General features: G+C 43.4%; 2 protein-coding genes across 6 annotated transcripts in view; one reads left to right on the forward strand and one right to left on the reverse strand.

The window, feature by feature from the left end:
• Positions 1-25652: 25652 nt before the first annotated feature.
• Positions 25653-107329, forward strand: LZTS3 (leucine zipper tumor suppressor family member 3). Of its 5 annotated transcripts, none has more exons than XM_075855793.1 (4): positions 25653-25945; positions 98808-99149; positions 100554-101384; positions 102913-107329. In XM_075855793.1, the coding sequence occupies exons 2-4, from the start codon at positions 98847-98849 to the stop codon at positions 103615-103617; spliced, it is 1839 nt and encodes a 612-aa protein (XP_075711908.1). In that variant the 5' UTR covers positions 25653-25945; positions 98808-98846; the 3' UTR covers positions 103618-107329. The 5 variants fall into 5 exon arrangements, with proteins under 5 accessions (XP_075711908.1, XP_075711902.1, XP_075711925.1 ...); XM_075855787.1 differs by lacking the exon at positions 25653-25945 and adding an exon at positions 43431-43977; XM_075855810.1 differs by lacking the exon at positions 25653-25945 and adding an exon at positions 45034-45140.
• Positions 107330-139787: 32458 nt separating this feature from the next.
• The window catches only part of LOC142715820 (mesotocin-neurophysin MT), a 4688-nt gene continuing 296 nt past the window's right edge, over positions 139788-144179 (reverse strand). The window contains exons 2-3 of the mRNA XM_075848675.1: positions 141277-141481; positions 139788-139975 (exon numbers count right to left, since the gene is read on the reverse strand). Coding sequence (XP_075704790.1) covers positions 139926-139975; positions 141277-141481 — 255 coding nt within the window. The 3' untranslated portion in view covers positions 139788-139925. The remainder of the gene's footprint in view (positions 139976-141276; positions 141482-144179) is intronic.

Genomic DNA, 144179 nt, shown 5'->3' on the forward strand with positions numbered 1-144179 from the left:
TTCTTCTACCCTCCAGTATAGGTGAAGCCTCCCCCTAAATCTTTAAAAATGATGTTCAGTTACATCTGGAAAATGTATTTACTCCAAATGTAATTGTGCCCACTAAAAATTCTCCCAAATGTGTCACTCACAGGACTGGTAAATAGATGGCACTCCATCAGTCAACAGAGAGATAAGGTAGTTATATTCTTGTATATAGGGGGCAGTATTATAGTATTATATTCTTGTATATAGGGGCAGTATTATAGTAGTTATATTCTTGTATATAGGGACAGTATTATAGTAGTTATATTCTTGTATATAGGGGGCAGTATTATAGTAGTTATATTCTTGTATATAGGAGGCAGTATTATAGTAGTTATATTCTTGTATATAGGGGGCAGTATTATAGTATTATATTCTTGTATATAGGGGCAGTATTATAGTAGTTATATTCTTGTATATAGGGACAGTATTATAGTAGTTATATTCTTGTATATAGGGGGCAGTATTATAGTAGTTATATTCTTGTATATAGGAGGCAGTATTATAGTAGTTATATTCTTGTATATAGGGGGCAGTATTATAGTATTATATTCTTGTATATAGGGGCAGTATTATAGTAGTTATATTCTTGTATATAGGGGCAGTATTATAGTAGTTATATTCTTGTATATAGGGGCAGTATTATAGTAGTTATATTCTTGTATATAGGGAGCAGTGTTATAGTAGTTACATTCTTGTATATAGGAGGCAGTATTATAGTAGTTATATTCTTGTATATAGGAGCAGTATTATAGTAGTTATATTCTTGTATATAGGAGCAGTATTATAGTAGTTATATTCTTGTATATAGGGAGCAGTATTATAGTAGTTATATTCTTGTATATAGGGGGCAGTATTATAGTAGTTATATTCTTGTATATAGGGGGCAGTATTATAGTATTATATTCTTGTATATAGAGGGCAGTATTATAGTAGTTATATTCTTGTATATAGGGGGCAGTATTATAGTAGTTATATTCTTGTATATAGGGGGCAGTATTATAGTAGTTATATTCTTGTATATAGGGGCAGTATTATAGTAGTTATATTCTTGTACATAGGGGGCAGTATTATAGTAGTTATATTCTTGTATATAGTGGGCAGTATTATAGTAGTTATATTCTTGTATATAGGGGGCAGTATTATAGTAGTTATATTCTTGTATATAGGGGGCAGTATTATAGTATTATATTCTTGTATATAGAGGGCAGTATTATAGTAGTTATATTCTTGTATATAGGGGGCAGTATTATAGTAGTTATATTCTTGTGTATAGGGGCAGTATTATAGTAGTTATATTCTTGTATATAGAGGGCAGTAGTATAGTAGTTATATTCTTGTATATAGGAGCAGTATTATAGTAGTTATATTCTTGTATATAGGAGCAGTATTATAGTATTATATTCTTGTATATAGAGGGCAGTAGTATAGTAGTTATATTCTTGTATATAGGAGCAGTATTATAGTAGTTATATTCTTGTATATAGGGGGCAGTATTATAGTAGTTATATTCTTGTATATAGAGGGCAGTATTATAGTAGTTATATTCTTGTATATAGGAGGCAGTATTATAGCAGTTATATTCTTGTATATAGGAGGCAGTATTATAGTAGTTATATTCTTGTATATAGGGGCAGTATTATAGTAGTTATATTCTTGTATATAGCAGCAGTATTGTAGCAGTTATATTCTTGTATATAGGGGGCAGTATTATAGTAGTTATATTCTTGTATATAGGGAGCAGTATTATAGTAGTTATATTCTTGTATATAGGAGCAGTATTATAGTAGTTATATTCTTGTATATAGGGGGCAGTATTATAGTAGTTATATTCTTGTATATAGGAGGCAGTATTATGGTAGTTATATTCTTGTATATAGGAAGCAGTATTATAGTAGTTATATTCTTGTATATAGTGGGCAGTATTATAGTAGTTATATTCTTGTATATATGGGGCAGTATTATAGTAGTTATATTCTTGTATATAGGAGGCAGTATTATAGTAGTTATATTCTTGTATATAGGAGGCAGTATTATAGTAGTTATATTCTTGTATATAGGGAGCAGTAATATAGTAGTTATATTCTTGTATATAGGGGGGAGTATTATAGTAGTTCTATTCTTGTATATAGGAGGCAGTATTATGGTAGTTATATTCTTGTATATAGGAAGCAGTATTATAGTAGTTCTATTCTTGTATATAGGAGCAGTATTATAGTAGTTATATTCTTGTATATAGGAAGCAGTATTATAGTAGTTATATTCTTGTATATAGGAGCAGTATTATAGTAGTTATATTCTTGTATATAGGAGCAGTATTATAGTAGTTATATTCTTGTATATAGGGAGCTGTATTATAGTAGTTATATTCTTGTATATAGGGGCAGTATTATAGTCGTTATATTCTTGTATATAGCGGGCAGTATTATAGTAGTTATATTCTTGTATATAGGAGGCAGTATTATAGTAGTTATATTCTTGTATATAGGAGCAGTATTAGAGTAGTTATATTCTTGTATATAGGAAGCAGTATTATAGTAGTTATATTCTTATATATGGGAGCAGTATTATAGTTGTTATATTCTTGTATATAGGGGCAGTATTATAGTAGTTATATTCTTGTATATAGGGGGCAGTATTATAGTAGATATATTCTTGTACATAGGGGACAGTATTATAGTAGTTATATTCTTGTATATAGGGGGCAGTATTATAGTAGTTATATTCTTGTATATAGGAGCAGTATTGTAGTAGTTATATTCTTGTACATAGGGGACAGTATTATAGTAGTTATATTCTTGTATATAGGGGGCAGTATTATAGTAGTTATATTCTTGTATATAGGAGGCAGCATTATAGTAGTTATATTCTTGTATATAGGAGGCAGCATTATAGTAGTTATATTCTTGTATATAGGGGCAGTATTATAGTAGTTATATTCTTGTATATAGGGGGCAGTATTATAGTAGTTATATTCTTGTATATAGAAGGCAGTATTAGGGCGGGTTCACACATGGCGGAATTTCACTTAAATTCCGCTGCGGACACTCCGCAGCGTTAATCCGCAGCGGAGCCGTTTCTCCATTGACTTTCACTTTAATTTAGCAGTGTTCGTTTACACGATGCGTACAATTCCGCTGCGGAGCATAGGCTGCGGAGCGGAATTTTGTGTCCGCAGCATGCTCTGTCTGTTGCGGAGCAGTGCCGGACTCATGGCGGAATTTCTCCATTGACTTCAATGGAGATTCAAAGTTCCGCAATGAAGTCTGCAGCTGTCATGCACATGTCATGTGTGCTGCGGATGCGTCTTGCTTTTTTAACTTGACATTTCTTCATTCTGGCTGGACCTATGTATTTCTAGGTCTACAGCCAGACTGAGGAAGTCAATGGGGCTCCCGTAATGACGGGAGCGTTGCTAGGAGACGTCAGTAAATAGTCACTGTCCAGGGTGCTGAAAGAGTTAAGCGATCGGCAGTAACTGTTTCTGCACCCGGGACAGTGACTACCGATCCCAATATACATGTATCTGTAAAAAAACATATAAGTTCATACTTACCGAGAACTCCCTGCTCCTGTCTCCAGTCCGGCCTCCCAGGATGACGTTTCAGTGTAAGTGACGGCTGCAGCCAATCACAGGCCAAGCACAGGCTGCAGCGGTCACATGGACTGGCGCGTCATCCAGGGAGGTCGGGCTGGATGCCGAAGGAGGGACGCGTCATAAAGACAACGGGCGGTAAGTATGAATTTCTTTTACTTTCACTAGGGAAAGTGCTGTCCCTTCTCTCTATCCTGCACTGATAGGGAGAAGGGAAGCACTTTTCCCGCAGTCCGCAGCAGCTAGTCCGCATCAATTTTCTGCACATTTTGTGCAGATCCGCAGCCGTAATCCGCAACCCGGATTAGGTGCGGCATTGATGCGGACAGTTGCGGAGGAATTCCGCCATGTGTGGTCATGCCCTTATAGTAGTTATATTATTGTATATAGGAGCAGTATTATAGTAGTTATATTCTTGTATATAGGAGCAGTATTATAGTAGTTATATTCTTGTATATAGGGGCCGTATTATAGTAGTTATATTATTGTATATAGGAGCAGTATTATAGTAGTTATATTCTTGTATATAGGGAGCAGTATTATAGTAGTTATATTCCTATATACGGGAGGCAGTATTATAGTAGTTATATTCTTGTATATAGGAGGCAGTATTATAGTAGTTATATTCTTGTATATAGGAGCAGTATTATAGTAATTATATTCTTGTATATAGGGGGCAGTATTATAGTAGTTATATTCTTGTATATAGGAGCAGTATTATAGTAGTTATATTCTTGTATATAGGGGCAGTATTATAGCAGTTATATTCTTGTATATAGGGGGCAGTATTATAGTAGTTATATTCTTGTATATATGGGCTGTATTATAGTAGTTATATTCTTGTATATAGGAGCAGTATTATAGGAGTTATATTCTTGTATATAGGGGCAGTATTATAGTAGTTATATTCTTGCATATAGGGGCAGTATTATAGTAGTTATATTCTTGTATATATGGGCTGTATTATAGTAGTTATATTCTTGTATATAGGAGCAGTATTATAGGAGTTATATTCTTGTATATAGGGGCAGTATTATAGTAGTTATATTCTTGCATATAGGGGCAGTATTATAGTAGTTATATTCTTGTATATAGGGGCAGTATTATAGTAGTTATATTCTTGTATATAGGGGCAGTATTATAGTAGTTATATTCTTGTATATAGGAGCAGTATTATAGTAGTTATATTCTTGTATATAGGGGGCAGTATTATAGTAGTTATATTCTTGTACATAGTGGGCAGTATTATAGTAGTTATATTCTTGTATATAGGGGCAGTATTATAGTAGTTATATTCTTGTATATAGGGGCAGTATTATAGTAGTTATATTCTTGTATATAGGGGCAGTATTATAGTAGTTATATTCTTGTATATAGGAGCAGTATTATAGTAGTTGTATTCTTGTATATAGGAGGCAGTATTATAGTAGTTATATTCTTGTATATAGGAGCAGTATTATAGTAGTTATATTCTTGTATATAGGGGGCAGTATTATAGTAGTTATATTCTTGTATATAGGAGCAGTATTATAGTAGTTATATTCTTGTATATAGGGGCAGTATTATAGTAGTTATATTCTTGTATATAGGAGCAGTATTATAGTAGTTATATTCTTGTATATAGGGGGCAGTATTATAGTAGTTATATTCTTGTACATAGTGGGCAGTATTATAGTAGTTATATTCTTGCATATAGGGGCAGTATTATAGTAGTTATATTCTTGTATATAGGGGCAGTATTATAGTAGTTATATTCTTGTATATAGGGGCAGTATTATAGTAGTTATATTCTTGTATATAGGGGGCAGTATTATAGTAGTTATATTCTTGTATATAGGAGCAGTATTATAGTAGTTATATTCTTGTATATAGGGGGCAGTATTATAGTAGTTATATTCTTGTATATACAGGAGGCAGTATTATAGTAGTTATATTCTTGTATATAGGGGGCAGTATTATAGTAGTTATATTCTTGTATATACAGGAGGCAGCCTTATAGTAGTTATATGCTTGTATATAGGAGCAGTATTATAGTAATTATATTCTTGTATATAGGGGGCAGTATTATAGTAGTTATATTCTTGTATATAGGAGCAGTATTATAGTAGTTATATTCTTGTATATAGGGGCAGCATTATAGTAGTTATATTCTTGTATATAGGGAGCAGTATTATAGTAGTGATATTCTTGTATATAGGAGGCAGTATTATAGTAGTTATATTCTTGTATATAGGAGGCAGTATTATAGTAGTTATATTCTTGTATAAAGGAGCAGTATTATAGTAGTTATATTCTTGTATATAGGGGGCAGTATTATAGTAGTTATATTCTTGTATATACAGGAGGCAGTATTATAGTAGTTATATTCTTGTATATAGGAGCAGTATTATAGTAGTTATATTCTTGTATATAGGGGGCAGTATTATAGTAGTTATATTCTTGTATATACAGGAGGCAGTATTATAGTAGTTATATTCTTGTATATAGGAGCAGTATTATAGTAGTTATATTCTTGTATATAGGAGCAGTATTATAGTAATTATATTCTTGTATATAAGGGCAGTATTATAGTAGTTATATTCTTGTATATAGGAGCAGTATTATAGTAGTTATATTCTTGTATATAGGGGCAGTATTATAGTAGTTATATTCTTGTATATAGGGGCAGTATTATAGTAGTTATATTCTTGTATATAGGAGGCAGTATTATAGTAGTTATGTTCTTGTATATAGGGGGCAGTATTATAGTAGTTATATTCTTGTATATAGGGGGCAGTATTATAGTAGTTATATTCTTGTATATAGGGGCAGTATTATAGTAGTTATATTCTTGTACATAGTGGGCAGTATTATAGTAGTTATATTCTTGTATATAGGGGGCAGTATTATAGTAGTTATATTCTTGTACATAGAGGGCAGTATTATAGTAGTTATATTCTTGTATATAGGAGCAGTATTATAGTAATTATATTCTTGTATATAGGGGCAGTATTATAGTAGTTATATTCTTGTATATAGGAACAGTATTATAGTAGTTATATTCTTGTATATAGGGGCAGTATTATAGTAGTTATATTCTTGTATATAGGGGCAGTATTATAGTAGTTATATTCTTGTATATAGGGGCAGTATTATAGTAGTTATATTCTTGTATATAGGGGGCAGTATTATAGTAGTTATATTCTTGTATATAGGGGGCAGTATTATAGTAGTTATATTCTTGTATATAGGGGCAGTATTATAGTAGTTATATTCTTGTACATAGGAGGCAGTATTATAGCAGTTATATTATTGTGTATAGGGACAGTATTATAGTAGTTATATTCTTGTATATAGGGGCAGTATTATAGTAGTTATATTCTTGTATATAGGAGCAGTATTATAGTAGTTATAGTCTTGTATATAGGAGCAGTATTATAGTAGTTATATTCTTGTATATAGGGGGCAGTATTATAGTAGTTATATTCTTGTATATAGGGGCAGTATTATAGTAGTTATATTCTTGTACATAGGAGGCAGTATTATAGTAGTTATATTCTTGTACATAGGAAGCAGTATTATAGTAGTTATATTCTTGTACATAGGAAGCAGTATTTTAGCAGTTGTATTCTTGCACATAGGGGACAGCTAATAATCACTGCCCTACTCCTTGGTTCTGGCATCAGAAAGAACTTAATGCTGGGTTCACACGACCTATTTTCAGGCGTAAACTAGGCGTTTTACGCCTCGAATTACGCCTGAAAACACGGCTCCAATACGTTGGCAAACCTCTGCCCATTCATTTCAATGGGTTTGCTGATGTACTGTGCCGATGACCTGTAATTTTAAGCGTCGCTGTCAAAAGACGACGCGTAAAATAACAGCCACGTCAAAGAAGTGCAGGACACTTCTTGGGACGTAATTTGAGACGTTTTTCATTGACTTCAATGAAGAACAGCTCCAAATTACGTCCGTTAAAGACGCCTCGCAAATTGCGAGTACATGCAGTTACGTCTGAAATTATGTATCTGTTTTCTTCTGAAAACTGCTCTTTAGTTTCAGCCGTAATTGACTTTATCGTGTGCAGATACCCTAACAGTTACTACTGGCAGACCACCGCTCAGCATTTGATGCCAGGACACCAGTGGTATCTGTCCACCTGTCCTATCACAGTAAGACCACAAGTGGCTTCTAACAGTACAATAACAACAACGTAGTAATTCATCTGTGAGGTGCGTCTCATAAGTAATAAAAATTATTTCCAAAAAGATTCTTTTATCCAATAAACATACAATTAGGCTCGATCACCTTCACATTAGCTCCCGTGGGACTGAACACAACGATTCCAGCGACACTGCCATTCCTCGTAGCAGTGCTGGAAGTCGTCATGTGAGAGGTTGTTCAGCGATCTCGTCGCGGCTAACTGAACATTGTCAACACTACAAAAACTATGTCCCTTTAGGTGAGTTTTGATTTTGGGGAACAAAAAAAAAATCATATGATCCCAAGTCAGGGCTATAGGGAAGATTAGGAAGGGTAGGGATGTTTTTTTGTGCCAAAAACTCCCTCACAGCCAAAGATGTGTGACTCGGCGCATTGTCATGGTGGAGAATCTTTGGGATTGTGCCATTCTGATCTCTGCCTTTTTGTTTGAGGATCCTACTCAAAAACCCATGTTTCATCTCCAGTAAAAAGTCAGGCTCAGTTGTCACACGATCAATCAGTTCTTGGGAAATGAACTGACGATTCTCCTTCTGGTCATCGGACAAGTTTTTCTGGATGAGTTTTTCACATATTTGAGGTTGGTCTGGCCATATACTTGAGATACCCCCGCAACGACCTCCATACCCACTTTCCTCATGCAGCTCTTGTGGGGAGTGTAAAAAATAATACTCATTACTTTTGGGACGCACCTCGTATACCACAAGGTGTCTATAAATTTGCCAAAAAGTGGAGATTCAAGAAAATCTTCTAAGCCAAGATGAACGGAGCTACAAAGACCACGCTGGTCCAGCAGACAGAACCGTTGCCTCCGCCTAGTCTCGGTAATGGACACTCTTTGGTAGTTGACTGCACAGATACAGGATTCATGCTTGGTGTATTTTGGAAATATTTGCTTGGTGTGGCATGGGAGCAGTGATGAGCCTTTCCTGAAATATTTACTGAAGACACCGATAAAAGTTCCCTTCACTTAGCATCAAGTTCTGTTTTCCTGTAGGTTGATAATAACTGCTGGTGAAAGAAGGGCAGATAGCTGAGAGCACGCCGCTGCCCCAGAAATGTCATCTCACCTTCTGTGCATCTGACCTCTCCGTCCTTCAGAACTTTCTTTGCTCAAGAGCTCTTGGAATTTCAGGAGGAAGAAAATGATCATGTAGTGATAAATGGTGTATGTTAGGGGATAGATAGATGATAGATAGATAGATAGATAGAGAGATAGATATGAGATAGATAGATAGATAGATAGATATGAGATAGATAGATAGATATGAGATAGATAGATAGATATGAGATAGATAGATAGATAGATATGAGATAGATAGATAGATAGATAGATAGATAGATAGATAGATAGATAGATAGATAGATAGATAGATAGATAGATAGATAGATAGATAGATAGATAGATAGATAGATAGATAGATAGATATGAGATAGGAATCCTGTATCTGTGCAGTCAACTACTATTAAAGAAGTACTCCGACAATTGGTTTTCTTGGTGTTTTTTTTTTTTGCACATATAATTCGAATTCACCAGCAATATTCTAGCAGTGCCATTTGTTTCTTTCCAGCTCACTTGCATCTTTACATTGTGGAACCTTTCATTATGGGCAGTTGTGTCATGTGATTTCAGTCTGACCTCCAGAATAGAGCATGCTCTCATGTGTAGACAGGAGGTCACTCTCCCCTGTGTAGGGTTTTTTTTAACTACAGGATTACATCATCACCTATCAAATTTCTCCTGGCAGCTCTGACACCCCTCTCCACCCAGCTCCACCCTCCTTGTTCCTCTGTATGTTTCCCATTCATATAGTGCTGCTGAAGAGATCATTTCTGCCCTATCTGAGCACCAGGAGTGCAGTGATATAATATGTGAATTTATACAATGATTAAGTGCAGGGTTATAAAACGCATTTGGCACAAACTGTCTATACTATCTGTTTGTGCTGTGCACAGAGAGTCCAGTGTATTTCTATGAGATTCTGCTTCTCACTGCCTCCTGTGTAAAAACTGACAAAGATAAATCTATCTCTAGCAGGAGGCAGAGGAGACAGGCTGAAGCTGCATCACATAGAATTCATTTAGACTCTGCAGTTAGGGGGCAGAAGTTCTTTGTCACTGATCTATCACTATCACATTGATAGGACGCAGAGCAAGTGCAGTGTGATGAGACTCCGCCCCCTCTGCTTTTGCAAATCCAGAGGCATGATGGGAAATGTAGGCTACATTAGGGGAAACATATCAGAGGCGAAGAAGAAACAAAGTTGGCAGACAACCCATAAATGGCACGTCAGGTTTATACAAAGTATACACAGGGGCCTCTACATAATTCTTTAATAACAGTCTATGCTACACTATATACTTGTAGGCACAAAAAAAAAGAAATTGCTGGAGTGCAACTTTAAAATGTGCCCATTACTGGGACTAGGTGGGTGCAGTAGATCTGTCTGCTGGACCAGCGTGGTCTGTGTCTGCCCCCTTTATCTTGGTCTGGAATAGGTCCTTGAACCTCAACTTTTTGGCGACTTCAGAAGATGCTTTGTGGTATAGATGAATTACTACATTGTCATCATTATTGTGCTAGCGGCCACTTGTGGTCCTACTGTGATAAGACTAGCAGCCAGATACAAATAGTGTCCTGGTGAATACCCTCATCAATTACTCAGCGGTTGTCTGCCAGTAGGAACTACTGAGTTCCTTCTGATGCCAGCACCAAGGAGTAGAGAAGTAATTATTAGCTGATCCCTCCACTGTTCCTAACCTACACATGGTGGCTTGAGATATAACCAAGGGCCTAGCTAGGGGGCTACCAAGGCACTTGCCACGGGTGCAGCATGTGGACGGATCACATCAGGGCCCGTCCCAACATTTACATTTTATTTTTTTTAAATAATCATCCACTATCTATTAGGTTAATCTAATAGGTAGCGGGTTGCATACTTACTCTTCCCGCACCTGGCGCTTCTTCAGTGGGGTCCTGACACCATCGAGCTTGAGGACCGAGTGCAGCGATGCCTGGTTTGCTACAATTGTATCCACTTTAGAAAATCCTCTGTGAGCTAAACAGCCTTGTCTCCAGACTGATACATTTTAACAGCACTGATACATTGTAGCAAATTATCAGGAAAGTAGAGAGATTTCTGCTTTTGATGTATTTAGGATTTAGTTGGATACAAATGTAACAAACCCTCAGTTGTGGACTATAAGGGTCTGCACAAGTTTTCAGCCTTTGAGTGTACAAAAAAGTATGTTCTCATTCACTGACAGCAAGTAGATATCTTGTTAATGAGGAATTAAAAGGTAAGGGATATTAGAAAGCTGCAGCACTTTTCATTAGTCAACGATTAATAAGCTTTATGTACCTGATGATGGAAAACCATTTTAATTAAAAGGGGTTATCCAAAGTAGATAATCCCTGTCATTGTGATATGGTAAGGATGACCTGCAGTCCTATGTAAAAGAGCCGATAACACAATGAGATGTAACAAATTACAAACTCGGCTCTGCTGCATCTGTACATCATGTGTGTTCACTGTCTATGTTATTGAGGTGCATTATATAATGTTCCATTAAAGAGGCAATAATACATCTGTACCGTCCTGCCCTTGTGACAACGCGTTGTACCATCTCCATTTATCTATTTTTTTTGTTCTACCAGACGCTCGTGCCCATTTCTTGTTGCCATGACAACCACATCACCACTCCTGACACTATCCTCCTGGTAAAATCCTTCTGAGCCTCGGCATGTGACTCCGACATGTCAGTAACACTGTGCGGAGATGAGCTGAGGCCTTACGTAACGGGTCCAGGACACCATTTCATTCTATTCTGTGCATAGTCTGATATCCAAACCCTAGAATAATATCCATTCAGTATATGTCACTAGATATCGACCACTTCCCTTGTCTCCGGGGTCAGCATCTCGCTCCCAGCACTGGCCATGGACCCAAGCAGCTCCACCTGAGAGTTAAATGGAGAGCAGCACAAAATCCAGAGCTGCCTTGAATGGCCGGCTCCGGGTGTTTATGGGTCCTTGAGCCACAAAATCACAGTTGGCTCCCTGTATACCCAGATTTCATCGTAGGCTCCCCAAGCCTTAACGTTTGCCCAGCTTTAGAAGGTTACTACAATACTAATATATTTTTGCTTGCAGTACCAGGCCTGACCACATGGTGTGCTGTTAAGAGGGAACACTCACAACATTCCCGCTCAATACTCCACCTAGTGGTAGAAATATGCGCCAGTTTACATTTTCTGTACTGCAAGCAGCAAGCTATGCCTTCCCTCACATACAATAACACACCCAGTGCTTGCTGCATTGAATGATTACTGATAAATTGTTCATTATTTTTGATTTAGGAATATGTAATCTTTCCTCTTTCTACCTGTTTCATCTCGTGGTGAACACAATTTGCAGCTTCATGTAACAATACTACTGAATAAATACTACTACTTTAGAGGTAACGTAAGCATAACATTTTGTGAACATGTTACACCAATATGGGCAGATTATAGAGAGGGCTCCAAGGGTACATGTGCCAGGGCCTCCAACACCTTGAGGATTTAGGTCCACCTTCCACCATCCCTACCCAGGGTAGTTCGTTCAATCTGCCACCCCCAGAATTTTCTCGCTACTCCCAGTAGTCATTATTTATGTGGGTAGTATATACACTGCTCACCTCTGGGAACCCCACCTCTCAGGAAAACAAGGGTGCGCTGATGGCTGTCCAGTGATTCCATCCATCCAAGAAGAGGTGGAAAGGTAGAAACGCATCTGTGCGGCCCTCTCCTTTGACGTCTTAGAGAGTCGCTAGCTCTGATTTCTTCATAACTCCCATACACTGCAGTGGACAGGGCCAGGCATATGAGGCTGCGATAGGGGGTCAGGTGGGTGGGATGGTGTCTCCCACCAAAATTTTGCCCTGGGGCCCCTACAAACCGTAATCTGGTGCTGAGAAGAGGAAGGGGCTCCTTGCCAATCCCTAACCCTAATAGACAGAAGGCTCAGTAAGAATTGAGGACAAGTGGCCACCCAGTAGCATAAAAAAATAATACATTTGCAATGGGGCCCAGGGAAGAAAGGGCCCCGTTCCAGATCCCCTCAGGCTGCCACCTCTGGCCTTGGCACAGTTCTGTGCTGCATCGCATATAACGTCCTAACGCTACCCGATGTCAGGACCTTGTATGCACCATACACCCTAATAGTCAAGTCAGTTACTATCCCCAAGTGTTTTTCTGGTGCCCACCAGGTCCCACTGGACCCACACACCCAATAGGCTTCCAAACTACCCGACCTCATGGAAACATGTGGCCCTGGGTCACCTACAGGTAAAACTTAAGCCAAAAGGACGATATTTTCATTATTTTTAGATTATTATTTTTTTATTATCCTGGCATAGTCCAGCTCATACCGTATTTTCTCTTAACATTCTGCAATCTTTATTTCAAATATTCAGAATGTTTCTCCACTCAATATAGTGCAACTTTCAGATGATGAACCTCCCTTGACAGGTGAAATTCCAAGGGACGAGAGGATGTGAATATAAATGACTGCAAAAAAAAAAACACTTTAGGAGAAAAACGAATGAAAAAGACATTTTCCCTTCCTCAAAAAGTGATGAGGATTCACAAGTGGGTTAGATGAAGAAGAGAAGTCTCACTGGAGAAGATGAAGGAGAGGAAAATACTTACATTATGTTGATTTATCATTTTCAACATTTTACACAATTAATTTTTTTATGGGGGGAAGGGAGGGATAGAATTTACATATTTTTGTATAAATTAACAAATAATTTATATGTCATTTTAAATAGAACTCAATCGTAAACTCCATTAGAATTTTTTTTAATATTCTTTAAATACCTTAATTTTTCCAAGAAACAGCGCCTCCCTTGTTCATATGGCTGTGTCTGGTACTGCAGCTTTCCCCCATTCTCTTGAATGCTGCACTACCATGGACAAGAGTGGCGCTGTTTCTGGGGAAAAAAAACAGACCCTTTTTTGCAATCTTAGATTTCCCCCGTAAGTGTAATTCCACTCTGTAGCAGTGACAACCTCTCTTTTTTTTCAAGGTGATGATGACCCCAAATTTATGAGAGGTTGTCACAGCCCCTCCCTTATGACGAACACGATTTAATAGTACTCTTGGGGCCCACTATTGTCAGAACTTGCCCCTACAAGAGTATCTATTGATTCTCTGATTGGCTGGTCCCACTCATATCGGCTTTCAGTTATCCAACATGTCAATTAATTACAAAGTAACAGTTTTGCCATTGGTTCCTTAGAAGAAAATTTAAAGGTGACAACCAATATGGCTGCCTCTTTTGATAAAATGTCCCCCACAACTGAATACAAAAATGCAGATATCTCTGAGAGTAGATAAAACACAAAGAGCAAACTTCAGCTGCTGTTCTTATTTCTAAATGTGCTAATTTTTGGCCAATTAAAATTTGTATGTGGAAATCCCCTTTAATGACTTCCCAGATCAGTGACCATAATATCTATACCTGTAATGGACACAATATCTAAGATCACCGAAGTGACTCGTGACCGTACTGGGTTGTTACACTGTCATTTTCAGCATGGACTTCAGCCTGGTAGAGTATCCGGGTCACGTCCATAACTTTGGCCAAAGACTGAATTATTCTTGACCGGAGAACCTCTTTAATAGATAACACATTGATTGTCCACCAGAGAACCAGAAGAACCTCTGGTGGACCCAGGCTCTGACATGATGATGGGTTCCAAAGGTCCAGCCGAAGACAACGCCATTTGGAGCTGACTTTGGAGCCAATCACTTGCCACTAAGTCCTATATTCTGTGAGGATGAAGGGTGGTCCTCAGATAATTTCCTTTGTTGGGCCCATTTCCCAAGTCCAAAACTTTATAATGTACTGGATAATCCATCAGCACGATGCATTGTATGGGTTTGTCTTCAGCATGGTGTAATGAGCTGGTTACCCTTGAATGTTGACCACCACCAACTGTTGGGTGTTTCTGCGCGGCTCGATAGGGCTGTAAGGCTTTGAAAGACAGACCCATCTAGATGCAATGATCATGTTTAGAGTCATTTTGTGAAGGTCACTTCTTGTTTCTCTATCCTCCAGCTCGGTCTAGTATCCCTTTAACCAACATATCAACATCAACAATACCGATGACGTCATTCGGACTCCAGCCTACTCTATATTTAGTGGTCAATGCTCTGCTGGTGATGTGCCGGAAGGACTTAGCAATTGGCTTAATGCATGTCTATCGAAACAGCACAAAATTACAAGGACTTGCTTTGTTGGAAGACAACCTGCTGGTTCTAACAGAGTATTCTACACAGAGCTTTATAGAAACTGCAATCCAAAGTCACCTTCACCGCTCGGGAAACTCTGATTGAAGACACTGCCATTATTGAGATTGTAACATTCACTAATGTGAAGGACGAAGCTTACATCTAAAACTAGATCATGTCAGATTTCATTTAGGGCAAAGCTATCTAATTGGTGGCCCATGGGCCTTTAGTAGACGCTTTGAGGTTTTCGTTCTATCATGGTCACCAGCTTAATATACCACGTCTATATAAGCTGTGCTCATTAGTGAGGTCGCCAAATCATTTATTGGGATGTACTGTAGAACAACTGTTCCCTCCATTGTGCCATGTAGCCCTAGCCTAGAGACAGAAGAGTGCCACCAGGTATGGAAGCAATGGTCCATATGTAGCATGAGGTCACCTCCTTCTGATCTCCACATTGCCTTACTGATGATGACCCCAAAGCAATAAGAGATAGCGCAAACCAAATTGTGTTTACAACACCCATGGGTGTACAGGTTGCTCAAGATGCCATCCAAAGTGGTTCTTGGACTGGTTGAGGTTTTTTTCCACACACAAACCTCTCAGACTAAATAATGATGGTGCCTTCCGAGACAATCCTAGGTCTGTCTGACTCTGCTCTAGGTAGGTCCCTCCTGGAGGGTGCACCTAGGGTGAGTGCACCATCTTGCATCTATAGATTTTTAAGGAAAAGAACCTGGGAGAGATTGGTGCTCTACATTGTAGGACCAAGGGACTGAACACATTTTGGGAACATATTTTAATGAAATACATAATGGTCGGGTTTACATTCAACTTTAAGGATTGAATCATGCCTTCCAACTTTCAAGTATCACAAAGAGGGACATCCGATGCAGCGCGCGTAGCGTACATTTTTTCCTTTTAAGTCACGCCTTTAATCCCACCCAATCCCTGATCCTACACACCCGTTTCAGCCCACACAGTATCATGCTCCCATAGTGCCTCTCACACAGTATAATGCCAAATAGCTGCCACCATACAGTATAATGCCCACATAGATGCCCCCATGCAGTATGATGCCCAAACAAATTCCCCCATACAGCATAATGCCCAATAGCTACCCCCATACAGCATAATGCCTCCATAGTTACCCCATACAGTATAATGCCCCCCATTCAGTATAATGCACACACAGATGCCACCATATAGTAAAATACCCCATAGCTGCCCCATACAGCTTAATGCCCCCATAGCTGCCCTTATACGGTATAATGCCCTATAGCTTCTCCCATGCAGTAGAATCCCCCCACAGCTGTCCACATACAGTATAATAGCATCCCCCTTACAGTATAATGCCGCCTTAGCTGACACCATACAGTATAATGCCCCCTTAGCTGCCCCTAATGCCTGTGCCCACAAATAAAGTCAGTGCCCATTTAGATAGTGCCACAGTGCCCATGTAGATAATGCCAGTGTCCCCTGTAGATAGTGCCCCTATATAGTGCCACAGTGCCCATGTAGATAGTGGCACACCCCCTTGAAGATAGCTCCACCTCCCTGTAGATAGCGCTACCCCCTCCGGAATATAGTGCCCCCTGATGTCACTGTCCTGATGTCACTGTCACTACTCCTGGAATGGAGTCCCCTGCCAGAGCGTCGGCAACGGGGATTCCACTCTAGAGGAGCCACGGATGATACTGTCCATATATGGACAGTGACGTCAAGTGCTTTCCCGGGCACAGTGCTTAAAGTAGCGCTTTGCCCAGGGAGTCCTTGGTGAGTGGAGGAGCTCCCTCTGCTCTACCGTTCTGAACTAATGCCGAAGCAGGGAGCTGACAGTACCCTGCTTTTAGCATTGGGTTCCACAGTATCTGCGTCCTGAGGACGCAAATACACTTGACACCGGGGCATACCATCCAGGACATACAGTCGGGGACAGCGGGACACCTCCCTGAATCCGGTACTGTACCGCTGAATCCGGGACGGTTGGGAGGTATGATTGAATGAGTCCCCTTATTATATATTTTGCTTCCTTTCTTTGTTATCTTTCTAGCTACTACACGAGAACTATGTGCCCTCCGATTTAAAACTTAAAGTGTAACTAAACGTTCAACAAACTTCTGACATGTCATAGTGACGTCAGATGTTTTGATTGGTGGGGGTCCGAGCACTGAGACCCCCACGAATCGCTCAAACAAAGCGGCAGAAGTGCTCATATGAGCACTCAGCTGCTTAGTTTCTGTTCGGCTTTCTCCGGAAAGCCAATGTATCGGAGTACGGGCTCGGAGACTTTATATTGAGTCCATACACCGCTACATTCATTCCGGAAAAAGCAGAACAGAAGCTAAGCGGCTGAGCGCTCACACATGCAATTATGCCGCTTCGTTTTAGTTATTGGTAGGGGTCCCCCACCAATCAAAACTTCTGACATGTCACTATGACATGTCAGAAGATTGTCAAACGTTTAGTTACCCTTTAACATTCGTTCACAATGAATCTCATTTTTCCATGTGGGTGTCCAAACACATATGGGCGTCCTCAAAATTAATACAAAAGAAACATGTAACAGCTTCTCATGGTAACTAATCAGGTTGCATTTTTTAGGGTCTACAGCAGCTATGAAAAATAAGAGCTGGAATCTGATTGGCAACAAATCTTCTCTGAAAATTGTTCTTAAAGAGGACCCATCACCATCACCTCTCCTGACATGTCCGGTTTAGTAGGTAATTGTTTTCCCCATGAAACAACAATTCTGAGCATCTTTTCTTAGAGCTCTGTGTTGTTCCTCTGTTATTAGAAGCCCTGTGTTGTTCCTCTGTTATTCCTCCTAGAAATTTATATAAAAAAAATCTGGGTGTTGCCAGTTGGAGGTGTGTCCCTACACAGACTGACACTGTCCAATCCGTTCTGACAGAGTGAGACTGTGTAGAAACACACCCAATTGATAAGGTGAATAGTTACACTCAGCTGTTACTTTTTTCATAAATTTCTAGGAGGAATAACAGAGGGATGGCACAACACAGAGTTTTAAGAAAAGATGTTCCAGAATTGTTATTTTATGGGGAATACAAATAATTACTAAAACAGACGTGTCAGGAGAAGTGACAGGTTCTCTATAAAGCTAGCCGTACACGCTGACTGCCGATCCTGTTCATTTTTTCGACAGTCTAGTATATGGGGCAGCCTGACTATTCCCATGACTTATTCTGTTTGAAAAAAAAAAGGATCGGACATGTTGAAGATCAAAATGCCCAACTCTTAGTTATTCCTTTTTAAAAGTTGGCGTCAAAAGTATCCAGAAGCCACTACTCCCCAATGCCTTATGTTTCTTGTAGCAATAGAAATCGAAGGCTATGTTCACATGCTTAACAAAAAACGGCTGTAAAATACAGAGCTGTTTTCAAGGGATTTTGTTTTTTGATGCGTTTACGGCTGTTTTTGGAGCTGTTTTTCTATTGAAGCAATGAAAAACCGCTCTAAAAATGGCTCAAGAAGTGACATGCACTTCTTTTATACGAGGCATTTTTTTAAGCGCCGATTTTACAAATGACACGTAAAAAAAATCGCCCACGTGGGAACGGGACGCCGCTTTCCCATTGAAATCAATGGGCAGATGTTTGTAGGCATTCAGCCCCTGTATTTTCATCTATTTTTCGGGGCGTTTATGGCCCGAAAAACAGCTGAAAATAAGCCGTGTGAACATACCCTTAAGGGTATAGCCAGTTGTGGCCAGATTGCGATCCAATGGCAAACTATTATAACTAAACTGATTGACCTTCATAAGTTTAAAATATTAAAGTTGAAGAATTCTATACCCACATCCGTCCCCAATTGAAGTAATTAAATTGGTTCCCACAAATTTAGGCCACACCGTAAATGGACATACGAAAGATTACAACAAATCAAAAAGAAGCGACTATTCCGACCCTAACTCGGTCACAACTAAGAAAAGTTTCCTCAACTGTTCCAACAACACCGGGGTGTGGGGGAGGGGGGGCGTTCTGCTGAGCGTTGCGATTTCCAGGATGTGTTTCACTCGCCTCCCTCTGTTATAAAAGCCTCTGAATCTCTCTTTGATGCCTCTCCTGACTGGGCCGCACACTGGCAGGCTTTACAAATGTTATCACATGTGAAGTAGCGGGTTTAAAGGGAATATTTGAAAGGCGGGTTCATTAAGAGTTCACCTTCCAGTATAGTCAGCCACGAGTGACAGCTCATTCCCACATTAAAAGGCAATTCAAGCCATTAAACCAGAGCAAAAATAAGATCAGTGGGAGCGCGACCGTTTATTTATGGATGGAGCGGGTTTACAGAGGAATAATGTGACGAGCAAGTCAATATACAGTAATACGGCACCGGGAGTCAAAAGTGCAACCGGAGCTCTTCTTAAAGTGACATTATTACGGGAATTATGTTATGGACAACTAAAGCTGGCCATACACTTTAGATTGCTGTCGGCCCAATGCCCATTCGGACGACAACTATTCTTCCCGTTTCCCCGTTATACATCCTTAACTCAGCCAAACGTGTATGTGTTTTCCATGGGGAGAGAGGAATCTCTTACCGGAACAAAGGATCGGGCATATTGAATGCCCGATCCTTAAACATCTGTTATCAGGGGAGAATCGAGATACCCCCATACACATTAGAAAGTCGGCTGGTCCCGGCAGGTTTGGCCTTAACTCCCCTCAAAACTTGAGAATTTGGAGGTGACCTCCATTAACCCCAATATCCTTTTCCACCATGTCGCACAAGCTGAGATTTGGGAGTTTATTGGGCCCTACAACTGCTAAGCTTCTATAATTGTCATGGGGGGAGCTCTGTGGTCACCAGTGGTTTTCTTTACAGGCTGATTATATTTGACCCTGAGTACCTTCACCCAGAGCAAAGATTTAGTTTACTGCCCTAGTTGTCTATCTAAATACCCTGCCCAAGGCGGAATGGTTTGTTGGGACCCCCTGGCACCCAGGGACACATGGCTTGCCTGTTCTTCCTTAGCTATGTCCCTACCCAGAAGGAAAAGAAAAAAACGCTCCACCAAACAGCTCCCCATATCTCAGCTTCTTGGATCCCTTGGACATGAGAATGGATGAGGAGATATTGGTTTTGGGTGCTACAGTTTGCAGACCTTTAGTGTAGGGTCAAGGTTGTTGCTCCATCCTATTTTGCAGGCAAGGGCACACAACCATTGCTCCAACATCACTGACCTCGATGGGGGATGTGCCAGATATTGTGCATTTCTTATACAGGATCGGGACCAAATGCACAACATTTTTCAAAAAATAAAACAGCAGATGTTCGGTGTATGTGCATGTGCCAACAATCTGCTACCATAGGGATCTATTACTGCTTGACACTAACCATTTGTGCACAAGATGTAGCAGAGGCGACAACTCATCCTGCACGCTTAGTGCAAATGTGAATGGAGCTCCCATAAAGGTCTTCAATGCAACTCAAGAGCCTTCTTCAAGCTGTAGGACGTCTCCACCATTGTTATTGTGATGGGTAAGACATTCGCTGTATCTGTCATAAAGATCGGTGACAAAGCAGCAAATGACGGATTTCTGCGGCAGGATGAGCGCGGTCAAAACAAAGTCAGTTTGGAGCAAAGAAGGAAGACAAACCTGGCTCAGTAAAACTAGGTCTGAGGAAACAAACACTTATAACTGGGACTGGGGCCGGCGTGTAGGAGATTTAAAAGAAGCGCCTAACGCTCTGACTTAGCTAAGCGGCCATACATTCTACATATGCGCCAACTGACATACCCGCCAGCCTTGCCGAGATGTGTGTACTGTGTGTACTGTATAGCAGTATTATTTAGTATTGAATAGCAGTAACATTTGACCACTTATTGACAGTATTGTGTGGGCCGTGTATGTAGTATTAGTTATCATTGTTTGGCAGTATTTTTTGGGCACTGATTGACAGTATTGTGTGGGCACTGTATTTGGTAGTATCATTTAGCATTGTTCGTCAGTATTTTTTGGGCACTGATTGACAGTATTGTGTGGGCACTGTATAGTAGTACTATTTAGAATTGCATGGCTGTATTATTTGAGCACTTATTGACAGTATTATGTGGGCACTGTATGGTAGTATTTAGCATTGTATGGCAGTATTTTTTGGGCACTGATTGGCAGCAATGCCTGGGTACTGTATTTGGTAATATCATTTAGCATTGTTTGTCAGTATTTTTTGGTCACTGGTTGAAAATATTGGGTGGACCGTGTAGGGTAGTATTATTTAGCATTTTTTGACAGTATTATTTGAGCACTTATTGACAGTATTGTGTGGGCATGTATGGCAGCATTATTTAACATTGCATGGCAGTATTTTTTGGGCACTGATTGGCAGTAATGTGTGGGCAATGTATTGTAGTATTATTTAGCATTGTTTAGCAATATTTTTGGGGCACTGATTGACAGTATTGTGTGGGCATTGTATAGCAGTATTATTTAGCATTGTATGGTTGTATTATTTGAGCACTTATTGACAGTATTGTGTGGGCACTGTATGGTAGTATTATTTAGTATTGTTTGTCAGTATTTTTTGGGCACTGATTGGCAGCAATGCGTGGGTACTGTATTTGGTAATATAATATAGCATTGTTTGTCAGTATTTTTTGGTCACTGGTTGACAATATTGTGTGGGCACTGTATGGTAGTATTATTTAGCATTGTTTGGCAATATTTTTTGGGTACTGATTGGCAGTATGGTGTGGGTACTGTATGGTAGTATTAGGGTTCACACGCCAACGCCAAATACGTCTGAAATTACGGAGCTGTTTTCAGGAGAAAACAGCTCCTGAATTTCAGACGTTTTTACAAGTAATCGCGTTTTTCGCTGCGTCTTTTTCGGACGTAAATTTAAGCTGTTTTTCATTGGAGTCAATGAAAAACGGCTCCAATTACGTCCCAAGAAGCGTTCTGCGCTTCTTTGACGCGGCCGTAATTTTACGCGCCGTCTTTTGACAGCGATGCGTAAAATGACAGGTCGTCTGCACAGAACATAGTAAGACCCATTGCAAGCAATGGGCAGATGTTTGCTGACGTATTGGAGCCATATTTTCATGCGTAATTCGAGGCGTAAAACGCCTCCATTACGCCTGAAAATTGGTCGTGTGCACATACCTTAATTTAGCATTGTATGGCAGCATTATTTGCGCACTTATTGATAGTATTGTGTGGGCATGGTATGGTAGTATTATTTAGCATTGTTTGGCAGTAGTTTTTGGGCACTGATTGGCAGTAATGTGTCGGCACTGTATGGTAGTACTATTTAAAGGGACCCTGTTACCAGCATTTCACCTATTAAACCAGTAATACCTGGTGATAGTGGGTGAAAAATCATTTCTATATAACCTGTAATTGTCTTCTTAGTCGGCTCCGTAGCTTTAGTATTGAGTTTTTTTGGTGTTACCGCACCGTATGCTAATGAGCATAAAAGAGTTAAATCTTCGTTTGAAAAGAGTCATTTCTTCATTCCTCAAGTCTTTCCGAGTTTACCCGCCGCCTCCTTACTTTTGATTGACAGCTCCTCGCCTTCCCCCAGCACACAAAATCCCACGCTTGTGCATTGATGTCCTCGTCTGGTGTGTGCGCACAATGAGACACCGGATTATTACGATAAAAGGCGCAAAATTTTTCCAGACCGTTATTTACAGTCGGAGGAGGAGTTTAGGAGAGGGGATAACGGTAATGAACCTTTGATAGCAGCGGCCAGTGAACGACATGTAAAGCTCAATAAGTGAAATGCTGGTGACGGGTTCCCTTTAAGGGTATGTGCACACGTAGTGACCAAAAACGTCTGAAAATACAGAGCTGTTTTCAAGGGAAAACAGCCCCTGATTTTCAGACGTTTTTTTAACAACTCACGTTTTTCGCGGCGTTTTTCGCAGCGTTTTCGCTGCGTTTTTTACATCCGTTTTTGGAGCTGTTTTCATTGGAGTCTTTGAGAAAACGGCTCCAAAAACGTCTGAAAGAAGTGTCCTGCACTTCTTTGACAAGGCAGTCATTTTACGCGTCGTCGTTTGACAGCTGTCAAACAACGACGCGTAAATGACAGGTCGTCGGCACAGTACGTCGGCAAACCCATTCAAATGAATGGGCAGATGTTTGCCGACGTATTGTAGCCCTATTTTCAGGCGTAAATCGAGGCATAATACGCCTCGTTTACGTCTGAAAATAGGTCGTGTGAACCCAGCCTAAGGGTATGTTCACACGAGGGCGTCCGTAACGGCTGAAATTACGGGGATGTTTCAGCCTGAAAACATCCCCGTAATTTCAGCCGTACCGGCATGTGCAGGCGCTTGAACGCCGCGTCCATTACGGCCGTAATTAGCGCTGCTATTCATTGGAGTCAATGAATAACGGCTCCAATTACGGCCAAAGAAGTGACAGGTCACTTCTTTGACGCGGGCGTCTATTTACGCGCCGTCATTTGACAGCGGCGCGTAAATATACGCCTCGTGTGAACAGACAAACGTCTGCCCATTGCTTTCAATGGGCAGATGTTTGTCAGCGCTATTGAGGCGCTATTTTCAGACATAATTAGTGCGTGTGAACATACCCTAACAGTGTATGGCAGTATTATTTTCACAAAGTTGCAGGAAGGTAATTATGATTGTAACCTACTAGGTAGGAATTTTACTTTCTTCAGGTTGTTTGATATCAGGATATATACATATATATATATATAGGGTTTTACCCGTAAGTCATAAATGTGAAAATGTTATGTCATTTTTGCCCATAAATTCTTATTTGTCACAAAGTTGCATGACTATAACCTTCTAGGTAGATATGTTACGTTCTTCAGATTGTTTGCTGTCAGCGAATATAAAGGCGGGGGATAACTGGTTTTAAAAGTAGTTTTTTTTATTTACAGATTAAAGAGGACCTGTCACTAGATCATATAAGTTGAACTGGCTAATGACCTAAATGGCGCCGTCTCCCTGATTCCAGCGCTGGTTTTCTTTTTTTCCTTGACTTCCCCGTTCCAGTGATATGACCCACTGTTGTGTTGGCTTCTTATATGCTAAATTGCTGTAGTTTGCCAACAGGGCGTGAACCACCCTCAAGCTGCCTCGCGCTGATTGGTCAGCATCAGAGGCAGGGGAACTATCTCCACCCCATTGGCTACCTAAACAAATTAGCATAGAGGGAGCCAATACCACAGTGGGCCATAGATCTGGGAAAAAAACAGGAAAAACAGAAAAATAGCGCTGACAGGTCCAGATTTTTGGTCCCTACAGAACAGACAGTCCATGAGGCATCGCTGACCAGGGTTGGCTTATCGCCCAGTTATCCGATCCAGTTACCTCCCCCTATATTGTCTTATTTTCATATTGGGGTCACACTCAGCATGCACAGTCAGCTCTGCTATACCTAATGTATACTCTGCATGACAGATAACGAGTACGGCTCGAGTATTAACCCTTAACTATCTGTAATAGACACTGTGCAGGTGGAATGATGGATAGATTGCGAACTAACAATGTCTTCAGCTTGGATAATAATGACATTATCCTCACCCCACCCCCACCCTCTCGGCAGAGAAGCCATCAAACCCCCATAGCTAGAATGATAATGGATCTGTCATTATGTGACACAACCAAAATAATCATCAATGTGACATTACAGTCACCTCTCCTCACACTGGATAGTTATATGGCCTAAGGGTGGTCCAAGGAGTCAGGGCAGAGGAGGGCATCCAGCTTTACACTGACACAGCATAATAGACATAACTTGTAGCCCCATGCCTGGCATAGCAATCGGATGGATGATATATATATATATATATATATATATATATATATATATATATACTACAGGACAAGCAGAGCCTGATGATGTTACCAAGTAGTGAGACAATGTAACAATTTTATATTGATATATTGTATCACTTTGGATGAGCTATTGCAGACAGAAGATGCTGGGGATTGTAGTTCTTAGTGTGACCACTTGTTTGCATTGTTTTTTCTCAGCTCTATATCTATCTATCTATCTATCTATCTATCTATCTATCTATCTATCTATCTATCTATCTATCTATCTATCTATCTATCATCTATGTATCTATCTATCTATCTATCTATCTATCATCTATGTATCTATCTATCTATCTATCTATCATCTATGTATCTATCTATCTATCTATCTATCTATCTATCTATCTATCTATCTATCTATCTATCTATCTATCTATCTATCTATCTATCTATCTATCTATCTATCTATCTATCTATCTATCTCATATATATATCTCTCTCTCTCTATCTATCTATTTATCTCATATCTATCTATCTATCTATCTATCTATCTATCTATCTATCTATCTATCTATCTATCTATCTATCTATCTATCTATCTATCTATCTATCTATCTATCTATCTATCGATCTTGCATTATATATATACACGCACACACACAACGTGTATATGTGTGTGTGAATTATGGTAGAGCCGGCAATGTTAGTGACGTCAGCAGATCGCACATTGATACCTTGTTGCACCTTTGCTGGGGAGAATGCAGTGGTCCGGGGCTGGTGCCAGCAGCACTGTGGGCACGGAGGTGGGAGGAGAGCTGTGTCAGTCATGGTGAGTGACTGGTGCCCTGTGGGGCACGTCTGGGAGATGTGTGCACACTGATAGTGCCAGCAGCGGCGCTGCATACCCCTCCTCCTCCTCCTCCTCTCCAGCTGGATCTATTCCTGGCACATATAGGGGTGGAGGGGGCGGCCAGGTGAGCCGGCTACTGGCAGTGCAGGACATGTAGAGCCCGGACAATAACTGATGTGCACCCCGGACTGCAGCCGTGAAGATGCCAGCTAGAAGCCCCCGGACTGAGAGGTTAGTGCTGGGCACGGGGTGGTCTGATGCTGCTATACTGCAGTGCAGCTCTCCAGAAGATGATGTCATCTCCAGCAATGAGCAGCACAGAGGAGCTGAGTCACTGGCAGAGCAGAGATGGGCATAGTCACTGGCAGTGTATGTTCTATATAAAGTAGTCACTGGCAGTGCTGTGGGTATGGTGGATACAAAGGGGTGGGTGGGCTTAGTCATTAGCAGTGATGTAATTTATATGAGCTTGGTATAGGTGGGCACTATGTGGCAGTATTTTTAGTCACTGATTAGTGTTGTTTGACTAATTGGCACAATCATTGGTACTGCTGTATGTGAGACAGGTTACTCACTGACAATGCCCTGGCATAGATGGACTTACACACTGGCAGCCTTCAAGGACAGAGTCGTCACTGGCAGCTGTGTAGAAAATGAGCTTAGTCATGTGAAGCAGCGTATGTCAGGGGAGATGTCACCGGCAGAGCTGTAAAATAATGGCCGTAGTCACTGGCAGTGGTGAATATCTGCCTAATGTTCTGTTCTGAATGAGCTTAGTCACTGGCACTGCTATGTAGTAACTGACATTAGTCGCTGACTGTACTGAATGAGCTTAGTCACTGGCACTGCTATGTAGTAACTGATATTAGTCACTGACTGTACTGAATGAGCTTAGTCACTGGCACTGCTATGTAGTAACTGATATTAGTCACTGACTGTTCTGAATGAGCTTAGTCACTGGCACTGCTATGTAGTAACTGATATTAGTCACTGACTGTACTGAATGAGCTGAGTCACTGGCACTGCTATGTAGTAACTGATATTAGTCACTGACTGTACTGAATGAGCTTAGTCACTGGCACTGCTATGTAGAAACTGATATTAGTCGCTGACTGTACTAAATTAGCTTAGTCACTGGCACTGCTATGTAGTAACTGACATTAGTCGCTGACTGTTTTAAATGAGCTTAGTCACTGGCACTGCTATGTAGTAACTGATATTAGTCACTGACTGTACTGAATGAGCTTAGTCACTGGCACTGCTATGTAGTAACTGACATTAGTCGCTGACTGTACTATATGAGGTTAGTCACTGGCACTGCTATGTAGTAACTGATATTAGTCACTGACTGTACTGAATGAGCTGAGTCACTGGCACTGCTATGTAATAACTAATATTAGTCAATGACTGTACTGAATGAGCTGAGTCACTGGCACTGCTATGTAGTTACTAACATTAGTCACTGACTGTACCGAATTAGCTTAGTCACTAGCACTGCTATGTAGTAACTGATATTAGTCACTGACTGTACTGAATGAGCTTAGTCACTGGTACTGCTATGTAGTAACTGATATTAGTCGCTGACTATTCTGAATGAGCTTAGTCACTGGCACTGTTATGTAGTAACTGACATTATTCGCTGACTGTACTGAATGAGCTTAGTCACTGGCACTGCTATGTAGTAACTGACATTAGTCGCTGACTGTACTATATGAGGTTAGTCACTGGCACTGCTATGTAGTAACTGACATTAGTCACTGACTGTACTGAATGAGCTGAGTCACTGGCACTGCTATGTAATAACTAATATTAGTCAATGACTGTACTGAATGAGCTGAGTCACTGGCACTGCTATGTAGTTACTAACATTAGTCACTGACTACTGAATTAGCTTAGTCACTAGCACTGCTATGTAGTAACTGATATTAGTCACTGACTATACTGAATGAGCTTAGTCACTGGCACTGCTATGTAGTAACTGACATTAATCACTGACTATACTGAATGAGCTGAGTCACTGGCACTGCTATGTAGTAACTGGCATTAGTCGCTGACTATACTGAATGAGCTTAGTCACTGGCACTGCTATGTAGTAACTGATATTAGTCACTGACTGTACTGAATGAGCTTAGTCACTGGCACTGCTATGTAGTAACTGATATTAGTCACTGACTGTACAGAATGAGCTGAGTCGCTGGCCCTGCTCTCTCCTTGGTTGTTATTAGGGTGCTATGTATTATTGAGCGTTGCATTGGTTACATTTCATTGAGATACATTTCAGTTCTGTACTAGATCATTCTAGTCAGTTATATCTCTTTGTTATAGATGGGGCAGCCACATTGCACTATAGGTTTGTTCTATATGCGGTGGATACAGGTCAGATGAGGATATTAAGGTGCCTATTCTTCAATACTCCACCTGTGTGACCAGAATGACCTCATTTTACCTGGTTTACTGACAGACAGGAAATAATTGTTCTTCTAGAGTCTTATGGCACCCAGGGCTCCACATATGATAAGCGTTTCTGCGGAGCTGATGAAAAGCGTGTCCATTGAGACTAATGTTATCTCAGCTTAGAATTTGTTAGAATTTGTGTTTGCACTTTATTTCATTAGGCTGATCTGACAGAACAAAAATATGTGGCGGTCTCGGCAGGATGACCATGACATCACTACTGTACTAATTCTGTAGAGAAAGGCTCTGTTTTCATTGTGCAGATAATAACACTCCCTCCCCCCCAAGAAACCTAATATGATGTCAACCAACACTCTCCCGATATTCTAAATCTAAGTATTAAATAGTTTAAAAGACTTTGGGCTAGTGACACAATAATCAGTTTTAGATAATTAAACATGAACTTAGAACAATGCACAGCGGCGAAGGAACCACAGAGTAAAACTTACAATAAGCCCCCCATGGTGCTGGTTCATACTGACCCCTTTATCCTATCCAGCTATTGGAAAGTGTCATAGGGCCTAGCTTAAAGTTAATGTCCAGACCCAAAAAAAATATTTTTGTTGATTCAAAATGATGTGCTGATTAATTTCTTTATATTTTTTTTTTTATATAGTGGCCTGACCTGTGTTTTTCTGATACAGTGCTCCAAATCCCCTGCACATACATCGTTTTTAAAGAATTACATGCTGGCAACTTGCAGCTGCCACTAGAGGGAGCAGAGGAGCAGTTTGCATACTGTTATACATTGAACTTAATAAGAGGACATTATGTAGTTGACTGTCATGCTCCCCCTAGTGGTGGAGTAGATAGCTAGCATGTTATTTTTTAAATTTATGTCTGTGCATGGGATTTGGAGCTCCATCTGCTATACAGAAATTCATCAGCACATCATTTTTTTACCTAAAAATGACATAATGATAAAAATTGGACATTTACTTTAACCTTCTGTACTATGTATTGATGTCTATAATAATACAGATTGAAGGGTCACTACTAAAAATCAAGCTGGCTGCTGGAATGGTTTATCTGGCTACTAAAGTCTTCAGAATTGTGTCCATCCCTGCTGTAATCGTCATGATAAGCATATTTCCAATAGTCCAGGACTGCCTGATAGAGTTTTTGTCTCAGGCACAAAAACTATTTATAAACCTTCCTGGGAGGCAGTACTATCTGTTCCTTCATCATTTATAGGGAGAGACAGGGTGGAAGTACTATCTGTTCCCACATAGTTTACATGGAGATACTGCGAGGTAGTGCTCTCTATACCTGCATCATTTAAAGGGAGGCAGTACTATTTGTATCTACACCATTTATAGGAGAGACGGAGGCAGTACTATCTGTACCTGCATCATTTACAGAGAGAGACAGGGAGATCTCCACCAGTCATATGCCATAAATGGCTTTCATGGGAAAACCCTTTTAAGAGAGTTATCACAAGGTACAAACCAGGCGATGCCAAGGAATTAAATGTCACATTCAGCTCTGCTACATCTGTACTAGAATAGATATTTTTGTTGCTGACTGACTCCTAGCTCAGCAGTACTCAGGGTATGTGTCCTGGCGAGATGACAATCTTGACCTGAATTTGTCTCTCAGAATTATGCCCCTCACGTAGACTCAGTGCGCGGTGTATATACCAGGGCCTGGCAGCTGCAGGGAGGCAGGGGTTGGTAATGGCGGTGTGGATAATAGACACCTGCGCAGCGCTGCTCCAGCAGGATGGAGTGCGTCATATACCACTAGTATAAAATGATTTGCATGTTGCAATAATGTTTCTTTGCCTGTTGTACTCCCAAGGGCCGTGGATGACCTGTTTCAGCGCTTTCTGTGACATTGTGTAATGTTTTGCTATATTAAGCGCTGGAGAATATAAAATGACTCTGTCTGCTTAACCATTTCACTCCCATGTGCGTATCTTTCCTTAGAACATTTTTTGGTGAAGACGTCATTATATTTTTATTGTAACGCGACATTTTTTATTTACCATGAAAGTTGAAGATTGTTTAATTCGAGGATAAGTGATAGAAATAAAATATAGGCAACGTGCCTGTCTGGTGGCCCTGTGAATATGGGCAGTCACAATGTCATGGTTACTATCACCAGCATCATTAACCAGCTACACAGAGTCTTATCGGTGGTTTTATGCAGTATGAATCTGCGGAGTCCCTGTGTACATACATTACATCACTTATCTTATACCAATCCTGAGGTACAGTCTGTATTATATTCCAGAGCTGCACTCACTATTCTGCTGGTGGAGTCACTGTGTACATATATTATATTAATTATCCTGTACTGATCCCGAGTTACTTCCTGTATTATACTCCAGAGCTGCACTCACTATTCTGCTGGTGGAGTCACTGTGTACATACATTACATTACTTATCCTGTACTGATCCTGAGTTACATCCTGTATTATACTACAGAGCTGCACTCACTATTCTGCTGGTGGAGTCACTGTGTACATACATTACATTACTTATCCTGTACTGATCCTGAGTTACATCCTGTATTATACTACAGAGCTGCACTCACTATTCTGCTGGTGGAGTCACTGTGTACATACATTACATTACTTATCCTGTACTGATCCTGAGTTACATCCTGTATTATACTCCAGAGCTGCACTCACTATTCTGCTGGTGGAGTTACTGTGTACATACATTACATTACTTATCCTGTACTGATCCTGAGTTACATCCTGTGTTATAATCCAGAGCTGCACTCACTATTCTACTAGTGGAATCACTGTGTACATAGATTACATTACTTATCTTATACCAATCATGAGTTACAGCCTGTATTATATTCCAGAGCTGCACTCACTATTCTTCTGGTGGAGTCACTGTGTACAAGTATAATATTACTTATCCTGTACTGATCCCGAGTTACATCCTGTATTATACTCCAGAGCTGCACTCACTATTCTGCAGGTGGAGTCACTGTGTACATATATTACATTACTTATCTTATACCAATCCTAAGGTACAGTCTGTATTATATTCCAGAGCTGCACTCACTATTCTGCTGGTGGATTCACTGTGTACATATATTATATTACTTTTCCTGTACTGATCCCGAGTTACATCCTGTATTATACTCCAGAGCTGCACTCACTATTCTGCTGGTGGAGTCACTGTGTACATACATTACATTACTTATCTTATACCAATCCTAAAGTACAGTCTGTATTATATTCCAGAGCTGCACTCACTATTCTGCTGGTGGAGTCACTGTGTACATACATTACATTACTTATCCTGTACTGATCCTGAGTTACATCCTGTATTATGCTCCAGAGCTGCACTTACTATTCTGCTGGTGTAGTCACTGTGTACATAAATTACACTACTTATCCTGTAATGATCCTGAGTTACATCCTGTATTATACTCCAGAGCTGCGCTCACTATTCTGCTGGTAGAGTCACTGTGTACATACATTACTTATCTTATATCAATCCTGAGTTACAGACTGTATTATATTCCAGAGCTGCACTCACTATTCTTCTGGTGGAGTCACTGTGTACAAGTATTATATTACTTATCCTGTACTGATCCCAAATTGCATCCTGTATTATACTCCAGAGCTGCACTCACTATTCTGCAGGTGGAGTCACTGTGTACATACATTACATTACTTATCTTATACCAATCCTAAGGTACAGTCTGTATTATATTCCAGAGCTGCACTCACTATTCTGCTGGTGGAGTCACTGTGTACATACATTACTGATGCTGATTTACATCCTGTATTATGCTCCAGAGCTGCACTCAATATTCTGCTGGTGTAGTCACTGTGTACATACATTACACTACTTGTCTTCCAAAATTGGTTTCTTCTTCAGTTCTAATATGGCTCCTCTACTGCAGACTACTTTTCCCATGAAGTCTCCGGCGCTGCAGAAGGGATGGAGTTTCATCATACTGCACTTGCTCTGATCTGAGTCCTATCTAAGTGCAGCAAATGAAAGATCAGTGACATAGAACTTCTGTCCCCTAAATGCAGAGTCTCATTGTATTTATCCTATGTGATGCAGCTGAAGCCTGTCTCTCCTGCCTCCTGCTAGTGATGGATTTATCTATGTCAGTGTTTACACAGGAGGCAGTGCAAAGCAGCATCTCATAGAAATACATTGGACTCTGAGTAGAGCACTCACAGATAGTATAGACAGTTAGTGAGAGTCAGGGAAGTTTTATAACTCTGCAGCTTATTATTGTATGGACTCACCTATTATATCACTTCACTACTGGTCCCTTAGATAGGGCAGAAATAATCTTGTTAACAGCCCCATGTGCATAGGGGACATACATTAGAACAAGGAGTGTGTGAGGGGGGGGGGGGTTCTCAGAGCTGCCAGGAGGGATGTGATTGGTGATAGTGTAATCCTGTAGTTCACAGGAAGTAAACTACACAGGAAAAATTACCTTTTGGTTAGACTGAGATCACATTACACCGCTGCCCATAATGAATAAGTTCAAAATGTAAAAATGAAGCTGAGCTGGGAAGAAACAAATAACACTGCTAGAATATTGCTGCTGAGTTAGCATTATTTGTGTGAGGAAAAAAAAAGTTGCCCGAGTGCTTCTTTTACTTATACTGATTCTGAGTTATAGCCTATATTATACTCCAGAGCTGCACTCACTATTCTGCTGCTTGAGTGACTGTGTACATAAATTACATTACTTATCCTGTACTGATCCTGAGTTACATCCTGTATTATACTCCAGAGCTGCACTCACTATTCTGCTGCTTGAGTGACTGTGTACATACATTACATTACTTATCCTGTACTGATCCTGAGTTACATCCTGTATTATACTCCAGAGCTGCACTCACTATTCTGCTGGTGGTGTCACTGTGTACATACATTACATAACTTATCCTGTACTGATCCTGAGTTATATCCTGTATTATACTCCAGAGCTGCACTCACTATTCTGCTGCTTGAGTGACTGTGTACATACATTACATTACTTATCCTGTACTGATCCCGAGTTATATCCTGTATTATACTCCAGAGTTGCACTCTCTATTCTACTGGTGGAGTCACTGTGTACATACATTGCATTACTTATCCTGTAGTGATCCGGAGTTACATCATTTATTATACTCCAGAGCTGCACTCACTATTCTGCTGGTGGAGTCACTGTGTACATATATTACATTACTTATCCTGTACTGATCCTGAGTTACATCCTGTATTATACTCCAGAGCTGCACTCACTATTCTGCTGGTGGAGTCACTGTGTACATACATTACATTACTTATCCTGTACTGATCCTGAGTTATAGCCTGTATTATACTCCAGAGCTGCACTCTCTATTCTACTGGTGGAGTCACTGTGTACATACATTGCATTACTTATCCTGTAGTAATCCGGAGTTACATCATTTATTATACTCCAGAGCTGCACTCACTATTCTGCTGGTGGAGTCACTGTGTACATACATTACATTACTTATCCTGTACTGATCCTGAGTTACATCCTGTATTATACTCCAGAGCAGCACTCACTATTCTGCTGGTGGAGTCACTGTGTACATATATTACATTACTTATCCTGTACTGATCCTGAGTTACATCCTGTATTATACTCCAGAGCTGCACTCACTATTCTGCTGGTGGAGTCACTGTGTACATACATTACATTACTTATCCTGTACTGATCCTGAGTTATAGCCTGTATTATACTCCAGAGCTGCACTCACTATTCTACTGGTGGAGTCACTGTGTACATACATTGCATTACTTATCCTGTAGTAATCCGGAGTTACATCATTTATTATACTCCAGAGCTGCACTCACTATTCTGCTGGTGGAGTCACTGTGTACATACATTACATTACTTATCCTGTACTGATCCTGAGTTACATCCTGTATTATACTCCAGAGCAGCACTCACTATTCTGCTGGTGGAGTCACTGTGTACATACATTACATTACTTATCCTGTACTGATCCTGAGTTATATCCTGTATTATACTCCAGAGATGCACTCACTATTCTGCTGGTGGAGTCACTGTGTACATACATTACATTACTTATCCTGTACTGATCCTGAGTTATAGCCTGTATTATACTCCAGAGTTGCACTCACTATTCTGCTGGTGGAGTGACTGTGTACATACATTACAAGAAATATATTGTACTGATCCTGAGTTACATCCTGTACATTCATGTGTTACTATACTGCGGCCACACAGCTTAGTATCTAAATACATGAATTAACGGTATTGAACCAATTGAGGGTGCACGGCATCTAAATATTTTCTATATTTTCATGCATCGTGCAACCCTAGTGCCGAGGGGTCTATTGTCCGTCACCAGGTTTGACTGCAACCTCTGCCAATGATGGACATACCATATAACCAACCTGTGCAACTGTATAAGGGTCCTCTACACATGGGGGACACATTGCCACTTTTAATGAAAAAAAAAATATCTCTCCCTATTCCTTTTTAGATTTTAGATTTTGCTAATTATTTTATGGCTTTTAATTCATACCTCCTGACCAGTCAATTTTTCATGGGATTTTTTTAGTGAAATGAACATTAAAGGACCTGCCAATCTGTCCCCAGAGGGGGTGTTTTTGGTTTGGTCAGGATGGGGCATAAAAATGGCACAGTGGTGAAGGATCTTCTGAAGACCCATGACTGGGATCTCATTCTAATCAAATTAGCAGTTGTTAATCTAGTGACCCACAATACCGCTGCACAGGGACCCCTGCAAATAAACCTCATACACAGATGCATATTCACCATAGAGGTGGCGTACACCACTGCTATGGGGCCTGTGGTGAGAGGGAATTTTGTACTGAACTGCTCCTGCTGTTCACACAGTCAAAAATTGAAATGATAAAATTCTGGTTACCTCTAGCCGCCACTAGGGGGAGCTCTCTATATATAGATGTACACAGCTCCCAAGGGTTTGACCAGGATTAGAAAAATCAGATTGTGCCCCTCTCGTCCATGGGCTGTGTCCGGTATCGCAGACATAAATAGGGATGAGCTGCAATGGTGTGGACTGGCGTTGCTTCTGGGAAAAAAAGTAGAATTAATCCGGTTCTTACGTTTACCATTATAAACAGAGATGATCGAATAGATTCTACAGTTATCGAATTGGCACTAATTTCACATAAGTTTGGCTAATCGGCCCTAATCTCTAATAATAAATTATATTTATGTGGACCCCTGGAAACGTGCAATCGTTTTGGGGTGCCTTATGTGTATTTTGATGCATTTTGTTGTGGTGTTTCTTATTTGATGCCCCTTTATTTCTTTTGTCTTTGATGTTTTGTTTTTTTATCCTGGACAACCCTTTAATTGGAACTGTATAAATATCTATTCAATGAGCACCCCCTAGTGGTCACTGTGGGCTGCCAAAATTTTATCATTTATTATCCTTTTTTTACTTTTATAACCTGTCAGTCAGACAGTTATGGAAAAACATTTTTGGCGGTATGTCCTCTATTTCAGACTTCCCCATTCAAATCTATGGAGAGGGACTGCACATGTTCGTCCTGCTCTCCATCCGAGAACGGGGACTAAGGGCTATTTGTTTTCACCAACACTGGGGATCCCAGAAGTCGGACCCCCACTGTTCTTACTTTTATAACCTGATGGCAGTAACCCCTTTAACTTGCGTAAGTAGCAAAAACGATCACTTTAATTAAAGAAGCAGTACTGTCTAATTCACTCTATCTACAGTAAAACTCCAATTATTCTATTGACCTTTGATGTGCCGGATTATAGGAAATTCCGCTCTTCAAACATTCTGCAGTCACGTTGGTTGCATCTCGCATGCAGACATATGTGATGTTGCTATGTGACGTCATCGTTTTCTGTATCCCAATGTAAACCCCTCCACAGGTAATTATAGCAATCATTCCCGGATATGTATATATAACATGAGATGACTCATCCTGGAGGTGCTTTGGGTTAGGCCCAAATCAGGTACGTATAACGGTCTCCTTAGCAACGGTGCAGATAGTAACTGCTAAACTCCTGACAGAAATGGATCCAACGCCAAGCACTTTACTAACCTAGGAAAAAAGACAGTAACGCGACATTATGGTTAATATTAGAGATAGTACCATCTCTGGGTGCCATTGAAACGCTGCCCCCAATCATACTACGCAGCGCAGGTCATATATTATGGTAACCAGCAAAATTTGTACAACCCCTTTTCTTTTAGGTCCCCTTTAAGGGGCTGCCTGCTTTAGAAAACCCATTTCCAAATACCCTATTAGGATATTGAGTTAAAAAAAAAAAAAGAGCTAGTCCCCCGTCCAGGACCCATATTTATTAGCCACAGTAGAGAGTGGCTACAAAAGCAGCTCTCACTCTGGAGGACCCGGCTGTGTCATACGGCGTTTCCCCTGTAGTGGTGCTGCAGAGGAAATGAACTATTGCTGCTATTGATACACAGATTACAGCTGATCGATGGAGGTCCTAGCAGCAGGATCCCCTACGATCAAATTGTTGTCAGGGATTCATTCTAATTAAAAGAGGTTGTCCAAAGCGGATAACCTCTTTAAGACCGTCTGATTAAGGGAGTGCCCACTGTTGGGGGAAAATGACACTCAATGCATGAAATAATTTATTGAGTTAATAGAGGAGGGGGTCCTCCATTCATGACCCATATCTATTAGCCAAACTAGAGTATGGTTACAATACTGCCTCTCGCTCTGGAGGACTCGGCTGTGTAACACTTCGTTTTCCCTGTGGTGGCGCTGCAGGGAAAATTAACATTTCCTGCTGGTTTCGCACATGAAGTACAGCTGATTGCTGGAGGTCTTAGCAGCAGGATCCGAGGTCACCGAAATCCTCCAGAGCAAGTTCTGCTGCTGTTTGACTGGCTAAGAAAAATTATAACCAATACCAATCTATCTAGAGTCAGTTCAATATATGACACATATCAACACGGCCATGTGTATCAATTGAGGGCCCATGGACATATTCTGTATAGATGGAGGGTGGGTCCTCAGAATCATTTCTTCTAGTGGACCCAGGCTGGTAACAGAATTCCAGCTACTTCCCTGCTGATCCCCCCCTGAGATCCGTTGACCATAGTCTCTTTCGCAAAGGGCACCTCCAATTTTGTAAAAAAATTTCACATGTCCTAGAGAGATGTCAAAAGTTTTCCTTGGCGATCTGAGATCTCGAATGGTCACTATAAGGAGAAGACGTTTGGACTCTATCAACACCTAGCCCTTTCAGCTTTTAATATCTCTAAAGATGTTTGATCTGAATGTTGACGCCGCTCCCATAGACTTAATTGGGCATAATGCGTATGTACAGTGTGGGTTCCATTGAGGTTAATAGTTTCAGTGTCAACATTTAGCTTAGAGATCGGAAAATCAAGACCCTCACTGATTAAAAATATCTCTATGAAAGGTCCAAAGTTTTACAGAACAGAAGAATATTTTGGTTTTTTTAACTAATGAATTTTTGACATATCCACTAAATATATTTGCCATCAAAATCTGATCGGTCGATCTCCCACATGGTTCAACTCAAAAAATTATTTTTCAAAAATGCATTTTCTATAGGAAAATCATTCACATCATAGTCACATATTTTTGCCTCCTTATTGCATTGGTCCTGATAAAAAAAAACATTTAAGCTCTTGTCTGATAATGATTAGAAATTAGCGAATTTGCTCAAAATTGAAAATCCGAATTGATTCATTTTGAAAAAATTTTACGCAAATTCAAAGTGCCCAGATTGTCCTGAAAACTTGTGTCTGACGCTCTGATGTCCTCTAGGACCAAGTTATATTCAACCCATTTCAAACTCTTTAACGAAAGTGACAACAACATATATGGATAGAGGGGAGGGGATAACCGCAGTGCATTTTGGGAAGGCTGCCTGCAAGGCATTACGGAAAAGCCTGTACAAGGTCATGTGAACTTTCTTCTAATCTGAATAATAGCGTCCGGTGTTCGCAGTGATTTGTGCACTGTGAACCCAAAAAGTTTTGCCGAATCCAAAACTTTTTGGAAATTTGGACTAAATTTGCAAATCCAAAACTTTTTGGAAATTTGGACCAAATTTGATTCATGTAGAATCGATTTGCTCATCTCTAATAAGGATCAGTCTATCCATGGCCGGCTTGGAGTCAGAACATTGTCCTCTAGAACTAGTGATACAACTGGCTGGCAGACAAGGTGTTAAAGATTCCAGTCCCGGAAATTTCTGATGCAGAACTCATTATCTTGGGATAAGCTCCAGCAGATGTTTATTGCAGGCAGTGCAGGAGTATAATACGGTGCCGCTTCAGTGGATAGAGAAGTTCTTATTTAGTAACAATGACTTAAAAGCGCTGGTTCCAGGTTGTGCTGGTATCCGGAATATGAAGGTTACACCGGCTGAAACAGTTCTGTATGTAGCCTATTGGTAGCCGCACGGCTATTGTCGATTCAGGACAATATTTTAAAAATTGCTAAAAGGTAACTCCACCCAAAATATAAAAAGTCGGGGTTATTATAATAAAATATGTCAAAAATTCCAACGTCTGGTGCTCCTCTTCTATGATGGCCGTCTTGTTGAGGATAAAGATTAGGCTTAATGGGATATTTGATATAGAATATTATATACTATTTATGTATTATATTACTTATTCTGTAATAGATAGGGACTTTATATAAGGATATAGTATTAGCTAGAGTGGAGAGCACCTAAGAAAGAGTGATCCCAACTGTGGAGGACTCGTTGTCTATTCCTTTAAATGGGAGCCATGTAGTACTTGATTCTCCCTGTAGTGGCCGCTGCAGGGAAAATATTTGATGGCCTCAGAATCCCCTCATAATATCCACAGATCATCATGATTTTTAGAACAGCGATCAGCGGCATCCCTTTAAGAAGGGGATGACTTGGTGACACAACCCCTTTGGGCTGAGAACTATTGGACAAAACAAAACACGCAATTATTGGGGCCACATGCTTTATAAATATCAACCCCCAGAAACTAGCTATTTAAGTGGTCCTCCAGAAAGATGTTTCAATAATTAGATAGGTGGGGGTCCGACTTGCTGATCAGAAGAATGAAAGGGCCAAAGCTGCAATACCAGACACTACCACAACTGTATATATGGCGCTGTGCCTGAGTAAACAATGACATAATCAACTTGATTGACAGAAGGGATCACACAGCTCTCCTGCAGATCTTTGTGATCATCACTTCTGTGGCGGTCAACTATGTATAGTATTATTACGCAGACGCTATGGATGGTCTATATGGACGATAGAGCCGGACTATGGGCACTAATGTGGATGGTATTATATGGGCATTGCTATGTCTTCTACTATATTATGGAACCTTATAGTGCTGGTACTATTATAGCAATGCTGATATTTTTGCCATACTTACATGGACCCTAATATGACTGGGAAAATTATTAAGGTACTGATATGGGTGGGGGTGCATTTTTCTATGGGTGCCACAAGAGTTTATTCTGCCCCGTGATGTATGTTTTAAATACATTATTTCCAGAATGGAAGATTTAATACTCCGGGTGAGTGACTCCAGCTGCAAGATTATTTTCTTTTAGAAGAACCCAATTTCGTAATGCAGAATTATTGATCGTTTCCAAAAATGGGGCCATTTAGAAGCAGGGGCAGGAGAGAATCACGTCAAAAGTATTCCCTTTCCGTCCAAGAGAGTGACACTTGGGAGGTCTGTACTCTTAAAGGAAGTCTAAACCGAGAAATGAGTGAAAAAAAAGTAAAAACACAGCAAACTCTTGCCCATTGGTCAATCTGCTGTAGCTTCTGCAAGATCCCGAAAAACAAAAAGTCTTGAAGGAATCTGTTTGAAAAAAAGGGTCTCTTCACACCCCTTCTAGTGTGTTGGAAGGGGGTGGAGCTAGGGGAGGTCTCTTCTAGCTCTCAGACAGCTAAAGACAAAGGAACCTAAGCTCCGCCCCTTTACCAAACTAGTCCCAGGGAAGAAGGAGGGGGAGATTAAATAAATTCCTACATGAAAATCTAGAATGAGAATTTAAGACTTTTTTTTTTATTTTTGAAACTTTGGATTGCAATTTAAACTGAATGGAACCAAAGACGAGAAGGTAATCGGGGGGTCAGTGTTACCATCAGGGACGGAGTAAGGTTGCTTGAGGACCCTGGGTCCCCGCCCCACCCACCTGACCCCCTGTTGCAGCCACATGTAGGAGAGGTAGATCTCTCCACGGACGTTTATGGGAGTTATGAAAACAGCCGACTCCCTAAGGCCCCATGCACACGAACGTGCTTTTGCGGCTGCAATTCCCCCGAAAATCCACGGGTGAATTGCGGCCCCATTCATTTCTATAGGCCCATGCACACGACCGTGGTTTCCACGGTCCGTGCATGGCCCAGGAACCTGGACCGCAAAAAGAACGGACATGTCTTATTACGGCCGTGTTTTGCATCCAGGCTCATAGAAATTAATGCACACGTCTATGTGCATGGCCCGCAATTTGCGAGCGGGCCCACGGGTGTCACTCCGCGGCCGTCCGACCCGAAAATCACGACGGTGCACATGGCTACGGTCGTGTGCATGAGGCCTTAGACTTCATAGGGGAGGGCCATACAGATGCGTGTCCACGATCCACCTCTTCTCAGCTAGATAGGATCACTGGACAGCCATCAGGACAACCACGTCTTCCTGAGACATGGGGGTCCCAGAGGTGAGCAGTGTATTTATTACCCATATAAATAATATCTACCATGGATGTAACTAGATAATGCTGGGCGTGGCGGATTGGAAAATCTGGCCTGGGTAATGAGGGTGGATGTTGGAGGCTTTATAGATCCTCATGGTTGTGGATGCACTGGTATACGGACCTCTTGTGCCTTCCCTATAGCCAGGCCCTGCTTACCAGTACATTTACATTTTATTTACACTTTTTATACATACAAACATTTCAATCCAAAATTTGGGGACATTTTATGCTACACCTCAACCTCTAAACACGGCCAAAATTAGTAAAATGGGATCAAAAATGGTCATATCGTACAAAAATCTCCATGTGTACAGCCACGCATGTTGAAAGATAGATAGATAGATAGATAGATAGATAGATAGATAGATAGATAGATAGATAGATAGATAGATAGATAGATAGATAGATAGATAGATAGATAGATAGATAGATAGATAGATAGATAGATAGATAGATATGAGATAGATAGAAATTAGATAGATATGAGATCGATAGATAGATAGATAGATAGATAGATAGATAGATAGATAGATAGATAGATAGATAGATAGATAGATAGATAGATATAGATAGCTAGATAGATAGATAGATAGATAGATAGATAGATAGATAGATAGATAGATAGATAGACAGATATGAGATAGATAGATAGATAGATAGATAGATAGATAGATAGATAGATAGATAGATAGATAGATAGATAGATAGATAGATAGATAGAAAGAAATGACATAGACGGATAGATAGGTAGATGATAGACATGCAATAGATTAAAACATATAAAGTGAATGAGGTCGGGGTCTCAGGATGACATGGACCCCAGCGCCCTCTCTCTTTGTGTCTCTCTCTGTGTGTCTCTCTCCTCTCTCTCTCTCTCCCCTCTCTCTGTCTCTCTCTCCTGTCCTCTCTCTGTCTCACTCCCCTCTCTCTCCTCTCTCTGTCTCTCCTCTCTCTCTACTCTCTCTGTCTCTCTCTCTGTCTCTCTCTCTCTCTCCTGTCCTCTCTCTGTTTCTCTTCTCTCTCTCTCCTCTCTCTCTCCTTTCTCTCTCTTTCTCTCTCTCTGTGTCTCTTGCCTCTCCTCTCTCTTTCCTCTCTCCTCTCCTCTCTCTCCTTTCTCTCTCTTTCTCTCTCTCTGTGTCTCTCTCCCCTCCTCTCTCCTCTCTCTCTCTTTCTCTCCTCTCCTCTCTCTCTCCTCCTCTCTCTCCTCTCCCTCTCTCTGTGTCTCTCTCTCCTCTCCCTCTCTCTTTCCTCTCTCCTCTCCTCTCTCTCTCTCTCTTTCTCTCTCTCTGTGTCTCTCGCCTCTCCTCTCTCTTTCCTCTCTCCTCTCCTCTCTCTCCTTTCTCTCTCTCTGTGTCTCTCTCCCCTCCTCTCTCCTCTCTCTCTGTGTCTCTCTCCTCTCCCTCTCTCCTCTCTTTCTTTCCTCTCTCTCTCTCCTCTCCTCTCTCCTCTCCCTCTCCTCCCCTCTCTCCTCTCTCTCTCTCTTTCTCTCCTCTCTCACTCTCCTCCCCTCTCTCCTCTCTCGCTCTCCTCCCCTCTCTCCTCTCTCTTTCTCTCCTCTCTACTATCTCTGTGTCTCTCTCTCCTCTCTCATCTCCTTTCTCCTCTCCTCTTTCCTCCCCTCTCTCCTCTCTCTCTCTTTCTCTCCTCTCCTCTCTCCTCCCCTCTCTCCTCCCCTCTCTACTCTCTCTCTCCTCTCTCTCTGTGTCTCTCTCCCCGTTCTCTCTTCTCCTCTCTGTCTCTCTCTCTCTCCTCTCTCTCTGCTCTCTCCTCTCTCGACTCTCTCCTCCCTCCTCTCCTCTCTCCTCCCCTCTCGCTTTCTCTCCTCTCCTCTCTCTCTGTGTCTCTCTCCTCTCTCCCCTCTCTCTCTCTCCTAGCTCTGCTCTCTCCTCTCTCTCCTCTCCTCTCCTCTCTCTGCTCTCTCCTCTCCTCTCTCTGCTCTCTCCTCTCTCTGCTCTCTCCTCTCTCTTTATGTCTCTCTGTGTCTCTCTCCTCTCTCTCTGCTCTCTCCTCTCTCTCCTCTCTCTGTCTCTCCTCTCTCTCTGTCTCTCTCTCCTCTCTCTCTACTCTCTCTGTCTCTCTCTCCTGTCCTCTCTCTGTCTCACTCCCCTCTCTCTCCTCTCTCTGTCTCTCCTCTCTCTCTACTCTCTCTGTCTCTCTCTCTGTCTCTCTCTCTCCTGTCCTCTCTCTGTCTCTCTCTGCTCTCTCCTCTCTCTCCCTCTCCTCTCTCTCTGTCTCTCTCTCCTCTCTCTCTACTCTCTCTGTCTCTCTCTCCTGTCCTCTCTCTGTCTCACTCCCCTCTCTCTCCTCTCTCTGTCTCTCCTCTCTCTCTACTCTCTCTGTCTCTCTCTCTGTCTCTCTCTCTCCTGTCCTCTCTCTGTCTCTCTCTGCTCTCTCCTCTCTCTCCTCTCTCTGTCTCTCCTCTCTCTCTGTCTCTCTCTCCTCTCTCTCTACTCTCTCTGTCTCTCTCTCCTGTCCTCTCTCTGTCTCACTCCCCTCTCTCTCCTCTCTCTGTCTCTCCTCTCTCTCTACTCTCTCTGTCTCTCTCTCTGTCTCTCTCTCTCTCCTGTCCTCTCTCTGTCTCTCTCCTCTCCTCTCTCTGCTCTCCCCTCTCTCTCTCTCTCTCTCCTCTCTCGACTCTCTCCTCTATCTCTCTCCTCTCTCTCTCTATATATATATTGTATGGCATAGATAGGACTTGACTTCTCTGTCGGCTTCGTCGTTGATCTTAATTCCCAGGCTCAATGATTAGAGGATGATTTTTTTTCATCATAAGTAAATAATAGAAATGCCTTGGCTGGTGAGCTGGCAGCGCGCTGTACAGAAGTCTTTACACCCACCTATCAGCCTACCCGGGCACTCTGCCCAACTGAACATCCAGTCCTACACAGCGACGTGACTCAGTGCTGATCACACATGAAGAGCGGATGGTGGTGAGGCCTGTGCCGCAGTCCATGCTCTCTCCATATGACAGCAGTCCCAAGCAAGGCTCGGCTATGCTGCAGTACTGGGGAAGGATGAGCTGGGTGCAGCTATCACACAGCATGGGGACCAAGGATTGAGAGGGACCTGCAACATGATATGAGAAGACAATCTGCTGAGGTAAGAGGAGGGGGCGCACGTCTCCAGATAATCACAGCCATCAGCACTCACACCGGCTCATCCAGAATAAACGTGGGATGTAGTGGGACTGAAGATCAAGATGATGACATTGAGTATAAAGGCCCGTAGTAATGATGATGATGATGATGATGATGATGACGGTGAAATTAACTTTGACGCATGATAATAATATAATAATGTGGCTTGATAATAGTAATAATAATAATAATAAAATATAATAAAAATATAATAATAATAGTAATAACAATAATAATGATAATAAAATATAATAATATAATAATAATAGAAATAACAATAATATAATATAATAATATAATAATAATAATATTAATGATGATGATTATGATCATTATTGGACTTTAAGACATTTAATTATGTATAATAATGTTATAGACTTGGAGGTTCTTTATGATGATGATGAAGATGATGATGATGATGATATGGGCTTGTAGACACTAAGATGATCATGATGATAATATGGACTTGTAGATTCTTGATTATCAAGATGATGGTGATGATATGGACTTGTAGACACTTCGTGATGATAATGACGATGATTGTGATGAAGATGATATGGACTTGAAGACACTCGATGATGATATAGACTTGTAGACTGATGTAGATGATGATGATATGGACTTTTAGATACTTGGTGATGATGATGATGATGATGATATGAATTTGATGAATATGATGATGATGACATGGATTTGAAGACACTTGATTATAAGGATGATGAAATGAATGATTATAGTGATATTGACTTGAAGAAACTTATTAATTAATAGCAACAGTAATAATAATGTAGATGATGATGATGATGATATGGATTTGATGATGAGGATGATGAAGATGATGGGTGATAGTGCTTACATTCAGCTGCAGTCCATATAAATGACAGTAGTCCCTACATGTGTATGATGAGGAGAACACAACCCCCCATGTCTATTAGTGTTCCATGTAGCAGATTTCTGCGCGTTCCTGTTACATAAATGTGCGGCGCTCGTGTCATTCGCTCTGCTGCGCTCTGTGGGATTTACATGGGGATTGCTCTTGTTCGGTTAACCCTATCATGGCTATAGTCCAGGCTCGTTCAGCTGTCTGGAAGACAACGTTACATGGGAGATGACATGAGAGAAGAGGTTTGTGGTTGGCTGCAATTTGAAGTCCAAAATGTCCATTTAATGCATATGAAAATTGGTGATGATGGGGGTTGTGGTGGATTGTTAGCAGTGTGACAAGTCTGTATTGGGTGTGATGTGATTGGTTAATTATACATAGGCCTCCTGGAATATGATCAGACGTGAAATCATGTGTATAGATAGAGGGGAGCCAAATGGGCATGTGCCCTGGTGATGGGTGCTGGGGGGCACCAACAAACCACTGCAATGAGCATACATAAGACTGACCTGGAGGGAGGAGAAGAGGAGAATGTAGTAAACAGTAAGGAAGAGTCTGGATGGGAATCTATAGAGTTGGGTGACCGGATGATAAGAAGAAGCGTGACTCATAAATGGCGGTCTATCGTTTTAACTGCATGTCCTCATTCACATTAGGGGGAGATGATCTGCTGCCCATAGTGCTGCTCTGAAAAGTGACATACTGTTGTCCCCTGGAAACCATCAACAAGCAGGATTGCCTCTTCTGAAGGATCTTGTTATGGCTTTTGAACCACTGCACTTTGTATAGTGACACATAACCATCCATGTAATGTTATACCTGATACATAAATATTCATGTTGTAACTAGTTGTGCAGCCGGGGGGGCAGAGAGGTGTAACTGGGACAATCAAGACCCCAAACTCATTCACAGCAGGACCCCATGATGAATAAAAAACATAGTAAGGATAAGAGATCCATCAACAGCAGTTTGTTGACGGTTTTCGAGAAATCAAAAGATGGTAGAGTTTATATGAGCTGAATGTACAGCAAATAAATGCAGTGACTTATACCTGAAAATGTAGTTATGTCATGTTGGGGGTTGTAGTGTTCTATGTATAAAATGTAATATAATTATTGTATAATCATGTCCAGTGGTCGGGTCATGTTGGGTGTTGTAGTGTTCTATGTATAAAATGTAATGGAGTTATATATCGTAATTTCCAATAGCCGAGTCATGTTGGGCGTTGTAGTGTTCTAGGTTACATAGTTACATAGTACGGTTGAAAAAGAGACACATGTCCATCAAGGTATAGAGTATAATAAAATTGTATTATCATATTATTTAGTGGACAGGTGATGTTTGGATTTATAGTGTTATATGTGTAGAGTATAATAGAATTGTATTAGGGTCATGTCCAGTCTTTATGTCATATTGAGGGTTGTAGCAGGGGCGTAGCTAGTGGGGGGCAGGTCGGAGCATGTTCCCCGGGCGCAACCGGGAGAGACGGTACAATTGGCTACTCCTCCTGGAGCGGAATCCCTCCTGACGTCACTATCAATATATGGACAGCTGTATGGGGGCAGCTATAGGGCACTATACTGTACAGGGGCAGCTATAGGGGCTTCAAGCTGTATGGGGCAGCTTTTGGGGCATTAAGCTGTATGGGGGCAACTATGGGGCATCATATTGTATGGGGCAGCTATGGAGGCTTTATGCTGTATGGGGGAATTTGTTTGGAAATTATACTGAATGGGGGCATTATACTGTATGGGGGCATCTATGGGGGCATTATACTGTAAGGTGGCAGCTATGGGTTCATTATACTGTATGGTGGCAGCTAGAGGACATTATACTGTGTGAGGGCAGCTAGAGGGCATTATACTGTGTTGCTATGCCTGCCGCATCTGTTGTCCCTCTTTGTGGGGATGTGTGTGGCACTATCTACAAGGGGGTGTGTGGCACTATCTAAAGGGGATGTGTGTGGCACTATCTACAAGAGGGTTGTGGCACTATAAACAGGGGATGTGTGTGGCACTATCTACAACGGGGGTGTGGCACTAACTACAGGGGATGTGTGTGGCACTATCTACAAGGGGGGTGTGGCACTATCTACATGGGATGTGTGTGGCACTATCTACAAGGGGGGTGTGGCACTAACTACAGGGGATGTGTGTGGTACTATCTACAAGGGGGGGGTGTGGCACTATCTAAAGGGGATGTGTGTGGCACTATCTACAAGGGGGGTGTGGCACTATCTACAGGGGATGTGTGGGGCACTATCTACAAGATGGTTGTAGCACTATCTACAGGGGATGTGTGTGGCACTATCTACAAGGGGGGGTGTGGCACTATCTAAAGGCGATGTGTGTGGCACTATCTACAAGGGGGGTGTGGAACTATCTACAGGGGATGTGTGTGGCACTATCTACAAGAGGGTTGTGGCACTATCTACAGGGGATGTGTGTGGCACTATCTACAAGGGGGGGTGTGGCACTATCTACATGGGATGTATGTGGCACTATCTACAAGGGGGGTGTGGCACTAACTACAGGGGATGGGTGTGGCACTATCTACAAGGGGGGGTGTGGCACTATCTACAGGGGATGTGTGTGGCACTATCTACAAGGGGGGGGGTGTGGCACTATCTACATGGGATGTATGTGGCACTATCTACAAGGGGGGTGTGGCACTAACTACAGGGGATGTGTGTGGCACTATCTACAAGGGGGGTGTGGCACTATCTAAAGGGGATGTGTGTGGCACTATCTACAAGGGGGGTGTGGCACTATCTACAGGGGATGTGTGTGGCACTATCTACAAGAGGGTTGTGGCACTATCAACAGGGGATGTGTGTGGCACTATCTACAAGGCGGGTGTGGCACTAACTACAGGGGATGTGTGTGGCACTATCTACAAGGGGGGTGTGGCACTATCTAAAGGGGATGTGTGTGGCACTCTCTGCAAGGGGGGTGTGGCACTATCTATAGGGGATGTGTGTGGCACTATCTACAAGAGGGTTGTGGCACTATCTACAGGGGATGTGTGTGGCACTATCTACAAGGGGGGGTGTGGCACTATCTACATGGGATGTGTGTGACACTATCTACAAGGGGTGGGGTGTGGCACTATCTACAAGGGGTGGGGTGTGGCACTATCTACAGGGGATGTGTGTGGCACTATCTACAAGGGGGTTGTGGCACTATCTACAGTGGATGTGTGTGGCAGTATCTACAAGGGGGGGTGTGGCACTATCTACAGGGGATGTGTGTGGCACTATCTACAAGGGGGAGTGTGGCACTATCTACAGGGGATGTGTGTGGCACTATCTACACGGGGGTTGTGGCACTATCTACAGGGGATGTGTGTGGCGCTATCTTCAAGGGGGGGTGTGGCACTATCTACAGGGGATGTGTGTGGTACTATCTACAGGGGGCTGTGTGTGGCACTATCTACAGGGGATGTGTGTGGCACTATCTACAGGGAGCTGTGTGTGGCACTATCTACAGGAGGCTGTGTGTGGCACTATCTACAGGGGATGTGTGTGGCACTATCTACAGGGGTCTGTGTGTGGCACTATCTACAAGGGGGGTGGCACTATCTACAGGTGGGTGGAGGCACTATCTACAGGGTGTTGTGTGTGTGGCACTATCTACACGGGGCTGTGTGTGGCACTATCTACAAGGGGAGGGGTGTGGCAGTATCTACAGGGGTCTGTGTGTGGCACTATCTACAGCGGGCTGTGTGTGGCACTATCTACAAGGGGGGTGTGGCAGTATCTACAGGGGTCTCTGTTCATTATGTCACCATATATTCTCACTAGCCTCAGTTTTAGTCGGGCACTGACCTCTTTACTTATTTTATTTTCATTTATTGTTCTGGTAACTCCCTTATAGAACGATATCGCTTGTAAAATGTACAAATGGTTTTATGCTCGAGTTACATTAAGAAAAAAAAGTGATGTTGGGGGTTGTAGTTTTCTATGTATAGAGTATAATATAATTGTAATATGTTCATGTTTAGTGGTCGGTACATCGTGGGAGATTTAGTGTTCTATGTATAGAATGTAATAGAATTGTATTATCGTCAAGTCCCGTGGTTGAGGAATGGTGGGGGCTGTAGTGTTCTATATATAGAGTATAATAGAATTGTCTAATGGTCAGGTCTAGTGTTCGGGTCATGCTGGGGGTTGTAGTGTTCTATGAATAAAGTATAATAGAATTGTATTATTGTCATGTACAGTGGTCGTGTCATGTTAGGGGCTGTAGTGTTTTATTTATAGGTTATAATAGAATTGTGTTATGATCATTTCTAGTGGTCTGGTTATGTTGGGAGTTGTAGTGTTCTATGTATAGAGTATAATCATATTGTATTATGGTCATTTCCAGTGGTCGGTCATGTTGTGGGGAGTAGAGTACTATTTATAGAGTTTATTAGAATTGTATTATGAGAAAGTGATGGCGAATCCTAGAGATATACCATCATTTTCTGTAATGGGAAAACCCCTTTCAAGAAAGTCTTGAAGTATTCCCGCAGAGAGAGAGGAGAAAGTATTACAGAGCAGAGGCTATGCAATACTATGGAGCCTGAGTGACTCTGTGACTAAATTATAGATCCACAGCTGCTAATAATTGCTGCTGCAACTTAGCTTTGTCCTGGACGCAGAGGAAAGAAGTCAGAAACAGAACTGGTTGATATAGGATGCGAACAGCACACACTGAAAGAAGAGAAGAGTTGTCAGCCCCTTAATTTTGATGTTTGTACTTTTATATCATTCTTGGCGTTGTTTTTTGCAGGATTTTCCAGTAACTAATCGTTCACTGAAACATGAATCACATGTGAGTGACGGCCCAGAGTGCTCTGCTGTATATTATAACTATGACATAATAACACAGCCATCCCCAGCATTCCGGTGGAGTGATAAGTCTAGAAACACATGGACACAACTTGTTACACAGTTTACATTTTCTTCATAAATTCCTGTAAACTTCACTTTGATCGGTGAGAAACCTTGAAATACTTGAGGATTGTCCAAGTGATAAATCATCGTGATCTCAGCTTCTTGTCCACCCTGGAAATATCATGAAGATGAAGCATTTCTACATAACAAACCGCTTCATGTTCTCAGTAACAAATAGTAAAAGTAAAAACTCATTAGGTATTATTATGCTACAGGCGGGGGCCACCATCAGGAATTTCTGGGCCCCATACAGACAAGGAGTCTGGGCCCCCCTCCATTACCGAGGGTTGGGCAACGGAAAGTGTTTTGCTTCACGTTTGTACGTTATACGCGTTAACTGATTTTGGTACTGATGTCAATTACAGTGAAGGAAACCATGGGTCAGGCACATGACCGGTTAGTTCCCTGGATTTTGTGAAATTGAGCCAAAATGTATCCCACTGTATGGGATACGTCGCCGGGGAATGGCCTTGGGGAAACTCCTGAAGTCACTGTCCATAAATGGTTAGTCGCTTTCCCAGGGCTGGAGTCCCCGGAGCTTCTACCAGTGCTCTGCCCGGGGACTCCGGCACTGTTCCAGATGTCCATATATGGACAGTGATGTCAGGAGTTTCCCCAGGGCCAAAGTCCAAGGGCAGAGCGATTGTGATGCTCTGCCTGGGGACTCCGGCATTAGGAAGCTCTTGACATTACTGTCCATATAGTGTTGTTAGGAGCGGTATATGTTTTTTTGCGGGATCTCTCAGGATGGAATAGCTTAGTCTACTTTTTTTAGTAGACTCCTAGCGTCGTACATAACTATGATGCTAGGAGCCCGGCTCCCTGCAGTGTGTTCGGTCCGGGACTTGCAGCCGAAATAGGTTCCGTCCTTTACGGACCGAACATGCTCGTGTGAATCCAGCCTTAGCAGTCGGACTCTCACCAATTAGAAAGTTCTGGCATATCCTAGCCATATGCCATATTTTTCTGTGATTGGAAAAACCATCTAAACCATTTTGCACAAGTGGATGACGGTACGTGCACACGAGAGTCCAAGTGTAGACCCCGGAGCGCTGCCATGTACCCGTGCTGCACGTTATAATCCTTATTAGAATAATGGTTTTAGCCGAGATAATGACTTTTGTGGGTTCATTGTGATTTTGAGTTAAGAAAGCATTTGCAGGTGATTTGATTGTATAATATCTTACCAGCCGCGGGAGGGTATATCAATGACACCTGCATGGTAGCTGGAGCAATGAATGGCGCGTCTGCCGTAGGATTATTACAGTGCTGGGTTCTTATAATAGCCGCACAGCTGTGTGCTCCGCGATCATTGGAAATATAATTCTGCAAAACCTATAAGAAAGACTTAGATGGTGTTGCATAGTATAGAGTTGTACATACATTACTACATACTCTACTGCAGTAGTCTGAAAACTGTGGCTCTCCTGCTGCTGGGAGACTACACCCACTGGCCTGCGGCTGTTAGGAAATGCTGGGAGTTGTAGTTTCTCAAGAGCTGGAGAACCACTGGTTTGCCATAGTGGAAAAGCCACCACCAAAACATCCATTAAACAGGGACTAATATGTAGGACACATCCACTTGCTCATTTTACCAACTCCGTATGGCCAAAATGGGAACCGATTTCACTTCTCCACTTTCTTCTGATGGGACCGGAAATATACAAAGAAAATAAAGAACTATTAGGGCATGTTCACACGTAGCAGAATTGCGGACGGGAAATACGCAGCAGGGTACAGTAGCAGCAAAGTGGGTGAGATCGAACAAATTTTATCCACATGCTGCGTAAAATTTACGAGCAGACATTCACCTGCGGTGCGTATTTTTGGTACCGCAGCATGTCAATTCCTGCTGCGGAAACTGGACTGAATTGCTGCGTTGAGATCTCCCAACATTGAAAAAAAACGCAGCAAAATCCGCACCATTTTCTGCAGTAAAAAATGCAGGAAATTGTGCCGTTTTTCCGCAGAGCAATTCCTGTTAGGACAGGTTCCCACGGGATGGATACGCTGCGTAAAAACCACGCAGCGTATCCGACCTGGAACCCGCAGTACATTCTGTCCGAAAGCCGCACGACATTGTGGTGCGTTTTTCCGGACGGAATTTCTGCTGCGGAAAGCAGTGGTAAAAACCGCTCGTACTTACGTAGGTTGTTGTTATGGCGACGCGTCCCTCCATCACAGTCGGGTCCGGCTTCCGTGGATGACGCTGCAGCCCATGTGACCGCTGCAGCCTGTGATTGGATGCAGCGGTCACATGGGATGCAACTTCATCCCAGGAGGCCGGACTGCAGGAAGGAGGAGGGCGTTCTGGGTAAGTATAATTTTTTTTTATTTTCGAATATGCCGCAAAAAGGCGCAACATTTGGCTTTCTGTTACGGGTTTTGCATCCCCATTGAATCCAATGGGGAAAACCCGCAACGGAAAATCAACAAAAACGCAAAATAAATTGAGATGCTGTGGAATTAAATTCCGCCACGCAGGTCAACTTATGAATTCCTGAATCTCATCCACTTTGCTGCTACTGTAAATGCTGCAAAATTTCCGCACAGAATTCCGTTGCGGAAATTCCGCAGCATTTACGCTACGTGGAACCCGGCCTTATAGTTAAAAAAAAAAAGAAGCATTTTCCCCCTACAGTAATGCAAAATTGTAAAATGAAACAAAATTAGCTTCGTCACGTCCTTAAAATTCCAAATATAACGTTATTTAACCCTCGCTAAACGCTGTAAAAAAAAAAAGAAACGACAGAAAAAAATAAAAGGTATGGCTCTAGGAATAAACCGTCTCGCAAAAAAAAAAGCCGTCATACGGGTATGTCGACGGAAAAATAAAAAAGTTATGGTTTTAAAATAACGAAATGAAAGAACGAGCAATGTCTTTTGGGGAGACTTTTTTTTAAATAAAATGTTATTTAATATAATATTTTTTCTCCCCATAATTTTTTTTGTTTTTTCTTGTTTGACCGCCGGTATAAGGCCTTATTCACACGAACGTGTCCGTTTTGCGCACGTAAAAAACGCAGTATTTTCTGGCGTTGCAGTTCCGTGTGGGAATTGTGTGCGGTGCGCGTTTGCTTTTTTTACACGTGTATATTACATAGTAAAAAAAACTGAAGGGGGTGTTTTTTTTCCTCATCATTTCTTTAGCAACTTGTGCATGAAAACCACGGACGGCGCACAGATGTCGTCCGTGTGCTGTCCGTTTTTTTCAGGCACCCATTGACTTCAATGGGCTACGTGGTGCGCGAAAACGCACCAAAATAGGACATGAAGTGAGTTTCAAGCAACGGAGACACCACGTTGCGTGAAAAACAACGCATGTCTAAATATTTCCATTGAATTTCATAGGTCCGTGTGGTGTCCGTGAAAAAAAACGGACAGCACACGGACGTGAAATACGCCCGTGTGAATAAGGTCTTATGCTAGATCAGTCTTACATTGACAAGCAGCCTCTGGCATGGCCTAATAGGCAAATACCAATTGCAGACGTATGGGTCTTTGTTAGGCCCCCGGCTGCCATGCTAACTCATCGGTGCCCTGTGTTTGCGTTGTGGGGCACCGATGGGCTGACAGAGCTGCCCCCCTCCCCTTGCTGTAAAGCCCTTCAAATAAAGTGTTCGCTATTGACCGCGACACCTAGGGGTTAAACTGCTGGGATCTGAGTTACCTCCGATCCCGGTAGTTGCAGCAGAACCATGGCTGTGTATTACAACCGTGGTTCTGCTGCTGATTGCACTGGCATAGTGACAGTGCCCATGCGATCACATGGTACGACGCTTGTCATCTGAGGACTCCTGCCAGCGCTGTACTATTACCGTTTCGGACGCCAAGGGTTTAAACTGGTAATACGTGTGGAATAGGTATGGATATAGCAGAGCTGAGCTTGTCATTTGGCTAATCTTTTTGTTTCCAGTGGCATATCTACCATGGAGGGAGGACATGTGACTGCTATGGGGCTCCTGGTGGGAGGGGCCAACACTGAACTCCTTCCCCTGCTTGCTATGAGGGGAAGAAGGATACCAGCAGCCACCACTAGGGGGAGCTCAGCGCAATCAGATTTCTACATTTGGTTGGGGCTTCCAGTAGGACCCATTCTAAAGCTTTTTTTTATCAGGGGTAGACCTGTTACTTAAAGTAAATGATACATCCAAACAAGTTTATTCAGAATGAGTAACCGACATGTAGGGCAGCTCTATTAAAGTGAATTACAAACATATTTGTCACGTCTCGAGATAGTCTTCATTATCATAATGTGGGTCTAGGAAAGTAAGGAGTGCGGCATCTACATGCAAATAATAGCAGATGAGAGGACATTTCAACACATAGATGAGAAGAAGGCAGATCTGGAAGAGTGGTCTTCCCTGGGACTTGTGGAATGTGTTCAGAACGAGAGCGTACGCTGGGGAGGCAATTAACTTCTGCTCCAGAATGAAGCTTTCTCACATTGGCTTCTGCTGATTAACTCATGGGGAAAGCTGAGTTGCACTTCTCTGCCTTTATTTTATGTAAATCTCTTTATTTTCCTGCCTTAACTAGAGCAGAACATCTTAGAGTCTTTCAGAACCGATGTAATCTGCAGAGCAGGAGACCTGTGGGAATTTGGAGCCGGACCTCTAGGCTACGACACCAGTTTAGATGAAGATGAAGTTTGGAAGATGTGGAGTAATAATTATGTAATGTCATCTTCAATATAGTATTTAGGAGAAAAGATCCGTCAATAGCAAGTAGGGTTATTTTTCTCTATTGCTGTTTTCGACAATACCAGAATCTTAAGATCAAGGATGAATCTTATTAATATGGTAATTGGTTATACATTTATTACCACTATAGATTTCCAGCGTACGTGATGTAGATCTATATATATATACACACACACACTCCTGTCAATTATATCCATGGAGTTGTCCATTCTGATGACATCATTGCATTGCGTTACCCAACTGTTAAAGGAAAGAGCATGAGCGACCGTGTCGGTAAATTTCACAGGACCTTATGGCACACCTTTAATGAGGTCCACATCAAGGCATTGAGGACATATTCTATGCCAGCAGCATGGTCCCTGGTGGTCAATGGGACATTCAGCATCTGGTCCGCGGTGGTCAGTGCAACCTGGTGGCCAGTAAAATATTCAGCAATTGGTCCCCAGGTGGATAATGAAGCAATTCACATCTGGTTCCTGTTAATTACTATTCCTACAGCCAGTGATCAGTAAGCGGTGGTCAGTGTGGTACAGTCAGTGGCCACTACATGATGAATGTGATAACATCATAATCTGGTATCTGAATAGACTTATGTCTTTTTTTCAGCCTTTAAAACAATGTTATTATGTTACCGGTGGTCAGTGATCATCTCATAACTGGTGAATAGTGATATGGTCATCAACTGGAACTTGGTGGTCAGTGGTACATCAACATGGGGTACCTGCTTGTCAGTGGTATCGTCATTATCTCGTACCTGGTGGTCAGTGCTATAGTCATTATCTAGTACCTGGTGGTCAGTGGTATAGTCGTTATCTAGTACCTGGTGGTCAGTGGTATAGTCGTTATCTGGTACCTGGTGGTCAGTGGTATAGTCATTATCTAGTACCTGGTGGTCAGTGCTATAGTCATTGTCTAGTACCTGGTGGTCAGTGGTATAGTCGTTATCTAGTACCTGGTGGTCAGTGGTATAGTCGTTATCTGGTACCTGGTGGTCAGTGGTATAGTCGTTATCTAGTACCTGGTGGTCAGTGGGATAATCGTTATCTAGTACCTGGTTGTCAGTGGTATAGTCGTTATCTGGTACCTGGTGGTCAGTGGTATAGTCATTATCTAGTACCTGGTGGTCAGTGGTATAGTCGTTACCTGGTGGTCAGTGGTATAGTCATTATCTCGTAACTGGTGGTCAGTGCTATAGTCATTATCTGGTACCTGGTGGTCAGTGGTATAGTCGTTATCTAGTATCTGGTGGTCAGTGGCATAGTTGTTATCTAGTACCTGGTGGTCAGTGGCATAGTCGTTATCTGGTACCTGGTGGTCAGTGCTATAGTCATTATCTAGTACCTGGTGGTCAGTGGTATAGTCGTTATCTAGTACCTGGTGGTCAGTGGTATAGTTGTTATCTGGAACCTGGTGGTCAGTGCTATAGACATTATCTAGTACGTGGTGGTCTATGGTATAGTCGTTATTGGTACCTGGTGGTCAGTGGTATAGTCGTTATCTAGTACCTGGTGGTCAGTGGTATAGTCATTATCTAGTACCTGGTGGTCAGTGCTATAGTCGTCATCTGGTACCTGGTGGCCAGAGGTATAGTCGTTATCTGGTACCTGGTGGTCAGTGGTATAGTCGTTATCTAGTATCTGGTGGTCAATGGCATAGTCGTTATCTAGTACCTGGTGGTCAGTGGCATAGTCGTTATCTGGTACCTGGTGGTCAGTGCTATATTCATTATCTAGTACCTGGTGGTCAGTGGTATAGTCGTTATCTAGTACCTGGTGGTCAGTGGTATAGTCATTATCTAGTACCTGGTGGTCAGTGGTATAGTCATTATCTAGTACCTGATGGTTAGTGGTATAGTTGTTATCTGGAACCTGGTGGTCAGTGCTATAGACATTATCTAGTACGTGGTGGTCAGTGGTATAGTCGTTATCTAGTACCTGGTGGTCAGTGCTATAGTCGTTATCTGGTACCTGGTGGCCAGAGGTATAGTCATTATCTAGTACCTGGTGGTCAGTGGTATAGTCATTATCTAGTACCTTGTGGTCAGTGGTATAGTCATTAGCTAGTACCTGGTGGTCAGTGGTATAGTCATTATCTAGTACCTGGTGGTCAGTGGTATAGTTTTTATCTGGAATCTGGTGGTCAGTGGTATAGTCGTTATCTTGCACCTTACCTGGTTGTCAGCGGTATAGTCATTATCTTGGAGTTGGTTGTCAGTGGTACAATCATTATCTGGTGGTCAGTGGTATAGTCATTTGGTATAGTCATTATCTGGTATCTGGTGGTCAGTGGTATAGTCATTATCTGGGAGTTGGTTGTCAGTGGTACAATCATAATCTGGTGTCTGGTGGTCAGTGGTATAGTCATTATCTGATATCTGGTGGTCAGTGGTATAGTCATTATCTGGTACTTGGGGGTTTGAGGTACAGCCATTATCTGGGAGTTGGTTTTCAGTAGTATAGTTATTATCTGGTACCTGGTGGTTTGTATATGTCATATATAAATCCAGAACCCAGACCAGATCCCAAAATAAATCCAAACCACAGACCAGACCACAAAACAAATCCAAACCCCATTGCAGAACCTAAAATTAATTTGAACCCTATTCCAGACCCATAAATTAGACCAGATACCAAAATTGATTTCGACTCCAGAGCAGACCCCTCCATTTATTTGCCGCTCCTGCACCTGCCACCGTCACTATTTTTTTAAAGACATGGTCTGGGGGGCCGAGGCTTCGGGGTCTGGTCACAACTGCCACCGCCTCTGAACATTATGGATCTGAAGGTATGACTACTGTAAAAAACAGCTCACCGATATGTACTTATAAAAGATTTCGCCCCAGGGTTCTGCTTTAGAAAAGTCATGGCCAAATGTAGACAATATGCAACAGTGAGGCGTTATTTATAGTGACATCATGACTCATAATCTGACATTTGACCAGGGATTGGACCATGAGGAGATTACAAGCACTTATAGAGGTTGAAAGCACTCAGAGAGTCTTCAGAAAGTTGAAGAGTCTTCAGGCCTTCAACATGATCCTTCCCTCTGGTCACTAAAATGGTTTTCGCACCTCATGTTCCCCCAACAAGCTCTATAAATTATTGAAAGCAGTGTTTAGGGGATCCAAGTTGTCAGAGAATTATTTGCCATTTTGGGCCAGTTTAGGGTTAGATATAAAAAATCTTTTTGGGTGGTGTCCTTTAAAGGGTTATTCACAACTTAAACATGTATGGCATATCCACGGGATATGCCTTAAATGTTCTGGGATCTGCACCTACGTCCAGAACTGAGATCATCAGACCCCTGTCCCATCTGGTGAGGCTGCCACCGACCACCGCATCCAGGCGGAGAATGAATGGAGAGGTGGCTTGCTTGGCTGTTTCCGTAACCGCTGTTTTTAAGGCCACCTCTCCATAAATGTTTAAGTTGGGAAAGCCCTCTTAAAACATTGCATATTAAACTATAAAGTAGGGTTCACTGGTAGTACCCCCAAGTTGTTGTTGAGACATTGTAGGGAGGCAGTTTTGGCATTGTCTACTCCTTGCTTTCTGTGGACAAATATGTCAGTTGAGCAATATTTATCATTTTGGCTTGAACTATGACCACTGATGAGACCCAGATAGCGTCTTGTTCTTGCTGGTGGAGCTCAAAGTCGAAATTGTTTGAGAACCCATGCAGTAGACACCTTGACTACGTCCAACATGTTTCAGGTTACAAACCAAGACTCCATACATAAAAGGTCTATGGATTTTTCTATATGGCTGGAGAAACAATTCACTCAACTGTTTCAGAACAATCTTCGGAGGTCTCTTTTACCCTCTCCCATGAGTCCTACTTGACATGAAGCAGTCAGGTTAGAAATACAATAATGAAGAGGGGTAAAAACTGACCGGCACTGCTCTATCTCTCGGAGCAACACAAATCCCAGCACCATTCATTATCTTCAATAGGACACAGTTGAACTGTGGTGGTCTGTGGAGTGCCTTGACAAAGCGTGGGCACATGCGCAACGGCCACAGGCTATTACTCCACATCCCAATGCTGCTTTATGCTAATAAAGCAGAAGACATTTTACTAAGTGGTGAATGCCGTGGATTCTTCTCTTCACAATTGCATGTTAGAAATACATTGATCCATGTCTCAATGATGAGAAGAGACACTCTACACTCCTTGAAAGCCAAGGTATCGACATGTAGAATTACCTTTCTACCATTGTTCATTATTTTATACAGTAAGAAGTGATTTAGACAGAGTAAACAGAGGTCCATGTCTACCAAGGCTGATCCCATATGAGAACATGGCGACAATGATAGTAAGGCCAGGGGTTGACTTGACTACATTGGTCTCCTTCCACTTCTATTGGAGCGTGACTACATTGTGATACCAAACTTTTGACTAACTCATAGACTCATAGTCACTGCATTCCTCTAGTTTAGTCTTTCTCAATGTTTCTAAGCCAAGTATCTCCGTCTCACATAAATTTCATCAAAGTACCCCCAAGTCTTAGATTATACACTGAGAGTTCCTTCTAGAGAAACAATGTTTCCCCCCTGGGGTACACATACCATAGGTTGAAAACCTAGTCTATAGATGCATCCATCAAGCAAGACCCATGGAAGTTGAAGCCATCATGTAGACCAGGTCTACTCTTCCTAAGTCTTGGATATCCTATGCCGAAGATTTACCTATTAAAACTTGGCCTCCATAATACAACGTTTTGCACCATCAGGATTTTTTGCGATTAGACTCTTATTTGTATTAGCAAAAGAGAGGAGATTGTATTAACCTAAGCTAGTTTTGATGACTAAGGACTAGATTCTGGTCAAGTGCTTAATTTCCCGACTAGAAGCAGTTTTACAAAGGAGACCTACAATGGAGTAATGATATTTACATTCAGGAGGTCCCACTTGTACTATCATTGCTGACTACTGTAGTCCACATGTGGTCACGTTAGAGGCTAATAATGGGTCCGATAATGTGGGCTTGTAAAGTGGAGGTGGGGGGGGGGTGACACCTCCAGGAAATTTGATGGTGCGGAAGAATGGCAGATTGGTTGCGGTTATTCACATAGACCCAATATACTTGCTGGTTCCATAATTAGCACAATATTTAATTACAGTCTCTTGCAAACAACTATATACAGTGGTTAACTGTGGTGGCTTCCCCTTTAAATCCTCTCTCACAGACTTTGGCAGGGACTCGTCAGCGCAGTGCACACGGGTGCACTAACTAGGGATAGGATTCTTCTCTCATGCTGCACGGTAACTCCTCAGGTCTCTGACAATCTCTTACTTGCGGTGGTCCTCTGCAGCCAATTTTGTCGTAGTTTACTCCCCCCGACTCCCACTCAGGATCGCAGCATTCACCTTTTGTTGGCCAGTCTCTCAGGTCATGTAGTGCTCCCTAAAATAACACCGCCTTGGACACTCAGACACCGTTCATGTCTCTGACGATTTTTAGCCTGCTCCACTCTGCAGCGTCACCAGTTGCAACCTGGTCACCTCCTTCCTTCACCATAGTTATATGCCCAACAGCATTTTGGCCCAAGAGCAGTTACTTTTGTAAACTCTGGTTGGCCCGTCTCTTGAACCTACAGAGTTAATCTTTAAGAGACCTGCCATTTTAGTAATGGCATCTGGAGCCGCACCTTCCTTCCGCCTAGGGAACCCCACCACAGCTTGCCAACAACAGCATCTTCAGTTTCACACTAGCTTGAAGATCTGCACATCCTGGTCATGTGACCACAGGTCCTATCTACATAACACACAACAGCACAAAATCAAATGCTAATTAGAATTATGTATAACTGCTGCTAAAACCATCATTTACAGACACATGTTTGGTCTTGAATCTACTAAGAAATTAGATCAATTAAAGTACGTTCACATTTAGTGACCCGGGCGCTTCAGCGTCTTTATTTGCCAGCAAGTCTCTGACGCCAGCATTTCTACACCTTACAGGCTACAGGTCCAGATTCAAAGCTTTAATATTAGAAGAAATAGCACAATAGTCCACAGACCATTGAACTAACCTCAGGGCAAGCTGGGCTAGTAAACAATAGAGAAACATATTTAGACAATACCTGTGCCATAGGAAACGTAACATTTTGGGCCAGAAACATCACTCCATGGAGCTCTTAAGTCAGCAATTTCACCGGGGTAGGCTCGTTCTAGATTTTGGTATCTGTAAGATAGACTACCAAAGTTCGAGAATTCTTAAATTCCCTCATAATGACCCCATTCACCAAAGGGTCCTGTAGTAAGGGCTAGAAGGCAGAGAGTCACGTGAGCCTTCTAGGTGGTACTGAAAGACGAGAGGACTCGATGAGAGGAATAAAGCTTCTATATCGTTAGCAAACACAGCATGCAATTCTATTCGACTTGAGCTTCCAAATCCTATGAGATGCCCTCATGTCAAAGACGGCACCTGATGACTAATACCTGTTAATAGACAAGACAGTGATAATACATTGGTGCATGTCGCCTGTCAGAACAACCCAGGTTTATACAGGGATGGTCCCACTCACAGGTTGCTCTCACTGTTGTAGAACCATATAAGCTATTGTAGATACTAATTGATAGAGATATACGCAGGTATCTGAGAATCTTCATTAGTAAGCTCCTGACCACCATACCTAGCACCCATGCACCAAATGCTGTCCACAAACCGTGAAGCGCTTCTAGATGGACATGCATTGTTATCGACTAGAGATCTACCATTGCATGCCCATTGATTTAGCCCCTTTTACGTCATATGTGGGGGAGATCCACTCTCCCGTGTGTCTTTTTAGATCAAAAGGAAAGGATTATTCTCAAATATTTGATTAGGGAATGTTTCCCCTCCCAAACTGATCCCCCATGCGTGACGTAAAAGCGGCCTTAATACATAGTTTAGACATTTTCATGTAGGAGACAGCTTGAGAAATTCCCAAGAGACTGGTTGGATTCCCTAGCTTAGTTTACCCACTGATATGAATGCCCGAAACATGATCCTGAGATTTAGGATTGAACTGGCCCTCCAGAGTGGAAGAAGGCTGGTGGCCCTGGGCTCTAACACAAAAATGGCTTTCAAAGGTCCAGCAGAAGACAACCCTATTTGGAGGTGACATTGGTGCCAATCACTTGGCACTCGGGTTTATTTCTCCAAGGGGTTTTCCCACCAGGGACCTTTTTCATAAAGATGAGGCTGGACGTTGACTCCACTAGTCACCAAATTTAAGCCACCCATTGGATGATCAGTTCCCTGAATATCCCGACCAGTTCTATAATAATTTGGTAATTATAGTAGGCTTTTCCTGTGTTCGGAAACGTCCGTCTCTTTAAGATTGACATGACTACTAGTCTAGCTTCTGAGTGGCTCTGGTTTGAGTTGCAGAGCCAATCTCATTTCTCTGTCTTCTTCCTATCAGATTCTAGGGTGGAGTATTTAAGTCTGGGCAGTTCTTCCATTGTTGCTTGTGAATTTCTTTTGTGTATGCAAGTATCTGATCAAGCTCCTGGATACACCCTGTATCACCTGACTATTTGGATTCTTGGAACTGGACCTCGGCTTTGTCTTTAGATGAAACCTTTTGTTCACTGATTTGGACATTCTGCTGGTTTTGACCTCTGCAACTCCTGGTAATCTTCTGCTTTCTGATTTGGACTTAGAGTCTCTCCTGGCTGTGCGCTCTGTTTGCTGTTTACCTTCTTTCTGTCTGGCTTCCGTTCTAATATTGCCTTCATTGCACATCCTGTCCAACACTGTATTCTGTTAATGCAACCTGGGTTCTATGCAGACAAATCCAACCTGCCTTGCGGTGGGCTCTGGTGAAGACCATAGAGTAGCTTTAGACTCTGCTGATCAGGAGTAGTGACGGACTTGAGGTAGCGGATTACCTGCACCCTTTATCCAGACAGTCTCCAGCTGCCTTTGGGGAATTGCTTACAGAGCATTTCCATAACTTGCACTCTGGGGAATTGCTCGACTAGTGATTCCATTACTTCCTATATATCAATTGCCAGCGGCGGCACACCATAGACAAAGACTAAAATACTAGCACCATGTGAGACATATGCCCTGTACATTATGAGACATTTTGGTTAATACATCGTTCAGAGCGCCAAATCTTAATTTTGATGTTAGTACATTTTATACTCGATCCCTTATGTTTAAATATTTTGTAAGATTCAGTGGAGAAAAGAGCAAGCAGTAAATGTGCCTCTTCTGTTCAAGGTCACCTTTTCCTCCGTACCTTATCTACACAGAGTCCCCTCCGGCTAGAACCACCTTCCCATCAGCATAGCCCTCCGACAGGATCAGCCAAGGCACATTTTTATCTTCCGGGCATTTCCTATAAAGACCTTTTCTCTTCTGATGCTTCATCCCGCTTCTCCCTGCAGGGAGTGAAACATTTCAAAAACTCTTTGCAAGTTGCAGTTCTGATAAGTTTTAGTGGGGTGCGGCGCGCACCATCCCCCCTGTAATTAGCCCGCAGCTCTGCACAGGTCGCTCGGTAATTTCCGCTACCAGCAGCCTTCAGAGATTTACATCTGATTCTTATAGATTAAACCTTCATTTCTTTGCTCGAGGGGAGGTAAAATGTGATGTGCTGAATAATGTTTTTATCCATGAAGTATTTTTACCCTTTAAGTCCGAGTTTAGAAATACTCTCAAAATTATTTAGGAACACTGTCCTTAAAGGGGTACCACCCCTTTTCATATGCCCCATATGGACCACTCGTGACCTTCCTCTATAAAGGAAAGAGGCTCCTGCTCTGGTTGATTTGACGTGGCTATATATTATATGATTACCGGTTCTTTTATATGGGCGCTGTGTAATACTACATTGTTGGAGTCTGTGGTTGCCTCAAATCCACCTTCCCTCAAATTAGCGACTTGGGTTTCTTCTCTGTCCCTCTCACTAACTTTACACTGCAGCTCTGCTTGTTCAGCTTAGCAGCTGTGTCTAAGCACAAGCTCACCATGAAGTCTGTGCTGAAATCCTCCATGCCTCCAATGCATGTGAATGGGGTTGCTCCAGGAAAACAATATGTGCAGATTTTTGTCTGTGTCCAGAAGAATGAGCATGTTCATTCTTCTTGCGGATTCCGCATGGAAATGCCACGATTAGCTCTAGCTATGTTCACACGGGGTATTTTGCCGAGTTTTTTGACGCGGAAACCGCGTCGCAAAACTCGGCAAAAACGGCCCGAGAACGCCTCCCATTGATTTCAATGGGAGGCGTCGGCGTCTTTTTCCCGTGAGCAGTAAAACTGCCTCGCGGGAAAAAGAAGCGATATGCCCTATCTTCGGGCGCTTCCGCCTCTGACCTCCCATTGACTTCAATGGGAGGCAGAGAAAGCGTATTTCGCGCTGTTTTATGCCCGCGGCGCTCAATGGCCGCGGGCGAAAAACGGCGCAAAAATCGCCGCGAAATTCGGCGTGCAGGGAGAGGAAAATCTGCCTCAAAGTTCCAAACTGAATTTTGAGGCAGATATTCCTCCCCCAAAATACTCCGTGTGAACGCAGAAATCTGAGTACCAGCGTAGGATTTCTCCCGCGGATCCTCTTGTAAATACAGGTCGGACTTGCCATAGTCAAATCCCTGACATGTGCACAAACCCTCCTCACCTATTATCAGGGTGGTCTCTGTTGTCGGCACTGACGCTCTTGGAAAAACCCCCTTTAAAAAATTTTGGATGGAGTAAAAAAATTTTCAAGCAGTTTGGGTGATAGATGTAGGGTGATAGAGGGTCGGGAGATGATTCTGGATGATCGGCATGACAACTACATGTCAGAACGTAGGGATTGTATTTCGATTTTATCGATGTAACATGATCATGAGTTTAGCAGATGGAGATGGAAAAAATAAAAAAATTTAGATTATCACATCAAATTCTGTTCTTCGCCACACGCAATGCTCCATCCAGGTAAAAGCGTAATGCAGAAAATGTCACAACAGCCGATCATCATCCTGCAGACTGAAAGCTTTTTATCATCTATAATATATAGTAGAAGACTGTGCATATATATATTTATCTGCAGAATGACTTGTAATTGGTGGATTGGTACACGACAGCTCAATAGAGGTATTTCTGAAACCTTCACCCTAAAACTGCCCATACACGTGGCATTAGGTCGGCCAAATTCACTCTTTTTGGTAGGATTGGCCAACAATCTATTTACAAGTTGGTGCATTACAACATTACCCTGAAGAGTTGTCATAGGGAAGAAAAATCTAACACGCCCAACATTGAGAATCTACACGCACGATCCTTTGTTCCCCCTGGAGAGAAGCAGCTGCGTCAAAAGAGCTGTTTATGTGGGGTCAGGAGAGATAGTTATCGCCCGACAGCTATCTAATGTATATAACCGACCTCCGAGGACAACAATTAGGACTGACCCATGATTGGCTGGTATATTGCAAAGCTTGTGAAGGGATGGTACAGACACAGGACTCTGTGACATATATATATATATATATATCTAGGAGGTTGTATGAGAATAGGACTGAGCTGCAATTCCAGACACAGCCAATAGACAAGAGTGGCGCTGTTTCTAGAAGGCTCATATTTTTCTTAGATCTCCATTAAAAATATAGTTTTTTTCACCATGTCTCCCTCTCCTTTTATTTGTTTTATATCCTGAAACGTTATGATTTCGTCTGGAATCTTCTTATACTTCCTGTAGCTTAGCTAGAGACCTAAAACAAGTCTGCGTAGCTTGGAGAGGCAGTCTGCTGTAGGGAACGTCCTGTGACCACTTGTGTATAGGCAGCTACATGTATGGAAGGGGTAGTCACCCCCCAGATAGGAAGACAAAAGTGCAGTTAGTCTTTAAGAACACATTTTTTATCTCACACATATTGTATGTCATAGTAATCCCAGGTCAGCAAACCATTGGAAATTGGGCCATCATTTTTACCCAGGACTGTTAACATCTCTATAGTTTGTATACATTGCCACTAAAGGCAGGAATTGTGACCTGATTATCAACCAGGCAGATTTGCAAATAATCTCGATTAAAAATCTCCTTCCGTTTTGTGTCTGCAGCTCTTATGCAGAACCAGGTGTCCCCAAAATTACAGGCTAAAAATGAACCCCATGTAGTCTAATCTTGCAATCATACTACTTTCCATCTTCCCTACTTCTTGCTAACCTATTAAATATATGATAGCAAGAATTAGGAACAGATGAAACGGAGTACGACTGCAGTCAGACTACATAAGGGTTGCTTGTAGTCTGTAACCATAGAAACACATATGCACAAAACAATAAAAGAGTTGCAATCAAGACTATTTTTCAAAGTTGTTTATTTATTTTTTAGATACGTTGCGGCAATAAAAATGGATTGGGTGGATGTTCCCTTTATACTGTAGTGGTGAGAAAATTCATACTGCCATAAAAAAGGATCGGACTACAGGTAAAGGCCACACAGAGCGTCACTTACCCGGCCTCTGTGCGGTCAACAACTGCCCCGGCACTATGTTCAGTGCAGCTGTCAAATAGCCTATGATTGGCCGCTCGTTGTTGCAGGTAAAACGGCCCTTTAATAACAAAATCAGCTCTGCTACATCTCTATGTAAAATCATTGTCATTTCTTTAGGTGTAGATGTAGCAGGGCGCTGCAGGTGTCATCCTCCAGCCAGACGCTGATCATCCCTGACACATGTTTCCGTGAGAAGAACCAGTAGGCGCTGAGATCATTACATATTGCAAATGAGGGAAATTGCTTCCCAAAGTCTCCAAGATTAATTGTTGGATGTACGATGGCGAGCAGCGGCGATGAAGTCTGTAACCATAGCAGCCAAGTCCTCCAGCAGAATCCCGCTCGCATGGCTCAGAAGCGAGAGATGAAACGCGGCTTTTTATAGCTTATTCCTCCAAGACAAACCTTAATTAGGACTGGGCTAATATAAAGTTATCGTCTGTAGGAGGGATCTTGGTTGATCATATCTTGGTGATCAGGGGGGCAACCTCCGATATAGGGTCATTACGGCTGATTCTGTAATGGAGTCACTGTTGCAGGTTGGCTGTATCACTAGGGCCCGGTGGAAGCTGGCGCTGTTATTTAGGGCACTGTTGGAGGTTGGTTATGATAAGGCCACTGCGGCTGGTTCTGTAATGAAGGTAATGTGGCACTTGAAAAATGTACCAACATCTTTACCACTCACATACCTCCCAACTTTCAAGTATTGCTATGTGAGACAACCGACGTGGCGTGCCTGGCGTACTTTTTCCCTGTTAAGCCACACCTCTGACCACGCCCAATCCCCACCCAGTTCAGCCCACACAATATAATGCCCCATAGTGCCCCCCACAGTATAATGCCCCCATAACTGCCTTATACTGTATAATGCCCCCAAAGTTGCCCCATACAGTATAATGCCCTCTTAGCAGCTGTCCCCATACAGTATAATGCCCTCTTAGCAGGTGCTCCATATAGTATAATACCCCCTTAACAGGTGCCCACATGCAGTATATTGCCCCCTTAGCAGGTGCCCGCATACAGTATAATGCCCCCTTTGCAGGTGCCCACACCCACATGCAGTATATTACCCCCTTAGCAGGTGTCCCCATGCAGTATAATGGCCTCTTAGCAGGTTCTCCATATAGTATAATACCCCCTTAGCAGGTGCCCACATGCAGTATATTACCTCCTTAGCAGGTGCCACCATATGTATAATGCCCCATAGTGCCTAATAAAAAAAACAAAAAAATAAATACTTACCTAGCCCCATTCCCACGACGAGTGGAGGAGATCCTTCTGCTCCTCCGAACAGCGCTAAGAGTGGCTAGGCGCAGAAAGGCAAGATGATGTAACTGCATCGCGCCTGTCTGTGCCGAGCTGGCCACGGCCGCTTCACACAGTGAATGCTGAAGCAGGGAGCTGCAGGGTCCCTGCTTCAGCATTGGATTCAACTGTATCTGCGTTCTGAGGACACTCATCAACCTCCACACCACGGATTTCTATTATTATTGTGGTTGGTGAGGATAGATAGAGAGAGAGAGAGAGAGAGACACACAGACAGACAGACAGACAGATAGACAGATAGATAGATAGATAGATAGATAGATAGATAGATAGATAGATAGATAGATAGATAGATAGATAGATAGATAGATAGATAGATAGATAGATAGATAGATAGATAGATAGATAGATAGATAGATAGATAGATATGAGATAGATAGATAGATAGATAGATAGATAGATAGATAGATAGATAGATAGATAGATAGATAGATAGATAGATAGATAGATAGATAGATAGATAGATAGATAGATAGATAGATGGCCGCACCGTCCATGAGGCGAGATGAGCTTGTCTCAGTCAGGGTTCCCTTCATGGGTTCCCCTGACGGAAAGCTCAGACAGGACCCCTGAATGGAGCCCTGACGCAGATGTGAACGAAGCCTTACCAGAACGTTTGACTCCCACAGGCTGGCAATTGTCTTCCCCAGACTGGGAGCATTGCGTGAGTAGATCATTCTGGACCCCAATCCTGCCCCTCAGTGGCCGCACTGCTACAATAGTTCGATACAAACTCAGTATAATAAATGGATCCAGAAATGTAACTTGACGCTCCTGGGCCCCAATGCAAAATCTGTAACAAGGGCCCCCCCCCCACCTTCTATGTCCCATTTATAACACTGGTGTCTTCTCATGTGGCAGGGAAGCCTTTGGGCCCCCTCAGGTACCAGGGCCCGGGTGTAACTGCTGCACCCCCTATAGCTACTCCCCTGTAAAGAGCTGCTCTTCCTTCAAACCGCTGCCAATTTCCAAAACAAAGGGGCAACAATATTTTTAAAAGCCGTCTCCTGACAGCTGCATTGTATCGGAGGAGCGGGGACCTTCTCGGGATAGCATTACTGCAGTATTATAGCTGTATACTACCGGGAGCCGGACTGCGGTCGTCTACATGAGGTTCTGTTTCCACTGGATTTTGAGAATTGGTGGGGGATGGGTATTGTCTCATGGATACAGTCATTACAACATGCATACCCCCCATCGTATTGTCATGAGTATTTGCTGCCATGTCTGAACTGTTACTTGTTCTGTACATACAGTGAATCGGAAGCCTCCAGGAGACGGCTGATTGTATTCACATTGCAGAAATTCTGCTCTCTATGCCCGGCCGTGTGCCCTGTGGTTGTCATAGTAACCTACACGATGACAGAGACGTGGCACTTACAGCCCTCTGTATTCATTATATTACCACTCTGCCGTTTCCTTGACACCGTTATAAGACATGCACAAAATCTAACGAGATCTATAAACTAACATCTTCTAATGACTTATATCCTACAATCTCAGTAGATCTCTAAATTGCAATATTCTAACTGGAGCTTACTGGTAACCAATCAAATCGTGGGAAAGATAATAGCAGCAGAAGAGGAGTGTGATGATCTTGTGGGGGGCAGTGACCTGTCCACTCATGTGATGATGTTAGCGAGGACAGGACTGTATGTGACATGTGCAGAGTCATAATGTGAGGAGGGGATAGAGACAAATGGGAGATCACACAGTGATAGTTGGTCAACAGCAGCACAGAGTATTTCACTTATGGGATGATGTTAGTGAGGACGGGAATGCATGTGACAGGGGCAGCTACATCATGTGAGAAGGGGGATGGATTCAAATGGAGGGATCACAGACTGAGAGTTATTTAGTGGAACGAGCAGGGTCTCCAGCTGCAGAGTGTTTCAGGAGAGGGGTATGTTGATTTTGTGGGGGGCAGTGACCTATCCACTCATGTGACAATGTCCTATTCAAGTTAATATAAGGGGTTCTTCAGTCAGGAAGGTCATCTTTTAGCCACATCGACAACAGCTACAAAGAGCGTCTCCCTCTCTCTTTGTAGGACCCTGCATGTCCATGCAATACACATTGGTTTCAATGAGAATTTTGTAATGCTTTATTTCCCCTGTGGTGGCGCTGCAGAAAAATTGAACACTTCCTTCCAGGTACCATCACAGATTACAACTGATCGCTTGGGGTCCCAGTAGTAGTGAGTTAGTCTGTGATCAGCTTATCATTGTAGGCCCATCCTAAGAGGCTCTCCATTCTGGCTCTGAGATGGTATCATATAAGGAATATTTTTGGCCACCCCTGCTCTACTGGATCTTAGTTTACTGTATGTGGGAACCTAACAGATTTCCCATAGAGTTATACTGTATTACATCTGTAAGATTGACAACTGCAAAACCAAATGCCTAATGCTAATCTTTTGGCACCAATGCTTCTGGACAAGAGCGTGCTGCCCCTATTGAACACGGTGGCCCACCCATCCTATGACAATGTTAGTAAGGACAGGATTCACCACACTTGATGTTCATACTGTTGTGGAGACCAACATAGACACCTTCTATGTTACACAAGGGCTACCAGCACATTGAGGAGCCACTATGAGGGAAAGGTGGCCACCATTCTCCAGCTCCGTAGCGCTATCGGGTTAGTACAACTTTTTGGTTTTGGTTAGTGTGGAAGAGGGTGTAGGGGAGACTGGCAGAAAAAACAACATCTTCCTGACAAATGTTTTCTTCAATTTATGGCAACTAATATTAATTATTATTATGTGCCATCAAGTCAATTTTCACTCTTGTAGCCCAAATGACCAGTGTGTTTCCCGAATGTCTTGTCTTCTGTTTGGTCTTCAGGTTGCTCAATTACACCTTCTTGAATTGTGTGATTGTCTTCATCTATCTTATTGTTGGTCCGGTTATTGACCCTTTAAGTTGAAGGTTCAGCTTAATTTGGTCAAGGATCCACTTGTTCCTCTTCCTCGCTGCCAATGGTAATTCCTCAAGGGTCCATCAAAACCAAAAAGTTCACTTGGTCTTTAAGGGTATGTTCACACGCACTAATTACGGACGTAATTCGGGCGTTTTTGCCCCGAATTACGTCCGAAAATAGCGCCTCAATAGCGCTGACAAACATCTGCCCATTGAAAGCAATGGGCAGACGTTTGTCTGTTCACACGAGGCGTAATTTATGCGCCGCTGTCAAATGACGGCGCGTAAATAGACGCCCGCGTCAAAGAAGTGATCTGCCACTTCTTTGGCCGTAATTGGAGCCGTTATTCATTGACTCCAATGAATAGCAGCGCCAATTACGTCCGTAATGGACGCGGCGTTCAAGCGCCTGCACATGCCGTTACGGCTGAAATTACGAGGATGTTTTCAGGCTGAAACATCCCCGTAATTTCAGCCGTTACGGACGCCCTCGTGTGAACATACCCTAATACCTATTCTTTCATTCTTGGTCTTTCTGTAGTCTGGTTGCTCGTTATTTCTTGACTGCTAGCTCTCAAACTCAATCTTAATTAGGAACTTAATTATAGAATACATTTTTTTGAGTTTTAATATGGCAGGAAAAAAATGTGTCAACATTGGGTGGTAATATTTTCCGAGTTTGAGAATAGACATCAAAATGCAGATTGGTCTGGAAACGACCAGTCCAGCTGATTGTGAATAATGAAACGGGATCATGAAATGGGAAATTATTGTGATGTTCTTTTAATAGCTAGTACCCTCCGCAAATGTAGAAGACCCTAACTAAGGCTGGGGATGAACAACCAGACCATATGGCCCAGTCGCCAAATTTGGAATGAATTGTGACATTATGGGCAATGGTGTATGTACCATAGAGGTAGGCCATGCAGTTGGGGCCGAGGGAGAGCGGGAACCATGCCCAGGTTGGCTAAATCCCTTATGGGTGGTGAGAACCTGCGCAGGGATCCCCTCTCCACAGCCCCTACAATGCTTTGGGGCATCAACCCAATGATCATGGAAAGAAGATGGGAAAAAACAATCACCAAGTCCGACTGCCCAAGGTTATTATGCTGGTGGTGGTGTTAATCAGCACCAGAAGGGGCCCCGTGTTAATATTTGTTTTGGCCGCCTCACCTTCATGAACGCCACTGATTATGGTCAAGATAAAATGTGGAAATCCCATGTTTGACCCCATGCCTTACCTCAACCTCAAGAAATCTGGAGATGTCTCATCATTGTAGCACCACCAATGTGACACCAAAGACACTTGGACATGGTGGAAATATTTATTATCGTAGTGTATGAATGATGAGACCTTTCATTGATCTCCGTTCTCTGGCCTGCAGTTCTATCTCCCATCCCATAAATACATTCCGATAGTAAATATCTACTAAAGGAATCCAGCTCAAGTCTCGGTGCTGTAAGGTGGAAGAACGTACCACTGGGCCGTCATGCCAGTATATAGGGCAGTGGCTATAAACAGGGGGCGTAATAACATCTGCAGGTTTTCTAGAAATACTTTCCTCCCCCTCCTTTCCAGAATTTCTTGGAGGAGATTTCTTCGTTCTACAATGAACGTCTTGGGCTGCATCAAATCTCATTTTGCAGATTAATGATCTCCAGGCCGGAGATGCAGCAGCGCTCCTACAAATCCTGCCCTTCATACAACATCCTGTCTCTTATCATTAGGCTGTGCGTCTGCAATCCTGCCCAGCATATTCTGCACATGGAAACTCAGACTAAACGCTAATCATCCGCAGCAGATATAGGCCACACGTCACAGCGAGCACGTACTGAAATCTGGGGGGGGGGTTATTACATCCATAACAGTGCTGATCCCTGAGATATAGGCCCTTGTATATAGCCGATTATCTGATGTATTGTATATGATACATGTCACCTACACATTAGCTGTGGCTGTATCCAGTGTTGCTGCTTCTATGGCCAGCTTTGTGTATACTGTATGTCCCATTGACCAATGGACTCTGATTCTTGCAGTTGTCAGCCCGAACACCTTCGTATCAAGGCTTAGGCAATACAACAGACCTCTTATTCTTTTCTTAGACTTCCACCTATGAGATGATGACATTTTACATATATTTTACAGCAGGTTGTAAAGTAAGATTTGGAGTTTAGCCTGTTATGCTGCCATCTAATGGTCATTATGGAAACTGCAATTTAAAATAAGAGATTTCTAAGGATAACATCCCTTTTAGTGTTGAATTCCAATTATTTTTTTTAGAGTTGTTACTGTATGTATTATAAAAGGCAATAGACTTAGATACTGTACCTCAGCAGACAGTATCACACTAAGGGTATGTTCACACGCTTAGCAAAAACCGTCTGAAAATTCGGAGCTGTTTGCAAGGGAAAACAGCTCCTGATTTTCAGACGTTTTTTAAGCCACTCGCGATTTTAGCGGCTTATTTTACGGCCGTTTTTGGAGCTGTTTTTCTATAGAGTCTATGAAAAACGACTACAAAAGCGTCCCAAGACGTGACATGCACTTCTTTTTCGCGGGCATCTTTTTACGTGCCGTTTTTTTTTACGAGAGGTAAAAAAATGGCCCGACGGAACGCAACGCTGTATTTCCTATTGAAATCAATGGGCAGATGTTTGGAGGCGTTCTGCTTCCGTTTTTTCAGGCGTTTTTCGAGGCGTAAATACCCCGAAATACGCCTGAAAACACCCCGTGTGAACATACCCTCAGAGATTATTTTATTATGAGAAAATTCAGTAACATTACATGATGGGGAATGTAGTCCTGTGGGGTTCTCTGACTGTATTTAATTAGATTACATCACCTGAGCAGACGGTATCGCACATCATAAGCTTAGATATATTGGCTCAACAGGAGGTATCACACATGATGGGATTAAAAACACTTGCTCAGTAGACAGTATCGAACATGATAGTTTTAGATACATCAGTTGAACAGACCGTATCACACATCATAGGCTTAGATACACTGGCCACAATTACACATCCAATGCTTCAGTACACTAGACAATATCCAACATCATAGGCTTAGATGCACAAGACACTATCCAACATCATAGGCTTAGATACACTGGACACTATCCAACATCATAGGCTTAGATACACTAGACAATATCCAACATCATAGGCTTAGATACACTAGACAATATCCAACATCATAGGCTTAGATGCACAAGACACTATCCCACATCATAGGCTTAGATACACTGGACACTATCCAACATCATAGGCTTAGATACACTGGATACTATCCAACATCATAGGCTTAGATACACTAGACACTATACCACATCATAGGCTTAGATACACTGGGTACTTTTACACATCATAGGCTTAGATACACTACACTCTATCACACATCATAGGCTTAGATACACTACACTCTATCACACATCATAGACTTAGATACACCGGACACTTTCACACATAATAGACATTTTTCACACTATCCCACATCATAGGCTTAGATACACCGGGTACTTTAACAACATAGGCTTAGATACACTGGACACTTTTGCACATCATAGGCTTAGATACAGGGGTGTAGAGTCAGCAGGTTTAGGGGATTTTTCTGCAAAATATACATCAAATGGGTGGATCTTATGCAAATGTACCCAAAAATGTCCTCTTAGTGGGAGTTCAATATTGGGAGGTATGGCTATAGGGGGCAGAGAGAGATGTCACACCCAGACCCTGGAGCCAGTGGCGGTCTAAAGGACCCTCTGCCATATAGTGGCACATGGCCGGTGGCACGTGTAAGTGAGGGGCCTTGCTCCAAATTTTGCATTGGGGCCCAGGAGCTTCACGTCCTCTGGTCACGACTCTTTCTTTGCGTTCTGATTGTGTTCTTTTACAACGTATCATCGTCACATCACAATTATTTCATGTATTATGGAAATCGATGCATCTTGACGTCCATCCACAGACAAGACGCAGGCGGCCCCTCGTACAATGATGTGGAGATCACTTCACATTATCTTCAGATTATATCTTCATCTTTTCACCTGTTTACCGTTTCCTTGGCAAAAGCTGTTGCCATGGTGATCTCCTTAATCAGAGCAGATGGAGGCGGCCATTTTAACATCTTTATTATCATCAGGCTCGAACGAATTGCTATATGGAAGATTGTAACTTACATCTTTCATCCACTAGGTGGCAGTCTACAAAATTGCCTCATGTTTTATTTATCATAGGGTTTTTTATCAATCGCCCCCACTGATATAAATGAGAGTCAGAGGCGTTTTTTTTCTCGGGCAGCTGCAGGGGAAAAAAAGCGGCATGTCCTTTCTTGCCGCAGGTTCTGCCCCTGACCTCCCATGGAATTAATGGGAGTCAGAAAAAACATGCGGCGCTCGTTTACAAGCGTTTTTTCAAAGCGTTTTTTGCCTGTGGTCCTTGCATTAGCTTCAATGGCCCGCAGATGAACAAGGCAGCGAAAACCACGAAAGAAAAGCACAAAATCTGCCTCTAAATTCCTGAAGGAAGTCTGAGGCAGATTTTTTTCTGCCTGCAAAAAAACTCTGTGTGAACAGGTCCTTAATGAATTTAGACCTCAAAATTATTTCAGACCTCAAAATTTATTCGGATCCCCTCATCAGATGTCCAGACTTATTCAGATCCATTCATGGGACACAAACATTAATTCTGACACCAAAAAGAACCAAAAAAATGAATTCAGACCAAAGACTTTATCCTAAAAATTTATTCAGACCCCTTTATCAGACTTCCAGATTTATTCAGATCCTTTCATCAGACCCCAAAATTAGTTCAGACCCCAGACTTTGACCTCAAAATGTATTCAGATCCCTTCATTGGATCCCAAAATTAATTCAGACCCCAAAAATAATTCAGACCCCAGCCTTTAACCTAAAAATGTATTAAGACCCCTCTATCAGAGCTCCAGATTTATTCTGATCCTTTCATCGGACACCAAAATGAATTCAGACCCCAAAATAAATTTAGACTACAGAATTCAACCTAAAAATTTATTTGAACCCCTTCATCAGAGCTTGAGATTTATTTAGATCCCTTCTTCGGACTCGGCAACTAATTTAGACCACAGACTTTAGACCCCAAAAATGAATTCAGACCCCAAACTTCAAACTCAAAATTATTTCAGACCCCAAAATTCATTCAGACCTCGGATTTCAACCCTCAAAATGTATTCAAATTCCCATCAGACCTCCAGATTTATTTAAATCCCTTCATGGGTTCCCAAAATTAATAAAGACCCCAGACCCCAAATAAATTCAGACTAAAGATCCCACTATGACAAACCTCATCTTTTCTTCTTTCCCTCGCTGAACAACAGTGAAGGTGATGCGCTCCTTCCGCGGTGGCGCACCGCATCCTCCATTGGCTCCACCTAGAATTCGAGGAATTGTTTTAATTTGGCAGCACGACCCCCGGACACCTGTCTGTTCCTCCAGGAGTCCTAGAGGTCACTCATTTTTCCAAGACTTTCACAGACTTTCCAGAAGAGTAGTCAAGCATGACTTAATGCTATCAATACGGTACCAACAACCATTATATGGATTATTATCAATACAATATTCACTTAAAGGAACTAATTCTTACACCATATTTACTGATTGTTTCATTGAATAAATAATTAAAAATTAGACATTTGCCACAGAAACTGAATTTGTCAAGGCTTTTTTCCTTTTGAGTGGAAGCCGCCATATTGCTTGCCTGGGTGACAGTACATAAACCATAGAGAGTGATGAAATGCTGCCTCTAGTGGTCAAATCAATCATAGCAAGCAATCATAGTTTTATTATTAACTATTAGATACCTTAGGATATGTTCACACAGGCTATTTTCAGCTGTTTTTCGGGCCATAAACGCCCCTAAAAACGACTAAAAATGTGGGAGCTTAACGCTTACAAACATTTGCCCATTGATTTCAATGGGAAAAACAGCGTTCCGTTCCCACGGTGTGTTTTTTACGTGCCCGTTTTTAAAAACGGCCAAGTAACAAAACGCATCGTAATAGTATTAATTCAAAATCTCTTTGTGTTTGGTGTATACAGCTCTTATGGAAACCTATCTGTCTCCATGGTTACAGACTACAAACAAACCTTGTGTAGTCTGATCCTTCAGTCATCTGTCACTCCCTTCCATCTGTCCCTCTTCCAATGTCTGGAAGTCATAAAGAAGAAGGGTCAGAGGGAGCTGAGTAACACATGACTGCTATCAGACTACACAGGGTTTGTTTGTAGTTTATATCCATGGAAACACATAGGTCTGCGGAGGAGCTTTATACCCAAATGGTAGGAGATTTTGAATCAAGATTTTTCTCAAATTTGCAATTTTTTTTATTTTAGAGCGTTTCATCGACAGCTATCTCATTTGTATGGAAAACTAGTTGTGATCCATATACAGAGAAATGCAGGAAAGACACAGATCGTGTCACCCCTGCTGTCCTGAGTAAATGTATAAATAAATATGGTAAAAAAATGGTATCAAATATTAAGACCCCCCCCATCTCTTCTCTTAAAAAAGCAGATAACTCACACCCCATTCACACGTTGATACATTTTGCATAGATATCACACGTTTATAAAATAATGCACCCAGATCATGCGGAATGTATGTTATCCTAGACCCATAAAAAGCCGTCTCTGCCGTCCCACCTTCCATGGAAGAAATACAAGTCATTCTATATTTGATATTATTTTTGCCAATGTTCTAACACCTAATATTAGGGGGGGGGGGGGGGTGTTGGAACGCCATGACATTTCAATTTCACAATTTTTCAAACCTTCCCCCTGACCAGAATTTGACAGGCCGGGCAGAGGATATACTAAGCGGGGGTGGGCCTTACATTATTACAGGCCGGGCAGAGGATATACTAAGCCGGGGTGGGCTTTACATTATTACAGGCCGGGCAGAGGATATACTAAGTGGGGGTGGGCCTTACATTATTACAGGCCGGGCAGACGATATACTAAGCAGGGGTGGGCCTTACATTATTACAGGCCGGGCAGAGGATATACTAAGTGGGGGTGGGCCTTACATTATTACAGGCCGGGCAGAGGATATACTAAGCGGGGGTGGGCCTTACATTATTACAGGCCGGGCAGAGGATATACTAAGCAGGGGTGGGCTTTACATTATTACAGGCTGGGCAGAGGATATACTAAGCGGGGGTGGGCCTTACATTATTACAGGCCGGGCAGAGGATATACTAAGCAGGGGTGGGCCTTACATTATTACAGGCCGGGCAGAGGATATACTAAGCGGGGGTGGGCCTTACATTATTACAGGCCGGGCAGAGGATATACTAAGCGGGGGTGGGCTTTACATTATTACAGGCCAGGCAGAGGATATACTAAGCGGGGGTGGGCCTTACATTATTACAGGCCGGGCAGAGGATATACTAAGCGGGGGTGGGCTTTACATTATTACAGGCCGGGCAGAGGATATACTAAGCGGGGGTCGGCTTTACATTATTACAGGCCGGGCAGAAGATATACTAAGCGGGGGTGGGCCTTACATTATTACAGGCCGGGCAGAGGATATACTAAGCGGGCGTGGGCTTTACATTATTACAGGCCAGGCAGAGGATATACTAAGCGGGGGTGGGCTTTACATTATTACAGGCCGGGCAGAGGATATACTAAGTGGGGGTGGGCTTTACATTATTACAGGCCGGGCAGAGGATATACTAAGCGGGGGTAGGCCTTACATTATTACAGGCCGGGCAGAGGATATACTAAGCGGGGGTGGGCTTTACATTATTACAGGCCAGGCAGAGGATATAGTAAGCGGGGGTGGGCCTTACATTATTACAGGCCGGGCAGAGGATATACTAAGCGGGGGTGGGCTTTACATTATTACAGGCCGGGCAGAGGATATACTAAGCGGGGGTCGGCTTTACATTATTACAGGCCGGGCAGAAGATATACTAAGCGGGGGTGGGCCTTACATTATTACAGGCCGGGCAGAGGATATACTAAGCGGGGGTGGGCTTTACATTATTACAGGCCAGGCAGAGGATATACTAAGCGGGGGTGGGCTTTACATTATTACAGGCCGGGCAGAGGATATACTAAGTGAGGGTGGGCTTTACATTATTACAGGCCGGGCAGAGGATATACTAAGTGGGGGTAGGCCTTACATTATTACAGGCCGGGCAGAGGATATACTAAGCGGGGGTGGGCTTTACATTATTACAGGCCAGGCAGAGGATATAGTAAGCGGGGGTGGGCCTTACATTATTACAGGCCGGGCAGAGGATATACTAAGCGGGGGTGGGCTTTACATTATTACAGGCCAGGCAGAGGATATAGTAAGCGGGGGTGGGCTTTACATTATTCCCTCCCCCATGACCCCAAGTTCCTGTCTAAAATTTTATAGGAATCAACGTCAAGTTAAAATAGTAAATAGCAAATGTCAACCAAATATGAAGTGAATATTCAATCGACAGATCCCTCAACTGTGTCTGGCCATGAAAGGGTCAATGGTCATGGTAATTGTGTCTGGTAATTAAGGGGTTAATGGTGATGGTAACGGTGTCTGGTCATGAAGGGGTTGAGGCTCAGTGTAATGACAATGGGCAGGAGCCATATTTACCGTAAATCATGAAAACTTCTTCGATATTTTGGAATCCCCTCCCCCCTCCTCAAATTCCACTTATTGAATGTGTCCTCCATATATAGCAACAAGGGTGTGACAATGGTGGCCATATTGGTTGTTGTCACCCAGAAACAAATATTTCGCTAAGGAACTGTGAAAATGAGTTTATATCCCCAATGGGCACGTGTGGGCCCGAATGTATTCTATGGGTCCACGAAAAGGCCTATGGGCATACATATCAACCCTACTAGAATTACCGGGAGGGCCCTGGAAATAAGGGAGACCACCCACAGGATCGCCCTCTGAGACCAGGCGGCGTAGTGCAAGGCCTGCATCTGAGGTATGAGTCACTTCGGGGTCTGGGGGTCTGAAACACTTTGAGGTCTGGGGAGCCAATTATGGGTTATGGAGCGCTGCTCATGAGGGGTCTTATAAAGGGGTGTGGTTTATAGAAAGGGCGGGGCATGTGTCTGAAAATTCCTGATGACAAATCATAAACGTTTTCCTTCTACAATTAAATTATTACAAATGATCTACTTTATTTGGAAAACCGAATCATAACCAATAAAGCCGTCATTGGACGTCAGATCTGCGTAGTCTGAGTACTGTAGTCCATCTCCTCCCATCCCCATGTTGCTGCAGGACTCTTTGCCATTCAGGATTGTAGGTAAGCTGGGTGACCGCTATAATGAGGCCATGTTGGTTTCTCACCCAGCTTTGCTGTGGAGACATTATACGTCCTGGGCGTTGTATATTAGGGTGAGGGCCCTTTAAGAAGGATCTTGCACTAGTGCTGTTTACTGAGCCGGTTCTCCCTCTCCTCCCACAACACTCATCAGCTCCCAGTTCGCCCCCTTATCTCGCCAGACACGTGACCCGAGGGAAACATCAGGAATTCTTGGTATGTGGTTGAGCAGTGATTGGGATATTTGCAGGTCCAGTGATTGCACTTCACAGGCCGCTGCAGTCCAGAACCTCTCAGGAGTCCCAGTCCTAATGAAGAGTCACCAAAGGGGCCTCAACCTGCGGAAATAGAGTGCGAGCCGTACACTGACAGGTAGGAACACTAAGGGGGGCACCAATCTCTCTCCTGTACTCATAGCTTGTTACAATGTATCAGTGCAGGTAAAATGTATCAGCCTGGAGTCCTCAATGTGGATTGACTAGACTGGAAACAATTGTAGCAAACCCTCAGCTGTGGGAAATATTAGATCTGTATAGGTTTATATAAACTTTGATCACAATATATTAACAATTTCAACATCAATCCAGTGACAGATCTTCACCCCCACCTGTATGGGGGTCTGCGGATTGCTCCCCCTAGTGGCAGCCTTGTGCCAGAGAAATGTATGTATTCACCAGATATAGCATATTGCTAAGAAATGCCATAACTTACTGATCGTAGGGAAGGGTGTGTCTGATCCCTGGGACCCCTTCTTTCTACAGATTTGTGCCCCCTGGATTTTTGCCTTGGGCAGCACCACTCCAGACCCAGCGCTGTGTAGGAACTTACACACAACGCCATTCACTTGAATTACAATTCTTTGCGCAGTGCCTGGTCAGTTGTGGTGCTCTGCAGAGAAGAAGCCACGGAGACCACAGACCCTTCATTGTAGGGTCTCTTCAGTGAGGCACTATTATATTTGCACTGTTATATTGGGTCATTTTATAGCGTTATTAATTTGACACCATATGGCAGCATTATTTCCATTTTATATGGCTGTATTATTAGACCGTTATAGGGTACTATTATGTGGGCGCTATATGGCTGTCATATGTGGTCACTCTATAGAATAAACATTTGGACAGCATATGGTAGCATTACTTGTGCTCTCTGTCTGGCAGTATTATTGGAGCACTTTATTGTACTATTATTTGTGTCATATTGAGCATTATTTGTAGAATTTTTTTGGTTGCTGTATGATAATATTGAGGACCTGTAAGGCACTATTTTATATACACAGTAATATGGACATTGTATGGCATTATTATTTTGAGACCTTATAGAAGTATTATCTAAGTATTTGTATGATCTTTTGTTTGGACGTTATATGGCACTACTATTGGGGCACTGTATACTATGAATGTTTGGGCACTGTATGGCCCTTTTATTTGGGCACTGTATGGCCCTTTTATTTGGGCGAGTATGGCCCTTTTATTTGGGCACTGTATGGAACTTTTTATTTGGGCACTGTATGGCCCTTTTATTTGGGCACTGTATGGCACTTTTATTTGGGCACTGTATGGCACTTTTTATTTGGGCACTGTATGGCCCTTTTATTTGGGCACTGTATGGCACTTTTATTTGGGCACTGTATGGCCCTTTTATTTGGGCACTGTATGGCCCTTTTATTTGGGCACTGTATGGCCCTTTTATTTGGGCACTGTATGGCACTTTTTATTTGGGCACTGTATGTCCCTTTTATTTGGACACTGTATGGCACTTTTTATTTGGCACTGTATGACACTTTTATTTGGGCACTGTATTACACTTTTATTTGGGCACTGTATGGCACTTTTATTTGGGCACTGTATGGCACTTTTATTTGGGCACTGTGGCACTTTTATTTGGGCACTGTATGACACTTTTATTTGAGCTTAGTATGGCACTTTTATTTGGGCACTGTATGGCACTTATATTTGGCACTGAATGCCACTTTTCTTTGACCACTGAATGCCACTTTTTTCTTTGAGCACTGTATGGCACTTTTATTTGGACACTGTATGGCACTTTTATTTGGACACTGTATGGCACTTTTATTTGGGCACTGTGGCACTTTTATTTGGGCACTGTATGACACTTTTATTTGAGCTTAGTATGGCACTTTTATTTGGGCACTGTATGGCACTTATATTTGGCACTGAATGCCACTTTTCTTTGACCACTGAATGCCACTTTTCTTTGAGCACTGTATGGCACTTTTATTTGGGCACTGTATGGCACTTTTATTTGGGCACTGTATGGCACTTATATTTGGACACTGTATGGCACTTTTATTTGGGCACTGTATGGCACTTTTATTTGGGCACTGTATGGAACTTTTTATTTGGGCACTGTATGGCCCTTTTATTTGGGCACTGTATGGCACTTTTATTTGGGCACTGTATGGCACTTTTTATTTGGGCACTGTATGGCCCTTTTATTTGGGCACTGTATGGCACTTTTATTTGGACACTGTATGGCACTTTTATTTGGGCACTGTATGGAACTTTTTATTTGGGCACTGTATGGCCCTTTTATTTGGGCACTGTATGGCACTTTTATTTGGGCACTGTATGGCCCTTTTATTTGGGCACTGTATGGCCCTTTTATTTGGGCACTGTATGGCCCTTTTATTTGGGCACTGTATGGCACTTTTTATTTGGGCACTGTATGTCCCTTTTATTTGGACACTGTATGGCACTTTTTATTTGGCACTGTATGACACTTTTATTTGGGCACTGTATTACACTTTTATTTGGGCACTGTATGGCACTTTTATTTGGGCACTGTATGGCACTTTTATTTGGGCACTGTATGGCACTTTTATTTGGGCACTGTGGCACTTTTATTTGGGCACTGTATGGCACTTTTTTTTGGGCACTGTGGCACTTTTATTTGGGCACTGTATGGCACTTATATTTGGCACTGAATGCCACTTTTCTTTGACCACTGAATGCCACTTTTCTTTGAGCACTGTATGGCACTTTTATTTGGACACTGTATGGCACTTTTATTTGGACACTGTATGGCACTTTTATTTGGGCACTGTGGCACTTTTATTTGGGCACTGTATGACACTTTTATTTGAGCTTAGTATGGCACTTTTATTTGGGCACTGTATGGCACTTATATTTGGCACTGAATGCCACTTTTCTTTGACCACTGAATGCCACTTTTCTTTGAGCACTGTATGGCACTTTTATTTGGGCACTGTATGGCACTTTTATTTGGGCACTGTATGGCACTTATATTTGGACACTGTATGGCACTTTTATTTGGGCACTGTATGGCACTTTTATTTGGGCACTGTATGGCACTTTTTATTTGGGCACTGTATGGCCCTTTTATTTGGGCACTGTATGGCACTTTTATTTGGACACTGTATGGCACTTTTATTTGGGCACTGTATGGAACTTTTTATTTGGGCACTGTATGGCCCTTTTATTTGGGCACTGTATGGCACTTTTATTTGGGCACTGTATGGCCCTTTTATTTGGGCACTGTATGGCCCTTTTATTTGGGCACTGTATGGCCCTTTTATTTGGGCACTGTATGGCACTTTTTATTTGGGCACTGTATGTCCCTTTTATTTGGACACTGTATGGCACTTTTTATTTGGCACTGTATGACACTTTTATTTGGGCACTGTATTACACTTTTATTTGGGCACTGTATGGCACTTTTATTTGGGCACTGTATGGCACTTTTATTTGGGCACTGTATGGCACTTTTATTTGGGCACTGTGGCACTTTTATTTGGGCACTGTATGACACTTTTATTTGAGCTTAGTATGGCACTTTTATTTGGGCACTGTATGGCACTTATATTTGGCACTGAATGCCACTTTTCTTTGACCACTGAATGCCACTTTTCTTTGAGCACTGTATGGCACTTTTATTTGGACACTGTATGGCACTTTTATTTGGGCACTGTATGGCACTTTTATTTGGACACTGTATGGCACTTTTATTTGGGCACTGTGGCACTTTTATTTGGGCACTGCATGACACTTTTATTTGAGCTTAGTATGGCACTTATATTTGGCACTGAATGCCACTTTTCTTTGACCACTGAATGCCACTTTTCTTTGAGCACTGTATGGCACTTTTATTTGGGCACTGTATGGCACTTTTATTTGGGCACTGTATGGCACTTATATTTGGACACTGTATGGCACTTTTAACTGGGCACTGTATGGCACTTTTATTTTGGGCATTTTATGGCAACATAATATTTAAGTTGTTGGGGGTCATTGCAGGCTGTGTGTGGGGCAGAAGATTGAACAATTAAGTTTGTTTAGTAGAATATATTTGAACTTAAGGAATAATTTGTGTGTCATGAAATAATATTTGGCAGCAGAATCTGGGTTTTTCCTATCAGTGAAGGGCTATGGTCTGATTCTAGACGGTCTTCATGTGCCGCTGTATGTTGTAGATCTTATACGGGGTTAAGTCACCTGCTGCTGATACCACGTTACCTGCCACAGAGTAAACATCAGAGTATTTATCCCTCATAGAGGGCGAAGGTTGTGATATATGTCACAGGAGTATACAGCAGTAAACAGGACTGGCTGCAGACATGACATAGGGGAATGATCGGGGGCTGCAGATGATCGCAGCAGGTAAGGGCTGAGCGACACTCTCCATATTTATAGGTTTATTGCAATGGGGGTAATTCTGGACCCCAAATAACTGGAGACCAGGAGATCCAGCGCATTATCAGAACAGGACACCAAGATCCAGCGCATTGTCAGAACAGGACACCGAGATCCAGCGCATTGTCAGAACAGGACACCGAGATCCAGCGCATTGTCAGACCAGGACACCGAGATCCAGTGCATTGTCAGACCAGGACACCGAGATCCAGCGCATTGTCAGACCAGGACACCGAGATCCAGCGCATTGTCAGAACAGGACACCAAGATCCAGCGCATTGTCAGAACAGGACACCGAGATCCAGCGCATTGTCAGAACAGGACACCGAGATCCAGCGCATTGTCAGAACAGGACACCGAGATCCAGCGCATTGTCAGAACAGGACACCGAGATCCAGCGCATTGTCAGAACAGGACACCGAGATCCAGCGCATTGTCAGAACAGGACACCGAGATCCAGCGCATTGTCAGAACAGGACACCGAGATCCAGCGCATTGTCAGAACAGGACACCGAGATCCAGCGCATTGTCAGAACAGGACACCGAGATCCAGCGCATTGTCAGAACAGGACACCGAGATCCAGCGCATTGTCAGAACAGGACACCGAGATCCAGCGCATTGTCAGAACAGGACACCACAGGGGAGATAGCTGCCATACATACTTCATCATTACGGGTGGAAATGTAACATTTCTGTCAAATTATTTTTTTTATTTTTTTGGGAAGGGTGTTTAGTTATGAAACTGGAACAGATCACTTTCCTGTGTGTGTGTGTGTGTGTGTGTGTGTGTGTGTGTGTGTGTGTGTGTGTGTACGTGTCTAGGTTATTTGTATATGTATGTGTATGTCATCTGTATGTATGTATGTATGTATGTATGTGTGTGTGTGTGTGTGTGTATACGTGTCTACGTTATTTGTATATTTGTGTGTACATATGTATGTGTATGTCATCTGTATGTATGTGTGTGTGTGTGTGTGTTGTGTATGTGTGTATAGATAGGTGCATGTCATATTTGTGTGTAAACATGTCCATATCATCTGCATGTACAGTATGTGTGTTGTGTATGCGTGTATATCCCCTTTATGTGTGTGTTTTGTATGTGTATATACATATGTGTATGTCCTCTGTATGTGTGTGTTTGTGTAGTGTATGCGTGTATGTATATATATGTATGTATGTATGTATGTGTGTGTGTATGTGTGTGTGTTCGTCATGTGTATTAACATGTGTGTATGTAATCTGTATGTGTTGTTTATGTGTGTTTATACATGTATGTATGTGTGTGTAGTGCATGTGTATTTACATGTGTGTACGTCGTGTGTATGTGTGTGTGCTGTGCATGTGTATTTACACCTGTCATCTGTATGTGTGTGTGTTGTGTATGTCGTCTGTATAGTTGCGTGTTGTTTAGCTGTATACACATATGTGTCTGTTATTTATATGCCATATATATATATATATTGTCATGTTATGTCATGGCATGAAGTCATCAAACAAACTTTGCTGTGGCGCACCATAAGTAACAACCTGTTATGCCCCCACCTCACTAAATAATTGCTTGAAATCCAAACTTAAAGGGGTTCTCCAATTTTTGGAAACCACACTGAATCCCGGTGTATCCATTCAACTCCTAATACTTGTAATCCTGTATAACCTGAGCCTCAAGCACGTATAAGTGGGGCCGGCTGGTTCAGGAGTCAAGTTTATTTTGCCCAATTTTGCATCTTTCGATGGAAGTAAGTAGATGTAGCAGAGCTGAACTTGTCTTATAGGGTATAGATATTCACATAAGACGGTATGTCCCCAGTAATGTGTCGCACGGCAAAACCGTGTGCGTTTTTACTGCAATGTACTGTGGTTTTTTTTTGTGTTTTTGGCCACAGCGGAAACTACGAGCGAAAACCGACACGTATGAATATACCCTGAACGTACGGTTCCTTTTTAATGACAGCAAGCAGAGATGGATTTGCTTAGCTGCGGATAACTTTCATTGCAATATTACGTATACTTGTAGAAAAACTGGTTGTGCTCATTCCCCAGTCAATAGTACAAGAGGGGTAATTATTAACCGCATGCCAGCCCTGATCATGGACAAACACGGATGAACGAATTCCCGCAATGATGGCGTTTACCTCTTCACTGCTGAGGGGGGGGGGGGCAGAAATTGGATCCTGAAAACGTTGAGTTCAAAGCTCAGGCGAATATCAGCCAACATGACGAAATTTCCTATTAGAGTATGTTCACACGAAATTACGGAGCTGTTTTCAGGCGAAAACAGCTCCTGAATTTCAGACGTTTTTGCAAGTACTCGCGTTTTTCGCGGCGTCCATTACGGACGTAATTGGAGCTGCTTTTTAATGGAGTCAATGAAAAACGGCTCCAAAAACGTCCAAAGAAGTGACAGGCTCTTCTTTGACGCGGGCCTGAACAGAACGTCGTGAGACCCATTGCAAGCAATGGGCAGATGTTTGCAGGCGTAGTGGAGCCGTCTTTTCAGGCGTAATTCGAGGCGTAAAACGCCCGAATTACGTCTGAAAATAGGCCGTGTGAACATAGCCTAAGGCCTCATTCACACGCAGTGAGCAAAAACGTCTGAAAATACGGAGCTGTTTTCAGGCGAATACCGCTCCTAATTTTCAGACGTTTTTTTAACAACTCGCGTTTTACGCAGCGTTTTTTACGGACATTTTTGGAGTTGTTTTTCAATGGAGTCAATGAAAAACGCCTCCAAAAATATCCCAAGAAGAGTCCTTCTTTTGACGAGCCTTCATTTTACGCGCCGTATTTTGACATCGTAATTCCCATTGAAAGCAATGGGCAGATGTTTGTAGGCGTATTAGGGGCGTTTTTTCAGGCGTAATTCGAGGCGTGAAACCACTGCGTGTGAACATACCCTAAGAAAGAACAACAAATACCAACAGTATGAAAATCCCCTGATATGCCATGATCACTAAAGGGAATTTGCCCCTTTCGAACATTTTAAAGGGTGTACAACCCAGTCCCCCAGGGTCTCATTCCCACTACCCACATAGACACAGAGGTACAATCAGGGACGTAGCTAAAGGCTCATGGGCCCTGGTGCAAGAATTCAGCTTGAGCCCCCCTACCCTTCCCTAACATTACCAGACTCCTGTACACACCTATGCCCAAACGCCTTTCCCGACAGCCCCATGGATGCCCCCACTGTATAACGCCCCCCATAACTACCTCCACATTGTAATGCCCCCATAGCTGCCCCCTCACAGTATAATTCCCCCCATAGCTGCCCCCACACAGTACAATGCCCCCATACAGTATAATGCCCCCATAGATGCCCCCTATAGCTGCCCCCATACAGTATAATGCCCCCATAGATGCCCTCACACAGTATAATGCCCCCCATAGCTGCCCCACACAGTATAATGCCCCCCATAGCTGCCCCACACAGTATAATGCCCCCATAGCTGCCCCACACTGTATAATGACCCCCCATAGCTGCCCCCACACTGTATAATGACCCCCCCATAGCTGCCCCCACACTGTATAATGCCCCAATACAGTATAATGCCCCCACACAATATAATGCCCCCATAGCTGCCCCCAAATAGTATAATGCCCTCATAGCATCCCCCACAGTATAATTCCCTCCATAGCTACCCCATAGTATATTGCCACCCATAGCTGTCCCCTCAGTATAATGCCCCCCATAGCTGCCCCACAGTATAATGCCCCTCATAGATGCCCCCATAATATATTGCCACCCATAGCTGCCCCACAGTATAATGCCCCCATAGCTGCCCCCACAGTATAATGCCACCACACAGTATAATGCCCCCATAGCTGCCCCCACACAGTTTAATGCCCCCATAGCATCCCCACAGTATAATGCCCCCCCATAGCATCCCCCACAGTATAATTCCCTCCATAGCTGCCCCACAGTATAATGCCCCCATAGCTGCCCCCACAGTATAATGCCACCACACAGTATAATGCCCCCATAGCTGCCCCCACACAGTTTAATGCCCCCATAGCATCCCCACAGTATAATGCGCCCCATAGCTGCCCCACAGTATAATGCCCCTCATAGATGCCCCCACAATATATTGCCACCCATAGCTGCCCCACAGTATAATGCCCCCCATAGCTGCCCCCACAGTATAATGCCACCACACAGTATAATGCCCCCCATAGCTGCCCCCACAGTATAATGCCACCACACAGTATAATGCCCCCATAGCTGCCCACACACAATATAATACCCTCATAACTGCCCCCATAGCTGCCCCATGCAGTATAATGCTCCCATACAGTAAAATGCCCACCATATAGTACAATGCCCCCATACATTATAATGCTCCCTCAGCAGCTACCATATTAACATCCTTCCGATACCCAGTATAGTGCCCCCAATAGCTGCCCCCATAGTATATTGCCACCCATATTTGCCCCACAGTATAATGCCCCCCACAGCTGCCCCCTCAGTATAATGCCACCACACAGTATAATGCCCCCATAGCTGCCCACACACAATATAATACCCTCATAACTGCCCCCATAGCTGCCCCATGCAGTATAATGCTCCCATACAGTAAAATGCCCACCATATAGTACAATGCCCCCATACATTATAATGCTCCCTCAGCAGCTACCATATTAACATCCTTCCGATACCCAGTATAGTGCCCCCAATAGCTGCCCCCATAGTATATTGCCACCCATATTTGCCCCACAGTATAATGCCCCCCACAGCTGCCCCCTCAGTATAATGCCACCACACAGTATAATGCCCCCATAGCTGCCCCCAGACAGTATAATGCCCCCCATAGCTGAAACCACACAGTATAATGCTCTCAATAGCTGCCCCCACACAGTATAATGCCCCCCATAGCTGCCCCCACAGTATTTTGCCACGCATAGCTGCCCCATACAGTACAATGCCCCCCCATTAGGGATAATGCCCCCCATAGCTGCCCCATACAGTATAATGCTCCCTCAGTAGCTACCATATTAGCCCCCCTCCCATACCCAGTATAATGCCCTCATATGTACCTAATAGAAAAATAATAACATAATTACTTACCTATCCCCTTCCCACGATGGGTGGAGGATCCTTCTCCTCCTCTGCGCTGTGGTCTGAGTGACTCGGCGCAGACAGGAGCGATGACGTCACCACATCGCGCCTGCCTGCGCCGAGCTGCTCACGGCACAGTGAATGCTGGAGCGAGGCTCCAGCATTGAATTGAACTGTATCTGCTTTCTGGGGACGCAGATACAGTTGGAAGCGGGACCAGCACGGTCAGCACTGTGTGGCAACGGGGGGCCCCCCAGGCTCAGAGGCCCGATCACAACTGCGACCGTTGCGACCCAAATAGCTACGCCACTAAGCACAGGCTTTTTATGCCAAAATGTGGTGGCAGACCTTTATTTAATCTATGGGAGCACACTTGCCCCCCAGCCTGTCCAAATCGGCACTGGGCACGTCTGCTCCAGCTGCCCACCTCCCCAAACCAGCTGGGCTCTTGCCTGAACGTAGTTGGCCAGTCTACTTGAAAGGCTTCCGAGACTATCTTTCAACTAACTCACCTGGACCACACCCGGTGTCTTTATATCCCTAAACCCGCTCCCTCAATTGCGTTAATTTTTGTACTGTTTCGCCCGCTACTTTTCATTACACCTACGGGCACCCTGGAGCCGGTGGCCATGTGGCCAAAACTATTTTATTTTTAGCAACATGGCCACCGAGTATATCCCCACTCCATTCTATACTTCTTATATGTTCTCCCCCACCTTCATCGCCTATTGTATCTTCTGACATGTGATAGAGGAATCCGGTGCCGGAGCCCCCACAGAGACCCGCAGCGCTCTACCAAGTGGCGTGGACCTTCAGTTTATATGTCAAAGACTTTTAGATCACCAGGAGATATTGTTAGATGCTCCATCGAAGTGAATTGAGCATTTACGTGCATGTTACGTCAGAAGATTACATCAGTGGTAGCCGCGACACTAGGATCCCCATCAACCCTTAGAGGGGCACCGGCCTTGAACTACTTGCTTGGAAGTATGAACGGGCCATTCGGCTCATAAATTGTAGATTTCCGTATCGCTTAGTAAGGATGTCACGCTCTACGTTGACTTCAGTGGAGCTCTTATGTGCACACATGTCGGAAGACGGCATCGGGGGAGATACGCACTCTGGTACCTCTACAATGGTGGTCTTCCGAGCTGCATGGATCTTCATCTTCGTCTCATACCTTGGGTAGAAATATATGATCTGTAAATTAAGTTCTAAAACCCTTCTTACCCCCATATGATGTGCCATAGAATAGGAGAATGTGTGCCAAGGTGCAGATTCCCTTTATTGTAAATGGGGGCAAATCGCCCCTTGGGACGTAGGTACATTCATGGCCACATGTTCTGTATAATACCTCCAAAATTCATCAATATACAGAGATAATATTGAGGAGGAAGAGGAGAAGATACATGGTCTCCCCAAGAATGGTCTCCATTGAGAAAATACATATGGCCCAGGAATTTACTAGGGATGAATTTGAGGGCAGAGGCTTGAGGTGTGTGATGCCTCAGTGATGTCATAGATTTATATCGGGGGGACTGGATATATATATATATATATATATATATATATATATATGTGTATGCTCTACAGCAGTGGTCTCCGACCTGGGCGTCTCCAGCTTTTGTGAAACTACAACGCCCAGCATGCTCAGACAGCCTCCGATGTCAAGGCATTCTGGGAATTGTAGTTTCACCATATCTGGAGAGCTACAGTTCGTAGATGACCGCTGTACATGAAGTAGGGATCTATGAATTGCTGATTAACCCTAAAAATCTTGTACTGATTTTGAGTCACACCATGTCTAATACTCTAGTCACATCCAAAGCTGCATTCAGATTTTTTTTTCCTTAAAATCTGGAAACACCCAACAGCCCCTGGTTGTTGTTTTTTTTTTTGTCTGTACAATGTATAATTTGTGTATGGTGTTGTTGTAGATAAAAGAGATCTCCCACAATGCTCTGCACCCGAGAATGGTGTTAAGTGTTGTGTCTATCAGCACAGAGCTTCGAAGTGGCAGCTTTGGTTGTGACTGGAGTAAAAGACATGATGTATCTCACGATGAGTACAGGATAAATTAAAGCGTAACTGAACTTTTAAAATATTTTTGACATGTCAAAATTTTTTATCGGTGGGGGTCCGAGCCCTGAGACCCCTACCGTTCGCTAAAACTAAGCGGTGGAAGCGCTCGGGTGAGTGCTGTGCCGCTTAATTTCTGATCAGCCTTCATTGGAAATCTGAGCAAGCGGTGTACGGACTCACTTTTCTATTGAGCCTATACACCGCTCCCAGGAAAGCCGATCAGAAACTAAGCGGCACAGCGATCACCCGAGCATTCTCCCGCTTTGTTTTAGCAATCGGTGGGGGTCAAAGTGATCAGAACCCCCACCGATCGAAATTTATAATATTCAAAAATCTTCCCAAAAAGTTATTATAATTATATCACTATAAACAGTAAAAACTCCATGTGTCTAGAACATCCAAGCAATGGGGGAGGGGGGTCAAGGTTGCGCAGTGATGGAGCCGCGGATGTGGTATAGTTGAGCTGAGAATGTGCTGATGCCAGTGCCCTTACATAAGAAAGCTTCAGGTCCCGAATATATTCTTCTATACATTACATCTTGCCTGTCCCAAGCCTTCTGGATTATCAGAAGCTGTATATCAAGGACTGTCCCTCTGTTTAGGGACCGAAGCGTTCAACTTGTCAGGCAAAACATTATCTGGGAGATTATAATTGATACCGGACTTATCTATTCTGCGATTAAAGATGAGCTCATCAATAAACTCAGCTCTAGGTATGCGGTAAGGTAAGGACATTCCCTCTACAAATACTAAGACAGTCGTTTCTACTAGTTGGAGTGATTTGCGTCAGATTTATTAGAAGCCTCTTAAAAAAAATTGGCACATTTTGGTCTAAATGTTGGAAAACGAAAATGTGCCCTTTTTGACTTTCTTCTTAATAAATCTGTCTAAAACTTTGAGACCATGCCCCCTCCATGGAAACCACACCCACTTTCCTGTAGCACTTTTCAAATCTGACGGGTTCAGAGAAAGTCGCAAATTTCGCGCAAGTATGCCGGGCGCCATGATGTGTGACTTTTCAAGCCCAAAACTGGTATAAACTAGTTATTAAATAAAGGCCAAAGTATGTTAGAAAGCTTCTGAAACTTTTATTGTCCTAAGACAAATGGGGTTGAGGACAACACGTGTCCATATGCGCTATTAAGACATATGCACATCATAGAGGTAGTTCCCCCAGTTCGGGACCCCCTGTGTGCCATAATGGAGAGCCGCTAACTTGCCCTAATGATCTACTGCATGGTCAGCCATTCATGTCTGGCTTTGAGGGTCTCCGACCCGGACCCACGGCTCCCATATTAAAGGGGTCGTCTCATGACCATGATTTGTGGACATTTACAAAAACATGGAAAGTTTACACCCCCCTTGGTGAATCTTTGATGGGTCTTTGAGTCTTTGAAGGCTCCATACTCCAGCTTTCTCTTCTCTCCTCAGTAGATTTTCAGTTCCTCTTTGTAGAGAACCAAAGGGGGATTAAATATTCTTTACAAAATATGAAAAAGCTTCAGTTCCGAGCGCTTCAGAATGAATCTTTCACCCGCCGAATCTCACAGGACTGCAATCATTTTGGCAGGGATTGAGTTTTTGGTAATCAAGTTGCTCCGAACGTTTTAAGTTCATACAAAATGTGCCACATAGAGGCGAGTTACGAATTCTCTCTACAGGAGCGAAAATTACACGTAACCTTTCCTTCAACTCGCTTTCATCTGCAGCAATTGCTGAAAACACTTAACTGGGGAAATCTCTCGACTGAGAAATTGATTCTGACAGCAGAGAGAGCAGAGCAACGTAGGGAGGTGCGGAAGGAGGCGAGGCAAAAGTTCACAGCCGAGGTGAGAAAGTCGGAGGGGGGGACGGGACTCAAACTTCATAGGCTGGAAGCGTTGTTAATGAGATGTATAACGTTATTCGCATTATAAGTAGATAAATGTCAGTTGTAACGAAGGAAAAAATTGGTTATAAAATAATGTGTCCAAAAATTTTCCCTCTAAAATCCCAAAATTGACCTGCAACTATAGGCAGGTAAAGTTTCTTGTGTGCTTTACTTAGCAAGAACTGGGCAGATCCCAGGTGCCGGGAATCCTAAAACTTTGAAGGTTTTTACTATTAGCCTAAAAAGTTCTTCTTGATAGCAAGTTGGCTCCTAACATCTACGAGGACACGTGGGTGACATTCCCCGAAATACATATTTGTTTATGTTCCTTTTGATGGCAACTAAAACAGTTACGTTGGCTAACAGAATGGTGTAACTGGTTCCTAATGTTGATAGTACTTGTCCACCCTGGTGTTTACCCATTTCTGGTCTCCTACAAGGCTGACAGATGTTGGGTGACAACCACTCATGGCCACCACTGTAATGCTCCCCTTAATTTTAATTTTTTACATATGTTTATGTTTTATTTTACGTTGGTTTTTCTAGCAATGCTCCAAGTGACCCTTGATTGGACTGTAGTGTGGATCAGATGTATCTTCCTCATCCAACTCTATTTTTTTAATGTAGCAATTCCTCATTGTTCTTCTAGTCAGGACCCCGGTAGCCCATTACTTTTTGGATGATCCCTTTTGGTGTCTTAGTTCTTAAAAAAAAAAAAAAGTCAAACTTGCTCCTCAAATGGTCTACATGACTCTCAAAGTCTATGGTAATTTGTCCAAACATTTACTACAATTTTGGACATTTTTGCTATCTACAGGAACGTATATGAATCCAAAACTCCTCCGTGTCTCTTTTTTTCCCCCAAAACCGTTTCCTCCTTCTGTGATATTGTCCTGTTTTGGGCAATAGAAAAAAGGGAATATAGGACTTTAGATATATGACTGTAAACTAGCAGAGCTGTGTCCATGGAACCTGTAGGGCGGCTCACAGTGTCCCTATGGTCCCATATTACAAACCCGTAGACATGTCACACTATATGGCGCCTCAATTCTCCGCACCCTTATAATACGGCCTCAGGGGCAAATGCAAGATTTTTAAAGGGGTTTTCCAAGTGTGCCGGCACCCATGACAGACATAGCACAATTTCCCTCCTTCCTCCTCCACTTATTTTCCTAACTCTATATGTATTATATTTACACATTTTTACATCGTGTGGTTAAGGGGTTAGTTATTACTTCTTAAATATCCCTGGGGGTCTAGGAGGTCTTAACCCCTTAGTGACCAGCCTATTTTAGGCCCTCATGGCCAAGCTATTTTTTTCGGTTTTTTTATCGCATTTAAAGAGCTATAACTGTTTAATTCTTCCGTCGACATAGCTGTATGAGGACTTTTTTTTTGCGGGATTAGTTCTACTTTTTAATGGAAACATTTTGGGGTAGATATCATTTGTTTGTTAAGTTTTATAAACTTTTTTTGGGGGGAATAGAAAAAAACCCTGAAATTCTGCCATAGTTCTATGCGTATTAAATTCACGCTGTTCACTGTGCGGCGTAAATAACACGTTACCTTTATTCTATGGGTCGGTACGATTACGGCGATACCACATATGTAGAGGTTTTTTAGGTTTTACCGCTTTTGCACAATAAAAACACTTTTGAACTTACATTATTTGCTTTTTTTATCGTCTCTTTCCAAGAGCCGTCATTTTTTTTCCCGTCAACGTAGTGATATGAGGGCTTGTTTTTTGCGGGACGAGACGTAGTTTTGATTGCTACTGTTTCTGGTACATGGGACTTATTGATTAACTTTTATTATGACTTTTTTGTGGGGCAATGGAAAAAAATAGCAATTTCGCCATTGTTTTTTATGTTTGTTTTTTTACAGTGTTGCGGTTTAAATGACATATTTTGGGCCGTTACGGTGCCGCCGCCGATGGGTGAGAGAGGGAGCTCCCTCCCTCTGTAATCTATTTAAATGCCGCGGTCACTATTGACCTCGGCATTTAACGGGTTAAACGGCCGCGATTGAAGTAAACTTCGATCATGGCCGTTGGAGCAGGAGCCTGGCTGTCATCAGACAGCCGCGTCCCAGCTCCAGCTTGCACGGGACACCCGTGCCGGACTTACTGGGTCGCCGTAAAAAATGTATATTGGTGGTCACTAAGGGGTTAATGGTTAATACCAAGTATCTCTGGGGGTCTAGAGTGACTAAGAGATTGCTATTGATGTCCTTTATCCATCGATCCTTTATCCATGATGGTAATGTGTTAATATTTGATTTCTTGGAATTCTAGGGTTGATTAATGGTTAACACTTAGGGTATGTTCACACGGCCTATTTTCGGACGTTTTTCGGGCCGTAAACGCCCAAAAAATCGTAAGCATGTTACGATGGGCCGTGAAGAAGGAGTGCAGGACACTTCTTGGGACTTTTTGGAGACATTCAGAGGTACAATATGGCCCGATAGACTCACGTATGGGAGCGGCATTACAGATCCATGTGCTTGATACCTGAAACTAGCGAGAAACATGATTTGGTGTCAAGGACTGTCCCACTTTGACCTTGTAAGAATATTCTCATTGAGCCTTATAAATGTTAATGATTAGTATCAGTGAAACTACAAGTGACTTCTGGTTACTAGACTCCGGGCAATGCTATCTAAGAATAGATATCAATACATTTATTGCATTGCGCATTCTCCTCCCAAGGCGAGACAGAGGTCGGAGGGGAGATAGGAGATGGCATAGATGTCTATGATTGGAATACTCTTCTAAGTATATTTTTTTAAATTGAAGGCTAACTCCACACCATATCTAAAAATCCCGACTTGTCTAGAGTTAAATTCAATATCCAAGGGGCTGAGAGGGAGAGATGTGGCCAGCTGTATGCAGAGGTCTCCTGGAGAGATGCCTAAAGCCCATGACCACCAATGAACAACAATTTGCAGATTATATATGTAATTATTTTACATCAGAAGTTGAGTAACTTTGTAAATACATTATCTGGTACTGATCCTGTTTTACATCCTGTATTATGCTTCAGAGCTGCACTCACTATTCTGCTGGTGGTGTCACTGTGTACATACATTACATTACTTATCCTGTACTGATCCTGAGTTACATCCTGTATTATACTCCAGAGCTGCACTCACTATTCTGCTGGTGGAGTCACTGTGTACATATATTACATTACTTATCCTGTACTGATCCTGAGTTACATCCTGTATTATACTCCAGAGCTGCACTCACTATTCTGCTGGTGGTGTCACTGTGTACATACATTACATTACTTATCCTGTACTGATCCTGAGTTACATCCTGTATTATACTCCAGAGCTGCACTCACTATTCTGCTGGTGGAGTCACTGTGTACATATATTACATTACTTATCCTGTACTGATCCTGAGTTACATCCTGTATTATACTCCAGAGCTGTACTCACTATTCTGCTGGTGGAGTCATTGTGTACATACATTACATTACTTATCCTGTACTGAGCCGGAGTTATATCCTCTATTATACTCCAGAGCTGCACTCACTATTCTGCTGGTGGAGTCACTGTGTACATACATTACATTACTTATCCTGTACTGATCCTGAGTTACAAACTGTATTATACTCCAGAGCTGCACTCACTATTCTGCTAGTGTGGTCACTGTGTGTATATACATTACATTACTTATCCTGTACTAATCCTGAGTTATATCCTGTATTATACTCCACAGCTTCACTCACTATTCTGCTGGTGGAGTCACTGTGTACATACATTACATTACTTATCCTGTACTAATCCTGAGTTATATCCTGTATTATACTCCACAGCTGCACTCACTATTCTGCTGGTGGAGTCACTGTGTACATACATTACGTTACTTATCCTGCACTGATCCTGAGTTACATCCTGTATTATACTTCAGATCTGCACTCACTATTCTGCTGGTGGAGTCACTGTGTACATACATTACGTTACTTATCCTGCACTGATCCTGCGTTACATCCTGTATTATACTTCAGAGCTGCACTCACTATTCTGCTGGTGGAGTCACTGTGTACATACATTACGTTACTTATCCTGCACTGATCCTGAGTTAAATCCTGTATTATACTCCAGAGCTGCACTCACTATTCTGCTGGTGGAGTCACTGTGTACATACATTACATTACTTATCCTGTACTGATCCTGAGTTACATCCTGTATTATACTCCAGAGCTGTACTCACTATTCTGCTGGTGGAGTCACTGTGTACATACATTACGTTACTTATCCTGTACTGATCCTGAGTTACATCCTGTATTATACTTCAGAGCTGCACTCACTATTCTGCTGGTGGAGTCTCTGTGTACATACATTGCATTACTTATCCTGTACTGATCCTGAGTTATATCCTGTATTATACTCCAGAGCTGCACTCACTATTCTGCTGGTGCAGTCACTGTGTACATACATTACATTACTTATCCTGTACTGATACTGAGTTACATCCTGTATTATACTCCAGAGCTGCACTCACTATTCTGCTGGTGGAGTCACTGTGTACATACATTACTTATCCTGTACTGATCCTGAGTTACATCCTGTATTATACTCCAGAGCTGCACTCACTATTCTGCTGGTGGAGTCACTATGTACATACATTAAATTATTTATTTTGTACTAATCCTGAGTTAGATCCTGTATTATACCCCAGTGCTGTACTAAATTTTCTGCTGGTGGAGTCACTGTGTACATTCAGTACTTGACATGCCTGTATTATACTCCAGAGCTGCATTCGAAAATCTCCCATTATTCATTGCTTGTTCAGTGTCTGCACAGAGCTTGTCCTTTAGTTTATCTTCTGTTTCCAATAACAACCTGTAGAATTGGAAAAAAGAAGAAATGATCCAGCGCTGTGTCGTGATCTTGTTAAAAAGGAAATGGCATTCCCACTTTTATTGGAGAAATTGGATTAAAAAATTGAAAAGAGACGCAGTCCCAAGATGTGAAGTAGTTGCGGGCTGTTTCCCGAGCCTACGCGTTTCTAGTGTCACTTTCTGCCATGATTAAGAGCACGGTACGTGCTAGAAACGCATAGGCTCGGGCAACAGCCCGCAACTACTTCACATCTTGGGACTGCGTCTCTTTTCAATTTTTTAATCCAATTTCTCCAATAAAAGTGGGAATGCCATTTCCTTTTTAACAAGATCACGACACAGCGCTGGATCATTTCTTCTTTTTTCCTTATCACTTACCGCTGGCCGTAGCGGGGATCCGAGCGAAGAGTCCGGAGACACAACAAACCGGTGAGCTGGAGGTTTCCTTCCTTTCTATACTACAACCTGTAGAATTGTGAGTGCAGCTCTTGAGTATAATACATATAGAGACAACTCAGTCAGTCCTGTATACATAAGCCCACACTAGAGAAATGTCTAACATGTCTTTCCAGATATCATATAGAATGTGCCACTGTGATAAATTTGGCACAGTTTCTGCCTGTTTTATAGTGTCTCACTTGAGGACAGAGTTAATAAATTTCCCCCATAATTCCTAAATTCCATGTTTTTTGTTAACCCTTGTTTTTTTTTTCTCTTCCAGTGCCGTTGAGTGTCATCACACATCTTCCCCTTTGCTGCCATGGCAAAGTTAGAGTCAAGAACTGTCCTAAGTGACACCGTCTACCAGAGCCAAGAGTCCTTTCACTCTTTCGCCACCAGGTCTTCTGACTCTCCCTCCCAGGGCACTATGGGTAGTGTGGGCAGTGGAGTTGCCAATGATCAAGAGTTTGCAATGAAGAGCGTGGGAACCAGAACTCAGAACAGCCTCAAGCAGAACGACGGCTTCAGAAATGGCTACTCAAACCGATACTCGGGGGAAGAGAAGAACTACAAGACGGAGAAAAACTCCATGTATATAAATGAGCAACGCAAGAGCGAAAAGGTGAAAAATTTTATACAATGGAAAACATATGACAAAATTGGAGAGGATGCTCCCTACTGAAAAATATCAAGATATCAGAAGCTGTAGGGATATTAATGGTCACAGAAATGCACAATGTATCATCAGGCCAAGTATGGATGTAATGGAACAAGTATATAGAAAGGGGTTCTATAAGATTAGAAAAAAAGCTCTGCTTTCTTCCAAAAACAGCGCCACTCTTGTCCTTTGGCTGTGTCGGTATTACAGCTCAGCTCTATTGAAATGAATGCTGCAATACCACACGCAGCCTATAGAGAAGAGTGGCGCTGTTTCTGGAAAAATAGCAGACCCTTTTTTTTTTAAATCTCAGACAACCCCTTTAACTATATTACACTAGTCTTGGTTCAAGCCAATAAAAGTTGCTTACCTGATGTGAGTTCATTGTAATTTCCAGATATATTTTTGTATAGATGTTCCCTATGCGTCATAAGGCTCCACAATACATACATCCAACTGTTCATGATAGGTGCTAAAACAGAAAGAATATTGGGTCTAGCCCACTAAAGTTAAAGGAAAACCACCCCTTCTCTACAGATAGCCGCCCAAAGATCAGCTGATCAATTAAATGTAAAACATGGACTGGCCAGTTCCGGCAGAAGGGGAGCAGCTCTTATTTAGCAGTTCTCCACTCTGGTCCATAGAGGGAGGTTATAAGCGAAGGATCTCCCCCGTAGACGTCCATATACTGATCGTGCCAGATGGAATAACCCTAATAATCCCGTATAGCAGAATGACATACAAGTACAGCATCGGTGAGATAAAGCAGGATGCCAAAAGCGTCGATCATCACTGATCGCAGAGCGATCAGGAGCTGGAGAGTGGCTGTGATTGATAGCCACACTCCTGAACTACCAGGCAGGATCGGATCCCGGACGTTTAACCCCTGTAACACCACTATCTCGATTTAAAGTTGATTAACTTTCATTTGATCAGAATTCAGCTTAGATGAGCACTCAGGAGAAGACAGGAGGGGCTTGAGACGAGTCGACAGTGAGACCGTCTGACTGAATTGATAGTGTTTTTGGCAGGGCTATCATGATGATCAGAGAATTATCTCTTGTTTTTATGCCCTTTACTTTCTTGGTCTTAGTGTACTGTCGATCAGGCCTTGGACAACTCATTATACTAATTTTAGTGAAGGTTTATTTTTCGGGAGAATTTAGAGGGTATTTTTTTTTATTTGGGATATTGGCCTGGATATATTATTTGGGTCTTCCTATATTCCCATAACTGTCCTTATACCAAGGTAGGTAAACCATTTCTTGTCTGCCCAGTCCCATGTATTCTTTTTGTGCCCTAGTCAGTTGAGATAATTCTATCTTTAAATCATGGTAAAAAATTGTTGTTGCTTTGTGTTTTTTTTAGAGCAATGAGCCTTTGGTAAGACCCTCTGCCTTTAAACCGGTGGTTCCGAAGAACTTTCATTCCATGCAGAACTTATGTCCACCAGGGAGCAATGGAGTCACTGAGAATCGAAAGGGCTCCGGACATGGGAACAGCAACAGTACGGCTGCCTTGAAAAGCAGTTTAGAGAAGACCGGTCATAATAGGTCTTCCAACCAGGTGGGAGGTCTATCTGATTCTGGTCGTAACTCACTGACCAGCCTGCCAACGTATGGAACTGGTTACAGCCAGCATGTTGGCCCAATGAGCGCATCAACAAGCCATATAAATCGCATTGGGACTACCTATGTAGAAAAGAATAAAGTAGGTTATAATGGAATTTCTACCTCAGATAGTGGCCGATCTTCCAGCAAAAGTGCCTCTTCTTTCTGCAGACTGAACCATCTCAACGAGACTTTGCCTTTCCATTCACCCTCAAGTGATGATATTATTCAAGACCTAGAGGATCGTCTCTGGGAGAAGGAGCAAGAGGTGATCCAGATGAAGAGGAGCTTAGACAAAAGTGAGGCTGCTATTTTTCAGGTTTTTGAAGAGAAACAGAAGATCTGGGAACGTGAAATGGAAGACTTGAGACAAAATTATGCCAACAAGCTTCAGCAAGTGTCCAAGAAAGCACAACGCGCCCAACAAGCATTACAACTGCAGATATTTAAGCTCCAACAAGAAAAGAAAAAGTTTCAGGATGATGTTGGGCAGTTGCTGGAGGAAAGGGAGGAACTGGAGAAGAAGTGCATGGTCTTTAAGAAAGAACAGTCTGAGTTCCTCCCAAAGATTGAGGAGACCAAGTGGGAGGTGAGTCATGAAGTGATATCATGAGAATGTGTCAATGTTCATTCCACAGCTGAAATGGTATATGCTAGAAAAGACAGTAGGCCATTGGTTACCATGAGAGACCTCTTTAACATTGGCCATCTTTAAAACGCCCTCAAAGAGATGACCAAGGTGGAATGGAAATCACTCGTTGAGCCAAAGTGCCAACTAGGAGATCAAGAGTGGGGGCCTCCACAGGTGGAACTGAGATATGTACAGGTCAAGACATTGAGTCTAAAGGCCCTCATATGCTCTGTAAGCACAAAACTGACCCCCTCCCAGAAGAAAAAAAAATACCCGGGCATGTGACTACTCTATATTTCCCTTTTCATATTACTAACACTTTATATTGTGTGCTTCGCACTGTTCAAGTGAACATCTCTGTGTCCAGAGTTTGAATGAAGCAGGTCTCTCTCTACCTCTCCCAGCAGGAAGGCCCAGCATGATCTTATTAGCAAATTAATTAAATTCAGCCAGTCGGCTGTAACGAAACCAAAGTCTATGTATATCTGCAAAGCTGAGGAAACTCACACAATGTTAGTTATCACATAAATAGGTTTTACCAATAATATGCGGTTGGAACCATTTATGTGACAAGAAAGGAAGTTGGGGTTGTGATTGACAGGTGGGGTAGGAATATGTACTCTATATAATATTGCTGATAACAGGACACTAGTTTATATGTAGTTGGTAGTAGTGGGACATACAGGTAACATAAAGCTCAATAATTGAGTTGGATATGAAAACGTTGCCATTTTCTGTATGAGATGTATGGTCACGTCATGACATCATTCACATAACTTCAATTCAGACATATGAAAGTCAGGAGATCTTTATATTAATATTAGTTGCTCCTGGCTACATATCTACTTTTGGTCACCTGCAAGTCATTGTAAAATCAAAGGACTGCGGACGATCTTATGACCTGTGCAAAAAAATTGTCACAGTTGGATTCTTTCGATGGTCGCCCATAGCCAAACATTGAGGTTGTGCTTCAGTCTTGGTAATCCTGTGGTTTTACAGTAAATTGTTGGGGATCAAATGTCACCTTGTAGCCTTAGTCTTAAGCTGGCCATACACTAGAGATTTAATTAGCCGAAAAGGCCAAATTAGGCCATTTTCTGGTGATGCCATTTCATGATACGAACGAGCGTGACAGACGCCGACCGATGGCACTATCTGGAAAAGTTGATTTGCCATGTTGGATTTTTTCAGTTGATGTCGGGGTGCAGATCTGTAAAGTCATTTATACAAAATGACAGATTTGCATCCCATCAATAGAAGCCCAGACCAGGCCACAGATCAAGGTAGAGATCAATCGGCGATTAGTCTTTTAATTTATGGAGTTGTTGACCAGAACGACCTTCATGGTCCAACCATGAACGGCAAGTCATTGAAAAAGCAGCCGTCTCAAATCCCGAATGTATGGCCAACTTTATTTTCTACTCCAAAATCTTTGTTTCCCATCTTCCTCCATCTCAGCAACCTAAATGTGTGCTTTTCTTTGCAGGTATGTCAAAAAGCTGGAGAAATATCCCTTTTGAAGCAGCAATTGAAAGACTCCCAGGCAGACATTGCCCTGAAACTCAATGAGATAGTTAGCCTTAGAACACAGTTAAAAGAAGTCAAGGCCTTGCTAAGGGAAAAAGAGGAGCATATTGCCTCCATTAAAGATTCCTATAGCTCAAAAAGTGTCAGTCTGGAGATCTGTGAGAACGAAATGCAGAGAAAGCAAAGCGAAGCCCATCAAATGAAGGAGAAGCTCAGTCAATGTGAACAGGAGATAGCAGGTTTGAAGGAGACCTTGTCAGATCTGGGTCAGAACCCGTACACCATGGAACTTAATGAGAAACTGAGGGACACTCTGGCGTGCGAGAGTGATGAGGCCAAGATGAAACGTCAAAACGAGGACAGTCTGGGCACTCTTAAGAAGGATATAGAGAACCTCCAGTTGGAGTTAGTTGTGGAGAGACAACAGCGGGACCAGCAGGTGGTGGACTTTGAGGAAGAGAGGCGTACGTGGCAAGAAGAGAAGGAAAAAGTAATAAAGTATCAGAAGCAACTTCAGCTTAACTACGTGGAGATGTATCAAAAAAATCAACAACTGGAGCAAAAGATCAATGAGATAACTACAAAGGTCACAACGCCGCCAGCAGAAGACAAGAAGCCTTGGACGCCATCAAGGTTGGAGCGGATAGAGTCCACCGAAATATAAGGACAGTTGATTGAGTGTACACAGCTAGTTACTCACTGTGCATGTGCTACCTACTCCAGCCCATGGTATCAGGAAAAGACCTAAGAGTCTAAGGGGACCATTGACTACAACTCCATAGAAGACGACCCTGAAGGACTCAAGAAAAAGGTGTTTCGACCGAAGAACAAGTGCTTGCTGTAATCTAGCTGCAGATGAAACATTTATGGTATACAGTTTGTTATGCCGCCAATGATGCTATCTATATGTCTGTTTCTTTTTCCCTTACGCCTTCACCTCCCTCTGACTGCCGGTCCTAAAGGTGTATTATATTGTTATAATGTACCGCTGGGCAGTCAAGGGGGAAGTGTAGTGTTGTGACTGTTACCAGTCCTTAATCCTTTAGGACTCACGAAAGGAAAGCTCAAAGTGACTTGGGTAATGAGTTAATTTAGCCATATTGGCTAGTAATGGAGGTTCTGCTGTGCAGTGAAATCTAGCAACCTTTAATATACTTCCCACGGTTCTAGGCACTGTTTACTGTGAATTATCCCAAAATCTTTAGAGGGATGGTAGTCAATGTTCTTAGATTTTTTCCTATGGTATTACACCAGTCTGCACTATCAAGACATTACACTTTATCGACTGTGAGAGGATTTACCAGTCCGTGTGTTGTCACTATGAGGGTTGATGTTGGGGTTAAAGCTATTGTCAGTAGGAAATTTTAGTTTTTTGTTAGCCCTTTGCCCTTTACGACCTTTTTCATGGCCCTCAATCTTCCCCTTTTCTGGGCTGGGCATAAAGATAAGTTTGCCATGTCTAACAGATTGTTTAGAATATGATCCAAACCATCTTGTTCAGGGAAATTGTCCTTCAACTTCTAAATTGTCTAATGCATATTAGGTCATTGAGTATCTCATTGACGTTCCTCACTCGAAGCAAGTAAATAGAATCTCTTAAATACTAGTTCAGTCCACATTGGTTGATGCCATTCGGTATAGAAAAATCTTCTGGACACCGGAAGCAGAATTTTTTTTAATGAAGAATGATGATTTTAAGGCATTGTCCAGTTTAGAAAACTCATTTTCATAAACCCTATTAGGAAGTTCTGAGGTAATAGGAGGCTCCTCTGTTCAGGATTCTCATCTCTTGGCCAGAGTGGAAACTGGTTACAAAGAGCGTCTGTCACTGTGGAGGACCGGTCCTGTCCTATATTACCCAGACAACCCATTGATCTGAATCGGCACCATGTAATGCTTAATTTCCCCTGTGGTGGCGCTGCAGGGAATTTGAACCCTTACTGCCAAGTTTCCCCACAGATTACAGCTGATCACTAGGGGTTTCAACAGGGGGGACACTTTGTTATCTGTTTAATGTCAAGGGAGCCTTCTAACAAGTAGGGATTGTCCAAAACTGAGAACCCCTTTCATTCTTGAATTTCCTTTAAGATAATGTTGTCCATTATAGAGACAATCTATGCATAGCCTGTAGGCTTTATGAAGAACAGTATTTGAATATGAGAAGGGTCCACTGCTGGGATCTTTAGCAATCAGCTTTAATTTGTGGAAGAACCTTTCAGAAAGTGTGCGATTTTCCTGCAGCTCCGCTACAGGAATAATGAAGCATTAAAGAGTATCCATTGGAATCATTGGCCTAGCTATATAATGCATGGACAGGTTGGGTCATCCAAAGAGAGAATTCTCTTTGTAGCTGCTCTCTCTACTCCTGCATTGGAAATACATTTTCTAAACAAGAAACCCCCCCCCCCCCCCCATAAAGGGCATTTCTAACCACTAGTTATATAGATATTTCATATTTTGTGGTGGCATGTTCTTATCTGCAAAGGTAGCCACCCAGGAAGCAAAAAGTGTGACAAAAACTATAAGTGATGGTTTGGGGCACTCAAGGGTTGGCACTTCACCCCTTGAAAATTAGAGGAAGCACTGCTCTTTTAAGGTGCCCATACACATTCAATTAATGTTGGCCGAACCGAGGATCGGCCGACTATATTATTTGTATGGGTTCCTCCCGACTTAGCCCCAACGGCAGATGTCGGGGGAGTGAAGGACCAGGCAGTTGGATTTCCACATGCCGAATACTTTTGCTTTTATGTGAGATATGCCACCACCAAAGATGTCTGGCAGCGGCTTACCCACCTCCTCAATGAGACTGCGCGCACGCTCAACCGAGGATGCATGTGTATGGCCAGCCTTAGTTGGAAGAGCTGTCCGGGCTAAGAGATGAATTCCCATCCTCTCACAGTTCAGTAAAAGATGTCTACCCCATGTATCTATCAGTAGGTTCAAGAACAACTTTCGAGACAACATACCAACTGGATGGACCTTCTCACCACCATAGTCCTGCTACATGCTGAGACTAATTCCAATAAAAATCACAGAGACATAAGCAAAGAAAAGTCTTCAGGAATAAATTGCCTATTTCCTCCTCTTCAGGGAGTTACTGGCAGCACCACTAGTACAGTAAACTACAGGATATACGACGAGAGCTTCTCATGGCCTCCTGGCCAAGCTGTAGTCCATAGCTCGAAAGTGTTACATTGGGTATAATGCACAGTTGACAGTGGGTAGATTTTAGCACGCTAGATTTTACTCCATAAAAATGCTGCAATGAAATGTGAGTGTGTTTGTTTACTAATCCAGCATCAAGAGTGTCCTTGAGGTCCGAGTCATGTTTTGTACGAAGAAAGTAGACAACATGCGAAGCTTGGAGCAAGTTCTTCAGGTGGATGGTCTGGGAGATGTGCTACATTACCATATTGTGTCTTATAATTTAGCAAAGAGGCATCTGAATCTGGTCACAGACACAATCCTAATTATTAAGAGGTCTATTGGATGATCAATACTGGTCACATACTTAAAGGGGCACTCCAGTCATCACTGGTTATATTGATGGACCACTTCAGATATCCAGCAATTATAGAGGTGGAGAATTGTGGAATAAAATTGCCAAAATACTTTACATTTTAAATTATTAGATCCCTCTAGTTCTAAATGCCACTTTGTAAATCTATTAGTAGTGGGTGTGGCTAAGTTGTCACACCACTATATGAACCTAACAACTGATTTGACTCACCTAACTGCCTTTGTAGGGAACGATAAATGACATGAGCTGCGGTAGCGTGGAGTCTGATAGTGCAGGAAGATATGTGTCATGGAGCCACTAGTTGCTACTATGTAGAAACCATATTGTAGCAGAAAATACTATTATTTCTACATTTTTGGAGTTCCACAAATTTTTTATTACTCTAGAGGAAGCAAAAACGAATCCAAAGTTTGCCCTCATGTAAAGCAGTATGCAGCCTTTCTTGATAATAATCTTTCAATTTATTTAGGTGTTCAGACTATATTTGCGTTACATGTCTATTTTGAATATAAAATTACTTAATTGCCATGTGTGACCAGCTTAATGTCTCAGCTAAAGCAAATGCGAAACTTAAAGAAGTTAGAAAAGAAGGTCATTTTGTTTTCCTCCAGAAGCATTGCCCCTCTTGTGCATTGGCTGTGTCAGGTATTGCAACATTCACTAGAAAAGAGCTGATATGTAATACCAGACACAGCCTACGTACAAGAGTGGCGCTGTTTCTGGAATTAGAGGCAGATCCTTTTGTCTAACCTGATACGAGAAGGTTTCTTTGGATCATTCTCAGCAGTCACCCCTAAGAAACCTTTATCAGTTTTCATTTTCATGTTACACGTGATAATAAAATTGAATCGTATTGTTGTAATGCAATTTTTTCAAATTCCATTTTTAGGATATTGCCTAAAATATAGAAAAAAATAAATCGAATTTGACATTTTTATAAAAGTTTAATATAAAGACAAACGAGACTGCAGAAACTAGAAACACTTTGTATATTTAGTATTACAAAAATTTCCAAAATCTATATTTAGTTATTTTCTTTCATCCTGTAACCCCATTTTGCGGGCTCTGGTATTTCAGATTGCTTAGAAACCCCTTTCTAGGTGAGCACGATTTAAGTATAAGTGGCTAAATCTGCTGAAATTTTAGCTGGAAGTTCCATCTGCTATACCAGAGGCTGCCTCTCTATGATGTACAGGCTTGTTCATAATTAAACAACAGAAAACATGAGAAGATTCTATGAGAACAGAAAACGAGGGGAAAGCACAGGAATAATAAATGAAAAAAGTGGGGGAAATGTCTATCACAGACAGAGAAAAGCTTTCATTACCCTCACTATGTATAATAATAGATGGATGGCAACCACAAGAGGGCACTATTGTAAAGAAAAATCTTTCCTGTAGATCACTCAAAAGATACGTCCATTTTGCAGTTTATCTATAGAATGAATCTAAAGTTGAGTCACTGTATACATTACATTACTTATATTGAGTTACAGCCTGTACTATACTCCAGAGCTGCACTCACTATTCTGCTGGTGGAGTCATTGTATACATACATTACTTATCCTCTACTGATCCTGACTTACACCCCGTGTTATACTCCAGAGCTGCACTCACTATTCTGCTGGTGGAGTCACTGTGTACATACATTACATTACTTATCCTGTACTGATCCTGACTTACACCCCGTGTTATACTCCAGAGCTGCACTCACTATTCTGCTGGTGGAGTCACTGTTTACATACATTACATTACTTATCCTGTACTGATCCTGAGTTACATCCTGTATTATACTCCAGAGCTGCACTCACTATTCTGCTGGTGGAGTCACTGTGTACATACATTACATTACTTATCCTGTACTGATCCTGAGTTACATCCTGTATTATACTCCAGAGCTGCACTCACTATTCTGCTGGTGGAGTCACTGTGTACATACATTACATTACTTATCCTGTACTGATCCTGAGTTACATCCTGTATTATACTCCAGAGCTGCACTCACTATTCTGCTGGTGGAGTTACTGTGTACATACATTACATTACTTATCCTGTACTGATCCTGAGTTATATCCTGTATTATACTCCAGAGCTGTACTCACTATTCTGCTGGTGGAGTCACTTTGTATGTACATACATTACATTACTTATCCTGCACTGATCCTGAGTTACACCCTGTGTTATACTCCAGAGCTGCACTCACTATTCTGCTGGTGGAGTCACTGTGTACATACATTACATTACTTATCCTGTACTGATCCTGAGTTACTAATTGTATTATACTCCAGGACTGCACTCACTATTCTGCTGGTGGAGTCACTGTGTACATACATTACTTATCCTGTATTATACTCCAGAGCTGCACTCACTATTCTGCAGGTGGAGTCAATGTGTACAGAAATTACATTACTTATCTTGTACTGATCCTGACATACAGCCTTTATTATACTCCAGAGCGGCATTCACAATTCTGAAGCTATAGAACGGAAATCTCCCAGCAATCCCTGTTTGTTCAGTGTTGGCACAGAGCTTAATCTGGTGATTTACCTTCTAGTAATAGTCATCTTTACCACAGGTATTGTACATTTATCGGATGTAGAAAAAACAAACTGCTCAATGACATTATAGGAGACCAGCTAAGCTGTTAGGGGTGTTTCTGTCAACAAGCTTGTTGACTATTTCCAGTGACAAACTTCAGAACTGTGAATGCAGCTCTGGAGTATAATACAGGCTGTAATTTAGGATCAATACAAAATAATAAATGCAACCTATTTATAATGTTATTTAATCTTTCTTGTAAATTCATTCTATGCATAAGCTGTGAAATGAGTGTTTAAAGGTATTAATTAGAATTTAATAATTAGAAAATAAAACGGAGAGGTATCAGTAAGGTGAAAATATTGCATATTTTAGATTTTTACATCCAGAACACACCATTGATGTCTAAGGGTAGCCATAGTGAGGCGAATTAGTATAATACTTTAGCCTCACAATCTAGGGGATAAAGCATACTAAACCTCCAACGCTAATATTCTTCTATAGGGCCCTACTTCAGAGACATAGCACAGAGTTTTTTTTACCTGGGGCAAAGATTCAGTTCTTGCACTTCCCTCTTCCCATTGACGCCCTTTAAACCGCAAGCTCTGCTTGGCCCTAGCTACACCCTTGTCTTCCTTTTTCCCGCCCCCGAGTAGATCTCTTGGCCAATCCAAACCGTGGCACAGAAAGAGTCCTGTGGGTGAGGAAGGATTACACAATAGGGCACTCAATTCTGTTTAGGGACTACTGGTTCTTTTAGCTTCCCATTGACAACCTCATACACCCCTATCCCTACTATCCCTTAGCTATGCCCTTGCCTTCCTTTTTCCTGCCCCCGAGTAGATCTCTTGCCCAATCCAATGAGTGACACAGAAAGAGACCTGTGGATGAGAAAGGATTACACAATAGGGCACTCAATTCTGATTCTTTCAACTCCCATTGACAACCCCTACACCACTAGCCCTGCTAGCCCCTAGCTACGCCCTTGCCTTCCTTTTTCCCGCCCCCGAGTAGATCTTTTGGCCAAGCCAATCAGTGGCATAGAAAGTGTCCTGTGGGTGAGGAAGGATTACACATTAGGGCACTCAATTTTGTTTGGGAACTCCTGGTTCTTTCAACTTCTCATTGACGCCCTCTACACCACTAGCCCTGCTAGCCCCTAGCTACGCCCTTGCCTTCCTTTTTCCTGCCCCCGAGTAGATCTCTTGCCCAATCCAATGAGTGACACAGAAAGAGACCTGTGGATGAGAAAGGATTACACAATAGGGCACTCAATTCTGATTATTTCAACTCCCATTGACAACCCCTACACCACTAGCCCTGCTAGCCCCTAGCTACACCCTTGCCTTCCTTTTTCCCGCCCCGGAGTAGATCTCTTGGCCAATCCAATCAGTGGCACAGAAAGTGTCCTGTGGGTGACGAAGGATTACACATTAGGGCACTCAATTTTGTTTGGGAAATCCTGGTTCTTTCAACTTCTCATTGACGCCCCCTACACCACTAGCCCTGGCAGCCCCTAGCTACGCCCTTGCCTTCCTTTTTCCTGCCCCCGAGTAGATATCTTGCCCAATCCAATGAGTGACACAGAAAGAGTCCTGTGGATGTGAAAGGATTACACAATAGGGCACTGTTTTGTGGACTCTGTTATATATAAAAACTAGAAACATGATTTCCAGATAGTCCGTTTTTCTACATTATAATCACTGTCTAATTTCTGTCTGGCACTCTTGTACCATTAATGGCATATTAGAGCATGGATATCAATTTTTTATCAAAAATGTTAAAAATTAATCATGACTAATGCTCCGTATAATATAAAAACAATGATGAAAGAATGGCTTATCCTTCATGTAACCGCCATACGTCCACTTCTCCACCATGTCACATGACCCTATCAATCACCAGCTGCCAAATCACTACGTTCTATCATCAATGTCGCTTATTTTCTCCAACTCTGCCCCATGACTGTGTCCAGCACACGAAACAGAGCAACGAGGGAGTTTGCAATAAAGTGTATGCGTGCGTCGTTGCGTGAGTGCGTGTAAATGTGCACGCGTGTGCATGTGACTAGCTGCCTGTGTGTGCATGCACAGATTTAAGAAAGATATATAAATAGGCAAATAATTGTATATATATAATTTTATATGGAAACAAAAAAACTGCGATAAGACCGCAGGGTGTCTATGAGAGAAAATATATGTGGACAAAAAAAACTTTTCTGTTATTTTATTTAGTAGTTTATGCTGTACGAACTGTTGTCAGTGATTTACTGGTGAAGAGATGTGTTATGATATCACCCAATTTACTGTTGAATGTTCCACTTTGAACACAGTGCCATGCGTAATGGGACACCTTCACGTGTATATTTTATGTATCGCTGGTTCTTTTTCACCACAGGGCACCTGTTGTCCCCATAAGTGGGCAGCCAATTTGTTGACTGATCCAAAGTGCCTCAATGATTAAAAGTCAATGTCCATCCTTGCTCACCATATAAAAAGGTCCAAAATGATGTGCTGATTAATTTCTTTTATCTTTATAGCGGTCAGAGCTCTGTTTTTTCTAAGACGCTGTGTAGACATACAGTGATACAAATCTTGCTGCCTGCAGTCACCACTAGAGGGAGCTTATGAGCTCTCTGCATACTGATTATACATTGAATTCAATGTAGTAAGCTCCTAAGCTCCACCTAGTGGTGGCTAAATTTAGCCAACAAAAATTATCATTTAACTCTCTAACTTTGTCTTGTGCAGGGGATTTGGAGCTTTTTGTGAGGAAAATGGAACTCCAACTCCTATAAAGATATATTAAGAAATTAATCAGGACCTAAAAAGGACGTAGTGTTAAAAGGATGACATTCACTTGGCCAACGAGGTGGTTTCAACTTCTCCTTGACTTAGTTGGTTCCTAAAAAAGGAACAAGCAAAAATATGGCTCCATTGTGGGAATACCATTCTTCATCTTGGCTCCCGGTGAAATGGATAATGAAATGCAGCTGAAATCACTTTCTGACCATTCATGGAGACCAAATGATGACTTTCAAAATGGGCTGAGCCTAAAACTCTTCTAAACCACTTGTAAAAATATACTTCTATCCCAATCTTCAGGACAGAGCTCATCAAAGAGCGTTATTTTTTGGATATTCGAGGTCCAGGTGGGCTCAATTAATTAGAGCACCTTGGCACCATTATTAGAGGCTCGTCAATGGAAATCTCCAACACGATGACCAATTTCCAGTAGTAGGGATCTAGAGAGTAGTAGAAAGGTCTACGGAGCGCCGCATTTTGGAAATCCTTGTGGGTGCTACAACACAGTACCCCCTATGTCATCTTCTGTCTTTTTGATTTTAGCTGTATTTCCCCCTTTAAAGTCTGTTTTTGAAAAATACTGGAACCAGTTCACCAAATGGTCGGCTCCGTTTTATGTAGACAGCAGGTGCCCTTTAAATGATGCAGACCTTTGAGCAAGGATTTCCTGGCAATTTTAAGTGAGTGACTTGGTTCTTGAGTGTAACGGGATTTTATCCATATTTGATATGCTGCTACGTTATATATAAAACAAGTGTACTTTGATATAAATAGAACTATTTCTGTGTATACAGTATGTAAAACATATCTGTTCGAAATACTAACACGAAGTGTATGTTTCTTGGAGGATTTACAGCGAGGTTTGCGACTAGAAATAAAGATGGTATACAAAAATAAAGTTCAGTCTTTTTGGGAAACTGTTGTTTTGCTTTATTGTTATATTAAATGGAAATACAAGAATCATACACCACGATATCCTTGTCTTCCTTGACCTTGTTCTGGCCCAAATTACAGTCCAAACTTCATGAAGCCTTGAATCTATGTGAAACAATAACTGGGAGAAAGTGGCAGGAGACTGTTTTTCCTCAGGCTGGGAGGCAGCTTGCTGCAGCAGAAATCTCCCTCTCAGCTGGTATCCCAGCTGATAATAGTGAGAACCATGAAGTGAAGGATTCCTGCTACTCTGAGCTGGTTTATTTTCTAGATGTAGTGGCCCTTTAAATAATATTAACTGATAGGCTTAGTAATGAGTGCGTAATCTGAAAAAAACTGGTTTAATGGAGTTGTTGGGTGTTCTAGTTGCAGGGTCTCAGGTGTTGCGATCACATGGGGTTTAATTTCTGCAAGCGTGGGCCTCAGATCTTGGACAATATGGTTATGTGATTGCATCAAACCCCCTTAAAGGGGCATTCCAGCGTCAAATAAATATATTTCAATAGGTATGAATCAAAAAGTTATTTAAAGGGGTAGTGCAGGATAAGAAAAACATGTCTGCATTCTTCCAAAAACAGTGCCACAGATATGAACAGGTTGTGTGTGGTATTGCAGCTCTGCCTCAATTACTTACAATGATTCTAAGCTGCAATACCAGACACAACCCATGGACAGGAGTGGCGCTGTTTATAGACGAAAGCAGTCATGTTTTGTAATCCTAAAGACAACCTAACCAAAAACCTCACACCAAAAGAAATTTTGGCATATAATGGGGTCCCCTATAGCAATTAAACCTAGAAACGAACCAAATGGGACATATCCCTTAGAGAAATACTGTACTCAAATATAAAAAGTACAAAAAATATCTTTATTAAATATAATGACAAATAACAGATGATGGAAAGAGAGATATGATACAACATACACGGAGACATGTACAACAGGGTCAGATGTAAAAGACCATGACCGACAGAATCAACCGTCCACTAATGACCTCAAACACGCTCAAGTAATAATAAGCAATACATAAGCCCAGGGGTGTGTGGTGGTAAATCCCACACATAGCAAAAGTGCTACCAGCTGGAAATACCAGTGTACAGAAGTACAATCGTAGCCTATACAATATCAAAGCCTACACAGTATATAGTGATACGTGGGAAAAGTAGCCTATAAACGTTTATAAGTGTGCATATAATGATACGTATAGAGCCAGCACAATATGTAGTAATGCGTAGAAGGTGCAGCTAAATAGCTATACATATAATAATGGGTACAAAGCCAACACGATATAAACTAGTAGGTGAGAGATGCAGCTAATGATATATATAAATAGTATTACGGCTCAAGTAGCAAAGAGAGGTATAGCTGCCTCTGCTGGACAAAATAGCCCACTAATAGTAAAGGCTACAGAAGGCTGGAAAAGCACATACACATACCCTGAGACATTTTGGAGAGCGTGAAGGGTCAGAAGAACTGGATGGGTGAACAGGCGCCTCGACGCGCGTTTCGCCCGATAGACCGGCTTCGTCAGGAGGCTAATTTGGGTAGTACTCAAAGGGTTTATAAATAGATAAAATATAGTTGGGCTCACCTGTGATGAGTGCAAATCGGCGCTCGGCACACACGCCCAGTGACGCCCACAACACGGGACGCGCCGCGCGTCAGATGGAAAAGCACCGTATGGTGAGACATCACCATGACGACGTTAGACGCTGAGCGGCACTCCCGGATGCAAGCCACACTACGCATGCGCAGCCGAGCGTCTGTGCAGACGCCACAGGAGAGGCAACAGAAAAACAGAACAGAAATAATAACGATTACAGAGTGGGAAATTACTGCGACGATAGAGCAGATCAAAAAGAATATAAGAATAAGAGATGGGCTAAAAAATAATAAATAATAACAAGTAAGACAGAATGTGATGAGAATAAAAACGGTAGAATATAATAAGATGAAAAAGAGTGCACAATGCTGATGAAAATAAAAAGTGATGAAAAAGCACAATATGTAATAATCAATGTAATGCATAATACAATGAGTGTATAAATGACTATATAAATAAATACATAAAAATGTGAACAAGTAAAAATCAATATATATATAAAACACAAATGTGTATAAAGTGAATACATATACATATATAAATATATACATCATGTGGACAAAATAAAAAAGTGAAATAAATATGAATAGATAATAAATATAATCCATCCAATTATATACGAATAATAACAAAAACAAAAAATATAAAACCCAATATATTATAATGAATAGAATACATAATACAGAATATGTATAAATAAATATATATACAAAAATTCTCAAGTAGATGTACAAAATGCTGCAACAATACGTATGCACAGATATAGAGATATAATACTATATAGTATATTCATAATACATGTATATAGAAGAGCTCCATATCGCAGCACTCAACCCACATACACAAACAATGCATATATGGACAGCAATAATACAAATAATACAGAAATGCGTAATACATCAGAATCATATTCAATAAAGAAATAATATGTATCTTCTCCACTTCTGATTTTCAATAGCCCGATAACGACCATGCAAAATCTTCGCAGATACATAGAAAAGTAGACCCACTCACTGAACAGGATAAACTGAAACATAAAAAATAAATATAAGACACAAGAAAAAGAACCCTAGAGAAAATAAAATTCACGCATGGTTAAAAAAAATTTTACAAGAAGGGCCTGAAACTAGTGGCTTTGTTTAAGCCAAATGGGGCCACAGTATTGAGTAACGTGATCCATTTCATTTCTTTTCTCAATAGTGCCAAACGCACGTCCCCACCTCTGCATCCCAGGGAAATTCTATCAATTCCACGTACCTCAAAACCCTTAGGATTGCAGGAGTGAAACTCACGAAAATGTCGCGCAACAGGCTGGAGTTTATCCACATCCAAAGCAATAGAGGCCGATTTTATTTTACTAACATGTTCCAATACCCGCACCTTCAATTGCCTGGTGGTCATACCAACATAGGTAAGCCCGCACGGCCAGGTGGCAAAATACACCACAGCTGCGGTATTACACGTAATGTGGTAGACAATTTTGTAGTCTTTCCCTCCATTTGAGCTGTGAAAGTTGAAGGCGCGTAGGACATATTTACAAGCAGAACAATTACCGCAATTATACGAGCCCCAAGGAGGGCCTCTACTCCCAAATGGATTAGAGGGAGCACTGGGAATATAGTGGCTAGCTGTCAAAAGGTCTTTAAGATTTTTAGAACGCCTCCAAGTAATGGAGGGATAATTGGGTAAAACCCCTGCCAAATCACGATCAGTGAGAAGAACCCGCCAGTGCTTTTGCAGGATATCACGAATCTCAGTCCAGTGGGGATTGAAAGTAGTGATAAATCTGACATTCTGATCGATTTTGTGTCTCTTGGGCCTACTCACCAGAAGTCCATCACGAGTCGAATTTTTGGCTCTGAGATAGCCTTTCTTTATAACCCTCTGACTATACCCACGACTCTTGAATCTTGCCGTCAGATCCAATGCTTGGCGCTCAAAGTTGCTGTCATTGGAGCAGATACGCTTTGCCCTCAGAAACTGGCCCACAGGTATAGATGTTGTAACCTTCGGATAGTGGGCAGACGTAGCATGGAGGAGGGCATTTGTGGAAGTTTTTTTCCCGAAAATATCGGTAGAGATAAAACCACTATCATCTCTGCAAATACAGATGTCCAGAAAATCAACACGAGTTGGACTATACTGCCACGTAAGTTTGATATTAATATCGTTCCTATTCAGGGAGCCGAGAAAAGATTACAAACTAGACGTGGAGCCCTGCCAGATAAATAAAATATCGTCTATATACCTCGACCACAGGAGCACTGAATCATGACCCGGAGTCTGTTGCACATTCTCCCACTCCCACAGCCCCAGGAACAGGTTAGCATAAGAAGGCGCACAAGTAGCCCCCATTGCTGTGCCCTGGAGCTGTAGGAAGAGACGATCCTTGAATACAAAGAAATTGTGTGTTAGTGCAAAGTCGAGAAGACATAAAATAAACTCAATAAGGTCCGGGTCATGATTAGTCATCTGTAAAAAATGTCTAGATGCTCGGATCCCGTGGTCGTGGCATATAGACGTGTACAGGGACTCCACGTCACATGTAACCAAGAGCATGTCATCCTCAAGATGCAACCCATCAAGACGTTGTAGCATATCTGTAGTATCCCTAATATAAGACGGCAAGGTTTCTACGCATTTCTGTAGATAAAAGTCCACAAATCTACAAATGTTCTCACATAAGCCTCCGATCCCTGACACTATTGGACGACCGGGGGGGGCAGGTGACATTTTTATGCACTTTAGGCAGTAAATAAAACGTGGGCTTAATAGGAAAGTCCACAGAAAGACCCTCTCTTAATTTAGAGTTGATGATGTTTAAATCCACACCTCGTTGTAATAAGCTGTCATTGCTGTATTGCTTATTATTACTTGAGCGTGTTTGAGGTCATTAGTGGACGGTTGATTCTGTCGGTCATGGTCTTTTACATCTGACCCTGTTGTACATGTCTCCGTCTATGTTGTATCATATCTCTCTTTCCATCATCTGTTATTTGTCATTATATATAAAGATATTTTTTGTACTTTTTATATTTGAGTACAGTATTTCTCTAAGGGCAATGTTTTGTAATCCTATACAATCCTTGCCACCAAGATAGTAAATCATCATCCCAGCCGGTATTTACACTGGGAGGGCATGCCAGTGAATATTTTTTACCCGCATGTGCGAGTAATAATGACCAGCATGTGTAAATAGATCCTAAACCTGCCCTCTATTTTTGAGACAAACAGGTAACAACCCTAGTTATGAGACAGGTGAGTTGGATTTTAAAATACATTTTATGTTCCTTTCAGTATCTCCCCTCTGGACTGCTCCACATCTGCTGGAACAGGGAGTGGAGAGGTAGCAGTCGCACCCAGGCCCTGGTGCCTGAGGGGGCCAAAAAGGCCCTCTGCCATATAAGAAGACACCAGTAATATAAATGATACTTAGTGGGTGGGGGGCCTGTTACAGATTTTGGATTGGGGCCATGCAGTCGTGCAGATTAACAGGGAAGTCCCCATCAAGACGTAATCGGCCAGAGCCTCAGCCCCAGTCATGGGGCAAAAAATAGAGCCTCATAATCTGTTGATCTCTAATCTGTGAAGACCTGCCACCTGAGAGCTAACAGGAATCCAGCAGAATTGGCTCTTCATCTCCTTTACTTATGTTCACGATGAGTAAGCAAATAATTTTAACAAAATAGAAGACCTTATAGCTTAAGTTGCCTGTAAAAGATGATCCATGGATATGCTGGCGTCATCTCTCCCTATTTCTTTTATATTCTCCCCTGCCTGAAGACAGAGTATGCCGACTTCTGGACTGGATTCTTCTTGTTGCCGATCTGTACTGTCTTTGGCAATAGGACATGGGTTGCCTGCCCATCTGTAGTCTGGCCCCCATTCATCACTGGATTCACTTTCACACCCCTCAGGAGTAACCACAGGGCTGACCCATCGTTGATGCCGACCACTCCTTTTGGGGGGTCGGGTGGCCGATCGGGCCTCATTGTCTTGTGGCTGTTGCAAACAGATTGTCATGCCTGTGGAGTATGTGGACCCACTAGGCCACACCGCCGTAGCAGATTTGCAGCTGGCCAAATACAGTCAATAACAGTCTCAGGGGTAAGAGTACCTGGGAGGATGTTCAGGCAGATGCTTGGAGTAGCAGACATGTGGCACAGGTGATGCTTGGCGTGGCAGATGACATCAAACATGGCAGATGACACCAGACGTGACAGATGATACAAGACGTGGCAAATTATACCAGACGTGGCAGATGACATCATGACTCCAGCACTAGATACAACTCAGGAACAAGCACAGTTACAGGATACAGGATAAAGGTAGTAGGATACGGGAACACTGGGAGCAGGATAACAACTAAGGGACCATTTGCAAGACTAACATGGGAATACAAAAAACAACATTGCTCAGTCAAGGAGAGGAAGGGCAGAGCCATTTTTATAGTCCAGGGTGATCTGGGGATTGTTTAGGGAACTTTTTACATGTGTGCACGCAGGCCCTTTAAGGCCAGGGACGAGCGCGCATTCCCTGTCCTAGTCCAGAGCAGGGCGGTTGCGTGTGCTGGCGTCTCCGAGGAGGGAGACACTGGCAAGAAGTCAGAGGTCTGCAGTGACGGCTGTCGGAAGATGAGTAACAGTGGTGGTCCGCGACCGTTACACAGATGTTCTGTCCTACAAGCCAGAGATGCTGGCGATGATAGGTCTTGACAATCTCACCTCCGTTTTCAAGCGTCACTCAGTAGACTGGAACATCAGGCAGATTTTCCACCTCCAAAGAGTGTTCTAGATGCCAACAATCAGCAAACTCGTGTTTTCCATGATGACCTAGCTGCCTATCACTGGGCTGCAGAACTTGCTCTCAGACTCCATGGTCACAACGGGTCTTGTTTCGCCTTCAAGATCGACCAGAAGCTTTACCAGTCAATCTAAAAGCCATCATAATTTTTTCTTTCAACTGTGAAACAAACTCAAATTAGGTCTTCCCAGATGAATGGTCAGGTGATACTACGAAACTAATATCCACTGGTGGCCGGGCTTCCCTACCAAACATGAGAAAGTTAGGGGAGCACCCAGTTGACTCATTCTTGGTGTAGTTGTTGGCATAGACAGACTGACTGATGTGCCGGCACCAGCGTTCTTTCTGCTGTGTTATTGTTCCAGAGCCTGTTAGTGATTGGAGTCGTGTCCTGCTGCTCCTGTTGTCATCTGCCACTTCCGGCTCAACCTCCTGCACATGTTGTCCGCCACGTCTGGCGCAACCTGCTGTCCTCCGCCACGTCTGGTGCAATCTGCTGTCCTCCGCCACGTCTGGTGCAATCTGCTGCACCTGCTGTCATCCGCCACGTCTGGCGTAACCTGCTGCACCCACCTCCATCCGTGCTAAAGCCTCTGCTACTGTCTGGACTATTCAGGTACCCTTGTGCTGGACTTTGTATTGATTGGGTGCTCTGTTGTTTGGCCAGCTGCCTCCCCGATACTGCGGTGTGGCCTAGTGGGTTCACATACCCACAGACCGTGACATCTATAACATCTGAAACTCCCCCTCAAAGACTCTTCCAGGGACGGAGACGCCAATATAAGAGAACAGAACCCAGAGCCGGTAACTTATACGTTGTAAAGTCCACTGGCAATGTGGACCCACTGTGCTACTCCGCCGTAATGGAGTAGCTGCTGGCCAGACAGATATAGGACAGTCACTGGTAGATCGTACCTTGGTAGCAGGCTGAACACAGTCAGATTGCAGGTAGTGGAAGCAGGCTGGTGCCGGATTACTGGAAGCAGGCTGGTGCCGGATTACTGAAAGCAGGCTGGTGCCGGATTACTGGAAGCAGGCTGGTGCCGGATTACTGGAAGCAGGCTGGTGCCGGATTACTGAAAGCAGGCTGGTGACAGATAACCGGAAGCAGGCTAGTGCCGGGTAGCTGGAAGCAGGCTGGTGCTGGATAGCTGGAAGCAGGCTTGTGCCGGATTACTGGAAGCAGGATGTAGGACTGGCTATGGACACTGGTCTCAGGATACAGGACTGGACACAGACATTGGACTCAGGAGAAAGGACCAGACACAGATAAAGGACTGGTCACGGATACTTGACTCAGGATGTTGGAACATCAGGGAACAGAATATGGAACAGAATACGGAAACCTTCGCAGACTAACACTGGGTTAGTAACAACATTGCTCAGGCACTTGGTTAGTGGGCAGGGTTCCTTTAATAGTCTAGGTATAGACTGGGGCACTTTTACTGCTGTGCGCATTAGCCCATTAGGAGCAAGCACTAGCGCGCGCACCCTACGAGCACAGTCCAGGGAAGGAGGAGGCAGAGAGTAGAGCGCGTCGGCGTCCCTGGAAAGGGAGACACCGCCTGCACAGTCCTGCGGTCTCGGCTGCCAGTAAGAGGGGAATGCCGGCGGTCAGCGACCGTGGGCATAACAACACCCCCCCCCCCTTACGCCCCTCCTCTTAGGTCCAGAGCGTAGAAGGAACTTCTTGATGAGAGCTGGGGCGTCAATATTCTTTTGAGGCTCCCAAGACATCTCCTCAGGACCAAAACCCTTCAGATTCTCTAGATAAAAGGTCTTTCCTCCTACTTTCTTGTAGTCTAGAATCTCCTTGACCTCGAAGACATATGAAGAACCGCTGGGAGCAGATGCAGAGTTAGAGGACTTGCTGTACCATTTGAGAACTACAAGTCTCAGCAGAGAAACGTGGAAGGAGTTGGGAATTTAGAGGGTAGCAGGCAGACCTAGTTTGTAGGACACAGAATTGATCTGTTGTAAAACTTCAAAGTGATCGAGAAATCTAGGGTCAAATTTGTAGGAAGGAACCTTTAAGCGGATATTCTGAGAGGACAACCAGATTTTAGCTCCGGGTTAAAATTGAGGAGGTGGCCTTCTCTTCATCTCAGCGTATTTCTTCATCCGGGCCACCGCCTGCAAGATCGCTGACTTGGTTTGTTGCCAGATCTGGAGGAAGCTTCCGTAGGAAATATTGGCTGCGGAAACTTCGGAGGTAGCAGGCACAGGGAGAGGCACACTAGGACTCTGGACATCCTTGGGTAGCCTGGGCCACCAATAGTAGCAGGTGATGAAATCCTGGGTTTTTCGAATGCCAGAATTGCCTGTCTTTGATCTGCAGAGGAGTAACAGATATTATGCGTGAGGGGTCAATGATGTGCTGTAGATCCTCTTCATGGTCGGTTGTCTCAAATGAGCGGGATGGAGCGTCTGCCTTGATGTTTTTGTCCACTGGACGAAAATGAAATTGAACCTGGCGAAGGAAAGCGACCACTTGGCTTGACGTGGATTTAATCGTTGTGCCGACTGTAAGTAGGTAAGGGTCTTGTGGTCTGTGTAGATGACAAATGGATGTGCGGAACCCTCCAACAGATGTGTCTACTCTTCTAGGGCCAACTTGATGGCTAGAAGCTCACAATCTCCAATACAATAGTTCCTCTCCGCTGCCCAGAAGAGTTTAGAGAAAAAGCCACAGGAGAAAGCTTTTCCATCAGAGTTTCTTTGGAAGAGGAGTGCTCCAGCATCAATGGAAGAGGCGTCAACCTGCAACGAGAACTTACGGAAGACATCTGGATGGTGTAGAATGGAGGCAGACGTGAAGGACCTTCCAAGCTCTAAGAATGTAAATTCAGCTTCAGGAGGCCAACTATTAGCATTTTCTCCATTTTTGGTGAGGGCAAAGATGGGAACATAAGCAAAGGTCAATCTAGGACAGACTTTACCTTTTCCAGATCCATCTGGAGTCCATGATCGGAGACAATATAGCCCAGGAAGGGCAAGGATTTATTTTCAAAGATGCATTTCTCCAGTTTAGCGTAGAGGTTGTTCCCCTTTCACCACGACAGGACTTGGCGAACATGCTTCCAGTGTGTGGTCAGATCAGGTGAGTAAACCAAGATGAACCACCACGCAGATAACAAATATAACAAAGATAATACAACAGATCCCGTCATATATTGTTCATGAATTCCTGGAAAACAGCTGGAGCATTACACAAACCGATGGGCATCACGAGATATTCATAGTGACAGTCTCAGGTGTTGAATGAGGTTTTCCACTCGTCACCCTCGCAGATACGGATCAAGTTATAAACCCCACGGAGATCCGGCTTAGTGAAAATCTTGGCACCACGAATATGGTCGAAAAGCTCACAGATCAGCGGCAAGAGGTACTTGCTTTTGACAGTGATCTTATTCAGACCATCATAGTCTATGCAGGGCTGGAGGGATTTATCTTTTGTCTCTACAAAGAAAAATCAGGATCGGGCTGGTGTAGCGTCCATGGCCATGGGCCGTCGGGACGCCGGCAGCCATGGATCCGTGAGCGCTGGTCCCCATTGCCTTCCTAGGAGACGCCAGCGCTCACTTCCGCTCCGGTCTGCTGTGTCCCGTAGGGTGCGTGCGCACGCTCGTGCCCGGCCTTAAAGGGCCAGCGCGCGCACAGAGGAAATCGTCATCATCATCAACTGCCATGATTTCCTGGTCTATAAGAAGGCCCCAGACCTTCTGATCCTTGCCTGAGCGTTGTTAGTTTTCCCAGTCTGTCTTGCAAATGGTCCCTTAGTGTTTCCCGTTCCAGTTGTTACCCTTGCCCTGTTACCTGTTCCTGTATCCCGTGCTGTTCTTGTCCCTGTGCCTTTTAGTGTCGGAGTCGTGTCACGTCCTGTGTCATCTGCCACATCCTGTGGAATTCGCCACGTCTGGCGCAACCTGTGGCACCTGTGACATCCACCACGTTTGGCGATACCTGCTGCACCCATTTCCATCAGTGCCAGAACTGCGGCCACTGTCTGGACTATCCAGGTACCCTTGTGCGGGACTTTGTATTCTGGGGTTCCTGTTGTTTGGCCAGCTGCCTCCCTGCTACGGCGGTGCGGCCTAGTAAGACCACTAACCCGCTACGTGACATCTGGAGACGTTGACTTCCTAATAAACTCCTTCTCAAGGTTTTCCGTGGCATATGCCGACATGGCTTGGGTCTCAGATAGAGAGAGAGAGGATATAACCGTCTAAGAGTAGGTTAGCTCTATAGGACAGTCGTATGGACGATGCAGAGGTAAGGTCTCAGCCTCCTCCTTGCTGAACACGTCTTTATAGCAGGCATGTTGTGGAGGATAGACGATGGAGCCACTGGGACACTGGAGCTCGGGCAGGAGGAACCACAATCAGACAGCTTAGGTGACAGCGAGGTCCCCACTGAAGAATTTCTCCAGAATTCCAATTAAACACTGGAGCTAGCTTGTGAAGTCAGGGTAGTCCCAATAGAAATGGAGTAATAGCCACGGGTAAAAGTTATGGCGTTATCCACAGGGAGGGGGCTGTATGGCGCTATCTACAGGCAGGGGGCTGTATGGCGCTCTCTACAGGAGGCTGTATGGTGCTATCTACAGGGAGGGGGTCTGTATGGCGCTATGTACAGGGAGGGGTCTTTATGGCATTATCTACAGGGAGGGGGCTGTATGGCGCTATCTACAGGGAGGGGGCTGTATGGCGCTATCTACAGGGGGGCTGTATGGCGCTATCTACAGGGAGGGGGTTGTATGGCGCTATCTACAGGGGGGCTGTATGGCGCTATCTACAGGGGGGCTGTATGGCGCTATCTACAGGAGGCTGTATGGCGCTATCTACAGGGAGGGGGCTGTATGGCGCTATGTACAGGGAGGGGTCTTTATGGCGTTATCTATAGGGAGGGGGCTGTGTGTGGCGCTATCTACAAGGAGGGGGTTGTATGGCGCTATCTACAGGGGAGCTTTATGGCGCTCTCTACAGGGGGCTGTATGGTGCTATCTACAGGGAGGGGGCTGCATGGCTCTCTCTACAGGGGGCGCTGTGTGGCAGGGGGGTTTTGTGGCACCCAGGGGAGGGGGGCCCTGTCTAAAGTTTGCTATGGGGCCCAGTCTTTCCTAGTTACACCCTGCTCCACACTGCAAAGTTCAAACAGAGCGGCGAGCGGTAGTGGTAGCCTACGGTAGCCGAGGTGGTCATGCGATGGAGGTCCCCTTCTCACTGGGGTAGGAGACGGCCCGGAAGTCGCTGACGTGAGATCAGGTGACAGGTCAGGTGACTGGACTGGTCCACTCCAGGCACTGATCTCACTTGGCAGAATATTTTCAGATTCCGCTATCAAGCGGAATCTAAAAATATGCCCTGCCGTGGCCTACTATACCTTTGCACTACTCCTGTACATTTTGGCGCCTGCGCAGTGCAAAGTTCCAGGAGACCGCAGTAATAAATTAATAAATCCCAGATGGTGCTTTGGACGGCAGAAAAAAACATCCATTTTTGCGGACTGTCCGTAAATTTACGGATGGTTGGCAACCCTGGACCCCACCCTCCGGGAAATTGCTGGGAGCCGCATCTATCAGACATTTATGGCGTAACCTGTGGATATACCAACAATTTCTTAAAATGGAATTCACCTTTAAATCATCGTTATTGATACAGTTGAATTAATATTTCTATAGGGTCGTAGATCAACAGAATGAAAATATCTCTGCCGAAAAACCAGGGCCCCAATAATAACACTGATGAAGAACGACTACTGTACTATAGGCATATACACAGGGCGATCAAGTGATTCTACCACTAGAGGGAGGCAGAGCACCACCTAAAGTCAGATTCGTTTTCCTTACGATAGATATTATATTTTGGACACTTTTTTGTCCTGTAATTGTGGATTTAATCATAAGTGCACCCTCCATGAATCAAGGTGAAAATAGTAAATAAAACGTAACTTTGTAAACACAAATGAAACCTAATTCTCAAAAAACTAAATGCAGTGTCACAAAAGGGTGTCAAAAAAGTTACAAAATTAATATGTTATTATGGTGTTATAAAATGATATTATGTGTTAGAAAAAGTTATTAATGTGACAAATTGGTTTCTGTGCCACAACAAATGATATTCTGTATGAACATGTTGTGTGATAAAAAGGTATCCTGCGGCATTGACCCATAACTTTATGTTAATTTAGCAAGGAACGGGAACCAGCTGCAAACCATGCAAGTTTGAGCAAATATGAAGGCTTGCATTGTCATTATTTAGGGGTGTTTTCATGCATATTTGTATACTTGCTTACCGTATTATGTGGTACTTGTATTGATGCGTTACTATGCATTAAAAGAGGACTGTCACTAAGCTGAACTGGTTAACTGACCTGAATAGCGCTGTCTCCCTAAATCCAATGCTGTTTTTCTTTTTTTTTCTGGATCGCCCCATTCCAGAGATAAGGCCCACTGTTGTGTTGGCTCCCTATTGGCTAATTTTCTGTAGTTAGTCAAAAGGGTGGAGCTAGTTTCCCTGCCTCTGATTCTGTCCAAGCAGCACGTGGCACCTTGAGAGTAGTTCATGCCCTGTTGGCTAACTACAGCAAATTAGCATAGAGGAAGTCAACAAAACAGTGGGTCATATCTCTGGAACAAGGGCACTGGCGTAACTACCGCTATAGGGGCCTGCGGCATTAGGGGGCCCATGCTGCCCGCCGACATGGCCCCCATGCCCGGTAGCGCCGCTAGCAGCCGACGCCACTATGGAGCCTGCGCCGCCCGGGCCCCCTCATGCCCGGTGGCGTCGCTAGCACCGGAGAGGGTCCCGTTGCTAGCGACAGCCACATTCACATGTATCTGCTTTCTCAGGATGCAGATACAATTAATTACTAAAGGCTGCACTTGGAAAACTCCCTGCGCAGGCTGGCATGATTACGTCACTACATCCCGCTGTCCTACAGAAGCATCCTGCCCGGAGGATGTGCAGCGTTCTGTCCGTCACGGTAATGGGGCAAGATAAGTACAATATATTTTTTTTGGGGGGGCGGTGTGGCAATATACAGGGGGAGGGGGGAGATTGCTGTGTGGCACTATATACAAGGGGTGAGCAGAGTGCCACTACATACAAAGGAGAGGTGCTGTGTGGCACTATATAAAATGGAGGTGTGCTCTGTGGCGCTATTTACAAGGGATGGGCGCTTTGTGGCATTATTTACAAGGGAGGGGCGCTGTGTGGCACTATATGCAAAGGAGGGGGGCTGTGTGGCACAATGTACAAGGGAGGGACGCTGTGTGACACTGTATACAATGGAGGGGGCCTGTGTGGCACTATATACAAGGGCGGGCTTTGTAGCCCTTTATACAAGGGGGCTGTGTGGCACTGTATACAAGTGAGAGGGGGCTGTGTGCCACTATATACAAGCGGAGGGCTGTGTGGCACTATATACAAGGGGGGCTGTGTGACACTATACAAGGGGGGCTGTGTGGCACTATATACAAGCGGGGCTGTGTGGCCCTATATACAAGGGGGCTGTATGGATTTATATACAAGGGGAGGTGTGTAACACTATATACAAGGGGGGCTGTGTGGCACTATATACTAGGGGGGCTGTATGGCACTAATTACAAGGGGGAGGGCTGTGTGGCACTATCTACAGGGGGCTGTGTGGCGCAATCTGTGGCACTATATGCAAGGGGGGCTGTGTGGCACTGTATACAAGTGAGAGGGGGCTGTGTGCCACTATATACAAGGGTAGGGCTGTGTGGCACTATATACAAGGGGGGCTGTGTGACACTATACAAGGGGGGGCTGTGTGGCACTATATACAAGGGGGCTGTGTGACACTATACAAGCGGGGCTGTGTGGCACTATATACAAGGGGGCTGTATGGATTTATATACAAGGGGAGGTGTGTAACACTATATACAAGGGGGGCTGTGTGGCACTATATACAAGGGGGCTGTGTGAAACTATACAAGGGGGGCTGTGTGGCCCTATATACAAGGGGGCTGTATGGATGTATATACAAGGGAAAGGTGTGTAACACTATATACAAGGGGGGCTGTGTGGCACTATCTACTAGGGGGGCTGTATAGCACTAATTACAGGGGGAGGGCTGTGTGGCACTATCTACAGGGGGCTGTGTGGTGCAATCTGTGGCACTATATGCAAGGGGGGCTGTGTGGCACTATATCCAAGGGGGGCTGTGTGGCACTATATACAAGTGGGCTGTGTGGCACTATATACAAGGGGGGCTGTGTGGCACTATATACAAGGGGGGGCTGTGTGGCACTATATACAAGGGCGGGCTTTGTAGCCCTTTATACAAGGGGGCTGTGTGGCACTGTATACAAGTGAGAGGGGGCTGTGTGCCACTATATACAAGGGGAGGGCTGTGTGGCACTATATACAAGGGGGGCTCTGTGACACTATACAAGGGGGGGCTGTGTGGCACTATATACAAGGGGGGCTGTGTGACACTATACAAGCGGGGCTGTGTGGCCCAATATACAAGGGGGCTGTATGGATTTATATACAAGGGGAGGTGTGTAACACTATATACAAGGGGGGCTGTGTGGCACTATCTACTAGGGGGGGCTGTATGGCACTAATTACAAGGGGGAGGGCTGTGTGGCACTATCTACATGGGGCTGTGTGGCGCAATCTGTGGCACTATATGCAAGGGGGGCTGTGTGGCACTATATCCAAGGGGGGCTGTGTGGCACTATATACAAGGGGGCTGTGTAGCACTATATACAAGGGGGCTGTGTGGCACTATATACAAGGGGGGCTGTGTGGCACTATATACAAGGGCGGGCTTTGTAGCCCTTTCTACAAGGGGGCTGTGTGGCACTGTATACAAGTGAGAGGGGGCTGTGTGCCACTATATACAAGGGGAGGGCTGTGTGGCACTATATAAAAGGGGGGCTGTGCGACACTATACAAGGGGGGGCTGTGTGGCACTATATACAAGGGGGGCTGTGTGACACTATACAAGCGGGGCTGTGTGGCCCTATATACAAGGGGGCTGTATGGATTTATATACAAGGGGAGGTGTGTAACACTATATACAAGGGGGGCTGTGTGGCACTATCTACTAGGGGGGCTGTATGGCACTAATTACAAGGGGGAGGGCTGTGTGGCACTATCTACAGGGGGCTGTGTGGCGCAATCTGTGGCACTATATGCAAGGGGGGCTGTGTGGCACTGTATAAAAGTGAGAGGGGGCTGTGTGCCACTATATACAAGGGGAGGGCTGTGTGGCACTATATACAAGGGGGGCTGTGTGACACTATACAAGTGGGGGCTGTGTGGCACTATATACAAGGGGGGCTGTGTGACACTATACAAGCGGGGCTGTGTGGCCCTATATACAAGGGGGCTGTATGGATTTATATACAAGGGGAAGGTGTGTAAGACTATATACAAGGGGGGCTGTGTGGCACTATCTATTAGGGGGCTGTATGGCACTAATTACAAGGGGTAGGGCTGTGTGGCACTATCTACAGGGGGCTGTATGGCGCAATCTGTGGCACTATATGCAAGGGGGGCTGTGTGGCACTATATCCAAGGGGGGCTTTGTGGCACTATATCAAAGGGGGGCTGTGTGCCACTATATGCAAGGGGGGCTGTGTGGCACTATATACAAGGGGGGCTGTGTGGCACTATATACAAGGGAGGAGCTGTCTAGCACTATATAGAAGGGGCTGTTTGGCACTACTAAGGGGAGGCTGTGTGGCACTATCTGCTAGGGGGCTGGATGGCACTAATTACAAGGGGGGCTGTGTGGCACTATCTACAAGGGCTGTGTGTGGCGCAATCTACAGGGGTCTGTGTGGCGCAATCTACAGGTGTTTGTATGTGGCGCTATCTACGGGGGGCTGTGTGTGGCGCTATCTACGGGGGGCTGTGTGTGGCGCTATCTACTGTGGTCTGTGTGTGGCGCTATCTACAGGGCACTATATACAAGGGAGGGGGGCTGTGTGGCACTATATACAAGGGGGGCTGTGTGACACTATAAAAGCGGGGCTGTGTGGCCCTATATACAAGGGGGCTGTATGGATTTATATACAAGGGGAGGTGAGTAACACTATATACAAGGGGGGCTGTGTGGCACTATCTACCAGGGGGGCTGTATGGCACTAATTACAAGGGGGAGGGCTGTGTGGCACTATATACAGGGGGCTGTGTGGCGCAATCTGTGGCACTATATACAAGGGGGGCTGTGAGACACTATACAAGCGGGGCTGTGAGGCCCTATATACAAGGGGGCTGTATGGATTTATATACAAGGGGAAGGTGTGTAAGACTATATACAAGGGGGGTTGTGTGGCACTATCTACAGGGGGCTGTATGGCGCAATCTGTGGCACTATATGCAAGGGGGGCTGTGTGGCACTATATCCAAGGGGGGCTGTGTGGCACTATATACAAGGGGGGCTGTGTGGCACTATATACAAGGGGGGCTGTGTGGCACTATATACAAGGGAGGAGCTGTCTAGCACTATATAGAAGGGGGCTGTTTGGCACTACTAAGGGGAGGCTGTGTGGCACTATCTGCTAGGGGGCTGGATGGCACTAATTACAAGGGGGTCTGTGTGGCACTATATACAAGGGCTGTGTGTGGCGCAATCTACAGGGGTCTGTGTGGCGCAATCTACAGGTGTTTGTATGTGGCGCTATCTACGGGGGGCTGTGTGTGGCGCTATCTACTGTGGTCTGTGTGTGGCGCTATCTACAGGGCACTATATACAAGGGAGGGGGGCTGTGTGGCAATATATACAAGGGAGGGGGGCTTTGTGGCACTATATACAAGGGGAGGGATTTGTGGCCCTATATACAAGGGGGCTGTGTGGCAATATATACAAGGGGGGCTGTGCGGCACTATATCCAAGTGGGGCTGTGTGCCATTATATACAAGGGGAGGGCTGTGTGGCACTATATACAAGGGGGGCTGTGTGACACTATACAAGGGGGGGCTGTGTGGCACTATATACAAGGGGGGCTGTGTGACACTATACAAGCGGGGCTGTGTGGCCCTATATACAAGGGGGCTGTATGGATTTATATACAAGGGGAGGTGTGTAACACTATATACAAGGGGGGCTGTGTGGCACTATATACTAGGGGGCTGTATGGCACTAATCACAAGGGGGAGGGCTGTGTGGCACTATCTACAGGGGGCTGTGTGGCGCAATCTGTGGCACTATATGCAAGGGGGGCTGTGTGGCACTGTATACAAGTGAGAGGGGGCTGTGTGCCACTATATACAAGGGTAGGGCTGTGTGGCACTATATACAAGGGGGGCTGTGTGACACTATACAAAGGGGGCTGTGTGGCACTATATACAAGGGGGGCTGTGTGACACTATACAAGCGGGGCTGTGTGGCACTATATACAAGGGGGCTGTATGGATTTATATACAAGGGGAGGTGCGTAACACTATATACAAGGGGGGCTGTGTGGCACTATCTACCAGGGGGGCTGTATGGCACTAATTACAAGGGGGAGGGCTGTGTGGCACTATCTACAGTGGGCTGTGTGGCGCAATCTGTGGCACTATATGCAAGGGGGGCTGTGTGGCACTGTATACAAGTGAGAGGGGGCTGTGTGCCACTATATACAAGGGGAGGGCTGTGTGCCACTATATACAAGGGGGGCTGTGTGACACTATACAAGTGGGGGCTGTGTGGCACTATATACAAGGGGGCTGTATGGATTTATATACAAGGGAAAGGTGTGTAACACTATATACAAGGGGGGCTGTGTGGCACTATCTACTAGGGGGGCTGTATAGCACTAATTACAGGGGGGAGGGCTGTGTGGCACTATCTACAGGGGGCTGTGTGGCGCAATCTGTGGCACTATATCCAAGGGGGGCTGTGTGGCACTATATCGAAGGGGGGCTGTGTGGCACTATATACAAGGGGGCTGTGTGGCACTATATACAAGGGGGGCTGTGTGGCACTATATACAAGGGGGGGCTCTGTGGCACTATATACAAGGGCGGGCTTTGTAGCCCTGTATACAAGGGGGCTGTGTGGCACTGTATACAAGTGAGAGGGGGCTGTGTGCCACTATATACAAGGGGAGGGCTGTGTGGCACTATATACAAGGGGGGCTGTGTGACACTATACAAGGGGGGGCTGTGTGGCACTATATACAAGGGGGGCTGTGTGACACTATACAAGCGGGGCTGTGTGGCCCTATATACAAGGGGGCTGTATGGATTTATATACAAGGGGAGGTGTGTAACACTATATACAAGGGGGGCTGTGTGGCACTATCTACTAGGGGGGCTGTATGGCACTAATTACAAGGGGGAGGGCTGTGTGGCACTATCTACATGGGGCTGTGTGGCGCAATCTGTGGCACTATATGCAAGGGGGGCTGTGTGGCACTATATCCAAGGGGGGCTGTGTGGCACTATATACAAGGGGGGAGCTGTGTGGCATTATCTATGGGGGGAACTATATGTAGGGCACAATCTACAGGGGAGGCTATATGTGGGACACTATCTACAGGTGGGGCTATATGCAGGGCCGGCCTTAGGATAGATGACGCCCCGTGCGCTATTATCTTTCGGTGCACTACTTCCATCATAAAAAAAAATGCCCCATAAAAAGTAAAATGCCCCCCCCCACGGTATAATGCCCTATATACTGCCCCACACTGTATAATGCCCCTTTAGTGTCCCCTATACAGTATAATATTAATATTTAATAATATAATATATTATAACCCCTTCAAGGACACAGTGTTTTGTCTTCTAATTGTGCCCACACAGTATTATTCCCCGTAAACTCCACACACAGTATATTGCCCCCTGTAGTGACCCTACACAGTATAATGTCCACTAAGTGGCCTCCACACAGTATAATGCCCCCCTCCCCTGTCTACCACACACAGCCCCCATTGTAGATAGTGCCCCCCTGTAGATTGTGCCATACACCCTCCCTGTAGACAGCGCCATAGTCCCCCACCTCCTCCTTGTAGACAGTGCCAAAATCCCCCACCTCCACCTTGTAGACAGTGACAAAATCCCCCACCTCCTCCTTGTAGACAGTGCCATACATCCCCTCCACCTCCCCCTTGTAGATCGTGCCATACAGCCCCCCACCTCCCCCTTGTAGACAGTGCTTCCAAACAAACAAAAATTGTAGTCACCTAGGCCCCGTTCCCACGACGAACTGGGCTGCTCCACGACAGGATCCTTGCGTAGGTCGGCGTAAATCTGTAGCCCAGTACAGAGTTTCCAAACCTATTCGGACTCGAGGCATCTCTGGAAAAAAAAGATTCCTCAGGACACCCCTACCAAAAATTGTTTCTTGAAAGACAGAAAATTCTAAAAACAACCACTACACTCTTAGGGTATGTTCACACAGCATTTTTTGTAAGGCAGAAAAAATCTGGCTCAAAATTCCTTCAGGAAGTGACAGCATTGTTTGACTTTTTTTTGGGGCATTTTTTTAAGCCGTTGAAGCGAATGCAAAAGACGCAGGGGGAAAAGCACCAATTGAGCGGCGCAGGTATTTTCTGCCTCCTTTTAATTTTGATTGGAGGTCAGAGGTGGAAACCACTTGAAGACCATCAGCCCCCCACTCACAGTAAAATAACCATCAGCCCACAACTCACAGATGCCCCCTGTAGATAGTGCCAAACAGCCCCTTGTATATAGTGCCACACAGCCCCGTGTAGGTAGTACCACACAGCTCCCTTGTACGTAGTGCTACACACAACCCTGTAGGTAGCGCGTGCCCCACAGCCCCCTTGTAGGTAGTGCCGGACACCCCCTTGTAGATAGTGCCACACAGCCCCTTGTAGATAGTGCCACACAGCCCCTTGTAGGTAGTGCCACACAGCCCCTTTGTAGGCAGTGCCACACAGCCCCTTGTAGGTAGTGCCACACAGCCCCCTTTGTAGGTAGTGCCACACAACTCCCTTGTAGTTAGTGCCACACAGCCCCTTTGTAGGTAGTGCGTGCCCCACAGCCCCCTTGTAGGTAGTGCCAGACACCCCCTTGTAGGTAGTGCCACTCAGCCCCCTTGTAGATAGCACCCCACCACTTCCTGTAGATAGCGCCACTGTAGCTCCCTGAAGGAGCAGAATCCCCCTGTGGCCAGGGATTCCGCTCCTGCACGAAGCGCTTGATGTCTCTGTCCATATATGGACAGTGACATCAAGGGCAACTCCTGAAGCAGAATCCCCGTCCCTGGTCACAGTGTTGGAGATTCCACTCCAGGAAAAACCCCTGACGTCTCTGTCCATTTATGGCTGCTACAGCGGTAGCGACGCCACTGAAAGAAGAAGCGCTTAGGCGGAAAGGCAGCTGCTGAGTTGCCGGCCCGGGCGCTTCTGAAACACAAGCAGAGGAAGGGAGCCAGCGCAGCACCCCTTTCCACCTGCTGGAGTGATGCGCCCTCTGCAATGGCACAGGTTGCACACCCCTAAGGCTGGCCCTGGCTATTTGTAAGGCACTATCTACATCGGGGCAATATGGAGCAATATATACAGGGGATGCTATATGTGGGGCACTGTCTACAGGGGATCTATACGTGGGGCACTATCTACAGGAGGGGCTATATGTAGAGCGCTATCTACAGGGGGCTATATGTAGCGCGCTACCTACAGGGGGGCTATATGTAGGGCACTATCTATAGGGGGCTATATGTGGGCGACGATCTACAGGGGGATCTTTGTAGGGCACCATCTACAAGGGGCTCTATGGGGGCACTATCTGCAGGGCGCTCTATGGGGACACTATCTACAGGGGGCTCTATGGGGGCACTATCTACAGGAAGCACTGTGTGTGTGTGTGTGTGTGTGTGTGTGTGTGTGTGTGTGTGTGTGTGTGTGTGTGTGTGTGTGTGTGACACAGTGTATGGTGCTATTATAATCAGGGACACAGTGTATGGTGCTATTATAATCATGGACATAGAGTATTGTGCTTTTATAGTTAGAGGTGAAGTGTATGATACTATTATATTAAGGGGTACAGTGTCTGGCACCATGAGAATTTTATTTTCGTTTTTATATTTGCAGAAATGTTTGAAAGCTGTAGACATCTGAGTGGCAAACTGCATAAATGGGCTGTGGCCGGGAGAAGTCATCATAAAGGTCTGGACCGGATGGAGAAGAAAAGAGAAAAAGAACAACTAGAATCTGAAAAGACATCACCAGTAAGTCACTTAACGTACATTTGTATTCTGCCTCTAATCAGTACTATAGTCACCGTATGATCTGCAGCAAGATGATGGATGGTATGATTTTTTTATTTTTAAATTCAGCTGTATGTGTGCTGGTGTTGTATATATCTACTGAGCTTGGTTCTTGTGTTGTATTTATGTGCTGAGCTTGGTTCTGCGGATGTATATGTATACTGAGCTTGGTTCTGGGGCTGTATATATGTACTAAGCTTGGTTCTGGGGATGTGTATTGTAACGTCCATGGCCGCGGGCCGTCGGGTTTACACACCTCCTGACGCCCGCAGCCATGGATCTGTGAGCGCTAGTCCCCATCTCCTTCCTAGGAGACTCACTTCCGCTCCGGTCTGCTGTGTCCCATAGGGTGCGCGTGCACGCTCGTGCCCGCTCTTAAAGGGCCAGCGCGCACATGAAATCAAACATTTTCTTCATACACCCACATGATTTCCTGGACTATAAGAAGGCCCCAGCGCTTCTGATCCTTGCCTGAGCGTTGTTAATATATCCCAAGTCTGTCTTGCAAATGGTCCCTTAGTGTTTCCCGTTCCAGTTGTTACCTGTGCCCTGTTACCTGTTCCTGTATCCCGTGCTGTGTTCTTGTTCCTGTGCCTACTAGTGTTGGAGTCGTGTCACATCCAGTGTTTTCTGCCACGTCCAGTGTCTTTTGCCACGTCCAGTGTCTTCTGCCACATCTTGTACTGCCCGCCACGTCTGGCGCAACCTGCTGCAGCGACCTCCATCCGTGCTGAAACCACAGCCACTGTCTGGACTAGTTCAGGTACCCGAGTGTTACGAACTGCTATAGACTTTTGTATAGACTGAGCAGTGGCGTAGCTATAGAGGTCACGGCGGTCGCAGTTGCGACCGGGCCTCTAAGTCTGGGGGGCCCACGGGCCCCCGTTGCCATACAGCATGCTTGTTAAATACATTTTCTGTGCCGTGAAGCCGGCAATTCCTGGTTGCGGTCACATGGTACACTTCGTGTACCATGTGACCGTGTTGTCACATGACACATCTTCCAGCCAGTGCAGTGGAAGAGTCAGTGCGGAGGACTCCAGGTGAGCTGCAGAGTCTGTATTGTAATGTGTTGTGTTGTATTGTGTTGTCTTGTAATGTATTGTGTTGTGTTGTCTTGTAATGTGTTGTATTGTGCTGTTTGCGGTGGAGGGGGGGCGTTAAATTACAATACTCTCTCCACCGCAAACTGCACAATACAACACAATACATTACAAACTGTGGGTCGCGTCCCCCTGGGTGGTCGTGTGAAGACTTCCGGTGGGTCGCGAGTCACTCACCGAGGTCCTGGTTCCATTCAACAATGGAGCAAGGAGCTGACGTCTCCTTGCTCCAGCATTCACTGTGCCCTGAGAGGCTCGACACAGGCAGGCGGGCTGTAGCGACATCATCGCGCCTGTCTGCGGCGAGTCACTCATAGCACACACCGGAGGAGGCGAAGGAATGGGGATAGGTAAGTAATTATGCTATTTTTCTATTATGCACATATGGGGGCATTATACTGCATGGGGGGCTGATATGGGGGCCATTATACTGTATGGGGAGCTGATATGGGGGGGCATTATACTGTATGGGGGGCTGATATAGAGGGGCATTATACTGTATGGGAAGCTGATATGGGGGGCATTATACTGTATGGGGGCTGATATGGGGGCACTATACTGTATGGGGAGCTGATATGGGGGCATTATACTGTATGGGGCTGATATGGGGGCACTATACTGTATGGGGAGCTGATATGGGGGGCATTATACTGTATGGGAGGGCTGATATTGGGGGCATTATACTGTATGGGGAGCTGATATGGAGGGGCATTATACCGTATGGGGAGCTCATATGGGGGCATTATACTGTATGGGAAGCTCATATGGGCGGCATTATACTGTATGGGGGGCATTTTACCTTATGGGGCAGCTATGTGTGGCATTATACTGTGGGGGCTGATATGGGGAGCATTATACGGTATGGGGGCATTATATTGTATGAAGCATTATACTGTGTGGGGGCATTATATTATGGGGGTTGTTGGTCAAGGCGTCTGGGCATAGGCGCGCGCAGGGGTCTGATGATGGTGGTGTTGGGGAGGGGTAGGGGGGCCCAAGCTGAATTCTTGCACCCGGACCCATGAGCCTTTAGCTACGCCCCTGAGTTTGAGACGTGGATTCCATGGCTGTATATATGTACTGAGCTTGGTTCTGGGGCTGTATATATGTACTGAGCTAGCTTCTGGGCCTGTATATATGTACTGAGCTTGGGTCTGGTGTTGTATATATGTACTGAGCTAGCTTCTGGGCCTGTATATATGTACTGAGCTAGCTTCTGGGCCTGTATATATGTACTGAGCTTTGTTCTGGTGCTGTATATAGGTATTGAGCTTGGTTCTGGGGCTGTATATATGTACTGAGCTTTGTTCTGGTGCTGTATATAGGTATTGAGCTTGGTTCTGGGGCTGTATATAGGTATTGAGCTTGGTTCTGGGGCTGTATATATGTACTGAGTGTAACATCTATATCCGCGGACCGTCGGGATTACTCACCCCTCGACGGCCGCAGCCATGGTCTGGTGAGCGATGGCCCGCAACTCCTCCCCCCTGGAGATGCCAGCGCTCTCTTCCGCTCCATTCCTGCCCCTTTGCTCATTGCCTGATCGTTGTTAGTATTCTCATTTTAGTCCTTGCAAATGGTCCCTTAGTGTTTACCCGTGCCCTACTACCTGTACCCTGTATCCCGTGCTTTGTTATTGTTCCTGAGCCCGTTAGTGATTGGAGTTGTGTCCTGCTGCTCCTGTTGGCATCTGCCACGTCTGGCACATCCCACTGCACATGCTGCCATCCGCCACATCTGGCGCAACCTGCTGTCGTCCGCCATGTCTGGCACAACTTGCTGCATCCGCTGTTATCCGGCACGTCTGGCGCAACCTGCTGCACCTGCCTCATCCGCCACGTCTGGTGCAACCTGCTGCACCTGCTGTCATCCGCCACATCTGGCGCAACCTGCTGCACCCACCTCCATCCGTGCTAAAGCCTCTGCCACTGCCTGGACTATTCAGATACCCTTGTGCGGGACTTTGCACTGATTGGGTGCACTGTTGTTTGGCCAGCTGCCTCCCCGCTACGGCAGTGCGCCTAGTGGGTCCACATACACACAGACCGTGACACTGAGCTTGGGTCTGGTGTTGTATATATGTACTGAGCTTTGTTCTGGTGCTGTATATAGGTATTGAGCTTGGTTCTGGAGCTGTAATTATATAGGATATATTTATAGTAACAAAATTGCAGGGCAGATGGAATTGTTTTCAATTCATTGTATATTTAATGGGAACCTGTCAGGTAGTTTTAACCCCTTGAACCACCGCCATGCGGTAATACATGATCTGGCAATATTTCCAAACTTTCCCCTGTATGCTGTTTTTCAGATGCAGCAAAATCTATAAAATCAACTTTTAAAATGGCGCACACTATATGCTAATTACTCATTAAAGGGTCACATAGTTCTGCCTCCAAACCCACCTTTCCATGCTTGGTTGACGTCCCTCTGGCTGTTATACATCACTACCGGCCTCCTCCAAATTTTTCGGATACGCCATTGCCTTGTACTACTTGGGCACGCACCGTGCAGCGAGGTGTACTCTACCCGGCTGCACCTCACATGCCAGTACAAGGCAGCGGCGCATCTGCAAGAGTTGGAGGAGGCTGCTAGTGATGTAGAACAGCCAGGGGGATGTCAATCAAAATTTGGGGGGGCACCATTTCAATTTTCTAGCCAGGCAGCAGAAAAGCTAGAATCGGCCCTGATCTTGCAACAAATCTCCTGTTTCATTTCATCTTTCTGACGGCATACCTGAGGGGGCCGTACACCACCCAGGCCCATTTAACACCCTATTGGATAGGTGTGCTAGTCTATGAATGTAGTGCAGTGTGAAGCATATTGCTCATCATTGTGCAAACCACAGCTGACGTCATGTCACTTTGTAGCCTTAGCCTTACTCTAAACACTGGTGCTATACCTGTGCGATACAGTGCCCGCATAATACCACTATATTATCCCTAAATGCAAGTACTCAAACCATGCTGCCTGTACCTGCAAGACTGATACAAAGGGTGAATATCGATCCCTAAGATGTGGATCGTACCTGCCAAACTGACACAAAGGGTGAATATTGATCCCTAAGATGTGGCTCATACCTGCAAGTCTGACACAAAGGGTGAATATTGAACCCTAAGATGTGGATCGTACCTGCCAAACTGACACAAAGGGTGAATATTGATCCCTAAGATGTGGCTCATACCTGCAAGTCTGTCTAACACAAAGGGTGAATATAGATTCCTAAGATGTGGCTCATACCTGCAAGTCTGACACAAAGGGTGAATATTGAACCCTAAGATGTGGATCGTACCTGCAAGTCTGACACAAAGGGTGAATATCGATCTCTAAGATGTGGATCGTACCTGCAAGTCTGACACAAAGGGTGAATATTGAACCCTAAGATGTGAATCATACCTGAAAGTCTGACACAAAGGGTGAATATTGAACCCTAAGATGTGGATCGTACCTGCAAGTCTGACACAAAGGGTGATTATTGATCCCTAAGATGTGAATCATACCTGCAAGTCTGACACAAAGGGTGAATATCGATCTCTAAGATGTGAATCATACCTGCAAGTCTGACACAAAGGGTGATTATTGATCCCTAAGATGTGAATCATACCTGCAAGACTGACACAAAGGGTGAATATCGATCCCTAAGAAAAAAAAAGCTCTGTAGGCTCATAAAATCCAGTTTAACCCCCTGCCCTGCAAATCACCAGTTACTACTGTACGTCTCAGGCAGCACAGGGACAGGTAAGACATCTCTAAAGTGTGTCGACCTCAGCAAACAGCTGTAGTTAACTCCCATGTCCGTCTTCTTACATGTCACACCCACAGGCGTTCAGGAAGCTGGGATATAGGGAGCTGTTTTGAAGATCCTTTCACTGTACAGCTGTCTTTGCTACCTCTGACCTGAAAGATACACTCTGGTAACTAGTGATTACATTGTGATGGCCCCAGCATACCCAGCATATATAGATGTGTCCATCCTTACCTTTGCTCGAATTTGGTTGAGGACTCCAATTTATCATGAAATACATTTAATACAATACTGTGACATGCTAGCAAAATACTTGACGGGTTGCAATTCCCATAAAAAACACTGGGTGGCCACACATAGACACATATAACATAGATAGACATCTCGTGACAGAGTATCGCAAAAGTATGTTTTCTTTCAATCTCGTGCCATGCATCTCAGAATATGTTGAAATAAGAGCAAAGGTAAGGAAGGACACATCTGTAGCTCCTCATATCTCAGCTACCTGGACCTCTATAAGTGTGACATTGAAGTTTAGGATTACACTGGTTAGGACTTATAAGGAGGCAGAGACATAAGCGAGGCCATGTTTCATTTCTTTATTCACTGTACAGTACATCTATACACATTGGTCGTATGGATCCTGCTCCATGAGGTGATGTGGCCGGTTTGGTTGTCAGGGGGTCTGCATTGGAGAAGTTCAATCATTTCCGAAGACACTGACTAAGAAAATACAGAGTCCTGTTCGCAGGCCGGGTCCATTGTGCAGCTCTCTGCAGGAAACAAACATGAGGATAGATTATAATCTCCAGTCTATATATAATAATCATATATCAGGTGATCCCATTATCTCACCCAGGCTCCTCCCTCTGAGAATATCAGCTCATCCTGGGGCATAAGGAGTCAATGTTACTTAAAGGATTTGTTCATTTTTACATTATCTTTTGTCCTCTACTATTGGACTGCACTTATTTTTGGTCCTTTAGTTAAGATTTTCTGTACTAAAGTTCCATAAAAACCTCCTAGTATATAATAATTATATAATGTACGATTGTGTTATATAGCTCTGTAGAAGTGATGGGTCATTATTTAGCTCTAGTTTGCGTGCCGAGGCTAAAAACTCTTCCTGAACTAGTCCTGCTGACACAGCTGAGCGTTTGTTACAATGTATCAATCTAGGAAATCCTGTATGAGTTAAACAGACACCTTATTTTTCCCGTCTAGACTAATAGCTCTAACCTACAGTGATACATTGTAACCAAGCCATTAGCTGTGCGAGCAGGACTAAGGGAGAATGTTTGTTATTTCTGTGTGTACATAAATTCTCCATCATCATAATTAATTTAATGAACTCACTTTCGGACACCCCGCTTACTCGTTGTATTGCCGGTTACACACGTGATGACACCAAGGACCTCATCCTTCCAATTTCTACATTCTCATTTTTTGCAGAGGTGGATGGGAGGAGCTTCTGTAAGCGGGGGAGGTCACTCCAAAGCAGGGGCGGTTTAGTTAAATCACATGGATTTCATTGGTAGACGCCCATCCCTCCGTTCAGCCCCGCCTACCTGCTTACCTATAAGTAATTGCTTATAGTACTGATGGCATGACTAGGCCCCAATTGGTGGTAGGTCCCATACCAGCTCCTACGGCTACCACCATATTAGGTTTACCCCTGAATAAACCAATCTTTACCCTCCACTATATCTAAAACTATGGAATATGATTCCAAAACAATGTAAAAATGTATAGATAATAATAAGAGGTGCATAGGACTGCTCTACCCTATATCATTAGACAATATTTAAAACATAACATTCTGACTGCCTGCAGCTACCACTAGGGGGAGCTTACTGCATACTGTTTTTACATTGAACTCAATAATAACACAGTATACAATAAGCTCCCCCTGGTGGTGACTGCAGGCAGACAAAATGTTATATTTTAAATCTATACTACAGTGTGTGCCCCTTACAAACAGTTCCCTATACCTCAGCTTCCTGGAGACATATGAGTGTGACATGTGAGAAGAGGGTTCAGTGACTTGAAGACATCCCATGATGCAGGTTCTCACCATGGTTGCAGCAGATGCCGGAGGCTGCACAGTTTCCTCCATTGTTCCCACACGGCTTCCTTCCAGATTCACATGGTGAAGGTAGGAAATTTTCTTCTTGACATCTCAAACTCTCAGTGGTGCCAAAGTAACAACCCAGCTCTTCTCCGCAGCAGATGTTGGGCCCAAAGCAGTGACCTTTATTCCTTGGTCCACAAGGAATACACTAAAAAAGACAGAGAATACATCATAACACTAGAGCAGAAGAACACAAGTAAGTATATGACTATGTGACCTTGAATAATGCAATACAAGTCATAGCCTGTGGACAAAGGTGGCGCTGTTTCTGGAAACAGAGGACCCGTTTAGGATCACCAGGGTTGAACCTGTTTAATGATACCCAAAAAATTACATCCAATAGTGACAAAGTTTACAATGTAAATAAGTCCTGCTGTAAAAGGTCTACAAATTGTTTGGATGAGGAATGAACAAATGATCAGATACTCCACCTGCTGGACACAAGAAGTATTGCAATACATTTTTTTTATTATTTTATTATTTGTCTGTAACTTTCCACTTATGCATGCTGGGTCTTGTAGTCCAACAGCAAATGGAGATTGTTAGATTCCACTGGCCTAGACTGATACATTATAGCAAACCATCAGCTGTATAAGAAGCACTAAGTCAATTAGTTTTTTTATAATAAAATGTCATAGAATTTTCACGTTTTTCAAGATCTCTACTTGCTGTCATTCAACAGGAACCTTTATTGTTTACTTCCAGTGGATAAAAAACTTTCCTGGTCATGTCATGGACACAGACACAGCTCTGATAACTGTACTGTGACAAACTGTGCACCTGTGTATCCATCCCATGACCAGGACAGATTCTAAACCACTGGAAGTAAACAATGAATGACAGCAAACAGAGATTTTGAAAACCATTTGGAATTGATACAGAAAGTATGCTGGAAAATGTTATAACATTTTATTACACAATACATAACCTTTACATGAGTGTTCCTATCCACATACAGCAAGCAGAGATCTTGAAAATAGTGAGGAATTGAAAGACAAAGTACATTAGAGAGTTTCAGAATGTTTTATTACACAGTGATCAAGTTTTATGTATATAAATAGTCGCGGGATGTAAAATGATATACACGACAAGATATTTGGGACCCTCCTGTATTGGCGTGTGATGTGTATTTACAGCTCTGCTACATCTGATCTCTGTTCAGGTATGAATACTCCGCAGTAACATTGCACGGGACTCTTTATTGTAAAGCTGCATATGTTACATATACATTTCATGTGAGCGACCTCTCAGTCCTAATCTTCTATATATATCAGATATTTATATATTATATACATCCCCTCCCCCCCACAGCTGCATTGTTCCTATAAAAAATCCTATTAGTTCGCCCTCATATTCTGATCTTGCCTTGTACCTAGTCACAGAAGCTAGAATTGAGTGTGGGGGGGGGGGGGTATTATACGTCTATGAGAACTGAGCGCATGTAGTGCATCTACTTACTAGTGCAGATGTAGCAGAGCTCAGTTGGTTTGCCTGATGATAGCTCCCTAGTAATTGAGTCAGTTTTATAGCAACTTACTAGTGGAGATGTAGCAGAGCTGAATTTGTCTGCCTGGTGATCTCTCCCATTTAATGTCCTGGTTTTATACTAACATAAGAATACAGATGTAGCAGAGCTGAGTTTATCATTTAAAGTATTCTTCTGTGCATTTTCACAGCTGCCAAATTTAATATAATGTAATTTAGTAGTTCAAATGTAGCGGTCTGAATTTGTCATTTACATGATTATTTTTCTATTTTTTTTTGTCTTGTGATAGTTCCCTAATTATGTAGTGGGATTTATATGAACTTAGTAGTGGAGATGAATTACATCAGCTGAGTTTGTAATTTTAATAATTATCTGTGCACTCTGACCAGAGATAAAATTTGCATGAAGTTTTTAAGTTCCAAAGTTTTTTTTTTACAGACCCCTCCCCTACGCCTCCGCCTCCTGCCTCCTGGCCCTAGTGTCTGTCTATATATGAATGGTAAAAGTCTGGTCTCGGCAGAGTCAGATTGCAAAACTTTGAGTTAGAAAATTAACCCCATAACTGCATATCGCGGCCGCCACTGGCCGAGGCCGCTCCATACTCCGCAGGTGTATGTTGTATTATTATTGCAGTGTATGGGACCAGAGATCAAATGACTGCATTTTCAAGCCCATTAGGGGCACTAAGTAGTTAAAAAGTTGAATAAACTTTTTCCTTAATATGTAAAAAAAAAAAAAAATATTAAAAGTTAAAAAAACAAAAACTTTTTCCCATTTCCCACTAAAGTAATGTAACAAAAAAATATAAAAAGTTGACATCATTGGTATCGCCACATTGGTAAATATCTGAACTATTTTACTACTTTATTTTCCACTCCACCCCAGAAATATTTTTTTTGTTTTTCTCAGTACATTATACGGTACATTAAAAACTACACAAAAATAAGCCCTCATAAGGCCATGTCGACAGTAAAAAAATAAAAGTTATGGCTCTTGAAACGGCTGCTATAAATGTCGGTGCCAACATAATATAAGTTAAATTCTTAAGAAAATGTAGCAGAGCTGAATTTGTAATGTAATCGTTGCTCCAAGGTTGAAACTTCCCTGAAGCTCCTCGAAAGAGAAAAGTAACGCACTGAATTATTTGATTCCTCAATTGTCAAATTGGTGAAGAGAAATCCTGAGAAAGGTCTAAACTCCCAGATATGCGAGAAAAGGAATAACACGTCAAGAAATCTCCTGGATTCACCCATATCATACAATGTTTCAGCTCAGAGTCAGGCTGCCCCAAGCTTTGATAAAGGCTCAGCTTGAGCCAACATTTCTTGGTTTGAGGGTGACGGAGACCTCTAGAAATTTC

This window comes from Rhinoderma darwinii, chromosome 1 (assembly GCF_050947455.1).
Source record: "Rhinoderma darwinii isolate aRhiDar2 chromosome 1, aRhiDar2.hap1, whole genome shotgun sequence".
NCBI classification, from domain to species: Eukaryota; Metazoa; Chordata; class Amphibia; order Anura; family Rhinodermatidae; genus Rhinoderma; species Rhinoderma darwinii.

What these genes read in the sequence shown, in the direction of transcription:
- LZTS3 (XM_075855793.1), top strand. Translation starts at nt 98,847, where the DNA reads ATGGCAAAGTTAGAGTCAAGAACTGTCCTAAGTGACACCGTCTACCAG. An exon ending in AGCAACGCAAGAGCGAAAAG is followed by an intron (nt 99,150 to 100,553) that starts GTGAAAAATTTT and finishes TGTTTTTTTTAG; the next exon opens with AGCAATGAGCCTTTGGTAAG. An exon ending in TTGAGGAGACCAAGTGGGAG is followed by an intron (nt 101,385 to 102,912) that starts GTGAGTCATGAA and finishes TTTTCTTTGCAG; the next exon opens with GTATGTCAAAAAGCTGGAGA.